Here is a 144,179-nt window from a genome sequence, read left to right as displayed (position 1 = left end):
AGTTGAGGTTCAAGAAGTTAAACTTTCCAGGTGACAAGCAAAGCGGCAGAGTTGGGCTTCCAATCTAGACTTAATAGTCTAGTGCTCTTTATGTCACATCTATGTCTAGACTGGCCTGCCCATTGTGGGAGTCCTGACTTAAACACATACGACATGTTATTTAAATTAGAGTTAAAATTTTAAAATCTTAGTTCTTTATTAGTCTCATATCAAGTGTTTAGTAGGCAAGTGTGTTAAGTGGCCGCAAGTGAACAGTCGAGGACATATATCTGTTTACTCAGCAAATAAATATTTGTCGGGTACCATCTGTTTAAAATTCTAGTGTATATATACTGGGCATACTGTGGTAGATAAGAAACAAAATGTCCTTGCCTTAATGGAACTTTTTTGTTTGTTTGTCTTGTTGTACTGGGGATGGAACTCAGGGTTATTCTACCTCTGAGCTATACCCCCAGCCCTTTATGTTTGGAAACAGTGTCTCATCCGGTTGTTGAGAGTCTCACTCAGTTGCTGAGGCTGGCTGCGAACCTACAATCCTCCCTTAGCCTCCCAAGTACTGGAATTAAAGGTGTGCACCACCACACTTGGCTCTGGAGCTTGTGTTTTGCGTGATAATTTGAAGATGCTTCCTGGGTACTTCAGAGCCTTGCTATTCCTAGTGTTGTTCTTGTACCAGCAACATCCATATCACTTGGGAGTCTAGAAGAAATGTAGAATCTTAGATGCCAAACAGCATCAACTGAATAAGATTCTGTTTTAACAAGATTCTAGGTTATTTGTGTGTACTTTGAAATTTGAGAAGGCTCTATTCAGAATACCAGGGATAACTGGGCTTAGTGAATGTTCTAATGGTTTGATTAGTAGTACCTCTTTTAAGCAGCAGACTGGAAAAATTTTGGGAGCATTCACCATTTATGGAAATACTTGTCTTCCTCAATAAAGTTTCAGCTTTTAGGCGATCAGAAATTATGGCTTTTTTGGGGGGGCTGGGGGGGTATAGTACTAGGGATGGATGGAACCCAGGGGCATTCTAACGCTGAGATACACCCCTCAGCCCTATTTTTAAAAAATAATTCTATATTTTATTATTTTTGGTGGCACTGGGGGGGTGGAACCCAGAGGCTTTCTACCTCTGGGCTGTACTCCCAGACCTATTTTCTATTTTATTTGGAAGCAGGGCCTCACTAAGTTGCTTAGAGCCTCACTAAGTACCAGAGGCTGGCTTCGAACCTGTGGGATCCTCCTGTCTTAGCCTCCTAAGCGCGGTGATTACAAGCTCTTATTCTATATTTTGAAACAGGGTCTCACTGAGTTGCAAAGGGCCTCATTAAGTAGCTAAAGCTGTCTGTGAACTGTGATCTTCTGGTCTCAGCCTCCTGAATGCTGGGATTATAAGCATGCACAACCACGCCCGGTTTATGGCTTTCTTTTCTAGCCATTTTTTTTTTTTTTTTTTTTTTTTTAGACTGTAGTGCCCTGGGAAACCAAAAGTACTCAATAAATGCATGTGGAGTAAATAAATGATCTCCTAGGGTGATTAAAACTGGTTGTTAATTCTATACACTCCCATGGCATCAGTGAGATCATGGAACCAGTGTTGAAATGAAGATGATCTATATTAGTGTTTTCAGCTGGAAGCCCTAGCTACCTGGTTGGAGTTTTGCTCCTGACATGCCCTAACTTTCTCTTTAACAGCATAAGAGTATTAATAAACTTTACTTCTGATTATTAGTGCCTCATATAAGGATTTTATAAAAAACTAAATCCTGGACTTTATTTGGATTTCACCAGTTTTCCACTAATTTCTTTTGTTTCAGGATCTGTCCAAGACACTACATTTTATTTGTGTATTGTATTTAGTGTTTGATCTGTTGCATTTTTTCAGTCTTGTTTTTTTTTTGTTTAGTCTTTTTTCTTCTCTCTTTGTGTGTGTGTGAGAGAGAGGGAGGGAGGGAGGGAGGGAGGGAGGGAGGGAGGGAGAGAGAGAGAGAGAGAGATAGAGAGAGAGAGAGAGAGGACCAACCCTTCTTATTTTGAAATAGGGTTTTGCTAAGTTGCTGAGGCTAGCCTGGAAATTGTGATCCTCCTGTCTTAGCCTCCAAAGTATTAGGATTACAGGTGTGTGCCACCAGGCCAGGTTTTTTATTTTTATTATTTTTTAAGTCTTGTTATGTTGCCAGGGCTGGTCTTGATTTTTCCTTCTTATCTTACGCCTGTCCCCTACTAACCACGGCGTAAGATCCCCTTTTTCTTTTATAGCTAGTTTTCCATAGACCAGATAGAATTAGCCAGTTCTGAGAAAAAGCTCTCATACTTTGGAAAGTAAAGCTACCACAGGTATAACTATTTCTGTTCTTAATTTATTTAATACATTTATCTCTATCATGCATTAACATACAACATTAGTTCTTTGTTTTCAGTATCAGATTTCTTGGATACACTTCTTAATTTGGCTGAGATTGAGAAGTGTTACAACATTGCAGTTGTGTACCACTGTTTTAAAATATACTGAGTTTTGGCTGGGCATGGTGGCGCACACTGCCAGAGACCAGAAGATCATGGTTCTCGGATAGCCTTGGCTACTTAGGCCCCTTGCAACTCAGTGAGACCCTATTTCTTTTCTTTCTTTCTTTCTTTCTTTCTTTCTTTCTTTCTTTCTTTCTTTTTTTTTTTTTTTTTTTGGTGGTACTGGGGATGGAACCCTTCTACCACTGGGCTACACTCCCAGATCTATTTTATATTTTATTTGGAAACAGGGTCTCTTAAGCCAGCGAGGTTGGCTTCAAACCTGCACGCTCTTCGGATTACAAGCGTGCACCACCATGCCCAGCAGTGAGACCCTATTTCAAAAATAAAGAATAAAAAATGAGGGCTGATGGTGTCACTCAGAGGTAGAATGCCCCTGGGTTCCATCTCCATTACTACAAAATATATATTATATATATATATGTGTGTGTGTTTGTGTGTGTGTGTGTGTGTGTGTATGTATACTGAGTTTATTTATTTATTTATTTATTTGTGATACTGGGGATGGGATCCAGTGGCCTTCTATCTCTGAGCTACACCTCCAGACCTATTTTATATTTTGTTTGAAAACAGGGTCTCACTGAGTTGCTGAGAACCTCACTAAGATGCTGAGACTGGCTTTGAACCTGTGTAATTCTCTTGTCTCAGCCTACCAAGTATTGGGATTACAAGTGTGAGCCATCATGCCTGGTTTCTGAGTTTTACTTTTATAAGAACAAGATATGGAGCCAGATGTGGTGGCACATTCCTGTAATCCTAGTACTTAGGAGGCTGATAAAGGAGGATTGAAGCTTTAAAATAAAATGGGGCTGAGGGTAGAGCTTAGAGGTAGAATGCCCCTAGGTTTAATCTCCAGCACCACAAAAAGAGAAAAAGTGAAAATAAAAGAGATAGGGGCTGAGTTGGAAGAGAAAAGAAAGAAAAGGGGAAAGATGAGACAAAAGAGACAATAGTTCAGCTGGGTACTGTGTTACACATCCGTAATCCCACTACTTGAGAGGCTGAGACAAGAGGATCAAAAGGTTTGAGGCCAGCCTCAGCAGCTTAGTGAGATCCTGTTTTTAAATAAATGGGCTGAGGCGTAGCTTGGAGGTAGGCTGCCATTGGGTTCAATCTCCAGTAACACCCCCCCACCCCCCACCCCCACCCAAACACACCCAGGTATCCACACAACGGTAATATGTTAAAGAGGGACTAAGGCAAGGGAGTAAATGAAAATAGAGGAAGGATTGGGACACCTGCATAAAGTAGAACTAGGAGTAGATACTTAGTGGATTTATTCAATTAGTATTGAATGATGATGCTGGGCCTATGCAGATAAGTCCAAAGCTTGTGGTGAGTGCTCTGAAGTAGAGGATGCTTGAGAGAGTGTGGGTGGTGGCATGAAGGGGTGAAGGGCTGAGAAGAAAGCTGCTGTGTGCTTGGTGGGCTTGATTTGTGAGGAAGGATTGTTTGACATTTGAATTCCTCTTCCTGGCTTTTGGGGACCCTCCCCAAGAGTCTCTGAACTGCAGACCCCATCTTTCTGTTATTTCACAACACACACATGCCTCTTTCTCCATAGGCACCAAGCTTGCCTGGCTCTTACTTGATCCTGTGATTTCTTCCCCTTCCAAAACGTTCCCCTTCTCACCTTTGTGCGTGGAGTAGTTGATCATATTCCATTTCCTTTATGAAGCCTCCTGTTGTGGATTTATGCCTGTGTTTGTCACTCTACCTGAGTGTACTGGAGTGGTGTTTGAGGGTAGGGATGATACTGTGTGCCTTCACTTCAGCACAAGTAAGATTAATAATGAGTTAAAAGGGAAATAGGGAGCTGGCGTGATGGTGCACGTTTGTAATCCTAGCATTCAGGAGGCTGAGACTGGAGGATCTTGGTTCACGGGCAGCCTTAGTTACTTAGTGAGGCCCTCCATAACTTAGTGAGACTCTGTTTCAAAATAAAAAGAATAAAAAATAGAGCAGGGGGTGTAGCTTGGAGGTCGAATGCCTGTGGGTTCCATCCTCAGACCCTCAAAAAAAAAAAAATCACCCTTAGAACAGTAAGTGAAAATCTAATTTTTTAAATTAAACTTTTTTATTGTGAAGTAGTTATAGTTCTCCATGCAGTTATAAGGAATAGTTCAGAAAGATCCTATATATCCTTTACCCAGCAAGGATCATCTTGTAAAACTATAGTACCCTCCGTATAATACCCATGGTAGTGACATTGATACAGTCAAGATACAGAATTTCCATTTCTACAAGATTTTTCTCTGTTGCTTTTATTTATGGCCATGCCTACTTCTCTTCCACCTCCACTCCCTCTTTAAGCCCTAGCAACCACTACTTTTTCTTTAATTTTGTCATTTTGAGAGTATTTTATAAATGGTATCCTACAGGAAGTACCTTTGAATTGGCTTTTTTTTTTTTTTTACTCAATATTTTTTACTCTCTCTTAGAGAGTAACCCAGGTTGTTACATGTATTGATGATTGCTTCCTTTTTAGTGCTGAGTAGTATTCACAATATGGATGTACTTCTTATTTATTTATTTTGCAGTACTGTGGATTAAACCCAGGAGCATTCTACCCCTGAGCTACACCCCCAGCCCTATTTTATTTTTATTTTTTTATGTATTTTGAAACAAGGTCTCACTAAGTTGCAGAGGGTTTCACTAAGTAGCTGAGGCTGGTGGCAAATCTGTGATTCTCCTGTCTTAGCCTCCCAAGTGCTAGATTACAAGTGCATGCCACCATACCCAGCTAGATGCACTTTTATGGAATACTTTTTGTGTGTGTGTGCATGTGATACTAGGGATTGAACCCAGTGGCATTCTACCTTTGAGCTACACCCCCAGCCCTATTTCATTTCTTATTTGGAACGGGGTCTCCCTAGGTTGATGAGAATCTCACTACTTGCTGAGGCTGTCCTCATACCTGTGACCCTCCAGTCTGTCTCCCAAGTACTGGGATTACCGATGTGTACCACTACACCTGGCTATGGAATACTTTTATGGTTCTTTTAACCATTTATTTACTGGACATCAGTTTATTTTGTTTTGGCAGTTATAAGTAAAGCTGGTATAAGCATTCATGTACATAAATTTTTCTTTCTCTGGAGTAAAGTACAAGACTGTGTGTTGTATGATAGTTGTGTGTTTCACTTTTAAAGAAACTGCCAACCAGGTGCAGAGGTCCACAACTTTAACCCCAGTACTTGGGAGGTTGTGACAAGAAGATCACAGGTTTGACTCCATTCTCAGCAACTAAGTGAGACCTTGTTTAAAAATAAGAATTAGGGCTGGATGTGTAGCTCAGAAGTAGGAATGCCCCTGGGTTCAATCTAGTACCAAAAGGAAAAAAGAAATTGCCAAGCTCTTTTCTAGAGTGGCTATAGCATTTTACATTGTTTTCAGTGATATATGAATGATCAGTCTTACCACATTAGGTGTTATTACTTTTCATTTTAGTCATTCTAGTAGATATGTAGTGAAATCTCACTGTAGTTTTAATGTACTTTTCCTCTAAAGTCTAATGGTGTTTAACATCTTTCTCTTTTTTTAAGCAGTGCTGGGATAAAACCAGGGTTTTGCACATTCTAGCCAGGGGCTCTACTACTGAGTATGTTCCCAGCCCTTGACCATCTTTTTATGTGCTTATTTGTTGTCCACATATTTTCTTGAGGGAAATGACTTTTTGCTCATTGTCTAATTAGGTTATAGTTTTTACTATGGTGCTTTAAGAGTTCCTTATATATTTTATATACTAGTCTTTTGTCAGAGATGTAATTTGTCTGTAGGTTGTCTTTTCATTTCCTTAACAAGGTCTTTTGCTGAGCAAAAGTTTTTAATTTTGTTGAAGTCCAGTTTCTCATTTTATTCTTTTGTAGATCATGCTTTTGTTATCAAGCCTAGGAATTCTTTGTCTTGACCTAGATCCTAAGGATTTCCTCCTATGCATTTATCCTAAATTTTTTTTTATTTTTGGTCTACTGGGAATTGAACCCAGAGGCATTCTACCTCTTGAGTTATATACCCGGGCTTTCTTATTTTTTGTTTTGAAACAGGGTCTCACTAGGTTGCTGAGTCTCTAAATTGCTGAAGTTGATCTTAACCCTGCAGTCCTTCTGCTTCAACCTCATTATAAGGAGATCTCAACCTCTTTGTAATCCTACTGGGATTACAAGCAAGTACCACCATGCCCAGCACATTCTAGAGAGAGAGAGAGAGAGAGAGAGAGAGAGAGAGAGAGAGAGTGAGTGTGTGTGTGTGTGTGTGTGTGTGTGTGTGTGTTACTAAAGATTGAATTCAGGGGCATTCTACATTTGAGCTACACCCCCGGCCTTATTTTTTAGTCATTTTATTTTTGAAACAGGGTCTCACTGAGTTGCAGAGGGCCTTGCTAAATAGTGGAGGCTGTCCTTGAACCACGATCCTTTCATTTCAGCCTCCTGAATGCCAGGGTTACAAGCTTGTGCCATCAGGCCCGGCCACCCAGGGGCATTCTACCTCTGAGCTACACCCCCAATTCTATTTTATTTTATTTTTAATGTTGAAGCAGCCTCTTACTAAGATGCTGAGGCCAGCGCCAAACCTGCATCCAGCTATTTCAGCTCTGTCCAGTACTGGAATTTTAGGCATGTGCCACCACACCTGGCTGACTATGGATTACTTTGAAGTACACTCTTTTACAAATATTTGGAGATTTTCTTGTTACCCATTTCTGGTTTCTAGTTCAATTCCATTGTGATTGGAGAACATATTTTTCATGATTTCAGCTTTTAATATTTATTGAGGTTTGTTTTATGGCCCAGAATATGCTCTCTCTTAGTATATGTTCTGTGGGCACTTGAGTTTGTTTTCTGCTTCGGTGGGCACTTGAATTTGTTTTCTGTTACTTTGTGGTAGAGTGTTCTGTAAGTTCCAGTTAGATCTTGTTGGTTGATGGTGCTACTGAGTTGTATATCTTCATTTTTTTCCTTCCTTTTATAGTGCTGGGGGTATAACCCAGGACCTTGCATGCTAGGCAAGTGCTCTACCACTGAGTTAAGCCCAATCTGTCTTTGCTTATTTTCTGTCTCGGTATTCTATTAATTATTGCAAGATGAATGTTAAAGTTTTTAATTATAATTATGGAAATTGTTTAAGTTATTTCTGTCTTTGTTTTACATATTTTCAGCTGTGTTTCTTTCATTTACATTTTAGTTTGCTGTATCTTAGGTTGATCTTTCTGTCATCACATTCTCCTCTGTCTCCAGTAATTTTCTTTGCACTGATTACTTTTTATACACACACACACACACACACACACACACACACACACACATATAACACATATATATGTATACATATATATGTTATTTTTGCCATACTAGGGATGAAACCCAGGGGCATTCTACTTTCAAACTATACCCCCAGCACTATTTTTTATTCTTTATTTTTGAAACAAGGCTCTCACTAAGTTGCCAAGGGCTTCACTAAGTAGATGAGGCTGGCCACAAACCTGCAATCCTCCAGTCTAAGCCTCCCAAGTACTGGGACTACAAGTGTGTGCCACCATGCTCGGCTCTTCATCTGATATTAATATTGACTGCATGTCTATTTTGACCCTTTTACTTTCAGCCTGCCTATACTGCTGTTTTTGAAGTAAGTTTCTTGTAAATAACATACAGTCAGTTAATGTTTTTTAGTCCATTTGGTCAGTCTTTATCAATTACGTGTATATTTGTATCATTTATATTTAATGTAAGCATTGCTATATTGGGGCTTAAGTATGTTGTTTTATTTTTTTCCTTTCTGTTTTTTCTTTCTATGACTTACTTGACCATTTAAAATTTTTTCATTTTGATATATCTATAGGCACATGCCACGTCCTGAGCTGCCACCATCCTCCTCCTCCTCCTCCTCCTCCTCCTCCTCCTCCTCCTCCTCCTCCTCCTCCTCTCCTTTTTTTTATGGGAATTGAAGCCAGTGGCATTCTACCTCTGAGCTACACCCCAATCCCTTTTATTTTGGGATAGGGTCTTTTTTTTTTTTTTTTTTTTTTTTTGCCAGTCTGGGGGTGGAACCCTGGGGCATTTGACCTCGGAGCTACACCCCTGCCCTATTTTTTATTCTTTATTTTGAAACTGGGTCTCACTGAATTGCAAAGGGCCTCACTAAGTAGCTGAGGCTGTCCGTGAACTGCGATCCTCAGGTCTCAGCCTTCCAAATGCTGGGATTACAAGCGTGCATCACCAGGCCCGGCTTGAAATAGGGTCTTGCTTTGTTGCTGAGGATGTCCTTGAACCTGTGATCCTCCTGTCTCATCCTCCAAGTACTATAATTATAGGCAAGTGCCACCACTCCCAACAGGGCACCTCTTTTCACTCTCTTGAGTCTTCTTTAGTGCCACGGGAACAAAACAAAACAACAAAAACAAAAAAGAGAGAGAGAAGAAAAGAAGGAGGAGTCTTATATGTAACATCCAATAGTTTTAGTGGTATTTAGTGGAAGGGATGGAGAAAAGTGTATCTACTTCATTATCTCAGAAGCTAGTATCATTGGAGGACCATTAAAAAAAGTTTACTTTATCATGGGCTGATTTTCTTAATGAAAGAAAATATGAATGGTAAGAAAAGTGAAATTAAGCTTCTAAGTGCTTATTCTAAACCTCCTTGCTTACCTCCTATTGGACTGGGTACCAGTTTGTTGTTTAGGGACCATACTTTGACTGTATTGCTTAGAGTGTTATTTGCTTCTTTTTAAAAGTATAATTCAGCCAATCCCAGTACTTGGAAAGCTGAGACAGGATAGTAGGCATGAGGCCAGTCTCAGCAACTTAGCTAGACACTGCTCCAAAATTTAAAAAAGTTGATGGAACGGAGGGGGTCTAGAGGACAGGGGGAGAGAGATTTGAGGAAGGAAACACTAAATTGATGCCATGTACATACACAAGATTATCAATACCACCTGCAGGGAAGGGTTGAGAGTGGGGTGGGATCCTGGGGCAAGCTCACCTAGTGCTATGTGCATGTGTGTCCCTATCATTCTGAACTTCATTGTGTGTGTTATGGTGCATCAGTAGAAGTATATTCTTAATTAAAAAGAGCCGGGTATTGTGGCACACACTTGTAATCCCAGCATTTGGGAGACTGAGACATGAGAATCGCCGTTCACAGACAGCCTCAGATGCTTAATGAGGCACTTTGTGACTCAGTGTGACCCTGTTTCAAAATAAAGAATAAAAAATAGGGATGGGGGTGTAGCCTGGAGATAGAATGCCCTTGGGTTCCATATCCTGTACTGCAAAAAAAATAAAAAAATAAATAAAAAGAAGGGGGTCTGGAGGTGTCACTTGGAGATAGAATGACCTTGGGTTCAGTCCCCATTATCCTCAAAAGTAAAACTATAAGCTGGGTGTGATGCCACATGCTTGTAATCCCAGCATTTGAGAGGCTGAGACAGGAGGATTGCATTTCATGGACAGCCTCAACTAATGCTTAGTGAGGCCCTTTGCAACTTAGTGAGACCTGTTTCAAAATAAAGAATTAAAAATAGGGCTGAGGTTGTAACTCAGAGGTAAACCGCCCCTGGGTTTCCATCCCCAGTACTGCAAAAAAAAAAAAAAAAAAAAAAAAAAAAAAACCTATAAACCAACTATTAACTCTCTAGTTTGACTTCTCTACTATTTTCCTTTTGATTTTGTGGGGACATCTCCAGTATGAAACTAGGGATGTTTGGAATTGTTTTTAAGGCAGATAAAGCAGCAGTAATGAGAGTTGAGGTTTCATCTCTGATTTCAGGCGATCCAGTTTATTTATTTTTTGTTTGTTTTTGGTAGTACTGGGGATTGAACATAGGGGAGTTATACCTCTGGGTTATACTCCCAGCCTTGTTTATTTGTTTATTTATCATGGCATTAGGGATTGAACCCAGAGGCATTCTATTTCTGAGCTACACCCCCGAGCTCTATTTTATTTTTTATTTTGAAATAAGGTCTCACTAAGTTCTGGAGGGCCTCATAAGTAGCTGAGGTTGGCCATGAACCTGTGATCCTCCTGTCTCAAACATATTTCTTTTCCTTCAGGTTGAAGAGTGGGTGAAAGTTTCTGGGAATATTGAAGCTCTCATTTTTCCATTCCTAGGAATTAATGAGTCACCAATAAACACTTTTTAATATTTACCTATTTCTGTGCATGGTGGTGACTAAAATGTAGGAAGACAGCACTCTTAGTGATGAGAAGGTCTGGCTGCTTTGGAGATTACGGTCTTATCCTGTTCATTCTGTTCATATTAGGACTGCAGAACTAATTTTAGTTAATATTTAAATTAACTAATATTTAATCAATATTTAAAATATTTCCAGGCACAGGGAACACAATCTGAAATAAGAAGACTATTTTGAGGCAAATAGCCATGTGAGTTCCAACTTTTACTTAGTTTAGGGGTAAAGAGAACTAAAATAGCTTTTTAGTTTTGCTACTGGAGATGAAAATGGTAGTAAGATGGTCTCTTCTGTGCAACATTCTAGGGAACTGAGAAAATAGAGGGAAGAAGAGAGTGGTTAATTGTAGACTGTGAATCTTTGAAAAGGGCTGAAAATTCTTTGATGAACAACCTTTGGGGCATTTTGGTGATGAGATGTATAGATTCCTAGAGAGAAAGGACTTTTTGTGGCAGAAGCTTTTAACTGGAAAAACTTTTAAGTTAGAGAAGGAGAGGTAAACCTGCCAGCTTGTCAGCTGGTTCTTATCCTGTGAACTCTTGCTTCAGAAGGGAAAGTTTGATGAAGGCAGCAGTGAGTTGGTTCAGACAGATGGGAACACTGGCTATTGATGATTAACAATGGGGCTACAACACACAGTGTAGATAGTATTGGCCATATGCCAAGCACTATTCTTAGTGCTCTACTTATTCATCTTTGTAAGATTATATGGCATGGAAGAGATAAGTAGTGAAGTGGGGATCTTTACCTATCCCCCTTTCTGTGCATTTATGATGATAGTCTGGCTCCAACGTTTATGGTTTAAGCACCAAATTAGACAGCCTTGCTTTGCTAGCTCGGGTAAGATTGAAAGAAGGTTTGAATACCAAACAGAAGAGTTTGGATGTTTGGAAGGCAGGGGGTAGCTGTTGAGGGTTTTGATGAGCATATTGATTGATTGATCATCACATTAATCATATGATCATAAATAAGCTGAATATGTATGTTGGTGAATACATAATTGTTACTTCAGAAGGCTAGAGGTAAGAAGTGAGGCCAATGCACTAGACCAAGTGACTGCATGCAGGAACATACAGGTGCATTTAGAGTTGGAACCAGGTGTTCTTGTCAATGAGCAAAGAAAAGAATTCAGTCAATTGACCTCTGAATAAATGACGCCATTAAAAGGGATGGAAGAAACAGTTAAGTTTGAGAATCTTTAATGAGTATGTCTTTTTTTTAAATGAAACCCAGGGCCTTGTGCTGTGCTGTTCTGTGCCCCCAAGCTATACCCATGCCTCCCAATGAATGTGTCTTGAGACATGTACAGGTGTGAATACCAAAGGATTCCAGGCAGAACTATCCTGCAGGCATTGTACTTGAAGGATTAGGCCTTGCAGGAAAAGGTCAGGTTTAGAGGTTCAAATGAGGGTCATCAGGATTGAGATGATGAAAATAGGGAGTGGTAAGGCCGCGGAAAGTATTTTTGACTTATTCATTGAACAAATATTATCTGTTGTGTGCCATTTACTGGGAATAAAGTAAACAAAATAGATGGTTTTCAGTCTTGGTTGGTTATATAATTTAATGAACTAGACAGACTTAAAGAAAATTAGGTAAGTAATGGGGAAATGACATTTCAGCAGATGTCCAGAGGTCAAAAGATTTTAATAATATAAAGAGGTAAGTCAAGAGGATTCCCAGTAAAAGGAATGTTATGTGCAGAGGCTATGATAGCAAAAGAGCTCATTCTATTTAAAGGACTTAAAGGACTCAAAGATCATTGTGGCTGAGGTCATTGTACAAGAGAAAGGGCAAAACAAAGGTGGAAAAATTGAGATGGGACAGTTGGCACAGGATCTTGTCTTTGTGTTTGTTGAAAGTTTTTTTTTCTTTTTTTTTTTTTTCAGGCCTGGGGATAGAACCTAGGGGCTTTCGACCTCTGTGCTACAACCCCTGCTCTATTTTTTTATTCTTTATTTTGAAATAGGGTCTCACTAAGTTGCAGAGGGCCTCATTAAGTAGCTGAGGCTGTCTGCGAACCATGATCCTCTGGTCTCAGCCTCCCAAATGCTGGGATTACAAGCCTGTGCCACCATGCCTGGCTTGTTGAAAGATTTTGAGCAGGAAAGAACACTGCTCGTATATGCTTGCTTAGTGGTGGCAAAGAAGCTAGACATCTTGAGTATTCAAGTGAAATGTCTTGAATTTTCAATACTGGCATTTAATTTAATTGAAAAAAATTATTTGGTGGGGGGATAGAGAAAGGAGGGACAAAACATTTTGGCACAGTTTGGTAGCCTAAAAATTACCTCTAGGGAAGGGACTGGTAGAGTCAGTTGGTGAGTGGGAAAGAGAGGAGAGGAATAATTTGTGGAACAAGGAAATTCAAGACTATAGAAAGGAATGCATTCAACTTATGTGTATAAGTAGAATGTTATCCTTGAAAAGGAGGAAGGGCTCTGAGAGAGGAACAAAGGGACTGTGAAGAAAAAATGAGATGGGAGGAACTTGAGTCTGATGAGATGGGATTTCTCTGCAGTCAGAAGCAAGGTTTATGTTGAAAGACCAGTGAGGGAGTGCATTAGTGAAGGTAGAGAAGGAGGACAGGAGAGGAGGGTACTTCCAGGCTGTACCCCCAGCCCTATTTTTTATTTTTAAACAGAGTCTTGCTACATTTATTAGAGTCTTTCTGAGGCTGTTCTTGAACCTGGTGTCTCAACCTTTCAAGTAATGGGATTACTTAGTGTGCTCCACCATGCCTGGCCAGGAGAGGGTTTTTTTTTTTTTTCCCCCTTCGGTACTGGAGATGGAACCCAGGGGCATTCTACCTCCAAGCTAAACCCCCAGCCCTATTTTTTATTCTTTATTTTGAAACAGGGTCTCACTGAGTTGGAAAGGGCCTCACTAAGTAGTAGCTGAAGCTGTTCTTGAACCTCAATCCTCCTGTCTCGGCCTCCCAAATGTTGGAATTACAAGTGTGCACCACCACGCCCAGCTCAGGAGAAAAGTTTTAATAGTAAGGGGCACCATCTGACCATTTAGCATGAGTTTACAATGAACTCAGCCAATGTTGTTTCAATGCTTTCTCTTTTGTTAATATCTTGAAAATTGAAGCAGAAAAAGTGAATAGTGGGACTTGTCTAGGGTTAGAGATTATAAAGATGAAAGTCCATTGAGTTGAAGAAATTTTGTTTGTCATGGTGCATAATCATAAAGGTTGTATGACCTTCAGGTTGGTAGATGAACACATGAAGCCAGAAGTCTAGTTAGGAGGTGGTATAGAAGCAGATTGGAAAGAGCATGGGTAAAAGAATCCTAAGTACCAGATGGTCAGGAGACCATGGTTGGTAGGTGTGTTATTTCTGGCCTTATTTTATCTTTTGGCTAAAGTAGAAGTTTAAGATATAAAAAGATCGCCAGGATTGAGGACAACAGAAGAGAACTCTGAGATGAACTTAAAAATGGGGAGGACGATTGGTAATCTAGTGCTGGCATCAGCTCGTCAGATGGTACCTTGAAGATCTGTCTCAGATTGGAACATAATGCCTGGTTGCTGGTAGACTTTTTTTTTTTTTATGGTACTGGGGATTGAACCCAGGGGCATTCTACCTCTGAGTTATACCCCAGCCCTATTTTTTACTCTTTATTTTGAAATAGGGTCTCACTAAGTTATGGAGGGCCTCACTAAGTAGCTGAGTTTGATCACAAACCCGCAGTGCAATCCTCCTGTCTCAGCCTCTCAAGTACTAGGATTACAAGTATGTGCTACCATGCCTGGCTTTACTGGTAGACGTAAAGTTAAATTTGGGGTGCATTTTGAAAATTGGAAGAATGTAGAGAATTTGTATTTTGGAGAGCGTGCTACAAAAAAAGGGAAAGCAAGAGCGTTTGGGGAGAATTTAGGACATTGGGTGGTGTTAAATATAGAGGTTAAGGTAGATTTGTCAGAGAAAAGAGGAGCATAAAAGGCTTTTGCATTGGTTCTCAGAGGTTTATCTGAGCCTTAAACTGGAAAATCTACTTTCTTTAGAGACCAAAATGGGAACTCAAAACAGTAGCTTGATTCAGATTAGGCAGAAAGGTAGAAACAGGTAGACAAGCCAGAGTAGAGTATATCTAGTGATAAAGAGTTGGGTAGTAAAAATAAAATTTCTGGAAAAAATTGTTGAGGACTTTAAATGTGAACTAAGCTAGCTGGGTAATTTTCATACTCTTTTCTCACTTATGAATATTCTGATTGAGCTGCCATAGGGTTTCATTATAAACTTGAACCATGTATATGCTCAAGTATGTTGATATAGGGAAAAAGTTTTCATCTGATAGGGGGAAGAGGGAAAGGAGGGAAAGGTCATGAGGCTTGATTGTTGTTTATTTTTTATTTATTTTTGTGATACTGGGGATGGAAACCAGGGACATCCTCCAAGCTACACCCCCGGCCCTATTTTTTTATTCTTTATTTTGAGACAGGGTCTCACTAAGTTGCAGAGGGCCTCACTAAGTAGGTGAGGGTGTATGCGAACCGCGATCCTCCTGTCTCAGCCTCCCAAATGCTGGGATTACAAGTGTGAGCCACCAGGCCTAGCCTTGATTGTTTTTTAAAGTTCTCCTCATTTGTTTATCCATGTAATAGCAACAATGAAACTGAAGTTGAATGCTAATTTAAAATATAACTCTTTGAAAGTGAGCTCATAAAAATAATTGCCCTTGAATTTACTAGAATTTTAGAGTGGCAACTCCCTCTTAACTCCTTATACCACTGTTCTGTTTCTCTGGGGCAGGCCTTCACATCCTACCCTGAAATAAGCTCTGTCCCATTGCTTATCACATCTTTGCCCCTGGATCTTGTAAATTAGCAGAGACAGATTAAGTATCAAAATGCTTAGGACCAGGAGTGTTTTAGATTTTGGAGTTTTGGGGATTTTCTGTTTTCAATTTAGGGCTACTTGTCCTGTATAGATAAATAATAACTTACAGTGTAATAAATGTAATACAAACATCTTCATTAAAGTTATCAGGCTTACCTACTAGAATGATAGAAAAGAAATTATAGCTAACTGCATCTTTCACCTTTTTTCCTTTCTTCAAGACATAGGACCATGACTGCAATTCAGCACTAGCCTTCATAGGGACATTGTCAGCCCAAATGCAGATATTCTTTCTTACGAGAACTTCCTGTTGAACAGAATGTAAAGGAAGTTTTCTAAAAACCTAAACGTAGCACAGTAAAGAACAGTAAGTATATGTATAATGCTTTATGTCATCTAAAATTCTTCTCATTACTAAACCCCAGTTTTCCAGAAATCAAAAAAATATTTTTTTTTGCATTTCTGGGGATTGAACTCAGGGGTATTCTACCCCCGAGCTACACCCCCAGCCCTATTATTTTATTTTATTATTATTATTATTGTTTTTTTTTGTGGTACCGGGGATAGAACCCAGGGGCAGTCTACCTCTGAGCTATACCCTCAGCCCTATTTTTATTTTTTATTTTAAAACAGGGCCTTACTTAGTTGGAAAGGGCCTCACTAAGTAGCTGAGGCTGTCCGCGAACTGTGATCCTCCTGTTTCAGCTCTCAAATGCTGGGATTACAAGTGTGTGCCACCACGCCTGGCCTATTTTTTATTTTGAAAAGGTCTCACTAAGTTGTAGAGGGCCTCACTAAGTAGCTGAGGCTGGTGGGGAACCTGATCCTCCAAGTACTGGAATTTTAAGCATGCACCCCAAGGCTCAGCCAGAAATCCACTTTTATCAGATTTATTTTGGCATTTTTTACTTGGCAATCGTTGTTCTTTGTTCATTGAGAGATTGCCACTGGGCTTTTGTTTTACTTTAAATTTTATCCTTCTTCCAAATCCTGCATTTGTCTTTAGAAATTTGATTTTTGGTATTAATGATTTTAGAAAATATCTACATTATAAGCTGAGGTTGAAATTGAATTTTTATACAAAAAACTCAGATTTAAGTGCTGTTAGTTTATATAGAATACACGGGATAACAGAATAGCATGAGTTTAATAGGTCTTTGTTTTTGAGGCTCATCTGCTGAGATATGGAAATAACCATTGTTTTCAGACCTCTTCTTTGAGATGCTTTTTTATTGATAATTTTACCTGAAAGCCATTGCTGTGGTTGAGCCTCTTCTCTCTTTGCTGACAGATTATGAATTAATTTAGCCCATTGTGTTGGGTTGAACTATGTATAGGAATAAGACACCTCTAAGAACCCATATTATTTTATATGACAGCTATAAAATTGTTCAGTTTAGGATGATAGGACATAATGGATTGAAAGTATGAACTGAAAGCACTGCTATACATCATTGTTTATTTGGATTAATTATAACATTACATTTTATGTTTGTTTTTGTTTGTTACTAGGTCGAGCCCAAGGATGCTTTTTTCTACTAAGCTATATCACCAGCCCTTTTGATTTTTTATTTTCTGATAGGGTCTTACTATTGCCCAGGTGGCCTCAAACTTGGGTTCTTCTTGCCTCAGCCTCACAAGTAGCTGGGATTATTTTTAACTCTTCACTGCCTTTGCATTATGAATATTACTAAAACTGTCCATAAAAGAAATGTTTCTCTGCAAGAGAAGTTCTTTTTGTTTTGTTTGTTTTTTGCAGTACTGGGGATTGAACCCAGGGACATTCTACCTCCGAGCTACACTCCCATCCCTATTTTTTATTCTTTATTTTGAAACAAGGTCTCACTGAATTGCAAAGGGCCTCACGAAGTATTAGCTGAGGCTGTCCGCAAACCGTGATCCTCTTTTTTCAGCCTCCCAAATCCTGGGATTACAAGTGTGTGCCACCACGCCAGGTTAAGAGAGATATTTTTTTAAAGTGCAGGGTGTAGGAGCTGGGTGCATTGGCACATGCCTATAATCCCAATACTGGGAGGCTGAGACAGAAGGATCACAGGTTCAAGGCCAGTCTCAGCAACTTAGTGAGATTATAGTTGAAAAATTAAATGGGGCTGGTGGTATAGCTCAGCAGTAGATTACTCATTGGTTCAATCTCCAGTACCACAGAAGAAAAGTTCACTGTGGGAATGATAGGTATTATTATAAGCATTTGGAAGAAAGCAGGGACTAAAAGACAATGAATTATTTTTTGTATTGGTTATAATCTTTAGTATTTTTTCCCTGTATTGTAATAACATCCTAAATAGTGATTTTATATTTAAAATGAAATTATTCTTTAGTATTTGATTTATTGTTAGTAGATATTCAATTCTTTTTTTTTTTTTTTTTTTTTTTTGCAGTATTGGGGATGGAAATCAGGAGCATTCTACCTCTGAGCTACACCCCCAGCCCTTTTTATTTTATTCTTTATTTTGAAACAGGGTCTCACTGAGTTGCAAAGGGCCTCACTAAGTAGCTGAGACTGTCCACGAACTGTGATCCTCCGGCCTCAGCCTAACAAATGTTGGGATTACAAGCGTGCACCACCATGCCTGGCTTGGTATTCGATTCTTTTCAGTAGGTGTAGAAGATAGTTCTGAAACTAATGGAACCCAGGCCACTTCAGTTTTGTTTTCTATCTTTGTTGTCTGAAACCTTGTAGGTATACTTTTATGTAATCACAACATGTTTAGATTTTTGAGGAATAAGACTAGGTATATAATTTGTGAATATAGTGCAAAATGAAAACATGAAGCCTCTTACTAAAAAATATTGAGAACTAAAGATAGTGACAGCAGATCATTTGACCAAATACAGGACCCATGTAAGCATAGGGCCCTTGTGATTGCACATTTTACAGGTCCATGAAGCCTTCTGTGCAAGAAAATCTGAGCTTATTTGGCACAGAATGCATAACATTTATATACAGTTAGATGCTGACATGTTATTATTGTACAGTGGGACTACAACATTAAAAATATGCTTCTGAAGGTTTTAATTTTTTGCTACCTTTATATATGTAGGCATATTGACACAACTGTTTATTGACTTATTTATACTGGGGATTGAACCCAGGGTCATTTTATCTCTAAGCTACATCCCTAGCCCCTTTTATTTATTTATTTTGGTGGTACTGGGGTGGAACCCAGAGGCTTCCTATCTCCGGGCTATACTTCCAGACCTATTTTTATATTTTATTTGGATACAGGGTTTCACTAAGTTGCTGAGAGCCTCACTAAGTAGCTGAGGCTGGCTTCGAACCTGTGCGATCCTTCTGTCTCAGCCTCCCAAGCGTGGGGATTACAAGCGTGCACCACCACGCCCGGCGCCCCTCCCCCCCTTTTTTATGCCCCCAGCACTTGTTATTTTGAAACAGGATTTCCCTAAGTTGCTGAGGGTCTTGCTGAGTTTCTGAGGCTAGCCTCAAACTTACAGGTATGTGCCATTGTGTTTGACTGAGACAATTTAAAAATCACCTTAGTTTGTGCCGGTTGTGGTGGCGCACACTTGTAATCCCTGCTCTTGGGAGGCAGACATGGGTGGATCATGCAGGTTTGAAGCCAGCCGCACTGGCTTAAGAGACCCTGTTTCCAAATAAAAATATAAAAAATTGGTCTGGGATCGTAGCCCGGAGGTAGAAGGGCACCGAGGAACCCCAGTACACCACACACACACACACACACACACACACACACACACACACACACACACAATCACATTAGTTCTTCACAGTGGTTATAAAAACAGTGACATGAGCACTTGAAATAACTAATACCAAAGAATTTTATACTAAACTCATAATTCATCAACATTTTTTTAATAGATATTTATCATAAGTTGGGTGTGGTGGCGCATGCTTATAATCTCAGGACTTGAGAGGCTGAGACAGGAGGATCATAGTTTATGAACAGCCTTGGCTACTTAGGCCCTTTGCAACTCAGTTAGTCCCTGTTTTAAAATAAAGAATAAAAAGTAGGGCTGGGGGTGTAGCTCGGAAATCGAATGCCCCTGGGTTCAATTCCTGGTACGGGAAAAAAAAATTATAGGAGCTGGGGTGGGGGCTATGAAGCTTAGTAGTAGAACATGATGCCATAGATTCAATCCCCAGATTAAAATGAATTAAAACATAATCTTTGAGCCTGGCATGTTAGCACATGCTTGTAATCCCAACATTTAGGAGGCTAAGACATGAGGATCGCCGTTTGTGGCCAGTCTTAGCTATTTAGTGAGGCCCTTTGCAATTCATTGAAGCCCTATTTCACGGTAAAGAATAAAAAAAATGGGATGAGGGGGTAGCTCAGAGCTAGAATATGCCTGGCTTCCACCTCCAGTACCGCCAAAAAAAAAAAAGAAAAAAGAAAAAAAATCTATGTTATAGTTGCAGTCCTACCACAAAATTTATTAGTCTAGGTTTAAATTTCTTTATTTTCCTGTAAATTCTGAGAGCTCTAATGGACCCTGAAAGACTCACAGGAAAGAGGATGAGAAGCAAAGGGCCTTTATAGTAGGACATATAGGGAATGAGGTTTTCTTACAGCTAAGAATGAAGCCTACGTAAATATGGCAGTACCCTATATTGACTGTAGAACATGAGAAAAAAAAAAGTCTGTATATTTATTATCAAAAACCTGCTCTACACATCCCTGTCACTAGTTTTTTTTTTTTTTTAACTTAAGCAAATTTGAGTAGTTGTTAAATAATCTGTTTTGTTTTTCAGAATAACTTTAAACTTTGGTAAAACTAATTATGATGGCTGATAGAAATAAATGGAAAGAGCTAACTACTTAAAATACGATTCATAGTTAAATCACTTTAAAGTATGAATATTGGCCTTCTAATAGTTATTTTGGCATACCAAATATTGTCTCATTAGTATTGCCAATTTTGTGTTTACTCATAGACATAATGCAAATTGGATTTTGTCTTCTGCATTTTAGGCTCTGGCAGATATACTGGATAACCAATTGAAGCGAATTACTAGAAATGTGTATGAGTAAACAAACTCTTCATAGATGTGTAAACAGCTACTGTATTATAGGCTTCTTACAAACAGGAATCAACTCAGTTGATTAGAAACAACAAGAACTTGTAATGTTGAAAATGAGTTGGGGTTGGTTACACAAGAAGCAAGAACCAGCCATGTTATTAAAGGCCTCTTTAATTAAACTGGCACCTTTGGGGCAAGGTCTGCTGACCGTGGGGGAAAGGACGGATGACCATGCAGCAGAGTCACGGTCAGCAGAATCATGGGGTCAGCAGAGTTATGCAGCAGAGAGGAAGTGAGGGTATTTATCTTGGGGTGGAGCTAGTGACATGGGAATGCTGGTCCTCTAGTGACATCTGGAGTCTCACCAACTCTGAAGTCTGCCCCACAATGCCGGGAGTCTTGCGACATCTCCATTCTGGCTTCTGGGGTTCCACCTCCTGTCCCCGCTGTGGGGTCCTGTAGGGGTAGGGAGGGACCTGACTATCATTCTGGCCTTTTGGTGATACTGGGTGACAGCTGAGTCAATAACTACTTTCTGCTGTTAGGGAGCATCATAGGGGGCCCCCTTGGCCAGGAGAAGTTCAGTCATTCAGAAGTGGGCAGGTGGAAGTATGGCTGCAGTGGGAATTTATTAGAGGTTACCCTGAACAGCTATGTAATGCACATTTGAAGGTAATGCACATTTGAATGAACTTTAGCAGACGAGGGGCTATTAAAAGAAAAGGCAAATCATGAGAATGGGTCCTAGGAAAGGAAGGAGCCCAGCATCTACTGGCTCTTGCCAGGAGAGGAAGGAGCCCAGCAGCTATTGGCCCTTGGAGCCCCTCCAGATAAGAGGTAGATTGTCAATATCGTGATTTTAGATTCTTGCTTAACCCGGTCAGAGTTTAGATGTTTTCCTTCATTACACCAGATTCATCAGTATAATTACAGCATTTTTCCCTGAGAAAGAGACACATATAACCCTTTTCATCAGTGAGTAAATGGAAAACCTGTCTATTTTGGAGGGCTACCCTAGCAAGCAAGGGAGTTAATTTGTTACTCAAGGGAGGCCAAAGAGGAGGTATATTCAAGAGCCACTTGAAGTTGTCTCTACTTGGGTTAGGTATTATGTGAAATGGAAAACATGCTATTGGGTCAGGAGCATCAGTAACCGATTTTAGAGAGAGTTTAATACTTAGACTGTCTGGCATCTAGAGGGAGAGCACTGAGCTGATACCACCTTGTGGTCTGCCCAAAGTTTTATGGAGGGGGGCAGATAGGTCTCCTGCATGGTGAATTTCCATACATAAACAGGTGGACCTGCTGAAATAAAAGCATTAGTGAAAATTATGCTGAGAAAAATGGAGCTTAGTGGGCCCTGACATTGTACAGGAGAATTTGTCATGGAACTGTTTTAATGGAGCCCTTTTTAGCTGAGTAAGGTGATGCCGGTTGGCGTCCCCCAGCAGTTTGGCTGTAGTAGGTGTGGTGAGGATCACTGTAAAAGGCTCAGTTCACTGTGGTTGGAGATGTTTTAGTTGAAGTGACTTGAGGAGGGCTTGGTCTCCTGGCTTAAGGGCATTTACTGCCAGGTGTGGAGCTTCTTTTTGGTCCCAGGTTGGGGAAGATATGGGTCAGCATGTTCCCTAAGGAGGTGCCTGAGAAAAGACAAGGGAGATAGGAAGCCAAGGGAGGGGGATCTGAAGGGAGAGTGTGATTAAACAAAAAAGGGCGATCATACAGCAATTCAAAGGGGCTCTTTGCTGTCCTCCACCCCAGGTGACACTCCAGAGGGCTGAGCTGCACTACCGGCCACAGAGCAACTACCAGGGATCTGCCTTTTGGCGAAGTCAGAATGTACACTTCATTTCAGCCTGTTCTTTTCAGGAATTAAAGACTTTAAATGCCATGTTCACCAAATCTTGGATAGGGGTCTGAGGGCCATCCTCAGCCTTTCTTAATTTTTTCGAACATCAGGGGCCGATTGTCCAATGAAATGGGTTGCCAACACCACAGATCCTGCCTCAGCTGATTAAGAAAAACAGCCGGGTTTTCATTTGGACCTTGGGTGATTTCCTTAGGTTTATCATAACTGCTTTATGGGAAGCAGTCTGTATGCTATCAAGAAGGCATAGTATTATATGGTCTTTCATTTTTATACCCTTAGCCCTACCATTAGGGGCTGGCTGATAATTCCATTGGGAATCCTCAAAAGGTACCACAGCTGCTCCCATAGGGAGGGCTGGGTTTGTTAAATGAGCGTGGTCGCCTGTTCTCGGGTAGCCTTTATAATACTATCCCGGTCATCTAGAGTTAAGGGAGAGGTTAAAATAACATGAAGATCCCGCCATGTGAGATAGTATGCTTTTACAATGTATTGGAGTTATTTAATAAAACTGAATGGATTTGTGGCAAAAAGAACCCAGTTTTCTTTCTATTTGAGCAAGGTCTGGGAGAGAGAAAGGGACATGGATGCAGACTACACCTTCTCCACTGGCCATCTTGGAGAGTGGGACTAAGAGAGAAGGGGTGTCCTTGGAGTGGGTACAGTAGCTTACAGGGGAAGGCAAAGGGGAGGTAAGGGTTGGTCCCTTAAGGGAGGATGGTTGGGGTGGGGGGAGGAGCGAGTTAGAATGAGAGACCATCCTAGGGTAGGTTGGTGATCGGGGCAGTGAGGAGAGATCCTGGGGATCAAGGTCCTCAGAAATTGGTGTCTGTAACATGGTGACCATGTGCCACCACAATGGGGCGACCAAGATGGCGACCTTGTGACATCACCAGGTTGCGACTGTGCCATCACAAAATGGCAACTGACAGGAAAATAATGGCTGATGGGGAAGAGCGGTCAAAGGGATGGGAGTGCAGGAAAAAGAAAGCCTGGACACAAAGGACTTCTGACCATTTACCAGACCACTTTCAAAAGTTGCTAATATTGGTCAGGGTATTAAAATCCAGAGTTCTGTTTTCAGGCCACCGTGACCCATTATTTTGGAATTCTGGCTTCCTGTGTCTGGTCTGTGGGCAAGAATGAAGAACAGGACACAGGCGTCCCCAATTATCCTGATCATTATCCAGGAACGGGGCCCAAGAGAGCGGGAGAGATGTCTATACTCCCTTCTCACGTCTCTACTCCCTTCTCAAGGCCAGAGGACAACCTGGTCTTTCGGAGGCAACTCTTGACGAGTCCGTGCATTTCGATAAGAGAAGCTGGGGGCAAGAAACCAGACCCGCTGACCAGAGGAAGGAAAGGAACTTACCCTGTTTGAAAGAAAGCAGTCGGTTCAATTAAGGTTTGGGTTGGAGAGACGAGGGCTCGAGGAGTACAGCAACCAAAAAAGAGAGAGAGAAAAAATATTCCTCCCAGGTTTCGTGCACCAGGTGTAATATTGAAAATGAGTTGGGGGTTGCAAGGAGATAAGAACCAGCCAAGTTATTAAAGGCCTCTTTAATTAAACTGGGGGGGGGTCTGCCAACTTTGGGGGAAGGAACGGGTGACTGAGCAGCAGAGTCACGTGGCAGAGAGGAAGTGAGGGTGTTTATCTGGGGTGGAGCTAGCAACATGGGAATGCCAGTTCTCTCTCAACATCTAGAGTCTCGCAACCTCAGAAATCTGCCCTGCGATGTCGGGAGTTTCGCGGCATCTCTGCTCTGGCCTTCGGGGTTCTGCCTCCTGTCCCCACTGTGGGGGAAGGGAGAGACCCAACCTGTCACTTAAACTAAGTCCTTCCTTTCTCTTTCCTCCTTCTCCTTCCTTCCCTCCCTCTCTTCCTTCCTTGTGAGGCCTTCTATCCCTGAGCTACATCTCTAGCCCTTTTTTCTTTTTTTATTTTGAAACAGGGTCTTGCTAAGAGGCTGGTGTAGAACCTCTGATTCTCTTGTCTCACACTCCCAAGTGTTGGGTTTTAGGCATTTACTACTGCATCTGGCTGAACTAGCATCCTTCTGTAAGTAGTTTGTGGGGATCATCTTTTACTATTTCACTTTGTCTTTGCAGTTGCCAGCTAGAAGGCTAAATCCAGCCTTCAATTTTTAGCTGACTTTAGTAAAAGGCAAGTGTCTTAACACAGAGTCCCTCCCTCTCTCCCTTCTTCCTTCCTTCCTTCCTTTGTTGTACTGGGGATGGAACCCAGGGACATTCTACCTCTGAGCTATACTCCAAGCCCAATTTATTCTTTTATTTTGAAACAAGGTCTTACTAAGTTGCAGAGGGCCTCACTAAGTTGCTGAGGCTGGCTGAGAACCAACGATCCTCCTGTCTCAGCCTCCCAAGTACTGGGATTACAGGTATGCAGCACATTGCCTGGCCCCAGGCCACTATTTAAAGGAGGAAAAGCCAGATGTGGTGGTGCACAGTTGTAATCCCAGTGCTTAGGAGGATGATACAAGGTTCACCTTCAGCCTCAGCAACTTAGTAAGGCTCTGTTTCAAAATAAAATATAGCTGCGGTATAGCTCAGTAACAGTCCCCCCACCAATCACACACACATGCATGCATGTGTGTATATATGTATATGTGTGTGTGTGTATATGTATAGTGGCCTGGGAGACTGAGACTCTTGATGTGGATACCACACATTTGGTAGAAACAGAACCAGGGTTGTTATTGTTTTCATTGCTTTTTACAAAGTATCTTTGAAAATTATAAAGTGCTTTGCAGATTAAATTTGACTCAGTAATATAATAGCAGTATATAGAACGTGAGTGATGTATAAACCCTATGTTAGACACAAGTGATAAAAAGATGAATTAGACATAATTTCTACCTGGAAAAGACTAGACATATGAATAGCTACAATTAGAATAAAAATGTTATTTAGTTGGTTTAGTCATTTGATAGTTATCAAGAACATATACTACTTTGGTCAGCACTATGATCAGTACTGAGAACTCAGATGTGTCTTTTAGGGATTCACAATCAAATGCATAAAAAAATACAGCATATAAAAATATTAACAAAGGTTTCATGGAGAGGTATTGTTGAGTCCTGCAGTATGTCAGCAGACACAGCCCTGGGTCCTGGGATATAGAAACTCTCCTCCATAGACCTTCGACCTTGAGTTTTTAAGTTTGGCAGATGGACAGAGGAAATAACAAATGTGGAGACATGGAAGCAAGAGAAAGCTTGGTATATTTGGGCATCTAGGAGTCGTTGAATGAAACCAAAGAGCCGGGGCACTTGAAGGAGATGCAGAAGGCAGCTGGGAGTGTGGTTGATTCTGTGTTGAGCAGAGTACCAAAAGCCTTGTCCTGGACCTCTTTTCCACAGGGTATTCCTGTGGCTGGCTGCTTTATTTTCCTATCTTCTTAGTACACTGTCTTACATAGCCTTTTCTGAACATCCAGTGTAAAATAATTACAGTCCCTTGCCAACATGCCAGCTCTTTTTAATTTTTTTTTTTTTTATGGTGCTAGGGATTGAACCCAGGGACATTCTACCTCCAACCTAGACCCCCCATTCCTATTTTTTATTCTTTATTGGGATCAGGTCTGGTATGAAAACACAAAACTTCCCAAGTAGTTCTTTTCCCATTTGCTCAGCAGTGATACAGGACTGGAAAGCACGTGGCAGGCATTCAGTTCTCCACCTTGCTGCTGTTCTCTGTGCCCTTCTGTTGGACTACCAAGACTTCATATTGACTGTTTTCTTCCTAAGGACAGTGCTGTAATCTGACTTACCTTTGTTCTCCTGTGATCTGGCAAAATGCTTGACATATAATAAATAGGTACTTAGTAAATTTAAGTGAACAAATGTGTGCATACCCTGATTGTGTTTACAGAACACCATGTTTACAATAGTTGGTCCACCAAAGTAGAATGTTAAATCCATTGGTGATCTTAATTTAGCTTTTAGCTGTCTGAATCATGTGTAAGTTATTTCTGTATTTTAACTTTGTTTTTAAGAAAATTCTAACGTACACAAAAGTAGAGGAAATAGAAAAATGAACCTCCTTAAACTGGTATCCATCCTTCAGGTTTAAAAAAGACCAAGAATTTGCCACTCATGCTCCATTTCTTATTCTTCTCCCTCTCCCTTATCACAAGACCAAGTATTTTAAAGCAATAGAAGAAATTATGTCATTTTACAAAAAACTTACTTCAGTATAGATCTTTTAAAAATGAGATTTTACTTCCGGGAAGATGGCGACCGAGAAAAGCGGGGCTTAAGAGCTCCGCTAACAACAAATCTCCATTACCACAAAATCAGCGCCTTTCATAGCCAGAAAACACCATCACCAGAGAAACAAAAAATCACCAGGCTCCAGAAAGAAAGCGGACTGAGAACAGAGCCACAGAGGAGATACACCGGCCTCGCGCCCGAGGACGCGGCAGACGCGGCAGCAGCGCCATACTGCCGGAGGCACCGGCGAATTCACAGGACGGCAACAGCAAGCCGAGGTGAGCCACTGCGGAACAGCCAGGCGGGATTTCTCTGTGCAGAGAGCATCTAAAGCTCCCAGTCGCCGAGCTAAGCACACGCTGCAGGGATTCAGAGTAGAAATCAAAATTAAGAAGAAAAACGCCAGCCCCATAGCCGAGGGCGTAGCAGCGGTGCCATATTGCCATCGGCAGCAGCAGCAGCGAATTCAGCGAGGCCAGTACAGCCACATCTGCGTACTCAAGAACAGTGAGTCAAATTGCGGGCCACAGAGGAGAAATCCCAGTACTGTACTCCCTGGGACTTGACCCAGTGGGGGAGGGGCGGTGGCAGAGATATCACACCATAGGAGAACGTGCAACCTGGCACCACCCACAGTCTAAAGCAGCCTCTATCGACTCTCTGGGTCGGAGACTCTGTGATACAACCCAGTAAAGGAGTAGTGGGGTCTGAGATACTACAGACTCGAGATCCAGAACACCTTAAGTGAAGTCATAGTGACCCAAGGGAAGAAGCCAGAGAAGGCACAAACATCCGAAATCATGGGAAAGAGGAATAATACTGGAGCAATTAATGCCCACAACCCCACAACATCAGAACCCGATAAAACAGATAATCAGAGATTTCTAGAAGATCAAATCAGGAAAATAACTGTAGAAATAATAGAGGTGCTTCGAAAAGAACTCAGAGAGAGCCAAAAAGAGATAAAGGACGCAATTAATGAAGTAAAGGCCTCAATTCAAAGCACAAACAACCGATTAGAACACATGGAGAACAGAATCTCGCTCTTAGAAGATGAGCAATCCAAAAATGAACTCATAGTTTCTAATCTAGGAAAAAATATCCGACAGCAGGAATCTGATATTGAAGAAATATGGACCCATTTTAAGAGAGCTAACCTAAGAATAATTGGAATAGAGGAGGGAAAAGAAAGTGAAACCAAAGGGATCAACAATCTCTTCAAGGAAGTAATAGCAGAAAATTTTCCAAACATAGAGCAAGAGGTTGATACACAGATCCAGGAAACTTATAGAACTCCCTTTAGACAGGATCGGAGAAGAGGATCCCCACGCCACATAATTGTCAAAATGACCAATGTGGAAGCCAAACAGAGAATCTTAAAGGCAACAAAAGCAAAGGGCCAAGTGACATTCAGAGGCAAACCAATTAGAATCACTCCAGACTTCCCAAACCAAGTCATGAGAGCCAGAAGGGCTTGGAGTAACATATTCCAAACTCTGAAAGAAAACAACTTCCAGCCAAAAATTTCCTATCCAGCAAAACTTTCTATCAAATTAGATGGAGAAATAAGAAGCTTCCATGACAAACAGAAACTGAAGGAATTTATGTCTTCAAAACCAGCACTAGAGAAAATACTCAAAGAGATTAACTACAAAGAAGAAATAGGTAACACACACCAGAACCAGAGAAACAAGAGTTTCCATCCAACAGACAATTAAGATTGGTTATCTGTGGAGATTCATTATTTATGTTAGTCTTTTACCTATCTCTAAATGGTATTGTTTGCCTTTATTGTTGTTAATTTTTAGGATTTCTAGTTGGAATATTAATATACCTTCAGATATAGCAATTGGAAATATTTTATCCCATTCTATTAGTAACTGTTAACTCTGTTTACATTGTCTTTGGATATACAATTTTTTTATTTTTTTATTTTTTAGGGAGTCTGTATACTCCTCTGTTGCCTGTGTCATTGAAATCATAACCAAGAAATCACTGCCAATTTCAATGTTGTGAGGTTTTATGACCCAGATTTTCTCCTAAAAGTTTATAGTCTTAAGATTTGTATTTAGGTCTATTATCTATTTTGAGTTAATATTTGTATATGGAATTAGGTAAGGGTCCAATTTTATTCTTTTCCATGTAATTATTATTTTTTAACAATATTTAGTTAAAAGATTATCATTTCCACCACCAAATGTTCGTGGAAACCTTGTCAAAAATAACTTGACAATATATGGAAGAATTTAGCTCTAGGCTTTTATTTAACTCCAATGGTTTGTATATCTGCCTTTAGAATAGTACTACACTGTTTCAATTATTGTAGCTTTATATGGTTTGAAATCAGAAAATATACATCTTCTAGCTTTGTTCTTTTTTAAGATCGTTTTGGGTACCTAGACTCCATATTCCATGCTAGGATAGATTTTTTTCTGAAAAATAAATATATAAATATATGATAGTTTCACCTAAAAAATAGAAAAAAATATTCTCTGGTAAGAAAGAATGCAAAAAGAAATATTGAAATGTTATCTTTAAGTCATCAAAAGCTTGGTATCAGACAAATGAAACTGTTATGTGAGATTATCATTTTTAATTTTAGATAAATTGCCATAATACTAGATGTCAACTACTAAGCCAAGCATGGGAGGGAGGGATAGGGAGAGAATGGGGTGGGGATTGGGTGGGGGCTGACTGGGAAAAGTGTGCATGTATGTCTACAAAAGTATGTATCCTACTATGATGTATGAATACAGTGCACCAATAAAAAAAAAAGAAAAAAAAATAAAAATGAGATTTTAAAAAGGTCTCACACATGTTAATCAAATACTTTATTACTAAGCTGTAGTTCCAGCCCCAAATTGACATTTTAAAGACAACCACAATATCATCCCTAATAAAACAGTAATTCCTTAGTAATATTAATACCTAGTCAACAATTAAATTTCCCCAGTGGATCCCTAAAGTGTCTTTTTAAATTGTTTGGTAAACTGGTAGATTTAGAAGCCACATAAGACCCACACATCACTTTGTGGTTTGTTTTTGTTGTTGTTTTGTTTTCTTTTTAGGGTACTGGGGATTGAACCCAAGAGGATTCTACCTCTGAGCCATAGTCCCAGCCCTTTTTTATTTTTTGTTTTGAAACAGGGTCTTTCAACATTGCTCAGCGTCTCACTAAGTTGCTCGTGTTAGTCTTGAACCTCCTATCTCAGTCTCCCAAGTACTGGCTGGCTCTACATACTACATTTGATTTTTATGAAAAAGTTCTTCTTAGGAAGAAACAAAATATCTAATTTCAAGTTATTTATTTTCCTTTTTTTTTTTTTTTAAAAAATAACTCTTCCACAAGATTAGGGTTCTTTAAGCCAGGCATGGTATTGCACACCTTTAATGCCAGTGTTTGGGAAGCTGAGAATAGGATCAAAGGTTTGAGACCAGCTTAGGCAACTTTGTGAGACCCTGTTTCAAAATAAATAAAAGACAGCTGGGGGGTGCAATTCGGATGTAGAATGCCCCTGGGTTCAATCCCAAGTACCATATATACACAAAGATTAGGGTTTGTTATAATTAAAACTTTACTATATCAGGTGAAGGTTTCATTTTTTTTAACTTAAGGGTTTGTAAAACTTTATTTAAATAATCAGACTATATGTATATATGTATATATATGTATATATATATATATATATATATATATATACACATACATACATACATTGTCAGTGCTACAGTTATGGCACAGCAAAATGTAAATCTGAAAGGCATAGTTAAATAATTACATTTTCGAATGTTTCTCATGTATTGGGATACTCATTAAAAAGGATGTTTTTTGAGCCGGGTGTGGTGGCGCAGGCTTGTAATCCCTGCTCTTGAGAGGCTGAGACAAGAGGATTGCACAGGTTCAAAGCCAGCCTCATATACTTAGTGAGGCTCTCAGCACCTTAGACCCTGTTTCAAAATAAAGTATAAAACAGGTTTGGGAGTACAGCATGGAGGTAGAAGAGCCTCTGGGTTCCACCCCCAGTACCACACACACACACACAAAAAGTATGCTTTTTGAAAATGTTTAAATTTACCTTTAAAATATTTTATAGTTATTCCTTTTACTGTTGAAAGAAGGAAGCTTGAGACTAGGCTATAACATAGTATTTGTGTTTGAAAAAGACTACTCAGAGTTTAACTTAATTCTTAAATTCTCAAAAGCTCAAGTGGAGAAATGTCAAACAAAAAATTTATCTCAGTATTTATTTTTATTAGTAAAAAAGACAAAAGTGCAACTATGGTTTTTTATAAGGAAGGGAGAGATAAACCAAGTTAAGAGGGTTTTTTTAGTAGCATACATTTTTGAGAATTAGATATTTTGAAATGATATTTTAAAATGCAGAAGAAATATCTTGTTATTGATGTGAATTATATAGCAGGTTTATTTTAGGAATGTTTTCAACAATTTACTTACCTTTTTGTTATATCATTAAATAAGAGTTTAATTTTCTGTTACATCCTTAAATAAGAGCTTAATTGTAGCATTTTTTTCTTTTTTTTTTTTCTTTTTTCTTTTTTTGGCTTTCAGAGCAGGAAGCAGATCCTATAATCTCCCAAGAGCTGGGGGGATGGGATCTCAAGAAAAGGTAATTGAAATGTCATCCTCTAAAGGGGATCTTAGCTAGACTGAATGCATAAGTGGTCTTGAGACTATAGGGAAGACAGAATTGAGAGAATAGAGCAGAGAATAGCTATTCACAGAAAAATCAGCAGGAGTTAATGCAAGTAATTGCTAAAGTTATAAACTAAAAATAGTTAAATGGTGGCATTAGGGAAAAACTAAGAGAGAAACCAAATTAGGAAAATCAACAATAACACAAAAACTGATATATTAAACTGTTGGCCAGTTAAGGAAAGAAAATGAAGGGTATGTCCATTTTGCAATATGGTAGTGCAGTGGGATAAAGACATAGGATAGATAGAAAATAGACACAAGGAACAAAATAAGAGCTGCGATGATTTAAAGTCTAGATTCAAAGTCCACTTTCAGTGGATTGAAAATACACATTTAAGTTTCACCTTCTTCACTGTGTGTGTGTGTGTGTGTGTGTGTGTGTGTGTGTGTGTGTGTGTGTGATGTTTTACTGGGGCTTGAAGCCTCTTGAACTCTGAGCTATACCCCCAGCCCTATTTTATTTATCTATTTTATTTGCGGTACTGGGAATGGAACCAGGGGCATTCTACCTCCAAGCTACACCCCCCAGCCCTATTTTTTATTCCTTATTTTGAAACAGGGTCTCACTGAGTTGCAAAGGGACTCACAAAGTAGTAGCTGAGGCTGTCCACGAACTGCGGTCCTCCTGTCTCAGCCTCCCAAATGCCGGAATTACAAGCATGCACCACTATGCCTGGCTATTCTTTAATTTGAAACAGGGTCTCATAAATTGCAGGGGGCCTCACTAAGTAGCTGACCTGGATCCTCCTGTCTCAGTTTCCCAAGTATTGGGATTACCAGTGTGTGCCACCACACCCAACTTGTAAAGTTAAGTTTATGTGAACAATTTTTTTTCAATGTTAAATATTGCAAGCCATTATTTTAAGCCCAAATCTAAAATCTACCCCACCTCAATTTTTTTTTTTTTTTTTTTTTTTTTGTGGAACTGGGGTTCCTGGAAACCATTCTACTTCCAGTCTACACTCCCAAACCTATTTTATATTTTTATTTGAAAACAGGGCCTCTTAAGCTAGCATGGCTGGCTTCGAACCTGCGCGATCCTCCTGTCTCCGCCTCCCAAGTGCAGGCATTACAAGCGTGCGCCACCACGCCTGGCTTGTTTTGTTCTTATTTGAGCAAATTTGAAAACTTTTTAGTTTTCAAAAGGCCACTCAAGATCACAAACATCAGCCAGGCATGGTAGCCTCCTGTCTTAAGGAGGATCGTACAGGTTTAAAGCCAGCCTCAGCTACTTAGTGAGGCTCTCAGCAACTTAGTGAGACCCTGTTTCCAAATAAAAATAGAAAACAGGTCTGGGAATATAGCCCAGAGGTAGAAAGCCTCTGGGTTCCACTCTCAGTACCATCCAAAAGAAAAAGAAAAGAAAAGATCAGAAACATCAATCAGGATTTTAATGGAAGTAGTTCAAAAGAAGCTTTATGTTAATGTTTGTAAAAAGACAGTCAAATTTCATCTGAGGGTGCTGCCACCTTTGATATATTTTCCCTTTTCCCTGTTGATCCAGTTGTGGAGGAAGAAAAGTATGGTACTGAGCTCTGGGGACTACATATAGAGGAAAAAATGGAAAAGACCATAACAACAGATTTCCATTTAGTTTGCACACTGTTTTTGGTTTTTCTCATCCCTAGCCCAGTGCCAAGAGACTGGGACCTCACAGTTTTGTTTGTTATCCAAACTGGCAGTGGCAGCACTGCTTTCAGTGGTGTGGTTGGCAAGTTGCTAGTGAATTCTTTATCCTCCCTGGTTGGCTACCTCATAAACATGTTGTCTTTGCATTTTAGCTTGATCTGTTGGCCAAAATTTGCTTGTGGATAACATTTGAGAATCTCTGTTCAAAGTCTGAGAAAAAGAGGTTTTTAAAATAGATTAAAAATTTTTAGAAAAGCTTAGCAAAAGATAAGGAACAAGCCATGAGTTTTCCTCTCCCCTATTTCATTCTGTCAGTTAGGATTAGATTTAGCTGCTTCTAAAAGATCCCAGCATTCCTTCTTTCTCCACGCAAAGGTGCCTTAAAAAAGATAGTTTTGTTTTGTTTTGTTTTTTCCCCCTAGGGATGGTGCAACTGTGTGGTTGCCAAGGACCAGATCCCTTTATCTTTCTTTAGCTGTGGCTTTCACTCTCAAGGCTATGTCATGATTGCAAAGAAGGTCCTTGCACCTCTATACTCAGTGCTCACATTACCAGGACCAGAGTCAAGGAAGGAGTAAGGAAGGCCTCTTTTCCAGTGAAGTCTGTTTCCTTTAAGTAACTTTTCCCTAGGTCCACCCAAAGATTTCTGATTTTATCTTATTTCTGCCCTAATCTATAAAATAGGACAGGACATGTAAACTGCCACTTTTAGTAAGAATAGAAGTTTGATCACTAAGAAAGGACAGGATAGTAGATACTAAGTGAATAAGTAGTAGTCTGCCACAGCTTAAATCTTTTTCTTTCTTCTTTGTCTTTCCCCTAGCTTTAAAAGGAATACTTCCAACATTTCACTAATGTTTTGTTACTTTGTTTTGAACTGAATCTACAGTTAGGTTAATAGAAGTTGTCAGGTTAATAGAAGTTCTTAACTATTTCTGATTTTTCAGAAGTTGTTTTGATTTTGTTCTTAATATCATAAATAGATGCTGAGTTGTACCATTTTGCATAATATGTAAGTCTCTTACAACTACATATATCCACTTCTGATTCTTTGTTTTAATTTTGTCATATATAACATCTTTATGTTTGTTTTTGTTTTTGTTTTGGCGGCACTGGGGATGGAACCCAGGAACATTCTATCTCTGAGCTATACCCCAGCCCTATTTTTTATTCTTTATTTTGAAATAGGGTTTGAGTTGCAGAGGGCGTCACTAAATAGCTGAGGTTGTCTTCAAACTGTGATCCTTCTGTCTTGGCCTGTGAAATGTGGGTGTTACAAGCGGGCACCACCACACCTGGCATAACATCTTTATATTAATAAATCATATAACACAAAGTTATAATCAGTCACATGTCTTTTAAGAAATTAAAAGAGGATCCAGGTGTGGTGCTATACACCTTTAACCACTACTTGGAAGGCTGAGACAAGAGAATCACAGTAACTAAGCAAGGCCCTCAGCAAATTAGCGAGACCCTGTTTTAAAGTAAAAAGTAAAATGGGACAGTAGGGCTAGGGTATAGCTCATAAGTAGCATGCCCCTGAGTTCCTTCCCTTTCCCCCACACACCAAAATAAATAAATAGGGAAAATAAGCTTATATTTATTAATATAGTTATTGTCTTTGGTATTCATTCAGATCTCAGTTTTCTCTGGGATCATTTCCCTTCTCTTTGAAGAACATTTAACATTTCTTATAAGTGCAAGGCTATCAAATAAATTGTTCTAGTGTTTCTTTAAATGAAATTTTTTTTGTTTCATATAGAAAAGTTGACCATTTTCCTCTGTATATAGTATGTCCTTTTTATTCTGGGTACTCTTATTTTGAGTTCAGCAGTTTGAATACAATGTCCTCTAGTTGTGGTTTTCTTAGTATTTATGTTGCTTTGGGCTCACTGGGCTTTGATTTGCAATTTTATGTTTTACTTTAAATTGTGTACATTTCCAACCTTTTTTCCACTAATTTTTTTGTGTTGTTTTCTTTGTTTGTGGTACTGGGGATTGAGCCCAGGGGCATTCTACCTCTTGAGCTATACCTGCAGCCCTATTTTTTCTTTATTTTGAAACAGAGTCTCACTAAGTTGCAGAGGGCTGTCCAAAAACCTCTATCTTACTGTCTCAGCCTCCCAAGTACTGGGATTACAGTTTGCACTGCCACACCCGGCAGATAATGTTTTTTCAAGTCTGTTTTTTCCTCAAAAATATTGATTCTTTGTTGTCCAGCAGGCAGTTAACTATCTAGACTTAAACTTTAAATTGTCACCCTTCATTAGGCAATAGCTGATTTTCTTTCTTTCTTTCTTTCTTTCTTTCTTTCTTTCTTTCTGTACTGGGGATGGAACTCAGTCAAATTCTACCTTCGAGCTACACTCTTAGCTCTATTTTTTTTCCTTACTTTGAAACAGGGTCTCACTGAGTTGCAAAGAGCCTCACTAAGTAGCTAAGGCTGTCCTCGAATCATGATCCTTTCTTTGCTCAGTTATTTTATCCATCTAGTTATTGGATTTCATTGGGGGCCTTGAGTCTGACTTGTGTTATTTAGTTCAGGATTCAGCTAAGTGTGGATTGGTATCTGCCCTTGGCTAAGCACCTTCATTTTTTGGTTTCCATGGCTTTAGCTATACCTCTAGTCCCCCCCACCCCCATTTTGAAACAGAGTCTGATTAAGTTGTGGAAGGCCTCACTGAATTGCTGAAGCTGGCCTCAAAACTGCAATCCCAGCCGGGTGTGGTGGCGCACACCTATAATCCCATTATTTGGGAGGCCAAGACAGGAAGATCATAGGATTGCCTCAGCGAGTAGTGAGATTCTCATCAACTTAGTGAGGCCCTGTTTAAAAGGAAAAAAAAGTTTAAAAATACAGTGCTGAGGATGTAGTTCAGAGGTAGGATGCCGCTAGGTTCCATCCCTACTATCACAAACCCCAAAAGACTGCAATCCCTCTTCTCGGCCTTCCAGTACTGGGATCACAAGTGTGCACTACCGTGCCTGGCTGGATAAGCAGCTCATTAAAAGCACATCTCACCTAACATATAGTTCTCCTCTTTCAGTGGTTGATGTCTTCTTAGTTTCTGATTTTTGCTTGCTCTCTAGTGCCTGGAAATAGTTGTTTTTATATTTTGGCCGGAGATCATAATTGTTGTTTATGGTGGGTTAGTCCAGTATAGACTGTTCTGCTTTTCTGTGTATAAGTTTCCCGTGCTTTCACTTTTTTAACATTTTGGAATCCTTTTGCTTTTGATGTATGTCTCATAAATAGCCTATGGCTTTTTTTTAAAAAAAAATCTTTTTCAGTCAACATTTCTCACTGCTATAATCCAAGACAACTGAGCATATAAATTTGAAGAAGGAAGGCTTATCTGCTCACAGGTTTTGTTTTGTTTTTGGAGATTTGGGGTTCATGTGATCTGCTAATGGTGGGAAGCAGAAAGAGGGAGAAGGCAAGGTTCTGCCCTCACACTGGAGGCCCAAAACAGAGCAGGCAAGGGGATTCAAAGACACAAGCACAGCCCAGTGCCCACTTCAGGCCACCCTACTGGCCTAGGCTACTATCCAGATAAATCCATTACAGTGGGATTATCTACTGATGAGATTATAACTCTCATGGCTTAATTATATAAATCCTGAACATTAGTGCATGAGTTCTTCAGGTGACATTCTATGACTCTTAACAAAATCCAGTTCAACTTTTTTTTTTTAAAGTGCTGGGGATTGTGAACTGAGGCCCACATGTATGCTAAGTATGTGTTACACTATTGAGCTACACACCCAGCCCTCTGACAGTTGTCTTAATGGACACATTTTATCTTTTTTATATGGCATTACTGGCGATGGAACCCAGGGGCATTCTACCTCTAAGCTACACCCCCTTCCCCTATTTTATTCTTTGAGTACCTGAGGCTGGCTGTGAACCTGGATCCTCCTGTCTTAGCTTCCAAAATGCTGGGATTACAAATGTGCGTAACCACACCTGACTACATTTTGTCTCTTTTTGTGTGTGTGTGTGGTGCTGGGGCTGGAACCCTAGGGGCATTTTACCTCAGAGCTATACTTTCAGCCCTATTTTTATTCTTCATTTTGAAACAGGGTATCACTGAGTTGCAAAGGGCTTCACTATGTAGCTGAGGCCATGGGGGGGGGGACTCAGCCTCCCAAATTACATTTTGTCTTTTTCATCTTAATTTTAATAGCCAGCATATTTGGATTAATTTCTGCCATTTCATTTGTGCTTTCTGTATTTTTGCTTTCTATTATTTTAAACCCCTTTCCCTATTTTCTTAATTCTTTTCAATTATAATTTTTAACATTCTGTATTTACATAATTAGTTACCTTTTAGTTTTCAGTTTGATATTTGAACAAAACATCTTATCATTAAGCAAATATATCTTAAATACAGCAACCTTGAAATATTTTAATTAGGCACTTTATTCTCACATGTTCTTTTTTTTAGGATTTTCATTCATGTGATAAATATTTGAAATCTTCTGTTTTGTGTCAAATAATATGCCAGATATTGGACTGATAGCATTAAACAAAATAAAGTCCTTGCATTTGGAGAGCCTAAATATACTAAATAAATTACTATATATTGTAATATAAAATAGTGGTTGATGCTGCCGTAGAAATTAAAGTGGTAGGAAAGGATAAACAGTAGCACTGTTTTGTAGGTGTTTCTCTTGTCTTTAGACATTTCATAACATTTTTAGGGCTTAAGTATGAAAAACACAATTGCTGGAGAAGCTTGCAATCCAACCAGAAGTCCACAAAGAAGATAACAGATAGAGATTCCTTCAATACTTGATGGTTAAATCTGTGTAACTGATGAATTTCCCAAGGATGGTGTGATATATGTCAAGAGTCCAGATAATAGATCCAAAACAGAGTTGGGAGAACCAGTAAAGACTGACATATGGTCAGAAAAGTATGAGAAAAGGAATAATTCTGGCATTCAAGGAAGGAAGAGGTCTTTATTTATAGCCTTCCTATTCTAAAAAGTTCAAGATAGCCAATCAAGTAGAATGAGGCTGCAAAACAGCCTGATGTTAGTAGGGCATTAGAATGATTTGATCACCAAGGTGAAGTAAAGTGAAGCCAGATCTTAAAGAATAAAGACAGATAATTCAAGTAAATAGGACAGCATTATAGAACTTGGGACTAAGACTGGTGTTATAGCAAAAACACAGAGCAAAACCTTGGAGACTTTAGGACTCCATAACCAAAAAATTGTGCAATCTTCTGGCATGGAGAGAGTTCCTACTGGGTCCTTTACTTCCCAGAAACTGCTTCCCATGATCCTTAGGAGCTCCATTGTTGATGATGGTGTTGATGCATTTCCTAGTGTCTTAAGTTCATGGTTGGGGAAAGCTACATACTTTTTTATACTGAAACAAATAGTTCTTTTGTAATGATTTGGCATTTGTGTTTAAGAGATAAAAAATATACAGGATAAAATTAATAACCCCTGGCCATTGTCCTTCAAACATGTTAGCATAATAGCCAAAAATTATCCTGAACACACCCTTTCTGCTGTATAGCCTAAGTGTTCTGTTCGGTGTTCCTCAGACATTCCATGCATTTGCCTGCTTCTATTTTTGCTCACATTGTTTGTCCCTCTGAAATATCTTTTTGCCTTTTTCTGCCTCAAACCAACTCCACTAATTTCTATCCTTTGTCTATTGTTGCACCTTATACTTTTGAAACCTTTTGCAAAGATATAAAAGAATTTTCTTTTTTGTGGTACTGGGAATGAAACCCAGGGATATTATTCTACCTATGAGCTATACCCCTAGTCCTATTTTTTATTCTTTATATTTTAAAACAGTCTCACTGAATTGCAAAGGGCCTTACCAAGTAGCTGAGGCTGTCTTCAAACCCTGATCCTCTTGTCTCAGTCTCCAGAATGCTGGGATTACAAGCATTCATCACCACACCTGGCTGCATTTTGTTACTTTTGAAGTACCACACAAGTTTACCTTGTTATCTTTCACTCTAGATATCAAGCTTGTTGAGAATAAGGACTTTTGTGTGTGTGAAGCTACAACCCCAGCCCTATTTTTTATTCTTTATTTTGAAACAGGGTCTCACTAGGTTACAGAAGGCCTCATTAAGTAGCTGAGGTTGGCTGTCAACCTGCAATCCTCCTGTCTCAGCCTCCCAAGTACTGAGATTAGAAGTGTGTGACATCACACCCAGCTAGGACTGTCTTAATTTGTTTAGTGTAGTTACAACAGAATACTTGAGACTGGGTAATTTGTAAATAAATTTAATTCCCAAACTTTCGGAGTCTGAGAAGTCTAATAGTATGTTAGCATCTTATGAGGACTGCCTTTTTGTGTTGTAACTGGTGGGAGGGGGCATCCCATGAGTACAAGGGAGCATTTCAAGTTAGGTTTCCCTTCCTGTTCTTATAAAGCCACTAGTCCCATCATGGGGCCCCCACCTCATGGCTTTATCTAAGTCTAATTACTCCCAAAGTCCCCACCTCTGAATAATATCAAAATATTAATTTGGGAATTACGTTTCTAACACATGCACATGTGGGGAATGCATTCAAGCCAAATCAGAAACAGCCCTTTTCAAAATGTTTATGTGCATGAGACCACTTATATTGGCAAAGTCCAAGCTAATTAGTGACATGTGATCCTGAAATAAACCATGTGCAGCCATGTACTTCTTAACATTTTGGGTAAAGATGGACTAAATATACAATGGCATATTTCATATAACCTAGGAGTGTAGTTGGCTTTATATACTACTAGGTTTGTTTAAGTATGCTTTATAAAGTTTATACAACAGCAAAAATCTAATGACATATTTCTTGCCATCTAATGAACATATTCCTGCCATTAAGTGACTCATGCCTCTAATGTTATGTCTAAAATGGACATGTCATACACCAGGGTCTAGATGTAGCTATTATATTTAAATTCTGCTTTAAAAATAGACTCCATAATTTAAATTCTCTGCTGTTTATACCAAATTTTTTTCTTCACAGGATAATACCTACTTAAATCAATAATTGTAGGTTGCAGAGTGATATATCAGGCAATATTTAACTATAATAGCAGATTACCCAATGGGTCAGTAAGGGCTTTATAACCTCACATAACAGGTTTATACATAAGAGCTTCCAGGGTTGGTCTGACTCCATGATAATCATCAGGGCCCCATGGTTTCACTTTGTCATTCTCAGTATGTTGATGATGGCTTCCCTTCACCTCAGATTTTGTTGGTTAGGATTCTATCATTTGCATTGGCAAGAGGAATAAAATAATTGTGGTTGGCATGGATCAATCAAGAAGAGGTGACCTAGCAAAGAATTATCAGTTGTCCAGTAGGGGTCCATTGCTTTAAAAATGTGAGAATGAGTTTGGGAATAAACAGTATCTGTCACAGGTGCTATCTGTTTTATCTTTGGCCTCCCACCTGGAAAGTTAGTATTCTCAAAGTTTTCTAAGAAGAAGTAAGATAATTTCATAGTATTTCCACTGAGATTGGTTTATAGTATTTCAATACCAAGAGCCTCAGTTCTCTTGGTATTGGTTCTTAGTAATATTTTATTCACTGACCCAGTCACTTTTTTTTTTTTTTTTTTTTTTTGCGGGTCTGGGGATAGGACCCAGGGGCATTCGACCTCTGAGCTACACCCCCTGCCCTATTTTTTATTCTTTATTTTGAAACCGGGTCTCACTGAGTTGCAAAGGGCCTCACTAATAAGTAGCTGAGGCTGTCCGCGAACCGCGATCCTCTGGTCTCAGCTTCCCAAATGCTGGGATTACAAGCATGCGTTACCACGCCCGGCTCCAATTACTCATTTAATAGGCATTAGTAGAACATCTGTTACCTACCAGGTACTGTGCTCAGTTCTTAGGAAGTAGCTAAGTAAGACATGGTCATTGCACTCATGTGGGAGCTGATAAACTGGTGGAATAGGGTGGCTCAGGTAAGGGGGGAGGAGGATAGTTCCTCTGAAATAAACTGATTTTAGGAAATTTATTTTTCAACAGGAAATGTGGGACATGTGGATTTGGCATATGAATTCATTTGAAAGGCTACTTGGGTAAGTCTGGCATGAAAGACTTTAGGGTTAAAATTCTTTCCCCCACATACATACATAACATACATACATAAAAATAAATAACTTGAGAAACATAACCATAGAGTCCCAACACTAATTGGTATATTTCGTTCTTATTAGGGAAGTCATTTTGAAGAGTGAACAAAACCAGTTTCAGAAATAGATGTTTCTTATAAAGAGTTTAACTTGGTTGAACTTACTTAGTTATGAAGAATTCTGTTCTGTGATCTGGAAATTATTCAGAGACATGCAGCAAGATGGATGAATCTCAGGAATACAATGTTAGAATAAAAAGCAGATCTCAGAATTCCATTTATATATATTTCAGAAACAGACAAGGATGTCAGTACAGCTTAACTATTAAGACAGGAAGAGCTGAGGAAGAGATAGGATAAGAGAGGGAACCTTAAAGGTCAGGTTCTTTTCTTAAATGGTGTTGGTACATGTGTATTGTATTGTGATCATTTACTTCTGTGACATCCTTTATACATGCCCTTTATATTCAGTAAGCTTTTGTGATTTGAAATGGAAGCTCCTTAATTTTACTTATAGAATCCTTACCCCATGCCTTCCGAACATTTAGTTGGGTTAAGAACCCAATTAAAAATATTTTCCGTCCATCCATCTGTCTTTCTCTCCTTTTTCTTCTCTTTCTTTGGTGCTAAAAATTGAACCCAGGGCTGCTCTACCACTGAGCTACATTTCCAGCCCGTTTTGTTTTATTTTGTTTTATTTTAGATAGGTTCTTGGTAAGTTACTCAGGTTGGCCTTGAACTTTTGATCCTCCTGCCTCAGTTTTCCCAGCAGATGGGATTAGAGGTATATGGCCCAATTGAAACTGCTCAGCAGAAAAGAGGATTAGTAGACAAATTTCTGGTTGGTTACAAAAGCTGAGCACCTGTTAGAGACTTAGTAACAGTCAGGACCCCTTCTCATTCTGTATACCTCTGCTTGGCAGGTGGGCTTTTCCTTGCTATGGACAGTATGATTCATAGCCTTTTTTCCTTGCTATGGACAGTATGATTCATAGCCTTCCATATCTTTCTTTTTTCTTTTTTTTCTTTTTTTGGTGGTACTGGGGGGTGGAACCCAGGGGCTTTCTACCTCTGGGCTATACTCCCAGACCCATTTTATATTTTATTTGGAAACAGGGTCTCACTAAGTTGCTGAGAGCCTCACTAAGTAGCTGAGGCTGGCTTCGAACCTACGCGATCCTCCTGTTTCAGCCTCCCAAGCGCGGGGATTACAAGTGTGAGCCACCACGCCCGGCGTCCATATCTTTCATTTAACAGGAGTTAGGTTCTGTGGTTAGTTATGGCTAAGTCATTTGACTGCCTGGGGAGAGCCAGATCTGTTTACCAGAAGAAACCCTTGGAGGAGTGTGAGGAGAGGGTGAGGTTCAGAATCATGAGCAAGAAACTTCCTTTGTTTGTATCTGTTATATGTCCTTGAAGTGTAAAACAATATAGGTGGCATTTGGATATAGTTTTGTGAATATCAGATTTATTTTGAAGTGCATTATGATAAGAGGTTGTCTAAGACTAATGCTTGTATTTGGGAACAGGGGTTAGAAATGTCTGTTGAAAGCTGGGCATGGTGGTGCATGCTTGTAATCCCAGCATTTGGGAGACTGAGACAGAAGATCACAGTTCTCAGACAGCCTTAGCTACTTGGTGAGGCCCTTTGCAACTCAGTGAGACCTTGTTTCCAAATGAAGAATAAAAAATAGCTCTGGGGGTGTAGTTGGAGGTAGAATGCCCCTGGTTTCTATCTCCAGTACCCCCCCCCAAAAAAAAAGGAGACAAAAAAGGAAAGGAAAAGAAAGAAAGAAAGAAAGAAAGAAAGAAAGAAAGAAGGAAAGAGATGGATGTCTGTTGCATATGTTACTTGTTTTGAAAAAAATCAAAATACAGTATGATCATATCATGAAGGTATTTTCATGGTACCACTTTCTAGTTATATCATCTCCCTCCCCCATAATAAGGACATTTAAAACATTAAAATGTTAGCATCAAAATAGATATTACAAACTCGTTTTAAAATATGACATATCTACTCTCTCTTCTGAATGACTGAAAGGACACTTTCACTATATGCCCTAAATGTAAATATGCTCTAAAACACCATATGCCACGAAATGCCCCAAATGCCAGTGAACTTTATAGTTTACACCATGACTACTCCAGATGATAAGCTTGCTGCCCTGGCTTCTAAACTTGGGGATATAATTAGTAATAACACTAACTTGTTGCTAGATTTCTGAGTAGTATGTCATTGTTTAGATGTATAGGTTTTGCATCTTTATTCTAAAATCCAAAATCCTATTATGAAATCTGAAACATTATTAGTGGCAATGTGATGCTTTAAAAGTTCAAGACTGGCCGGGAGTGGTGGTGCACACTTGTAATCCCAGTATTTGGGAGGCTGAGACTGGAGGATCGCGGTTCGCAGACAGCCTCAGCTACTTAGAGAGACACTCTGTAACTCAGTGAGACCCTGTTTCAAAATACAGAATAAAAAACAGGGCAGGGGGTGTATCTCGGTGGTCATATGCCCCTGGGTTTCATTCCCAGACCCGCAAAAGCAAAAAAAAAAAAAAAAAAAAAAAAAAAAAGTTCAAGACTTTGAGGGTGGGCGTGGTGTGCAGCTAGTAATCCCAGCATCCAGGAGGCAGAGACAGGAGGATTGCAGTTCTCAGACAGCCTCAGCTACTTAGCGAGGCCTTTCGCAACTCAGTAAGACTCTGTTTCAAAAAATATAAAGACTAAAAAATAGGAGTGGTGGTGTAGCTCAGGGGTAGGATGCCCCTGGGTTTCATCACCAGTACCACAAAGAAAAAAAAGTTTTAAGACTTCAGAGAAGGTTAGATTTTGGGTTGGGGTAGTCAGCTGGTAATGAATCTGAAACAGTTCTGATCACAAGCATTTTGGATTTTGGATAAAGGATGCTCGGCATACACCAGAATTTCTTTATCCATTCATCAGGTGATGGATATTTGAATTGTTCCCAGGTCCATCCTCCCTCTTTCCCTCCCTTCGTTTGTTCCTTCCACCCTGGGGCATACTACCTCTCAACTCTACTCCTAGCCCTCTTTATTTTTTGTTTTGAAACAGGGCCTCACTAGGTTGTTGAAGGTCTTGCTAAAGTTGTTGAGGTTGGTCTTGAGGTTATGATCTTCCTTTCTCAGGTTCCTAAATACTGGGATTACAGGAATTCACCACCATGTCTCCACTGTTTCCAGACTTTGATTATGATAAAACTGCTATAAAGATTTGCATACAGGGATAGGGGTTGTCACTCAGTGGTAGGATGTTTACCTAGCATTTACAAGGTCCTTAGTTCAATCTCTAGTATTACTCTTCCCCCCAAAAAAGTACATATAGGTCTTTGACATATATTTTTTTTCTTCTGTGGGATATGATGTAAAAAGGCAGATTTGTTAGCCATATGTGGACAAACTATATATTAATTTAGAAATCATTAAATTTTAGAGACCATAAAACCACATTTGAAATTGGTTGCATTAGTAGTCAGATGCTTTGCCAGTGACTAAAAGAAGTTACCTTTCATGTGAAATAGCTCAAAATATAAATCTGTATATATAGCTTTTGTGGTGAGAACTTTTGTTTCATGATATTGTACCCAAAAGTCCTTCTACCCATATGATGCAGTGTCAAGTATAACATTGAATAGGCATGATTTTAGTCCTGGAGCATGACAGTAACATCCTTCCTCTCATTTTGCAGTCAGAGAATGTTGGTCTGATGAAAGTAAGAATATAGGCAGATGATCAAAGTCCCCAAAGAGATGAGCTGAAGTAATAATACTTTACAAGCATTACTTAGTATTTTTTTTGCATGATTTTCAGATTTCTATCCAGCAATCCTGTGAATAACTACTGTATTCGTTTCATAGATAAACTTGGTTACTTGTCCCAGATTGTTTAGGTAAATCCATCTCTGCTGGCTACCATGGAACACATTATGTAAAGTCACTCTTGTAAGAAGCCACTAGTTTCCTATCATCCCATTGCTTCAGAATGTCTGCTTATGTGGCCTTCAGCATGGGGCAGACATGTGAAGTGTGTGCTTCCTCTGTGTGTACACTATTGGAATGCCCTGGGCTTGCAGTAACACAGGGCTTTGAGCCTCAATGTCAGCTGCTTGGTGGCATGTCTTCCAACATCTTTGAGCCCCTAGGCATAAAGCTTTCTGTGAGGAACTCTTTATGTGCCAGAAATATTTATAATAAACTATCCCAAATTACTTTCTAAATCTGTTGACAGTTCCTCCAGTCTTTTCATGCTATTATAACAGAAAATGGGAGTAAAATAGTAGGAAACAGAAAATAAAAATCAGGGAAGTTGGAGCTGAGACTAGATCTCAGATTGTATGATACCCTTGTCTTCTCCATGATGTATTCTATGTTTCCTGAGTGTTTGGTAACTGTGAAATTAATTGAATAGAAAGGGAGTTAAGACCAGTGTATTTGATGGGTATGAAATAGCAACTCACTGTTTTTTATTTAAATGTCTATGAGGAATTGAGCACAGTTCTGCACATTTATTGGCTACTTAAGTTTCCCTTTTGCAAAGTAACTGTTTACATTGTTTTGCCCATTTTTATTGAATATTATTTCATAAGTTATTTGAATAATCATGAAATTTTATTTTAATGAAATTAATTTATTTTTTGATATTCATAATAAATTTATCATATTAATTTTCTAGGTTCTGAGTTTTTAAGTCAATCTTTTTCCCTTTTTCTCTTTTAGGGTATGAACGTGATTTCTGATGAAACTGAATTGGAATAATTTTCGTGACCTTTGTATATTCATATATATATTTTAAAATTTTGCATTTGACTTAAAGTGCCATGAGAAAATTTGCATATTGCAAGGTGGTCCTAGCCACCTCCTTGATTTGGGTACTCTTGGATATGTTCCTGCTGCTTTACTTTAGTGAATGCAACAAATGTGATGAGAAAAAGGAGAGAGGACTTCCCGCTGGAGATGGTGAGTGGCATTTTATAATAACGTATTTTGATAAACATATCACTAGTTTTTATTATTTAAATAGTAGCAGATCCAAAGTTTTATAGATAATTCTTATTTCTTACACGTACCATGATCACATTTCGAATGATTGCATAGTGGACTTTTCTAATATTTACAAATACTAAAATGTCATTATTTAATCACTAAATTTTGTTTTCGTGTTTATTATTCAATGTAGTTAGTTTTCTTTTTATTTATTTATTTTTTATTGGTGCATTATATTCATACATCATATTGGGATAAAAAACTTGTGTGTATGTATATGTATACATCACTGATTTAACCCCAACCCAATTCCCACCCTAATCCTTCCCCGTCCCTCCTTCCCTTGCTTGGCTTAGTGGTTGACTTTGATATGTTTAAGTACATTGTGTGTTTTAGAGATTTTCCTCTTCCCCCCTCCTTTCTCCTCCTTTAGGTTGTCTTGCTTGCTCCTCTATAGGATTTCCTCTTTTAAGAGTTCCTCCTATGACTCATTTCTCCCTAACTCTCACATATTAGGGAAAGCATCTGATTTCTTATTTTTTGTGACTGACTAATCTCACTTAGCATATTGTCCTCCAGTTCCATCCATTTCCCTGAAAATGATGTAATTGAGTTTTTTTTTAATGGCTGAGTAAAATTCCATTGTGTACATATCCCACAGTTTTGTAATCCATTCATCTGTTGATGGACATCTTGGCTGGTTCTATAGTTTAGCTATGGTGAATTGTGCAGCTGTGAACATAGATACACATGGTAGTTTGGTAGTTTGGTTTCCTATATTTTGGGTAGATACCCAGAAGTGGTATTGCTGGATCAAATGGTAGATTTGTTCCCATTCTTCTGAGGATTCTCCATACTGTTTTCCAAAGTGGTTGCACTAATTTGCAGTCCCACCAACACTGTTTTAGAGTTCCCACTTCTCCACATCCTCGACAGCATCTGTTGTTTGTGTTTTGAATGATTGCCATTCTAGTTGGAGTTAGGTGAACTCTCAGGGTAGTTTTGATTTGCATCTCTCTGATTGCCAGTGATGTTGAGCATTTTTTCATGCATTTATTGGCCATTTGAATTTCTTCTTTTGTGAAGTGTTTATTTAGTTCACTTGCCCATTTTGTTATTGGATGCTTTGTTTTCTTAGTGTTGAGTTTCTTGAGTTCTCTGTATAGTCTAGATATTAGTCCTCTATTGGAGGTGTAGGTGGCAAAAATCTTCTCCCATTCTGTTGGCTCTCGATTGAGGTTCTTGACAGTTTCCTTTGCTGAACAGAAGCTCTTCAGTTTCATGCAATCCTATGTATTGATTCACCTTTTAATTTGTTGTGCCTTAGGGGTCTTGTTGAGAAAGTGTTTATCTGTGCCTGTGTGTTGCAGGGTTGGACCTATGCCCTTTTCAAGGAGCTTCAAGGTCTCCTGTTTGATTTCCAAGTCTTTGATCCATCTTGAATTGACTCTTCTGCAGGGTGAGAAAGTGGGATTAATTTCTAATTTTCTGCATATGGTTAAGCAGTTTTGCCAACACCATTTGTTGAAGAGGCTATCTTTTTTCCAGTGTATGTTTTTGGCCCCTTTGTAAAAAATCAATTGGCTGAAAATGCTAATACTGCTTGTCTTTGAGTTCCATTAGCATGGATTACCTTGTTCCAGCCCTTTGCCTTGAGTTTGTTCCTATCTTTACTTGTAAGGTGTGTTTCTTGTAAGCAGCAGATGGATGTATTCTGGTTTTTCATCCATTTTGCCACTTTATGTCTTTTTATTTGGGGAGTTGAGGCCGTTTACATTCAGTGTGTTTATAGAGAGATAATTTTTTAATTCCTAACATGTTAATATTTTATTTCTGTTTGAGATACTGTTTATTCTTCTTTGCTTAGTTGTCTGCTGGATGGAAAATCTTGTTTCTTTGGTTCTGGCATGTATTACCTATTTCTTCTTTGCAGTTAATCTCCTTGAGTATTTTCTCTAGCGCTGGTTTTGAAGACATAAATTGCTTCAGTTTCTGTTTGTCATGGAAGCTGCTTATTTCTCCATCTAATTTGATAGATAATTTTGCTGAGTAGGAAATTTTTGGCTGGAGGTTGTTTTCTTTCAGAGTTTGGAATATGTTACCCCAAGCCCTTCTGGCTTTCATGACTTGGTTTGGGAATTCTGGAGTGATTCTAATTGGTTTGCCTCTGAATGTCACTTGGCCTTTTATTTTTGTTTCCTCTAAGATTCTCTCCTTGGCTTCCACATTAGTCATTTTGACAATTATGTGGTTTGGGGATCCTCTTCTCTGATCCTGTCTAAAGGGAGTTCTATAAGTTTCCTGGACCTGTGTATCGACCTCTTGCTCTATGTTTGGAAATTTTTCTGCTATTACTTCCTTGAAGAGATTATTGATCCCTTTGGTTTCACCTTCTTTTTCCTCCTCTATTCCGATTATTCTTAGGTTAGCTCTCTTAAAACGGGCCTATATTTCTTCAATGTCAAATTCCTGTGTCAGATTTTTTTTTCTTATTTAGAAACTATGTGTTCGTTTTTGGAGTGATCATCTTCTAGGAGTGAGATTCTATTCTCCATGTGGTCTAATCGGTTATTTATACTTTGAATTGAAGCCTTTACTTCAATGATTGCATCATTTATCTTTGTTAGACTCTCTCTGAATTCTTTTCGAAGGTCCTCTATTATTTCTACAGTTATTTTCCTGATTTGATCTTCTAGAGATCTCTGAATATCTGTGTTACCAGGTTCTGATGTTGTGGTGTTGTGGGCATTTATTGCTCCATTGTTTTTCCTCTTTCCCATGATTTCTGAAGTTTGTGCCCTCTCTGAGTTCTTCCCTGGGTCACTACGTCTCACTTAAGGTGTTCTGGATCTCGAGTCTGTGGTATCTCAGTCACCACTACTCCTTTACTGGATTGTATCACAAAGTCTCAGACCCAGGGAGTCAATCGAGGCTGCTTGAGAACATGGGAGGTACCTGGCTGGGCGTTCTCCCACGGGGAACTACGACTATGGTGTGATATCTGTGCCACCACCACTCCCCCACTGGGTTGGACTGCAGAAATCTCCGACCCAAGGAGACTATCAAAGCTGCGCAAGTTTCTGGAGGTGCAGTATTGGGATTTCTTCTCTAGGGGCCTCAACTTGACTCACGGTTGTTGAGTGCGCTGATGTGTAGATGTTTCGGACTCGGAGAATTCGCTGCTGCCGCCGCTAGCAATATGACACCACTACCATGCCCTCGGCCTTGAGGCTGGCATATTTTTTCTTTGGTTTTGAGCTCCACTCTGAGTTCCTGCAGAGTGTGTTGAGCCCGGCCCCTTGGAGCGTTAGACACTCCTTGCTCTGAAAAAACTGCTGAATTATACCTGGCTGTTCCGCAGCTGCTCACCTCAGCTTGCTGTCCATCCCTACTCTCTGGAGCCTGGTGGGTTGTTGAGTGCGCTGATCTGGAGCCCTCCGGTGAATTTGCCGCTGCCGCCGGCAGTATGGTGCTGTTGCCGCATCCTCAACCGTGAGGCCGGCATATCTCCTCTCGGGTTTTGAGCTCTGTTCTCTGAATGTAGTTAATTTTCTATAAATCATATTAGCAGATAATGTAGGGAATTTCAGTCATAGTTGAAACTCTTAAAATTATACATATAAGATTAATTAAATGCCACAATTCTAAGTGGAACATTAAAAAGTTATTATAAGGTATCAAAAAAGATTTCTCCTGCTTTGTCATCTCATTCTTTATAGATACATATGATCTGGAGAATTATTTTTTTTAATATTTTAGATAGCTCCATTTGGCACTTGAAGGGAGGGTTTAAGATTAGGGTATAGAAAAGGGGCTACACTGAGATCAGTATTGAAAACAAAACATGAAGCTAGGGTGTTAGTACTAATATTTTGTGCAAGGAACACTTGGAAAATTCAATTTTAAGCTTCTTGTACACAAACCAGCAAACAAATGGTGGTTTTGTACTACAGGAGTCAGTTATTCAGTTGTTCTGGGTTCTGAACTTTCTATGAGTAGTTACACAGTGCATGGCTATATAGCTTTTTCTTTGTTTTTAGGAATTATATGCAAATAACTTTCAGTATAAGCTTTATTATACAGAGTATATGGCCACATTTGAGTTTTTAAACTTATATAATACAAGGAGAGAATACTGTGTCCCTTCAAAATTTATAGTCTTAAGAATCATGTACTTGGTAATTATGTCTGCCTAGCCATAGTTTTTATAGATGGGTCTGTATAACCAGTACTGTTTACTTCTTTCTGGGAAGTTTGCCTTAAATAAAGTTTAGTTGCCTGCACTGGATGCTAGTAATACCTAGTCTCACTTCTAACTTTCAAAATTATACTTTCTCTCTAAGTTTAAATAAAATGAATTTTTATTCAAAGTCAGATAATTAATTTGTATAATATTTACTTCATGACTCTGCTATTTAATAACTTTATGGGTAACAAAATACCACCTCCCTAGCTGCTGTTAGAGCTATACTCCTTTCTAATAAATCAGAGAACAAGTATTAATACTCATCAGTAAGAAACTCAAGTATTCTTTTTTATTTTTTATTTTTTTTATTGAAAGTAAATGTTATACATTTAATCTGTATTTGGTGCCCCCCCCTCATTTTCCCTTCCCTCCTCCTGGCAATTAGTACCCAGGCTAACCTTGCTATATTCATACTTTTACACCTATTTGGAAGTCGCCCCTCATCAATCAAGTTCAGCCTCCTTCCTCTCTTAGCTTTCCATTCAAACTTTGCTGAGATTTCCCTTCCATTATCTGGAGTCCCTCTGGTATCCCCAATGCTCACTAGTTAGGACATATTAGAGGAAACATATTACCCTTCTCTTTCTGTGTTTGGCTGATCTCACTTAACATAATGCTTTCCAGCACTTTCCATTTTAAAATGACATGATTTTGTTCTTCTTTATAGCTGAATAGAATCCCATTGTGTGTATTTCCCATAATTTTGCAAACCATTTATCTGTTGATGGGGATCTAGGTTGTTTTCATATTTTGGTTATTACAAATTGTGCTGCTATGAACATAGGTATGCATATGTTACTGTAGTTCTCTGTTTTCAAACCCTTTGGAAAAATACCCAGGAGTGGTAAAGCTGGATCATATGGTGGATCTATTCCCAGTTTTCTAAGGAATAGCCAAAGCATTTCTCAGCAATAAGAATCACACAGGAGGCATCACAATCCCACACTTCAAACTATACTATAGATCAATAGTAGTAAAAACAGCTTGGTACTGGCACAGTAACAGGTACACTGACCAGTGGAACAGAATAGAAGATACAGAAACAAATCCACACACCTACAGTCAGTTAATCTTTGACAGAAGGGCCAAATTCATATGCTGGAGAAAAGACAGCCTTTTCAACAAATGGTGCTGGGAGAACTGGCTATCCATTTGTAGAAAGATGGAATTAAATCCTTTCCTCCCACCATGTGCAAGAATCAACTCAAGATGGATCAAAGACTTAGAAATTAGACCAGAGACTGTGAAGTTATTAGAGGAGAGCATAGGCTCAACACTACAACATATAGGCACAGGCAGTAACTTTCTCAACAAAACCTCCAAAACTCAGGAAATTAAAGCAAGAATTAACAAGTGGGATAGCATCAAATTAAAAAGCTTCTTCTTGTCAAAGGAAACCATCAAGAACCTAAAGAGGAAGCCTACAGAATGGGAGAAGATCTTTACCAGTCACCACTCCCATAGGGGGCTAATATCCAGAATTTACAAAGAGCTCAAAAGACTACACTAGCAAAACAAACAACCCAATCAAGAAATGGGCAACTGAAATGAATAGACACTTTACAAAAGAAGAGATACAAATGGCCAATAGATTCATGAAAAGATATTCTTCATCATTAGCCATCAGGGAGATGCAAATCAAAACTACGCTGAGATTCCATCTAACCCCAGTCAGATTGGCAAGCATAAAGAAATCAAATAACAACAAATGCTGGGGAGGATGTGGGGAAAGAGGAACTCTTTTACATTGTTGGTGGGAGTGCAAACTAGTTCAGCCACTAGGGAGATCAAGTATACTTTTTACAAACAGAATGGATTAACTTTCCTCTCACACGTATTTCGTTCCATTTATAGTGGGAATTATAGTGTTGTATTTTAAATGCAAAGGTTTAGAAGTGAGAAAGGATGGGACTTGTAGATTCACTTGGTGATGTTGGGCAGTGAACTAGGTGTGGTGATGCACAGCTGAACACCACCACCAAAAAAAATTGGACAAAATTCCTCCCTTCAAGAAACAGCTAATGGAAGAGGAAGAATAATTGTAGAATAATTTAATAGTGATATCACATGAGCAGAAAAGAAGGCAGGCCTTGAGGTGCCTGAGAAGGTCCAATAAGGAAATGTGTTCTAGCAGAATATCAGAGGTAAGCCCAGCGTGGGGGCGCACGCTTATAATCCAAGCATTTGGGAGGCTGAGATAGGAGGATCTGGGTTCGTGGACAGCCTCAGCTACTTAGTGAGGCTCTTTGCAATTCAATGAGACCCTGTTTCAAAATAAAGAATAAAATATAGGGCTGGGGGTATAACTCGAAAGTAGAATGCCCCTGGGTTCTATCCCTGGTACTGCAAAAAACAAAAAAACAAAAATCAGATTTAGTGGGTGTTTGTTAGATATGATATGGGAGCTGAAGACCTATTCAGCCAAGGAAAGAAACTTGTGTGAGGTAAGCAAAGGAGAGTTGATGATGTAAGGCAAGAGTATGGAATAAAGTTTTGGAAGTGGCAGAGGCCACATCACTAATGCCACAGAATACTTAGGGCATGCTGAGGATCTTGGACTTTATCCTGTAGGCAGTGGCATGTCTTTGGAGGATTCTAAACAAAGGCATTAGGTCACCTGATCAGGTATAGACTTTTAAAGAACATGTTAGAGTCATATGGTTGTTGGACTAGAAGAGATAAGACAGGTTAGAGAAACTAATTGGAGATTATCATAAAAATTTGGAAAAGTACCTGGGGCCTACACGGAAATTACATTGAAGTTGGAGAGGAAATGAATATACTTGAGGAATATTTAAATAGTGGAATATACATAACTTAGGAAGCACTGATTACTGGGAAGATTAAAAAGAAAAGTTTAAAGAAATCCTAGTTGTAAAAATTAATAAAAAGCATCTTTGATGACACTCTGACATAACATTTGTGCAGTACTTTCTGAGAAGAGTATGAACTGTTTCTGATATATGTAGTTATGGAGTTCCCAGTGACCCTGGTGCTTTTTGAATAATGAAGTGTGAAGGGCAGTGGATTATTTGATGCATCAGTGAAGTCACAGAGATGTATGGCTTGTTGTGTAGTTCACTTCAACATGAAGGGAACAGAAGTTGAAAGGGAAGTCAACGTTGTTTTTTTAATGTATGTGTTTATGTATTATTTATGTATGTTGAGGGAGAAGTTTTAAGAATAGAGAAAAAATAGAAAACTAGAAGGAGCAAATTCTACAATTGTCAATCTCAGTATCCTGTATCAGGAAGAGGGGAGTGTGGAGGGAGCTGGGGAAAGCCCACCTGGTACTCTGTGCACGTACATCATTATCACTATGACCTATATTATGATGTGAGACTTTAATAATACCAATAAAAGTGTATAAACAATAAAGATCAAATTCTCAGTAGATGAGACAGTATGTATCAAAGCCATAAGGAAAGGCTTATTCTTGAAAAAGGATACTGAGGTTAATACAGTTTTGAAAACCTTGTGTGAGCCTCAAAGAAAAGGAGTAGGTTTTGTACAAGTACAGAAGTACAAAGTAAAGGAGAAATGATCTGGAAGTAACAGTGTGAACTAGGAGATAGCATCATTGGCTTTAGAAAAATAGAGGATGAATGAGCAGTTCTCCCAGAAAAGGTTGTGAGTTGAGTGGGCTCTGGGGGAGAGAGTTGGATTTGAGTCAGATCTATAGATGGGACAAGATGATGAAGAAGCTTTGTAGTGACCTGGGAGTGTCTGGTGTTTGTTGGGATGACTGAGCAGGAAGTCAGCAGTGCAAGAGTGAGAGAAGAAAACTGAGCCCTGGAGTAGACGGTGAGGAAATAGGTAATTTACTATAGAGGCATGTTTCTGATGGGGCAGCCGGCCTCAGAATATGTTTTTATAGTGTTAAAAGGTTGAAGAGAAGTTGGGCATAGTGGCACACACTAGTAATCCCGTACTTGGGAGGCTGAGACTGGAGGATCACAGGTTCGCAGCCAGCCTTAGCTACTTAAAGAGATGCTATTTCAAAATAACAAATAAAATTAGGGCTGGGGTTGTAGCATGGAAGCAGAATGTCCCTGAGTAATCCCCAGAACTGCCCCCTCAATTTTTTTTAAAAGAAAAAATTTTAGGGGAAGAGTTACATTTGATATTAATAATCAAAAGCAGTTTGAAAAAAATGTGTCCTGATGTGACATTTCATTCAGTACAGTGGTTGTCAAGCGATCCCTAGTCATGTCAGAGTCTTGATGCTTGTTATTTGTATTGTTAGTGACACATTTCTTGGTGGCCTCTGTAAAGATCTTTCACCAAAGCAGCTGAGGAAAAGAGGATAGTGAATGGTATCAAGAGTATGGACTTTGATAGTGGAGTAGCATAGAATCACTTTATTACCTACAGTTTTCTAAGATTCTTACCTTTACTTGTTACATGCCTAATTTAAGGAATTTCAGTCTTTAGTGATTCCATAAGGGTATATTTTCCTGAGTAGTTTTGTATTTGTATTTTATACTCCAGGCTATCTAAAAATAGCAAAATTCTTCTGTTGATAAATAGTTAGATGGGGGCTGCCTTAAAACCAAAAAATTAGTGTGGATTATGGCCTGGGAATACTTTGGTTACTCTTGTGCTTTCCAGAATTAGCTCATTTATTGAATTTATGGGTTTGGATGTTGCCTAGAGTATTCAGTATTTTTACAGGCACAATTTTACAACTTAAGTAGGAATTGATCCTCCATACAACCAGTGTTTTTCAGATCATTGAAATGTTGATGGTTCAGTTGTCACATTATTACCTTGGAATTGTTCCAGCTGTTAAACATTAGGAAACCTAAGGACACAGTTTATAGAAAAATTTCCAGTGGTAAAAATAAAATATTACTTTTAACATTTTCAGAAGCCATTAAAATTTTTAAGCATTGAGAGTTTTATAAATTGGATATGAGATTGAAACAACGGTTGAAATTGGCAAGGATGTTGAAGTAGCAGTGTTACAAGTAAATTTACTTAAAAGTCTTTATTTCTTTTTAGTACTGGGGATTGAACATAGGGGCATTCTACCTCCGAGTTACACCCTTAGCCCTATATTTTTTTTGTTATTTTCAAGTGGTCTCACAGCTTTATGATGGGCCTCACTAACTGAAGCTGTACTCAAATCTTCAATCCTCCTGTCTCAGCCTACCAAGAACTGGGATTACAAGCATGTGCCACCATGCCTGGCTTAGAAAAATGTTTTAGAATAGGTAAAATATAGTACATAACGACATTAAAGATTGTTTTATAATAAGATTAAAATAGAGTGTGAAGAAACAATTTTGCCTTTTATTAGTTTTTTTTTTTTTTTATGGTACTGGGGTTGGAACCCAGACACTTTCTACCTCTGGGCTATACTGTAGTATTTTATTTGGAAACAGGGTCTCACCAAGTTACTGAAAACCTCACTAAGTAGCTGAGGCTGGCTTTGAACCTCTGCGATCCTCCTGTCTCAGCCTTCCAAGCATGGGGATTACAAGCATGCACCATCACGCCCAGCTCCTCTTTATTCTACTTTAGTGAGAAAACCACAAATTAAAGTGTACTCAAATATGTTACGTGATTTGCATATGTTAGTTTTACTTTCAGCTTTTCGGGGTGGATATAAGTTTTCTTGGTAATAATTCACTAAAACAGTACATCTCTATGTTGTCATAAAAATAAAACTTAAATGAAGAATATAATAAAATACTTTTGTTCTCACATAATACGTTGGAACAAGACTATTAGTTTTCTGTTGCTATGACAGAAAGATAAATTTCTCATTGCCTTTGAGCCTCTGAAAGGCAATGCATCATCATGGGAACACATCAAAGAGGAAGCAGCTTTCCTCATGGTGGTAAGGTAACAAAAAGAGTGGGTTGCCTACGGTTCCAGTATCCTCTTTAAAGGTATGCCCTCATCTAACCAGAAAGAAGACTTTCAAGTAGGCTCCGCCTCTGAAAGGTACCTCCACTTCCCAATAGTGTGTGTACTAGAGGCCAGGCTTTTAACACATGACCTTTGAGGGGCACTTACCCAAACTTACAATTTTGTCACTTTTGTTACCCTTGTCAGAGTTGATTTGACTTGTAGAAATGATCTGCATGTAAAATAATTTTATCCAAGACTTTTCAGTTTGTAAAATGATATCCAAGTCCCCTTTTAGTTCCTTTCAAACAGGTATTTCCCTAAACTCATTTTCTGTATGTTTGTATTGATGCTAGTAATTGAATCCAAGGCCTGATGCATAGTTAACATGCATTCTGTTCCTGAGCTACATTTCCAATCCCTAAACTCATTATTATTTTTAAATAAAATGATTTTGGGTATATTCATTTCAAGTTACCCCCTCATGCCATTTTGGCATGGGGCTGTATTTTTATTTTCTGTATTTTTACTTTTAATAAGCTTCTTTAAATCTTCAAAAAATTATTTTTGTTTCTAGAGAAAAGATTTTTGATTCATTCTATTCAAACACTTGTGCTATTGATTTTTTAAATAATTTTTAAAATAATTTTAAAATAATAATTAAAATAATATTATACATTGTAGTGAAATTTCCAAGTGATACATTCTTGTATGCACACAGCATCTCTTGGTGTAGTTGCCTCCTAACCCTCCTCCCTCCCTGTGCAGGCTAGTAAGGTTCATATGTGGAGGTCATGTTACTTACCTCAATATATGGTCTGTTTCCTTCCTCAAGCCTCCTTTTTCCCCTTTCCTCCTTCCATCCCAAGCCCTTTCCACTATTTTACTTTTCTCTTTATTGCCCTGAAGTTTTTTTTCTTTCCTATTTTTTCTTCTATTTTTCACATATGAAAGAAAACATACAGCCCCTGACTTTTCTGAGACTTGTAGCTTTCACTTAGCATAATGTTCTTTAGTTCCATCCATCTTTCAAAAACCACTTAATTTTGTTCTCTTTTTTATGGTTGAGTAAAACTCTCCAAAATATAAAGACAGGCAGAGTCTGAAAATCAAGAGCCTGAAGAGAGCCTGTAGAATTGGAAACAATCTTTACCAATCTCTGCTCTTCTGATAGAGGACTAATATCTAGAATATATAAAGAACTAAAAAACTTACCAAAAAATTAAAAAAGAAACCAGACAATTGAACTAAATACAGAGTTCTTAAAAGAAGAACTACAAATGGCCAACAAATATATAAAAAGATGTTCAACATCATGAGCAATCAGGGAAATGCAAATCAAAACCACACTTGAGATACCAATCCAACCTTAATTAGAATGGCAGCCATTAAGAATATAAGCAATAATAAATCCTGGTGAGAATGTGAGGGAAAAAAGAACATTTAAACACTGTTGGTTGCATTATAAACTAATACAACCACTATGGAGATTAGTATGGAGGTTCCTGAAAAGACTAGGAATGGTGGAACTACTATATGACCCAGCTTATACCACTCCTTCATAACTTTCCAAAAGAATTGAAGTTAGAATACTGTAGTGATACATGTGTACCCAATTATGTATAAACTCACTTTTAATTTACATAAAAGATGAGTAAATAGAGTACATGGAAAGTTAATACCATCTTTTTTGTTGGTTGTTCTCTAATACTCTTAAGTGAATTAATAGTTAAAATATATTCATTATATGGAATTTTTTTTTTGTGTGTGTGTGTGTGGTACTGGGGTTCCTGGAAACCCTTCTACCTCTGGGCTACACTTCCAGACACCTATTTTTTATATTTTTATTTTGAAACAGGGTCTCTTAAGCCAGCGAGGCAGGCTTCGAACCAGCGCAATCCTTCTGTCTCCGCCTCCCAAGCGTGGGGATTACAAGCGTGTGCCACCATGCCCGGCCCATTATATGGATTTTATCCAGGCCTCTTTGCCAAGGAATATTCTAGTGCATGTAATTCTTCAGGCCATTACCATTTCTTTATTAGAGTATTTATAGTAGTATCTGAAAGTCACTTAAGAATCACATAACTTTTAATTAATGGTCATTTTTAATGTCATTGTGTAATCTTATGTGTATCAATAAAGGAGATGTAGTCCCTATACTAAAATTCAAGATGATGATGATGATGATGATGATGATGATGATGATATATTTTTTTGGTGGTACTAGGGTTCCCGGAAGCCCTTCTACCTCCGGGCTACACTCCCAGACCTACTTTTACATTTTTATTTGGAAACAGGGTCTCCTAAGCCAATGCTCGCTGCTGGCTTCGAACCTGCGCGATCCTCCTTGTCTCTGCCTCCCAAGTGAGGGAATTACAAGTGTGCGCCACCATGCCCAGCTAAGATTATTTTTAAAATTAATTTTATTTATTTTTGGTGGTACTGGGGATGGAACCCAGGGACCTTCTACCTCAGGGCTATACTCCCAGACTTATTTTATACTTTATTTGGAAACAGCGTCTCACTAAGTTGCTGAGAGCCTCACTAAGTATCTGAGGCTGGCTTTGAACCTGCATGGTCCTCCCTCCCGTCTCAGCCTCCCAAGAGCAGGGATTACAGACATGCGTCGCCACGCCCAGCTAGAATTCAAGACTATTAATAAATATCGGGTATTCTGTTAAAATAACACAGCAGTAGGATTATATGTGTATATTTTTGTTAAAATCTCAGGGTCAACAATGATAGTACAGCATTTTGAGTGCTGTAAATGGTCAAGTTTATACTTTGTAGTACTTACAGTAATAATTTATTGAGTCCTCCTTCATGCCTCCCAAACATGGAAATTTGAAACAAAGGAAGAATAGAAAATTAAATTTACATCATTAAGCTTTCAAGAGTTGTCAACTCATGGCTAGTCTTGTAGCATAAATCCATCCTTTTCTTTGTCTCCCAACTCCTCTTTTTTTGCTATTGACAAAAAAATTGGATTGTTTATTTTTCCACAGTCAGAAAATGCATTTCTTTTAAAGTCATTTATCATGTCCTTTTGTCTAGCATATTATGAATTGGTAATTAGGTTCAGAGGCTTTATCAGATCCAGGGTCTCCCTCTTCCCAGCAAAAACACATTATAGATGATATACATGAACAATACTCTTAATTTATTTTTATTTATTTATTTATTTTTAGTTTTTGGTGGTACTGGGTTCCTGGAAGCCCTTCTACCTCCGGGCTACACTCCCAGACCTATTTTTACATTTTAATTTGGAAACAGGGTCTCCTAAGCCAGCATGCGGGGCTGGCTTCGAACCTGCGCGATCCTCCTGTCTCTGCCTCCCAAGAATGGGAATTACAAGCGTGTGTCACCACGCCCAGCAATACTCTTAATTTAAAAACTGAACAGCATTAAAATGTTTCATGTGTGTATATATACTAGGGATTGAACCCAGGGAGAATTCTACCTCTGAGCTATGCCCGTAGCTCTTATTTATTTATTTATTTATTTATTTATTTATTTATTTATTTATTTGAAACAGGATCTTATTAAGTTATTGTACACTGGCCTCAAACCTTTGATCTTCCTGTCTCAGCTTCTTTTCTTTAAAGTACCATCTTCTATTAGAATAGGTTACAGGTAACAGAAGAATATTTTTAATCAGGGCTACTAGATGTCTCCCATTTACTTTTTATTTTTATTTTTATTTTTTTTAGTTCTGGAGATCTATCTATTCTTTGTTATTTATGCCATCCATAAAAGATTGTTAATTCTGCTGCTTCCTATTGACCCCTGAATTTTCCAATTCCCTGATCACTCTTTACTTTCAGAGACAGTTAAATATATACAATTCTTAAGATTTTTATGATTTATAATTTAAAACATTTAAAAACTTATGAGGTATTACACTTTTGTATTTGTATAATAGTTTTTATGCTTGTGGAGAGTTTTTAAATTCTGCTAATCTATATATTTTAAAAACTTGCTTAGCAGAGTATAGGCAGGATTTGTTTTTATTTTATTTTATTTTTTATATATATTTTAATTGGTGCATTGTAGTCATATATCACAATGGAATTCAAGACTTGTGAGGATATACAAGCACACATCATCCAATTAGCCTTTATCCAATCCCCATCCCATTCCCTCCCACTCCCTTGATCCCATACTAGATTGGTGATTAACTTTGATACATTTGTTTATGTACATCATGAGTTTTAAAGACATTCCATCCTCCCCCATTCCATCCCCTCTGATTGGTCACCTTAATTGCTCCTCTATAGGGCCCTTTCTTCAACTAGTTCTCCTATTCCTAGTTTTTGCATACTAGGGAAAGCATTTGGTTTATTATTTTCTATGATATTTCTCTGTGTATGCCACATTGCAAGTTCCGATCCCTCTCTTGAAGGCCCTGGCACTGGTCTGGCCACCTGGAAGACTCTGATTCCGGCCGCGCTGGTTCCAGCACCAGCCTTGCCTCATGGCAGGCCCCGATCCCGGCCTCACTGGCCCTGGCACCGGCCTCACCCCTCAGCAGGCTCCAATCATGGCCTCTGAGGCCCTGGCACTGGCCTTGCCTCACAGTAGGCTCCGATCCTGGCCTCGCTGGCCCCGGCACCGGCCTTGCCTCACAGCAGGCTCCAATCCTGGCCTCGCTGGCCCCGGAACTGGCCTAACCCCTTGGCAGGCTCTGATCCCAGCCTCGGAGGCCCCAGCATTGGCCTTACCTCACCGCAGGCTCCAATCCTGGCCATGCTGGCCCCGGCCCCGGCCTCACCCCTCAGCAGGCTCCGATCCCAGCCACGGAGGCCCCAGCACTGGCCTTGCCTTATGTCAGGCTCCAGTCCTGGCCTCGCTAGACCCGGCACCAGCCTCACCCCTCAGCAGGCTCCAGTCCCAGCCTGGGAGGCTCCGGAAACAGCCTTGACTCACTAAAGGCTCCAATCCTGGACTTGCTGGTCCTGGCATCGGCCTCACCCCTCGGCATGGTCTGATTCTGGCCTCAGAGGACCCAGGACTGGCCTTGCCTCACGGCAGGCTCCGATCCTGGCCTCGCTGGCCCCGGCACAGGACTCAGCACCGGCCTTGCCTCACGGCAGGCTCCGATCCCGGCCTCGCTGGCACCGGCCTAACCCCTCGGCAGGCTCTGATCCTGGCCGTGGAGGCCCCTGCACTGGCCTTGCTTAACAGCAAATTCTGATCCCGTCCTCGCTGTCCCCGCCACCGGCCTCACCCCTCCACAGGCTCCGATCCCAGTCTCGTGGGCCCAGCACCGGCCTTGTCGCATGGAAGGCTCCAATCCCTACCTCCCTGGCCCTGGCACTGGCCTAGCAGCTTGGCAGGCTCCTGTTCTGGCCTCAGAGTCCCCAGCACCAGCCTTGCTGTGCATCGGGCTCTGGTTTCTGTCAGTATAAGCAGGTTGTCTACAGACGTTCTGTCTCTGCCTCCCAAGCGCTGGGATTACAAGCATGCACCAACATACCCGGTGTTCTTCTTCTTTTTTTTTTTTTTTAATATGAGAAAGCAGAGTATGTTTTTTGCAAAAGCTGGGACCCCAAATACCTAGTGGCAATAAATTTTGTCTTCCCTTCAAAGGCAGAGATCCACAGCTTCACTTCAGAAAGCAGGTTCTGCTGTTCTATGTGCACCCTAGCCTCTCACTGCACCGAAGTGCACGATGACCATGAGTGCTGATGACTCCCACAACACCAGTGTGTAGGCCCATCCCAGCTATGCGGCGCTCCCTCTGATACCCCCCCAAATACTTTTGCCACTTAGCATGTTGTCCAGTCTTCTCAAGCATGTGTGGCAGAAGCAGCCAGTCTACTTTTGGGGAGATTTCCTTGAAAGCTCAAGGTGGACTGGGCTGGATCTGTCTGCCCCTCCAAATTCTACCTTTGGGGCAATTTCTTCAAGAGATCAAGTTGTTTTGAATCAGATGTCTGCCTCTCCAAAATAATAGCTTCCACCTCTGCCGCCGGCACTGGCACTGGGGTCATTGCACCGCCATTCCACCGCTCTGCTGGCCCCGCCTCCCTGCCGCTCTGCCGGCACCACCTCTCCGCTGCTCTGCTCTGTGCTGCTGCCTTCTGCCTGATTATCTGCTGAGCTCCTTCCTTATATGATATGATGTCCAGAATTCTTAAGCCTGTGTGGCAGGGGCAGTCCCCCTTCATGGGAATTTTTTTCCCCAAAGTTCCAGGTGAATTGGATAGAGTTTGTCTGCATCTCCTGAGTCCTGACTGCCACTGTAACCGCCATCTTGGTCCCTCTCCAACATTTTATTTATTTGTTTGTTTGTTTGTTTTGAAGGGGTTGTGAGATCGAGCACTCAGTAGCAATGAATTTTATCTCCCTTCCAAGAGCGGAGGCCCACAGCTTCACTTTGTAGAGCAGGATCTGCTGTTCTGGGCGCACCGCGTCCCCCGGCGCAGCATAGGAGAGCGGTGGCCGGGCAAGCTGAGTTCCCGGGAAGCGCTGCTGGGATCCCTGCCCGGCACTGCTTGACTCCTTCTACCACGCCTGGGTCATTTTTCTTACAAATTATGATGTTAAGAGTCCCTAGCATGCGCAGCTGAAGTGGTCTTTTCTCCAATCCCCTCTGGGATGATCCTCCAAAAATTGCTTTTCTTGTGAGGCTTGTGATCTTGCTTCTAATTCCGCCATTATCCACTCTCTCCTGTATTCTAGATAGGAAGTAGCAGCTGGAAGTATCTCCTGAAGTTGTCCCAATCTAATGTTCAACCAAAATCTTGTGTCCAGGGTTTCCCCAAGGAAAGGTTATCCTTATCGGCGGCCGTGATTGCCAGTGTGACTGCAGCCGCTGCCATCTTAACCATCTCCAGGATTTGTTTTTAAAAGCACACTCATAATCCCAGTACTTGGGAGTCTGAGACAGGAGAATTGCAGATACAGGGACAGCCTCAACAACTTAGCAAGACTCAGCAACCTAGCCAGACCTTGTTTCAAAATAAAAAATAAAAAGGGATGGGTTGTAGTTCAGAGGTAGAATATCCTCTGGATTTAGTCCCCAGTACCACAAAAACAAAACAAAAAAATAACTTTGTATTGTTTGCTTTCTATAATTTAAAATTTTATCTTAATATTTTAATATCGCTCCTAAAAATCAGGTTATTCTAAGAACAGGGGGAAATTATTGTTTTATTTTTTCTTATTCTGTGAAATAGATTTTTATATTGAAAGTTTTTCGTTTTGTTTTATTTTGCAGTACTGAGGATTGAACCCATGGCCATTCTGCCTCTGAGCTATACTACCCCAGCCCTATTTTATATTTTTTATTTTCAAATAGGGTCTCACAAAGTTGCAGAGGGCCTCACTAAGTAGCTGAGGCTAGATGATTACCTTCAATCCTTCCAGCTCAGCCTCCCAAGTACTGAGATTACTATTGTGTGCCACCATACCTAGTCTGAGAATTTTTTTTAGAATACACTAAATAATTTCAGATTGTGAAGCTCTGGTATTGATAGGTTGCTTTGTACCATCATCTGAAAGTTATCCTATAGAACACCTTTACCAACTTGTGAGTGCTATTGTTGAAGCCTGTCTGAAGAGATGGCTTTTCTATTCCCTTGATCTTGCCATTAAAACCAAAAATCATATAAAATTGATAGATATTTTGAGGATACCTAACAAATACACTAAAGGAAAATGAAACTTTTTAGCTTTAAATATAAAAATTAGTAATGTGCAAAACATTTTTATTTCAGTCTTGGCCTCATATTCTCTGGCCATCTCTTTTAGTATTTTTTCAGATTTAAATTTTATTTTAGTTATTTAATTTTTTATTGGTACTTTATATCATACATCTTAATGGGATACAAGATGGTAGAGGCATACATACACACATCACCCAATTAGCCCATAACCAATTCCCACACCATTCCCTCCTTCATTCTCATGCTTTCTTAAGGTATATCATATGCATTAGATAATTTCCATATTCCCCCCTCCCATCCCCTCAGTTAGGTCACCATATTTGCTCATCTGTTATTTCTCCTCCTTTGTCTAGAGTTTCTCCTATGATCTACTTTTTCCCTAGCTTCCACATATTAGGGAGAAAATCCGATTTCTTATTTTTTGTGACTGACTAATCTTAGCATAATGTTCTCCAGTTTTATCCATTTCCCTGTAAATGACATAATTGTGTTTTTCTTTATGGCTGAGTAAAATTTCATTGTGTGCATAATTCCATAGTTTTATAATCTATTCATCTGTTGATGGACATCTTGATTGGTTCCATAGTTTGGCAATTGTGAATTGTGCAGCTATGAATATGATATGCATGCATTAGTTTGGTAGTTTGCTTTCCATTCTTTTGGGTAGATACCCAGAGTGGTATTGCTGGATCATATGGTAAGTTCGTTCCCTTTCTTCTGAGGATGCTCCATACTGATTTGCAAAGTGGTTGCACCAGTTTTCAATACCACCAACAATGTTTTAGAGTTCCTACTTCTGCACATTCTCGCCAGCATTTGTTGTTGTTGTTTTGTTGTTGTTGTTTGTGTTTTGAATGATTGCTATTGTAGTTGGAGTTAGGTGAAATCTTACGGTAGTTTTAATTTGCATCTCTCTGATTGCTAATGATGTTGAGTGTATTTTCATGCATTTATTGGCCATTTGAATTTCTTTCATGAAGTATCTAGTTCACTTGGCCATTTTTTGATTGGTTTATTTCTTTTCTTACTGCTGAGGTTCTTAAGTTCTCTGTATTTTTTAGATATTATTCCTCTATCGGAGGAGTACATGGCAAAAGTCTTCTCCCATTCTGTTGACTTTCAGTTGAGGTACTTGATAGTTTCCTTTGCTGTACAGAAGCTCCTCAGTTTAATGCAATCCCACGTATTGATTCACCTTTGTTTCTTACACCTTTGTGGTCTTGTTGAGAAAGTTTTTACCTGTGCCTATATATTGAAGTGTTGGACCTATGCCTTTGTCAAGGAGCCTCAAGGTCTCTGATCTAATTTCCAAGTCTTTGATCCATCTTGAATTAACTCTTATGCAGGGTGAGAAAATGGGGTTTATTTCCATTTTTCTGCATATGGTTAACCAGTTTTGCCAACATCATTTGTTGAACAGGCTGTCGTTTTTTTGGTGGTACTGGGGTTCCTGGAAGCCCTTCTACCTCGGGGCTACACTCCCAGACCTATTTTTACATTTTCATTTTGAAAACAGGGTCTCCTAAGCCAGCGCACGGCTGGCTTCGAACCTGTGCGATCCTCCTGTCTCTGCCTCCCAAGCACGGGGATTACAAGCGTGCGCCACCACGCCTGGCGCAGGCTGTCGTTTTTCCAGTGTATGTTTTTGGCCCCATTGTCAAAAATCAACTGGCTAGATGAAGAAGGAGATTCTATAGATGAGCAAATAAGGTGTCCTGAGGGAATCAGAGGGGGAAAGAGGGAAATTCTCTAATGCACATGAAGTACTTTAACAAACATATCAAAGTCAATCATTAAGCCAAGCATGAGAAGGAGGGAGAGGGACAGAATGGGGCAGGAATTGGGTAAGGGTAATTGGGTACTGTGTTCATGTATTTTGTTTCCCATTAAGATGTATGACTACAATGCACCAATAAAAAATTTAAAAAAGGAAATGAGCAAAAAATAAACAGACAGCATATATAAAATAATCAACTCACTATAAGCTTTTTAGATTTGTTTGAGTGTTCTATTCTGCTCCATTGGTTGATGTATCTATTTTTCTGTCAGTACCATGCTGTTTTTATTACTGTGGCATTGTAGTATAATTTAAAATCAGATATTATGATTACTTGCATGGTTTTTGTTGCTGAAAACTACTTTGGCTATTCTGGTTTTTTTGTTGTTCCAAATGATTTAAGGACTGATTTTTCTGTGTAAAAAGTGACTTTGGCAATTTAATCGGTATTGCATTGAATCTGTAGATCACTTTTGGAAGTGTGGCAATTTTTTTTTTTGGTGGTACTGGGGTTCCTGGAAGCCCTTCTACCTCCGGGCTACACTCCCAGACCTATTTTTACATTTTTTTTTTTATTTGGAAACAGGGTCTCCTAAGCCAGCACCCGCGGCTGGCTTCGAACCTGCGCGATCCTCCTGTCTCCGCCTCCCAAGCACGGGGATTACAAGCGTGCGCCACCACGCCCGGCTGGAAGTGTGGCAATTTTGAAGATTTTTTTTTCTGCCTATCCATGAACATGGAAGATTTTTCCATCTTCTTAGGTCTTTTTTAATTTCTTTTTTCAATATTTTATAATTTTCTTTGTAGAGGTCTTTTAACTCCTTGATTAAGTTTATTCCTACGTATTTTATTTTTTGTGGGCAATCCTAAGTGAAAGTGTTTCTGGAATTCTCTTTCAGTGGATTTATGGTTGGTATACAGAAAAGCTTCCAACTTTTTAAGATTGGTTTTGTATCCAGACACTTTGCTGAATTTATTGATCAGTTCTATAAGACTTTTGGTTTGAGTTTGTTGGGTCTTCTGTGTATATTATCAAGTCATCTGCAAATAGTGAAAATTTGAGCTCATTTCCTATTTGTACTCCTTTGATTTCCTTTTCTTGCCTTAGTGCTCTGGCTAGAATCTCAAGTACTATATTGAAAAGAAGTGATATTATATATCCTTGTCTTGTGCCTCTTTGTAGGAGAAATTCTTGAAGTTTTTCCCCATTTAATATGATGTAGGCTGTGGGCCTATTGTAAATTGCCTTTACACTGAAGTATGTTCCTTCTATTCCGATTCTCTGTAGTTATTTTAGCATAAATGGATGTTGGATTTTGTTAAGTGCTTTTTCAGCATCTATTGAAATGATCATATTATTTTTGTCTTTGGTTCTGTTTATATGATGAATTACATGGATTGATTTTTGTATGTTGAACCAGCTTTGTATTCCTGGGATGAACCCTACCTGGTCATGGTATATGTTTCTTGATGTAGTTTTGAATGCGTGTTGCTAGTATTTTGTTTAGCAGTTTTGCATCCGAGTTCATAAAAGATATAGGCCTGTAGTTTTCTTTCCTTGAGCTGTTATATTTCGTTTTCCTATTAATGTGATGTTGGCTTTCATAGACTGTATTTGAGAGAGTCCCGTTCTATTTTATTTCATGAAATAGATATTAGGAGTATTGGGATTAGCTCTTCTCTAAAGGTTTTATAAAATTCACTTGGGAAACCATCTGGTCCTAGGCTTTTCGATGTTAGGCTCTTTATTGCTGTTTCAATCTCTTTTTGGTGGTACTGGTGTTCCTGGAAACCCTCCTACCTCTGAGCTACATTCCCTGATCTGTTTTATATTTTTATTTGGAAACAGGGTCTTTTAAGCCAGCAAGGCTGGCTTTGAACCTGCGCGATCCTCCTGTCTACACCTCACCAAGCACGGGGATTACAAGGGTGCACCACCACGCTCAGCCTGTTTCAGTGTCTTTGATTGCTATTGGTTGTTTTAAGTTTTCTATAATTTTTTTTTTTTTTTTGGTGGTACTGGGGTTCCTGGAAACCCTTCTACCTCCGGGCTACACTCCCAGACCTATTTTATACATTTAATTTGGAAACAGGGTCTCAAGCCAGCGCGGCTGGCTTCAAACCAGCGCAATCCTCCTGTCTCCATCTCCCAAGTGCAGGGATTACAAATGTGCGCCACCACGCCCGGCTTTCTATATCTTTTGACACCATTTAGGCTTGTTGTATTTATCTAGAAAGTTGTCAGTTTCTTCAAGATTTTTCATTTTGTTCGAGTATAGTTTTTCAAAGTAGTTTCTGATAATACTCTGTATTTCTACACTTTCAGTAGTAATATTCTGTTTCATATCTTATCTTCATAATTTGGGTTGATTCTTTTTTTGTTGTTGTTAAGCTGGCTAGTGGTTTATCTAGTTAATTTTTTTTTTTTGAGAAACCAGTTTTTTACTTCATTGATTTTCTGTATTTTTATTCTCTATTTTGTTTATTTCTGCTCTAATTTTTAATAATTTCTTGTTTTGGGGGTTAGTTCTTGTTCTTGCTTTGGGGTTAGTTCTGTTTTTCAAGGGCTTTGAGGTGTGTCATTAGGTTATTTATTTGGTAATTTTCTGTTCTTATATGAGCACACAGTACTATGAATTTTCCTCTTGATACTGCCTTCGAAGTGTCCCAGAGGTTTTGATATGTTGTATCTCTCTTTTTATTTGTTTCTAGAAATTTCTTGATTTCACTCCTTACTTTTTCTATGACCCATTCTTCATTCAGCAGTGTGGTGTTCAGTTTCCACATGTTTATATTTCGTTTCTAGTTTCACTTGATTGTGGTCTGAAAAGGCAGAGAAGTATGTCACATTTTTTGAATTTGCTAGTGCTAACTTTGTGGCCCAGGATGTGATCTATTTTGAAGAAGATTCCATGAGCAGCTGAGAAAAATATGAACTCTGCTGTAGTTGGGTGAAATAGTCTATATGTGTCTAATAGGTCCATTTGATGGTGTTCTTTAGGTCTGAGACATCTTTACTGACCTTTTGTCTAGAAGATCGGTCTAATGGTGTGAGAGGGGTGTTGAAGTCTCCTAGTATTTTATTGGGACTTATGTGTGACTTAATGTCACAAGAGTTGTTGTTTTTTTTTTTTTATGAAAGTAGCTGCACCTAGGTTTGGGGCATAAATGTTGACTTTTTATTTCCTCTTGCTGGATTGTTCCTTTTATCAGTAAAAATGCCCTACTTTTTCTCTTAGAAGCTTGGGCTTGAAGTCTAACTTGTCTGATATCATAGTTGCTACTCTTGATTGTGTTTGAGTTCTGTTGGCATGGATTACCTTTCTCCAGCCCTTTGCCTTTAGTTTGTTACTATCTTATAAGATGTTTTTCCTGCAGGCAGCAGATAGATGGATTCTGGGTTTTAATCCATTTTGCCATCTTATGTTTTTTTTATTGAAGTTAAGGCCACTTATGGTCAGTATGATTATTGAGAGGTGATTTTTAATTCCTAACACTTTGAGATTTAATTTCTGTTTGAGGTGTTTTTTGTTCTTTGCTTAGTTGTTTTCTTGGATGGAAATTCTTGTTTAACCTGGTTCTGGCGTGTATTACTTATTTCTTTGCATTTAAGTTCTTTGAGTATTTTCTCTAATGCTGGTTTGGAAGACATGAATCCCTTTTGCTTCTGTTTGTAGTGGAATAATTTTATTTCCTCATCTAATTTGATAGTTTTGCTGGGTAGGAAATTTTTGACTGCCAGTTGTTTTCTTTCAGAGTTCAGAATATGTTACTTCAGGCCCTTCTGGCTTTCATGACTTTGTCTGGGAAGTCTGGAATGATTCTAATTGGTTTGCCTCTGAATGTCACTTGGTCTTTTGATTTTGTTGCCTTTAAAATTCTCTCTCCTTGGCTTCTCTGTTGGTCAGTTTGACTATTATGTGTCGTGGTGAACCTTTCCTTTGATATTTTCTTTTTTTTCTTTCTTTCTTTCCTTCTTTCTTTCTTTCTTTTTTTTTTTTTTTTTTTTTTTGGTGTTACTGGGGTTCCTGGAAACCCTTCTACCTCCGGGCTACACTCCCCAGACCTATTTTTTATATTTTTTTAAATTTGGAAACAGGGTCTCCTAAGCCAGCCTGGCTATGAACCTGTGCAATCCTCCTGTCTCCGCCTCCCAAGTGCGGGGATTATAAGCGTGCGCCACCACACCTGACTCCTTTGATATTTTCTAAAGGGAGTTCTATAAGTTTCCTGTACCTGTCTTTCGACCTCTTGTTCTATATTTGGAAAATCTTTCTGGTATTACTTCTTTGAAAAGATTGTTGATCCCTTTGTTTTTGCCTTCTCTTCCCTCTTCTATGCTAATTATTCTTAGGTTAGCTCTTTTAAATGGCCCATATTTTTTCAATGTCCAATTCATGCTTTGTCATTGTTTTGTTTTTTTTAAGATATATACTATGCATTTGTTTTTTGACTGATCATCTTCTAAAAGCAAGATTCTATTCTCCATGTGGTCTAATAAATTTCTTCTTCTTTGAATTGATGCCTTTACTTTAATGATTACATCCTTTATTTCTTTCAGACTCTCTCAATTCTTTTCAGAAGTTCTGTTATATTTCTACAGTTACATTTCTGATTTGACCTAGCGATCTCTGCAAATTATGTGTTATCAGGTTCTGTTAGTGTAGTGTTGCAGGAGCCCATTGCTTTGTTGTTATTATTATTATTAGGATTTCAGAATTTTGTATGTGTTGCTTTTGATAGATTTCTCTCATTCTCTAGGTGACAGCTGATATATCCAAGGGCAAGTTGTATTGTATTCAACAGTGAAGGTTGAGTGAGGTAGGTCAGAAGTGAAGTAAATGCAAGAATAGGGTAAGCCACAGATAGGATAGAATAGAATGACAGTATAAATTCAATAAGGTAAAATGGAGATTAGAGATAGTGAATATGTTGTAGTATTCTAGTAACCAATGTAAAGTTTTTAGTATAGTGATATGAAGTGGATTTAATACAAGGAAGAAAAGAGAGAAAAAAGAGAAGAGAGTAGGTATGTACAAAGGAAGAAGCTTGGGAGAGGGGTTGGGAAGAGAGTAAACAAACAAGCATATACACAGACACAAACACATAATATACAGAACACAACACAAAACAACAACAAATTAATGCAACTCTATAAATAAATGAATATTCAGCACACTGGCCCTGTGCGGTGTCATTCTGTGCAGACCCCGAGTGCTACAGGCACCTTTTCTGTTGCAAGCCTGGTTCTCTGAGTCTTTCTCAGACTGTGGATATGGCTGGTGTCAGTGGGGCTGGATCTAATGTTAAGCATAAGTCACTCTCCATGCTTTCCACAGATGTGGACTCTCGGTCTCTCCCTGTGTCAGTAGGTGGCAGATGCTTCTGAGACCAAACTCAACGTAAGAGTCTGTTTTCCACAGTTAGGGCTGAGCTGTTCTGACTTCTCCCTGCATTCATCATGATTTTGTGGTCTGTGGTGATTCCAGATATCATACTAGTTGGATCTAGTGTTAAATCTAGGTCTCCCCCACACTTTCCACTGATGCAGAGCCTGAGTCTGTCTGAACCTCTGCTATGTCCAACAGCAGACTCCATCTCCACCTTCACCAGCTTGAGCTGCAAAGTCTCATACCTAGGGAGTTTATCATGGCTGCATGAGTCCCTGGGGGTGATGTGCTAGGCGTTCTCCTGCGAGGACAGTGATTTCACTTATGGTGGTGTTAAGTGCTGGTTTGGATCTCTAGAAGACATGGTGAGATTGGTCACAACTGCTGCAAGTTTTAGCCAGTGTTGCACAGGAGGAACTGATGGCTTATGATTCTGATCTTCTGCAGCTGCTTACTTCAAATCTGCTTGCTTCAAATCTTTGGGGTCAGGTGCATTAAAGCAAGATGATGCTGATGAGGTGCACTTGGCTTCAGGCGAACAGGTTTATTTTCTGCTCTCTAATGGGTCTTCTAGCCTTTTTGTCCTGCCACCTTTTACTTATTGTGTTCTTTTTATAGTTAAGATGTATTCTGGCTTTTGTAAGAATGCTGTTTTTAAGGCAGTGAAGATCAGGTGTCAGCAAGACTGATAGGTCCTGCTTCCCTTAATTGGCATCTTCCCTGAAGTCTCATAATACAGTGTTTTCTAAGCTTACTCTAAACCAGGACCTGTTTCTTTTGGAATACTTATTAATATCTCAAGTGCATTTAACGAGAACAATGTTTGGAAGTGTTAATCTGGCATATTTCTCTCTCTGTGTTGTATATACATATATACATATATATGCATACATACATACACACATACATATACATACATACATATACACATATACATATATATACACATACATACATATATGTGTGTATATATATGTATATAAAACATTACTTAAGATTAGATTTATTTTCCATAAACCAGGCATACTAACACACACTTTTAATCCCATTACTTGGAGGCTGAAATAGGAGGATCACAGGTTTGCAGCCATCCTCAGCAACTTAGTGAGGCCTTCTGCAACTTTATGAGATCCTGTTTTAAAATAAAGAATAAGCTGGGCATGGTAGCGCATGCTTGTAATCCCAGTACTTGGGAGGCTGAGACAGGAGGATTGCAGGTTTGAAGCCAGCCTCAGCAGCTTAGTGAGGCTCTCAGCAACTTAGTGAGACCCTGTTTCCAAATAAAATATAAAATAGTTCTGGAGGTGTAGCATGTAGGTAGAAGGCCCCTGGGTTCCATCCTCAGTACAAGGAAGGAAGGAAGGAAAAAAATAGGGTTGGAATACAGCTCAAAGATAGAATGCCCCATAGATTTAATCCCCAGCACCACCCAATATATATATTTGTTCATGGTGTTCCTCCACTTTACATAAACCTTATAATGTCTACCATGATCAAATCTAGGTTTTCCATCTTAACTTATTTTGAATAGCGTTTTTACATATATATTAATTCAGCATAGAGTTACAAAGCTCCTATAAACTCCATAGAAGATGAATGAGTGAGTCAATCCCTTGCCAAAAAGAGATTATAATCTAAGGGGGGGTGTGCAACAGGTTTAATTTAGTGGCCATTATAATAAGAGGTAGTCATTAAAAAAGAATCCTAGATGAAATCATGTGATGATCAGGGGTAATAAATGACTTTTGTAGAAAGAGTTTAAAAAGTTATAGGCAAGAAAAGCCATTTTGCTTGGGCCTGGAAAGACAAATTGGGGTTACTTTTGGCAGAGACAGAAATGTCAAGGGAGGGGACTGTGTGAACAAAGGTGTGGAAGCAAGAGAACATGAGGCACAGTTGAAAGAAAGAGAGTGAGTTGCCATTGAACTGAGGGATGAAATACTGAGGAGTGGTGGAGGAGAGCCTTGCAGGTGATAGGTTTGGAAAGTTAATTTAAATTCGCTGTTAAAGAGACTGGACTTTGGGAGACAGTGAAAGTAAAAATGAAGGCTGTGTCTTACAAAGGTTAATGCATCATGTGTTCAACATGGAAGTGGAAGACTGTGTAGTCCTTGTCATTAGTAGACTGGGAGAGGGTGGGCCCAGAAGGGCTCTGGTTGTGGAAGGCACAATTTTAACTCAAATGTTATTATAGAAACATGGATTAATTGCTGTGAAATTAATGTTAATTTTCTTCCATATTCTTAGTTCTAGAGCCAGTACAAAAGCCTCATGAAGGTCCTGGAGAAATGGGGAAACCAGTTGTCATTCCTAAAGAAGATCAAGAAAAGATGAAAGAGATGTTTAAAATCAACCAGTTCAATTTAATGGCAAGTGAGATGATTGCACTCAACAGATCCTTACCAGATGTTAGATTAGAAGGGTAAGTACCTGGTCCTGATAGTTTTAATGAAAAAATGTTCTGAATTCCTAGTAAATTGTATTTTACTGCTGGTTGTTCTTAAAGTGAATGTTAAGATTTACTAAGGTACTACCCAGTGTACTTAAAACATTTTTAGACGCTGATTAAAATAATACCTCAAGCCCGGCGTGGTCATACACGCTTGTAGTCCCAGTACTTGGGATGCTGAGACTGGAGGAACACAGGTTCGAAGCCAGCCTCAGCTACTTAGTGAGACCCTCTTCAACTTGGTGAGACCCTATCTCAAAATAAAGAATAAAAAATAGGACTGGGGCTATAGCTTAGAGGTAGAATGCCCCTGGGTTCAATCCCCAGTATCGCAAAAAAACAAAAACAGAACCTCAAGATGGTACTAGTATAATAACTTTATTTCCAGTCTTAGAAAATAATCATTTATCTTAATGGGTTACTACAGGAATTTAAAATTTTATTATTACTGAAATACTCATTTATTTAATTTTTTTTACAAAAAGATTTGTGTTTAACTTGAAACAGTGAAGTATGTGGTCCTAAGTATTCAAAATACTGAATTTGTGTATATGAATACAACTGTATAACCATTAATCAAACCAAGAACATTTCTATTACTCCTGAAAGTTTCCTTATTTTCCTTTACAGTCTTTGCTTCCATTTTTTACCTCTGTAAAAATAAATCCATTAAATCTCATCTTTAATTTTTTTATAAATGGATCCATGTGGTATATACTCTTTTATGTCTTTGAGACTCATTTTGCTTTATATAGCAGCTTTTGGGGTTTTTTCTATTTTAGTGTAGTGTTTTGAGAATATATCACTTTTTTAATACATTGATAGAGTTGTTTCCATTTTTTTAGTTATAAAGTTGTGACATTCTTGTACATGTTTTCTGGAGAGCTTAAACTCTCATTTATGTTTGGTGTATACTAGGGAAAGGAGATAGGTTATTAATTTATTTAGCTTTAGAATGTGATACCAAACATTTTTCCTAAGTGTTAAATCAGTTTGCACTCCTCTCAGCAATATAAGGATATAAGAAGTCTATTCATTCTATGTGAAGAAGATAAAGAAAGTATCTGAACTAGATTACTAGACAGAAAACAAATATATTGAGTGACCATAAACATTCTTCTGCTGGGACCCCTGTCTACCTTTCTCTGTGTGGCTCCTGTTAATGCTGGCAAGCCAGACTTTCCTCCCGCAGGCAAGGAATTGGAGTATCTTTTTTTTTGCAGGTCTGGGGATGGAACCCAGGGGCATTTGATCTCTGAGCTATACCCCCTGGCTTTTTTTTTTTTAATTATTCCTTTTTAAAATTTTTTATTCTTTAATATTTTTAATTGAAAATAAATGGTATACATTTAAACTGTACATGGTGCCCTTTCCCCCCAACCCCCGTTTTCCCTTCCCCACCTCCCACCAATGATTGTCCAGGGTAACCATGCTATATTCATTCTTTTACACATATTCAGATGTAGACCCTCATTAATCAAGTATAACCTTCTTCCTCTTCTATCTTTCCCTTCAAACTTTGCTGAGATTTCCCTTCCATTATCTGGAGTCCCTCTGGTATCCCCTATGCTCCCTAGTTTGGGCATATTAGAGGAAAGATACATCCCTTCTCTTTCTGTGCTTGGCTAATCTCATTTAACATAATGCTCTCCAGGACTTTCCATCTTCTTGCAAATGACATGATTTTGTTCTTCTTTATAGCTGAATAGAATTCCACTGTGTGTATTTCCCATGATTTTGCAATCCATTCATCTGTTGGTGGGGACCTGGGTAGGTTCCATATTTGGGCTATTACGAATTGTGCTGCTATGAATATAGGTATGCGTATGTTGTTGTAGTTCTCTGATTTCAACCCCTGTGGAAAAATGCCCAGGAGTGGTAGAGCTGGATCATATGGTGGATCTATTCTAAGTTTTCTAAGGAATCTCCTCACAGATCTCCATACTGGCTGAACTAGTTTGCATTCCCACCAACAGTGTAAAAGAGTTTCTCTTTCCCCACATCCTCCCCAGCATTTGTTGTTATTTGATTTCTCTATGCTTGCCACTCTGACTGGGGTTAGATGGAATCTCAGTGTAGTTTTGATTTGCATCTCCCTGATGGCTAATGATGTAGAGCATATTTTCATGTATCTATTGGCCATTTGTCTCCCTTCTTTTGTAAAGTGTCTATTCATTTCAGTTGCCCATTTCTTGATTGGGTTGTTTGTTTTGCTAGTGTAGTCTTTTGAGCTCTTTGTAAATTCTGGATATTAGCCCCTTATCAGAGTGGTGGCTGGTAAAGATCTTCTCCCATTCTGTAGGCTTCCTCTTTAGGTTATTGATGGTTTCCTTTGATGAGAAGAAACTTTTTAGTTTGATGCCATCCCACTTGTTAATTCTTGTTTTAATTTCTTGAGCTTTGGAGGTTTTGTTGAGAAAGTTACTGCCTGTGCCAATATGTTGTAGTGTTGAGCCTATGCTTTCCTCTAATAGCTTCACAGTCTCTGGTCTAATTTTTAAGTCTTTGATCCATCTTGAGTTGATTCCTGTGAATGGTGAGAGGAAAGGATTTAGCTCCAACTTTCTACAAATGGATAGCCAGTTCTCCCGGCACCTTTTGTTAAAAAGGCTGTGTTTTCTCCAACGTATGAGTTTGGCCCATGCTGTTTTTACTAGTATTGCTTTATATTATAATTTGAAGTCTGGAATTGTGATGCCTCCTACGTGATTCTTTTTTTTTTTTTTTTTTTTTTTTTTTTTTGGTGGTACTGGGGTTCCTGGAAGCCCTTCTACCTCTGGACTACACTCCCTATTTTATTTATTTTTTTAAATTTGGAAACAGGGTCTCTTAAGCCAGCAAGGCTGGCTTCGAACCTGCACGATCCTCCTGTCTCTGCCTCCCAAAAGTGGGAATTACAAGCATGCGCCACCACACCTGGCTTCCTGTGTGATTCTTATTGCTGAGAATTGCTTTGGCTATTCTGGGTCTTTTTTTTCTCCATGTAAAGTTCATGATTGATTTTTCTAGGTCTATGAAGAATGTCACTGGTATTTTAATGAGAATTGCATTGAATCTATAGATCAGTTTTGGCAGAATGGTCATTTTGATGATATTTATTCTGCCTATCCATGAGCACGGGAGATCTTTCCATCTTCCAAGGTTGTCTTTAATTTCTTTCTTTAATGTTTTATAGTTTTTGTTGTAGAGGTCTTTTACATCTTTGGTTAGGTTTATTCCTAGGTATTTTATTGGTTTTGAGGTTATAGTGAATGGAATTGTTTTCTTTATTTCTTTCGTTGTGGATTCATTGTTGGTGTAAAGAAAAGCCACTGATTTATTTAGGTTGATTTTTGTATCCTGCAACTTTGCTGAATTTGTCAGTCAGCTCCAGAAGTCTTTTGGTTGAGTTCTTTGGGTCTTCCAGATAAAAGATCATGTCATCTGCAAATAAGGATATTTTTTTGTGTGTGTGGTACTGGGAGTGGAACCCAGAGGCTTTCTACCTCTGGGCTATACTCCCAGACCTATTTTATATTTTACTTGGAAACAGGGCCTCACTAAGTTGCTGATAGCTTCACTAAGTAGCTGAGGCTGGCTTTGAACCTGCACAATCCTCCTGTCTCAGCCTCCCAAGCGCAGGGATTACAAGCGTGCACCACCACGCCCGGCATAATGATAATTTTAATTTCTCTCTTCCTATGTGAATTCCTTTGATTTCCTTCTCTTGTCTTATTGCTGCAGCAAGTGTCTTTAGCACTATATTGAAAAGGAGTGGTGATAGTGGGCATCCTTGTCTTGTTTCTGATTTTAGAGGAAATTCTTGCAGTTTTTCCCCGTTCAATATAATTTTGGCTTTGGGTTTACATAATATTGCCTTAATGATGTTGAAGTATGTTCCTTCTATTCCAGTTATCTGCAATGTTTTTAACATGAATGGGTGTTGGATTTTGTCAAATGCTTCTTCAGCATCTATTGCTATGATGATATGATTTTTGTTTTTGATTCTATTTATGTGGTGAATAACATGTATTGATTTGCGTATGTTGAACCATCCTTGTTTTTCTGGGATGAAAACAACTTGGTCGTGGTGTATTATTGTCTTGATATGGTTTTGAATGTGTATGGCTAGTATTTTGTTTAGAATTTTTGCATCTATATTCATTAAGGATATTGGTTTATAGTTTTCCTTTCCTGAGGTATCTTTATTTGGTTTGGGGATTAATGTGATACTGGCCTTGTGGAAGGAATTTGGGAGAGTTCAATCTCTTTCAATTTCCTGGAACAAGTTATGAAGTATTGGTATTAGTTCTTCACTGAAAATTTTGTAGAATTCAGCTAGAAACCCAGGACCTGGGGTTTTCTTTGATGGAAGAATTTTTATCGCCATTTCTATCTTTGTTTGCAATTGGTTGGTTTAGGCTTACTATGTCCTCTTGGTTCGGTTTATGTAGGATAACTGTGCTTAAAAATCTATCAGTTTCTTCCATGTTTTCTAGTCTATTGGAGTATAAATTTTTAAACTAGTGTCTGATAATCCTTTGAGTTTCTCCACTATCTGTGGTGATGTCTCTTTTTTCATTTCTAATTTTAATAATTTGAGTTGATTCTCTTTTTATTTTGGTTAGGTTGGCCAGGGGTTTATCAATTCTATTAATCTTTTCAAAGAACCAGCTTTTTGTTTTGTTGATTCTTTGAATTGTTTTTTTTTCTCTATTTCATTTATTTCTGCTCTGATTTTAATAATTTCCTGTCTTTTGCTGGCTTTGGGAGTAGACTGTTGCAGTCTTTCTAGGTCCTTGAGTTGTGTCATTAGGTTCTTTACTTGACAATTCTCTGTCCTCCTTATCTGGGCACTCAATGCAATAAACGTTCCTCTTAATACTGCCTTCATAGTGTCCTGTAGATTTTGGTAATTTGTGTCTCTGTTTTGTTTCCATAAATTTCTTTATTTCTTCCCTAATTTCCAATCTTACCCATTCATCATTCAGTAGTGTATCATCCAATCTCCATGTATTTGAATAGTTTCTTTTGAGTTTCCTGTTGTTGATTTTATTCCATTATTGTCCGAAAAGATGCAAGGAATTATATTACATCTTTTGAATTTGCTTGGTGCTTTCTTTGTGTCCCAGGATGTGATGAATTTTGGAGAAAGTTCCATGGGCTGCTTAGAAAAATGTATATTCTGTAGTTCCTGGATGTAATATTCTGTTAATGTGTATTAGGTCCATTTGGTTTATAGTTTTCTTTAGTTTTAAAGAGTCTTTACTCATCTTTTGCCTTGAAGATCGATTCAGTGCTGTGAGAGGTATATTAAAGTCTCCCAGAACTATTGTATTTGGTTCTATTTGAGATCTGATGTCTAGAAGGGTTTGTTTTACAAATGTGTCTGCACCCACATTTGGGGCATAAACATTTACTATCATTATATATTCTTGGTGTATTGTTCCTTTTAATAAAAGGAAGTGCCCTGTTTTTGTCTCTTCTATGTGTTGTAGTTTAAAGTCTGTTTTGTTGGATATCAGGGTTGCTTTCCCTGATCTTTTTTGGTCTCCAATAGCATGGTATATCTTTTTCCATCCTTTCACTTTCAGTCTGTGAATGCCTTTGGCTGTAAGGTGAGTTTTTTGCAGGCAGCATATATGTGGGCTATGTTTTTTAATCCACATTGCCAGTCTATGTCTTTTGATTCGTGAGTTAAGTCCTTTGACATTAAGAATTTTTTTTTTTTTTTTTTTTTGGTACTGGGGTTCCTGGAAGCCCTTCTACCTCCGGATACACTCCCACGGGCTACACTCCCAGACCTATTTTTTAACTTCTTTATGTGGAAACAGGGTCTCTTAATCCAGCGAGGCTGGCTCCGAACCAGCGCGGTCCTCCTGTCTCCACCTCCCAAGCATGGGGATTACAAGCGTGCGCCACCACGCCTGGCATGACATTAAGAGACATTATTGAAATATGATTTTTGTTTTTTTGTCATTTTGTGTTCTGTCTTGTGTTTGGTAGTTTGGTCTTTCTTTTTTACTTAAATGGCAACTTCCTTTCTTCTCTGGTTCTGAAGTCTGCTTCTTTTTTCTTCTTTATGGTTTATTTAAGAATTTTCTCTAGTGGTGACTTTTAATTCATTGATTTTTTAGTTTCTGTTTATCTTGAAATACTTTTGTTTCTCCATCAATTTTGAACAGTAGTTTTGCTGGATATAGTAGTTTTGGTTGGGAGTTATTTTCTTCCAGGGTCTGAATCATGTCGTACCCGTTTCTCCTAGCATTCATGACCTGGGTTGTATAGTCTGGGATGATTCTTATTGTTTTGCCTTTATATGTCACCCATCCTTTTGTTCTCACTGCTTTTAAGATCCCTTCCTTAGCCTCTATGTTGGTCATTTTGACTATTATGTGGCATGGGAGATCCTTCTTTGATCTTGTCTTAATGGTGTTCTGTATATCTCCTGGACATGAAGATCCAAGTCTCTTTCCATGTTTGGAAAATTTTCTGAAATTATTTCTCTCAAGAGATTACAGATGCCCTTGGTCTGTACCTCAATCCCTTCTTCACTGCCTTTTATCCATAAGTTAGGTTGCTTCATGTTGTCCCAAATTGGGTGGCTGTTTAGGTTTTGTTGCTGTAATGACTTCTGTATACTGTTGACTGTGTTTTCAGTTTTGGATGAACTGTCTTCTAACAGTGATATTCTACTTTCCATTTCGTCTAATTGTCCAGAATTTCTTTCTATCGCTGACTTCATTTCATTTATTGACTCTTTCATTTTATTCCAGACCTCTTTCTGATTCTTTCTTAGTATTTCTAACTCATCTTTCATCTCCTCTAAGCTTGTTTTAAATCCTTTCATCATATTGTAGATCAAGATTCGGAACTCCCCTTTTTGCATTTCTTGCATTTTGTGACTTCTGCCATTTCTCCACTATTCCTGGTTCTCATATTTTCAAAGTTCTCAGGCCTGTTGTTTTTTTTTTTTTTTTATGTCTTCCCATTGTTTGTGGGTATTATGTTTAGTCCAGTCTTAGTATTAGGAATTTAGAACAGTCAACAGGTAAGCAGTACTTTTTTGAGTGGTGAGGGTTAGGTGATGGTGGAGTAGCTAGGGTGATAGGTAAGGTAGATGATATAATTAGGGTGTGGAAGAATTTAAATATAATAAGGTTGAATCGGGTTGAGATTGGGAGAAGGTTAGATAGTAGGACTCTTGTATATATTAGAATATTTAAGTTTGGAGATGTGAGAAACTTTGTGTGTTAAACAGACATACAGTTAGGGGACAAAGAGAAAGTTTTGAGGGAAGATAGTTGATAGTCTAAATTGTAGACTTTTGTAAAGGGAGTAGGGGGAAAGAGCAAACACAAATGGATAAAGTAACAAAATAAGCTAGAAAGACTATTATACATCAGATATAAACAAAACAAAAATGGATCGTCACGAAAGAACAAAAAGGGTTAAGAGAATAAACAGGATAAACATACACTAAAATAAAAGGAACAGTTATGTGATATGAAGTGAAAGATCCAAAAAAGAAGCCCAAATAAAAGTTAAAAAAAATAATCCCCCCAAAAACCTGAAAATTAAAAAAAACCCAAAACCAAAATAACACAATAAAACAAAAATCAGCCAAAAAAGAAACAGTCCTACTATTTTACTAATATACAGTGTATATGCCAATGTCTCTTATTTGCTTGGAGCGACCCCTTGTGGCCCTGTGCAGGTATCGCCTTAAGCGCCCTTGGTATGTCAGTGAAGTTGAAGGTGCCCCCCTGGGTGCACACAGGTGCCCTCAGTTATTGCCGTGTCTGGTGGCCCTTACTCTGTGCCCACTGGCTCCCATGGCTCATCTGAGCTCACGCTGTTACCTTACAGCCCAATCTGGGGCTCTGAAGGGCTGGCAGCTCTTCCATATAACGCTGATCCTCTGGGGGCACGGCAGGTCTGGTCCAGATCCCTGAAGGTCTCCCAGCACCTTTGCGGGTGCCTCCTCTGGTGCGCAAACTGTGCAGCTCAGGTGCTCGGGTGAACTTGCAGCTTAAGATGTTAGAGCTCTATGGCCAGCCAGGAATACAGTGCCCAAAAATCCTTTTTGGGCCGGCGGCTCAATATGGCGCCGGCAGCCGCGGTGTCTGCAGCTGACTTGTGCTTCTTTTGTGTGTGTTGCAATGAATCTCACAAGTCAGAGTTACTGGATTTCTTCTGCTGTATTCCCAAGTCTGTTTTGGGTTCTAAGCTGGGCCAGGCTGCGCTCTCTCGTGACCAAGCCTCGGGTCACCTGGATGGGAATGTTCAGGCTCGGCACCCCCTGACCTGTTTTTTATTCTTTATTTTGAAACAGGGTCTCACTAAGTTGCGGAGAGCCTCACTAAGTAGCTGAGGCTGTCCGTGAACCACGATCTTCCGGTCTCAGCTTCCCAAATGCTTGGATTACAGGCGTGTGCCACCACGCCTAGCTATGGAGTATCTTTCTTAGCAGATTAGACTAGCTCTCAATAAAAACCGCTACAGTGACATTGTAGATTCTCTGAAACTTCATAGCTGATAAACTTCATTTATATACAGGTGTGTGTGTGTGTGTGTGTGTGTGTGTGTGTGTGTGTGTGTGACAGAGACAGAGACACAGACAGACAGACAGACAGACAGACAGACAGTGATGCTGGGGATTGAACCCAGGGGCATCCTATTTTCAAGCTACATCCCCAGCCCTTTTTAATTAGAAACAGGGTTTCACTAGATTGCTGAGAATCTTCTTAAATTGTGAAGACTGGTTGCTCGGTCTGTCGGTCTGTCTGTCTTTCTCTTTCTTTTTTTCTGTAGTACTAGGGATTGAACCCAGAGGCCATTCTATTTCTGAACTACACCCCAGCCCTATTTTTATTTTACTTTATTCTTTTTTTGTGTGTGTGGTACTGGGGTTCCTGGAAGCCCTTCTACCTCCGGGCTACACTCCCAGACCTATTTTATATTTTTGAAACAGGGTCTCTTAACGCCAGCGCGACTGGCTTCGAACCTGCGCGATCCTCCTGTCTCTGCCTCCCAAGCACGGGGATTACAAGCGTGCGCCACCACACCCGGCCCCAGCCCTATTTTTTATTCTTTATTTTAAAACCAAGTCTCAACTAAGTGTTGCTGAGGGCCCTGTTTTTTATTTTTTATTTTAAAACCAGGTCTTAACTAAGTGTTGCTGAGGGCCTCACTAATTGGCTGAGGCTGACTGTGAACCTGTGATCCTCATGTCTCAGCCTTCCAAGTACTGGATTATAGGCATACATCACTACAACACCTGCTTTCTTAATAACAAAGAGACAACCAGGTAGTGCTTAGGGAACCCTCAAAAATGAAAATTAGAGTTCAAAACAAACAGAAAAAAAAGAACTTAGAGGAAGCTGACTATTTTCAAAGAAATTACCTCAGCAAAATAGCGAACTTTTCAACCCTAAGACAAGATACTAATCAAAATTTACACTGTGACTCTTGTCCCTCCTCTCAGCTTCCCTGATGGTCAAAAGACAGAGAAGGGGAACTGAGTGGGGAGAGAAGAGGAAAGACAAACAAACCAACACAACAAAACAAAAAAAATTCACAGATAACCAAAAAGCTTTGGAGCGGGGCAGGAAAGGCAACAAAAATGCAATAGCAGATGGAGAGGAAATTTTTTATAAAGATATACTAAAGAGTTGGACGAGAGTAAGCACATAAGGAAATTGAAGTGACCATAAGAAGGTTTAGTAGTTGAATAATTGTAATCTTACAAACAACAAATAAGAGAGAAAAGTTATCCACAAAATCTTCATGAGTGGACTGCACACGTCTTCAGATTGAAAGACCCCGATAAGTTTCTAAGAGACTAATAGGTAATATTAGACTGTACCAAGGCAGTATGAATTTTAGAGTACTGAAAATCACAAACACCTTCACCCTCAACAAGAACAGCAACAAAAATCCTCATATAAAGTTTCCAAAAGAAGAAAGCAAGTTGAGAGTGGTGCCACATACTTATAATCCTAGTACTTGGGAGGCTAAGACAGGTATGAGGATAGCCTCAACCAATTAATGTAGCAAGACTCTCAGCAACCTAATGAGAGAACCTGTTACAAAAACAAAATAAGGCTGAGCAATATAGCTCAGAAGTTGAATGCCTCTGGGTTCAATCACCAGTACCACCAAAAGAAGAAGAAGAAGGAGAAGGAGAAGGAGAAGAAGAAGAAACAGATCATAATCATCAGAATGCCTTCAGACTTCTCAACAGCAACTGCAGAATGAAAGGTGCAAAATTCTACAGGAAAATTATTTCCAAACTAAAAATCAGTATTCAGCCAAGCTGTCAGTAAAGCACACAGGTTAAATAATAAGGACATTTTTGGACATGTAACATCTCAAAATGGCCACACAACCATTCTTGGTGAATGACTGGAGATTGTGTTCTATTGACCAAGGATTTAAACCAAAGAAGGAAAGGACACAATGTAGAAAACAGGAGGCCCAACATGTGTGAGAGATGTTGGGAATCTACAGAGGATGGTGAAGCCGGAGAATTTGGGTGAGAGTTGTACAGGCAGCAACACAGCCAACTCTGGTAGAAGTAGGTCAGAAAACATCAGGGGCTTTGAGAGAATGCCATTAAAGGCATACCTGATATGGCTGAATGAATGTCTTTAGCAGAGATCTAGACAAATGGAAAGTTTAGGATTGAGTTAGTAGTGAATACATACCATAACAAGAAAATTAACCCTAGGGAAAACTTTTTTAAAAGAATGTTCAGAGAATAAAAGTAACAGTAGTTGGCTACATGACATAACTGTGAATACGTCCTATTAAGATAATTATGGAATATTGTTTAGATAAAAATTAAACTGAGATGGGCATGGTGGCATACGCTTGTATTCCCAGCATTCAGGAGGTGGGGACTGTAGGATTGCTGTTCTCAGACAGCCTCAGCTACTTGGCGAAGCACTTTGCAACTCAGACCCTGTTTCAAAAATAAAAGGACTAGCCGGGTGTGGTGGCGCATGCTTGTAATCTCCACGCTTGAGAGGCGGAGACAGGAGGATCACACAGGTTTGTAGTCAGCCTCGCTGCCTTAAGAGACCCTGTTTCCAAATAAATAAAAAAAGGTCTAGGAGTGTAGCCCGGAGGTAGAAGGGCTTCCAGGAACCCCAGTACCACCAAAAAAATAAAATTAAATAAGCATTATTGAAGAAAGCTTTAGATTTTTTAGGGATCTATAGTTAAAATGATTTAGGCAGGTACAGTGCACACACCTGTAACCCCTGTGTGGGAGCCCAAGACAGGAGGATCACAGGTTCAGGAGTAGCCTCAGCAACTTAGGGAGGCCTTCTGCATTTTTGTGAGACTCTGTTTCAAAATAAAAAGCAAAATAGGGGTGGGAGTATAGGTTGGCAGTAGAATTTCCCTGGTTTCAATCCCCAGCACAAACAAACAGTGAGTGTGTAGATGGGTGGGTGGGTGTATAGCTTAGAGCTAGAATGCCTCTGAGTTTCATCTCAAGCAACACACACACACACACACACACACACACACACACACACACACAGAGTTTGTGTCAAAAATAGTAAGTCTTATGTTTCCAGAAATTTGAAGAGCCTTAACTATTATTTTTCCTGGGAGAGTTTTTTTTTTAACTTTAATAATTTCCCTAAGTATACCACTACTCTCAACAACACATTTTACTAAACATTTGTTGTGTTTTAGCTTTTGTATATTCTTGATAATTTTATTAGTTTGTAATTGTTAAGCAACTAGGTTTTTTGGGGCAGTTAATGACCTTGTGATATTTAGAACATTATTTAAGTAGTGTGGTACATGAGGTGTGCACCAAATTTGGAGCATGATGACACCTCCCCAGACTTGACAAAGTACAGCTGTCAAGAGTCAGTCTTTTTGACCAATCATCTGTTCAGTTTCTATGAAACTTATTACTACCATAAAAGATTAGTGTGGTATAACCTTTTTATAACCTAATTTAATCTCTATCCTGTTATCCTTTTATTTAAAAGTTAAATTTGCTATTATAGAAAATTTCAAAATGTATGAAAGTAAAAGAGAGAAAATAATATAATGAACGGTCATATATCCACAACCTAGCTTCAACAGTTCCCAGCAGTCTCATTTTATACATTTATCTTTACCCTCTAAAATGCCTCAGTAGTCACTGCCTCTTGACATTCACACCTCTGTGTAATCCCTTCCCATAATCCTAGTGCCTAGGATTGGTCTACTTGAGGAAAAGAACAGAATAATAGTAGCATGTCACTTTCAGCATTAGGTTAAATATACCAAAGCATTGATTTTAGTTTTTCACTTGCTGTTGTCATTCACAAGCTGAATAAGCTAGCTGACATGATAGGAACAGCCCTACAGAGAAACCTGTATAGTTTGTACACTTGTATGAGATTAGAAGCATCTTACAGAAGATAAGATTAGAAGCCGATTCTTCAGACCCAGGCAAAGCCATACCATTCATAAATATTTCAGTGTGTACCTCTGGAATATAAGGACTCATAGAAAAAGAGAAAGAAAAAATCATGGCACTATTTTTAAACCTAAAAAGCTGTTGAAAGTGATTCTTTAATATCTTGGAAATACCTATTAGGTTCAAACTTCCCTATTTGTGTCATATTTTTTTATTAAGGTATGTACATTGTAGGTGGTGTATATATTTATACGTTTCTTAAATTATAAGGTTTCCCCCCCATAGTATATATTTAAAGAATGCAGGTAGAGTGTCTTTTATCTTTCCTCTGTGTACATTTTGCTGAGTACACTCTGTGGTTTCATTTAGCATGTTTCTTTGTTTCCTTTCCTGTAGATTGGTAGTTGTATGTAAAGGCATTGTGGACCTGTATCCTTGAAGTCAAATAAATTGTGTGCCTGTGGTTACAAAGGTTTGAAATCTGGTCCATAGTGTTGCATCATCAGTGGACAGTCCATTATATGGCCTATTTGTCTGTTTTCTCTTTTTGTAACCCCTATTAGCCAGTCATTAAGTATATTGAGGAAGAAAATATTTTATCTTAATTACTAATGCAAATATTATGTATCAAAGCTCATGGATTGCATCTGATTCCATGCTTAGCTAAAATCTATATGGCTCTAAATGCATTTAATTTTCAAAAAGAAATATAGAAAATTTATGAACTAGCCATCTTAGAAAACTAAAAAAAGAACAGCAAATTGAACTCAGAGTAAATAGCAAAAGAAGAAATGTAAAGATTAAACACCTGGGGCGCCGGGTGTGATGGTGCATGCTTGTAATTCCAGCATTTTGGAGGTTGAGACAAGAGGATCTGGGTTCACGGACAGCTTCAGCTACTTAGTAAGGACCTCTGCAACTTAAGACCCTGTTTCAAAATAAGGAATAAAAAATAGGGCTGGGGATATAGCTTGGAGGTTGAATGCCCCTGGATTCCATCTCTAGTACTGTTCTCCCCCCCCCCCCAAAATATATATATTAAAAACCTGGGCAGTAGTAAGCAAGTATACAGTACAGAAATAGCAAACCCAAACATTGATTTGTTGAAATAACTAAGAAAATTGACCAGTCAAGAAAGCAGGAGGAGCCAGGCATAGTGGTATATGTTTGTAATCCCAGCATTTGGGAGGCTGAGACAGGAAGATTGTGGTTTGCAAACAGTCTCAGCTACTTAGTGAGGTCTTCTGCAACTTAGTAAGACAAAGAGCCCGGCATGGTGATGCATGTTTGTAATCCCAACATTTGAGTAGCTGAGACAGGAGGATTGCGGTTTGCAGACAGCCTCAGCTACTTAATGAGGCCTTCTACAATTTAGTAAGAACTTGTTTCAAAATAAAGAATAAAAAAATCAGAGCCGGGCGTGGTGGCACATGCTTGTAATCCCAGCATTTGGGACGCTGAGACTGGAGGATTGTGGTTTGTGGACATCCTCAGCTTCTTAGTGAGGCCATCTGCAACTTAGTGAGACCCTGTCTCAAAATAAAGAATAAAAAATGGGGCAGGGGGTATAGCTCAGAGGTTGAATGCCCCTGGGTTCTATCTCCAGACCCGAAAAAAAAAAAAAAAAAGGCTGGGGGTATAGTTTGGAGGTATAGAGTGCCCCTAGGTTCCATCCCCAGTACCAGAAAAAAAGGGGAGAAAAAAAAACCAGGAGGAGTCAACAAATAATTTAAAAGAATCAAAAAAGTTTTCTATACCTTTGGATGTATACCTCTAATACATTCAAATCTTAAAAGATAGTATTAGAAAGGGCAGAATTAATAAAATAGAATACATAGAATTTAGAGGTTCAACAAAGATGAACGTTCTTTAAAAAGAGTTAACAGTCAAGAAATGCTAAATAGTAAATGCCAAGAATGAAAAAAAGTACATCACTATATACCCTTTAGACATTTAAAAGTGGATTGTGTGAAGTATCTGAAGTAGTCAGACTTAGAGAAGCAGAGAGTAGAGTGATGGGGACCTGAAGAGGAGAATTAATTTATATTAGCAGGCACCAAAGTTCAGTTATACAGAGAATAAGTTCTACAGATTTGCTGTATAACATTGTGCCCAGACATTAACAATACTGTACTCTGCGCTTAAAACATGAGTTCAGAAGATAGATCTCATGTGTGTCTGTTACCACGGTAAATTAAAAATAAATTACATATGGATACAGCAAACAAAATTATCTCATTAGATAAAATTACCAGTTCCGTTCCATGGCTCACACTTGTAATCCCAGCCTTTTGGAGGCTGAGACAGGAGGATCGCAGTTCAAGGACAGCCTCAGCTACTTAGGCCCTCTGCAACTCAGTGAGATCCTGTTTCGAAATAAAGAATAAAAAATAGGGTGGGGGTAGGGCTTGGAGGTAGAATGCCCTTGGGTTCCATTACCAGTGCTGCCTCCCCAAAATAATAATAATTACTGGTTTGTAGAAAAATGTAAATGACACTAGAGAAAAGCAGGAAATAAAAACTATTATTTTGACTAAGTACAATTAATTATTTTTAAACTTTCATATAAAGATATAAGGATATCAGCCAAGCGTGGTGGCACATGCTTGTAATGCCCACACTTGGGAGATTGAGACAGGAGGATTGCACAGGTTCAAAGCCAGCCTCAGCTACTTAGTGAGGCTCTCAGCAATTTAGTGAGACCCTGTATCCAAATAAAATATAAAATAGGTCTGGGAGTATAGCCTGGAGGTAGAAAGCCCCTGGGTTCCACCCCCAATACCACCAAAAAATAAAAATATAAAAAGATACAAGGATATCTATAAACGAATAAACTAATAAATACATATAAACTAATAAATTTCCGGGCATGACAGCTTTGTAATGAATTATATCTATTTAAAGAAAAAATCATCCTAAACTCAAACTTTTTTGATATTAGAAAAAGAAGGAGCCTACCAAATCTGTTTTATGAAATAGGCATGATCTGAATATGAAAGTTTGACATAGACATTATAAGGGAATATCACAGACCATTCTCATTGATGAAATGAGTTCATTGAATCCAGTAATATGTAAAATTAATACATTAAAACCAAAGTAGTTTATTCCAGACACAGGAAGTAGGTTTAGTAATTATAAGTCATTTAAATTTACCATATTAACAGGGAAAAAAGTATGTTATGTGACTTTCATTATATACAGAGAAATATTTGATAAATTTGTCAGTGCTGTGATAAAACTCCTTAGCAGACTAGGGATAGAAGAGTACTTCCTTAATCTGATAAAAAGAAGTCTAATAAAACAAAAACCTTTTATATTTAATAATAATTTCCAAAGTTTTCCCTTTAAAATCTATCTAGAACTTGACACAGATGCCCATTTTTAGTACTTTGATTTATTGTCAAACTGGAATTCTTAGCCAGTGTAAGCCAAGAAAAATACAGTTATAAGGATTTTTTAAAAAAAAACTTAAGCCGGGCATTGTGATGCACATCTGTAATCCTAGTACCTGGGAGGCTGAGATAGGATAGGAGGAACACAGGTTCGGAGACAGCCTTGGCAAATAGTGAGACTCATTAACCTAGCAAGACCCTGTTTAAAAACAAAAAATAAAGTAGCGCTGGGGATATAGCTTGGAGGTAGAATGCCCATGGGTTCAATTCCTAGTACCACAAAAAAATAAATTTTGCCAGGTGTCGTGGTATATGCCTGTAATTTCAGTTTGTGGGAGGCAGAGATATGAGGATCACAGGTTTGAGGCCAGACCCAGCAACTTAGCAAGACCCTTAGCAACTCAGTGAAACCTTGTTTCAAAGTAAGAATTAAAAAAATAGATATGGGAGTATAACTGGGAGGTAGATTACTCCTGGGTTCAATCCACAGTATCACAGGAAAAAAATAAAATAAAACAGAGATGAAATTGAAATTTCTTATTTGCAGTAGACATTATTGTGTTTAATAAAAATCCAAGTAAATTACAGATAAAGGATTCACATCAATAAGTACTTAGCAAGGTTAATGGTTTTAAGGTCAATATTTATAAGAAAGATCAATTCTATTTCTTTGTGATAATTGTTTTCTAATAAAAGCTAGAAAATAAAAAATTAATGTCTCTTCAAATGTAATCAGAAAATATACAGTATCAAAAAACCCTTTCTTCAAAGGAAATTCTAAAACATTGAGAGAAATTAAATACCTAAATAAATGTAGAAATGCCCAGTGTTTTGGGGTTGGACTGCTTAATATTATAAGATGTTTATCCTTTCTAAATTGTTTATTCAATATAGTCACATTCATAACTTGTGTGTGTTTAATTTGACAAGCAGATTATCAGTTGTCACTGGAAATGCAAAAACCTAATAAAGCCAAATATTCTTGTAGAAGAATTATCATAATTTCTTAGAAAACTTCTAAGTTTAGACAGGTAGATCAGTAGAACAAAATAGGGACTATATAGCCAGTCTCTTGCAAACTTGAACATCCAGTTGAAAACAAAGATGACACTAGTAGCAGAAGATGATTTTCTGAAAAATAAATAAGTAAATAAATAAATGAATAAATGGTACTGGGTCAGCCTTATATGATTAAAGACAAAATAGGAACTACCTTTTCTCACACCATATTCAACATTTATTTCATATGTTTTACAGATATAAATGTGATGACAAAACAGCAAAATCTTAAATGATCACATAGAATATCTTTTTGAACTTGGGAAAGAGTTCAAAAACTCTTCAATGTCTCAATGAGTTCTTTTTAAGAGCAGCATCACAAGTGATTTCCTACCAGGCCCCACATATTAAGGGTTCTACAATCTCTGAACACCAACACATGGAAGACTAAGCTTCCAGCACTTGAAACCTCAAAGGGGGTACCCTTAATCCATATCCACAGTGTGCAGGCAGGTCGTTTCTCCATGGCTAACTATAACTAGAAGGTCGATGGTACACGTATGAATATACACAGCCCTATCTGGAAACCACAAAGCACTTAAGAGGGAATTCCCCTAAAAATCAGGAACAAGACAAATATGCCCACTATCAACTACTCCTTTTTAAAATAGGAGTCCTTCATACTCTTGACAGAGCAATAAGGCAAAAGAAAGGCTATCAAAGGAATTCAAATAGGAAAAGAAGAACTGAAATATCTCTATTTACAGATGACATGATCCTATATTTAGAAGACCCAAAAAACCGAACCAAAAAATTTCTAGAGCTGGTTAATAAATTCAGCAAAGTAGCAGGATACAAAATCAATCTAAAAAAATAATTAGCCCTTTTGTATGCCAACGATGAATCCACTGAAAAAAAACAATTCCATTCATCATAATCTCAAAAACAATAAAATATTAGGAATAAATAATTTTGGTTTGTCTCACTTGATTTTTTTTCTTGTTGTTGTTGTAGTAATCCAGCAAGTGCAAAGTTACCTTAGCTCTTTTCTGCTTCCCAGTTCAATAATAATACTAATAATTAGGGAAGATATGTGATACAATATGACTCAATTAAATAGTATGAGAAATTTCTTACTATGAACACTGAATTCCCTTAAGTCATGTACAGACCTTCCCTGATATGAAAGTGTTATTGTGCCAGTGTTCTGCAAGTCCAGTATTCAGAATGCATCCTCTCATAAAAACACCTAAAAGCTCAGTCTGATCACTTATCATGTGCCTGACGTGTGCACGTGTGTGTATACGTATGTGAGTGTGTTTCCATTCTAGCCACCATTTAGAGAGTTCTGATGGGAAACTATCTTCATGAGGAATTCTAAAGGTACATTTTCTTATAGCTTTGGCAGCTAGTCTTTTGAGTCCAACCTTTTCATCCCAGACTTGGGTGAAGGGAGCTGCAGAGAGGGTTGGAGGCTATGTGCACCTTCTAGTGGGGCTCTAGGGTGAGGGGGCCTGACAGTGAAGTACAAATGAGGTCATGGGTCTTTTGGATCAGTTGAAGCTAGATAGGTTACTGGTAATAGTAGATTGAGACCATACTATGAAAGGGAGGTGTTGGGAAATTCAGGGCTGAAATGGGATATAATGAAATACAGTGGAAGCTACTTGTCTCTTTCTTTTCCTTTTGGAGAGAGGGGGAACAGGGCTGATGGAGCTCTGTAGTTGCTCCTCTATTCTTCCTTCAGCCCCTTAACTTGTCATCATTTTTCCTTCCTTTTTTCTTTCCTTCTATCTTCCAGTGAGCAGTACTGGGGTAGAATGTTCAGTAATTGTTGTAGATACTCAGAAGAAGCTTTTGGTTAGTGTTTTCCTTCTTTCCCCCTCTTCCTTCCCTTTCTTCAGTCTCATTGACAGGTGATAACCAGTATGCCTGGAAAGCACTAGGATTTTGAGAGAGAGCTCAGGAAGAAAGAGAAGACTGGCACAACTGGTAGAATAGTGGATAACTAAGAGTTACAAATGCATACTTTGGAGCACTGTGTTCTAAAATACATCCTGTGCTACCTGATTGGTTACTGTTATTATCCTCTCAATAGTCTGTACTCTTGTAGCTTAATCTAGCATACAAGATTGAAAGAAAAGACTATGTTACCTACACAGTGCTAGAAAAATACAATTTAATGCATTGACTTTGTTTGAGTGTATTTTGTGTGTGTTTGGTCTTTCTGAAGATTGCCTGTTTAAGGCATAATCTACAGTAAAGGAAATGCATATTGATATTTAACTATATAAGACACAGGATCAAGAGTTTGGTCAGTAGATCCTGGAGTCTTCACTCAAACCCTACTGCTTCATGCTTGGTTGTCTGTGTCCTTAGCTTTTTGTGTGTAGCATGTGGTTCCAATCATCTTCCTTGCAGAATGACTGAGACGATTAAAAACCTGGTACATGAGCTTGGTGTGGTGGCGCACGCTTGTAATCCCAGCATTTGGGAAGCTGAAGGCTGAGACCAGAGGATCACTTAAGTAGCCTCAGCTACTTAGTGAGGCCCTCTGCAACTTAGTGAGATGCTGTTTTAAACAAAAGAAAAGAAAGAAAGAAAAAAAAATAGGGCTGAGGGTGTAGCTCGGTGGTCGAATGCCCCCTAGGTTCTACCCCAGACCTGTTAAAAAAAAAAAAAAAAAAAGAACCTGGTACATTAGGTAGTCAGTAAGTGCAGTTTCTCTTTGTTTATGAAAGTTATGTTTTTGTTTAGATTATTAAACTCTAATGGTTCTGATTTTTTGTTTCATTGGATTCTTAAAATACATTCAGCTTGGGATTGATAATACAGCCTTAGTTCATTCTCCATTAGAATGAATTGACCAAAAACATTTGTCAGGAAGAGCTGCCTAATTTTAAATAATACAAGTGACATTTAAAAAATAATTTTGTACTGGGTGTGGTGGCACACTTGTAAACCTGGTACTTGGGAAGCTGAGACAGGAGGATCACAGGTTCCACAGTCCCAGCAAGTAGTGAGACTCTCATCAACCTAGTGAGACCCTGTTTCAAAAAAAAAAAAAAAAAAAAAAATTGGGCTGGAGGTATACCTCAGAGGTAAAATGCCTCTGGGCTCAATCCCTGTAACCACACTATATATATATAATTTTAATATTACTTTAGATAGATACTACTTATCATACCACACTAACCAAAATTGAAACAAAGATGCCAAAGAGTCCTACTACTAAAGCAAACTTTTTATTGTTCTTTCACCTCTATGAGAGCAGATTTACTTATTATTTTGACTTAACATTCACTTTGCTAAAGGCATTTGCTTTGTCTCTAGGTGTAAAACAAAGGTATATCCAGATAATCTTCCTACAACAAGCGTGGTGATTGTTTTCCACAACGAGGCCTGGAGCACACTTCTTCGTACGGTTCACAGCGTCATTGATCGCTCACCAAGACATGTGGTGGAGGAGATTGTCCTTGTGGATGATGCCAGTGAGAGAGGTAATGTTATATTTTAACAGCGGTAATACACTATACTTTAGTTGCTGTAATTTATACAAACTTCTAGTTTACCCATATAATATTCATTGCATATGGTAGCCTTCAAATGTGCAAAAAAAAAGTGTAACATTGTAAAACTTAAAAGTATTACTTCAGTATTTAATTTGTTTAATTTAATTGAATCTTACTATTATTTTTAAAAGAAATAATGTTTTATGATATCAGTGTTTATGCAAAACAGTTTTTGAAAAGCCTAACAGTTTTGTTTGAATTTCATCTGTGGGAAGTTTTAGCCCTCAGTCAGTGGAGAGAGAAAGAAAAATTTGCGGGGAGCTGCAGAGAACAGCTTTCATTCCTTCCTGGACCAGCTTTAAATTTCATGACCAATCATTTCAACTTCTTTTTGTTAATTTCTACAACTAACTTTTTGCCTTTTCTTTCATCTTTTAAAATGATTTAGTCTCCTTCCTGTGCCCACACTAAGTATATATACTTTAATAAATTTAACAATTTAATTATATAACACTAATTATTGGAAGAAATTTGTTTAATAAATTGTATTATTTTGCCAGTTCATACAAGTATAAATAAGATAAAGCTCTACCATCTCAAGTGCCTTATGTCCTACCTTCCTAATCTAATAATACAGAAATAATTTATAATCACACGAGACATTTAAGTAATGTAAGGTATAACAATTAGTACTTGGGAGGCTGAAAAAGAAGGAACACAGATTCAGTTCCAGTTTCAGAAATTTATTGAGACTCACAATACCTAGAGAGACCCTGTTTAAAATTTTAAAAAGGGGCTGGGAGTGTAGCTCAGAGGTACAGTGCCCCTGGATTCAATCCCGAGTACTACACATGCAACAAACAAATGGTGAAAATGAATGAGAGCTATTATAAATATGTGCATTTGCAAACTTATCAAAGTCAACCACTAAGCTGAACACCAGAAGTAAGGAAGAGGGAGGGAATGGGATCGGAATTGGGGAAGGGTGAAGTGAGTGATATGTATGCTTCCATATTCCTGTACCTTATCAAGATGCATGATTACAATGTACCAATTTAAAAAAAACCTAAAAGGAAAAAGTAATAACTTGACCAATAGAAGTATAAGCCTTATACAGATTTATTTTATTGCTAGACATTAATCCCTCCTTAAGAAAATTAACCTAAGATAATTTAAGGTACAGTGTATATATCATGCATTGCTTAATGATGGGGATAGTTCTAAGAAATCCATTGTTTGGCAATTTTGCCATTGTGCAGACATAAAGCATACTTAAACCAAGACAGCTATGATGTTACTTAGGTGATATGGTCTTATAGACCACCGTTGTGTATACTGTCCATCATTGACCAAACTGTACAGCACATGACATTACATTTATCTGCAAGTGACTTGTGCTTGGTTTGCTTATGAGTTGATAATTGCTAAATTAAATAGTTCCTCAAGGAGAGATTTTTTTTCTCAGATAAAATGAATTATATTTCCATTTTCTCTTTGGATTTCTCTTATTCTGTAAATGACTAAAAAGGCTGTGGACACTAGTAAGTGTTTGTAGGATATGTCCATTAGATAGGTGCATGTACCATAACTCTAAAGTGACACTTTACATAAACCAACTCTCTCCTTTTTGTCATGCAGGCCTTACTTAATACCCCAGCTTGTTTGAACCTGTGAGAGAAATAGGCAGATATCTATTATGTAGACACTAGGCAGGGTCCTCAGAGTGCTGGCCCAGAGTCTCTGGTTAGGGGTCTGATTCTCTTTTATCTTCCTGACTACAGAGCCTTATTATCCAGATCCCCATTTCTGCTGTCTTGGAACCACTGGTATTGTTTTCTGTGGTTGTAATTGCAGACGTGCTCTGCAGAATGAGAATTATTTAATGAAATTATCTTTAGCACCATTGTTTAGGTAGTGATTGTTGAGCCTAGGAACTAGAGTGAGCTCTTTGCATTTATATATCTATTTATGTCTGCTTTTTCCTCGTCATGAGACACATCTAAAGCACCATCATTTCTCATCTGGACTGCTAAAGTAAAGTAACAAGTCTAGTCTCCCTTGAATATACTTCACCCATTTCCATCTGTTCACAATACATAAACAGTGAGCTTTTAAGCTTGCAAACATGATTATATCACTTCTCTAATTAAAGGTTGTGTGACCTGGCTCCATCAAGTATCTCCAGTCACATCCTGAACCATTCTCTACCATGCACGCACACAGTACTAGGGATTGGACTCAGGCATTCTACCTCTGAGCCCTGTGTGTGTGTGTGTGTGTGTGTGTGTGTGTGTGTGTGTGTGTTTAAACAGGATCTCACAAAGTTGTTGAAGGTCTCACTAAGTTGCTAACGGCTGGCCTCAAACCTGTGATCTTCCTATCTCAGCCTCCCAAGTAGTAGAATTACAGGCTTGTACCAACATGCCCAGCTGCCCTTCTCTCTTAAAAACTTTTTTCCTTAGACCTACTTTTCTATTAAGGATCTCTTTCTGGCCTTGCAATTACAGTCTAGCATTTCTCTTCAGAGTTTCACATCATTGTCTCCCTCCTGATAAAAGAAATGTGTAGTCAAAGACTGTGGTGGTCAAGAAGACAATTTGTTTCTGCCCCAAACAAAATCTCACAATTTTCAGAACTATAACAGCTGTAACATATTCTCTTTCTTCTCTCTGTTGAGATCTGGATTAATGTTCTTGGACTACTTTCTTTCTATTGCTGATCCTTAAGTATAGTTAAAAAAAAATCATCAGGCCTGACTGAGCTACTTAAAGAAGTGCGGTGGCATGGCTGTCAGTGAAGCCTGAGCCAAACATGCTGTCCTAGTTCACTAGTAATAAGGGAAAGGCAGCTATGGCTGGTCCATGCTTTCATGAAATGAAGTCTTTTTTAGAGAAATGCGTTTTTGAGGTTGGCTGCCTCATTGAGCGTGCTAGTAGTAAATATGTATTGAAGGAATATTACAATTCAAAATTGCTTTACATCAGGGTAGCACCAGTTCTTTTTTTTATGTTACTGCTTTGTTTTGTTAATTTTTCAGACTTTTTGAAAAGACCTCTAGAGAGTTATGTGAAAAAACTAAAAGTACCCGTTCATGTCATTCGAATGGAACAGCGTTCTGGATTGATCAGAGCTCGATTGAAAGGAGCTGCTGTGTCCAAAGGCCAAGTGATCACCTTCTTAGATGCACACTGTGAGTGCACAGTGGGGTGGCTGGAACCCCTCTTAGCCAGGATCAAACATGACAGGTGATTTTTTTGGAGTCTGTGAGTTTGTTCTGTGTATATATATCCTAACCTGTACGGTGCATTGTAAAATCTGTATTTTTAAATAAATATATAAAATGATTTACTCTGAAGTTGCCTTTGAAATGCCTCTAAAAAAAATACAAAGGAAACCACATGTTTGCAAGCTGTATTGTTAATGGGGATGGATTAGGAAGCATGTTGTTAAAGTATACACTATGTGTCCTCCTCACCAAATGGGAGCAAAACAGGAGAATAGTGAGCCCAAGGAAGGTAGAATAAACCCTTACTTGCCCCTGTTTTCTAAAGCTTCAGTGAGCATATAGCCCTCAGCTTATAACCCAGCAGGTAGAAGAAAGGGCTGGAGAGAACCCCACTGTATCTTTAAATGCTTTATTGTACGTGGAAAGGAACTGTAATCTTAGATAATGTAGGAAGCGTACAGGTGCACTGCAAACCTATGGTTGTAATTTTTTGTTATTATTTTTTTCAATTCTAGGGATGGAACCCAGGGGCATTCTGCCTTTGAGCTACACCCTCAGTCCTATTTTTTACTTTGAAACAGGGTCTTACTGAGTTGCAAAGGGTCTCACTAAGTAGCTGAGGCTGTCCTTGAACTACGATCCTCCTGTCTCAGCCTCCCAAATGCTGGGATTACAAGTGTGCGCCACCACACCTGGCTCTCATGTTACTCATTTTTCAAAGAATTACCTGTTGCCTTTACTTTGTCTTAGGTGTGTATCAGGAGAGAACCTAACTTCAGTCTACTAGACCTATATTAGTTGAATTTCTGCTTGTCAGTGCAATTTGAGATAGAGGCTCTCTGTTTGTATTAAGATTTATGATAAGGTCACATGTTGAGAGCTAAGGCCACTGCATCTGTTTTATTTGTTAGCAAATGCTGGACCTACATCTTTCTACTTTCAAAGATGAATATATAGCAAACCCCAGCATTGGCCAAAGAGAAAACCAAGCAGTTTAGGAAAAGAGAGCATTGCCCTGAAGAACCAAATAAATAGAATACCTCTATAAATCATTTTCTTTAAGTAATATGACTGACTTAGAAAATATTTATTTGCATAAAAGTAACACATAATCTTTAGAAACAGGAGCTTGGGACCATAGTGAGAAAGCAGTGTGAGATGATGACAGTAGTAAAGGGAATTAGCCAAAATAACAAACAGAGTGGCTTCCACTTTGAGCTGTGTGGTCGATTCGATATCCTAAATAACTTTCCAACTGAAAAAGCTAAAATTCTGGATAAAATACAAAATTTCAAATGCATCATTGAGTTGGCACAAAACTTAAGAAATCTGCAGATCTCAAAATAAAATGAGAGCAAACAAGCATCCCAAACACTAAAGCCAACTTTCACGTAAAAGGTTTATGTTGAACCTTGATGAGGCTTCTGTCATTAGGTGAATAAGACTAGAGAATAGGAGGCAATGCCCAGGTTCTACCCAAGGTGGGAAGAATAATATCAAACACCTGTATAAAGCTAAGATCTTGAAATCAGTATAAGTGAGAATGAGAAGCAGATCCTATCACATAAAAAAGACTTGCCTGTCTCAGCTCTGGTATGGACTGGGAGAGGGGAAAACAGTTCTCACATAAGGATTTATAAACATCAAACATCATACAGAAAAAGTGGAAAACAGCCAAACTGTTTTTATGAGGCTAGTATAACTTTAATACAAAAAACAAAAAGAACTATGAAGAAAATGATAGCTCAACCCCTTTTGTGAATGATAGTTCAGAAATCTCACAATATCAACAAAGTGAACCTAACAAAAGACACACACATATATAAAACATATCATGACTAAATTGCTTAACTTAAAACCAGTTGGTGTTAAAAAATATTTAGCATATTATGCTGGGCGTGGTGGCGCACGCTTGTAATCCCCGCGCTTGGGAGGCAGAGACAGGAGGATCGTGCAGGTTCGAAGCCAGCCGTGCACGCTGGCTTAGGAGACCCTGTTTCCAAATAAAAAAATGTAAAAATAGGTCTGGGAGTGTAGCCCGGAGGTAGAAGGGCTTCCAGGAACCCCAGTACCACCACCAAATACATATATACATACATATATATATATATATATATATATGCATATTTTTTATTTTTATATTAACATATTTTTAAACTATGAATTTGTTTGTTTGTTTGTTTGTTTATTTATTTATTTATTTTTGGTGGTACTGGGGTTCCTGGAAACCCTTCTACCTCTGGGCTACACTCCCAGGCCTATTTTATATTTTTATTTGGAAACAAGGTCTCTTAAGCCAGCACAGCTGGCTTCGAACCTGCGTGATCCTCCTGTCTCTGCTTCCCAAGCGCGGGGATTACAAGCGTGTGCCCAGCATTAAACTATGATTTTAAATAGAAATCTGTGACCACTTCCATAGGTACAGGGAAGAATGTTCACTTAAATTTAACATCCATTTTGTTATTTAAAAATACTTAGTAGTAAATTAGCTGGGCATGGTGGTGCACGCTTGTAATCCCAGTACTTCAGAGGCTAAGACAGGAGGATCACCGTTTAACTGCCATCCTCAGCAATTTGTGAAGCTCTCTACAATTTTAGTAAGACCCTCTTTCAAAATAAAAAATGAAATAGGTCTAGGGGTGTAGCTCAGAGTTAGAATGCCCCTAGGTTTTATCCCCAGCACCACCCAAAACAAACAAACAAGCAAACATGTTTTGAATGGGAAATATTTAAAGCAGCTGAGTACAGTGATGCATGTTTGTAATCCCTGCTACTCCAGAGGCTAAAGTGGCAGGATCTGGAGCTCCAGTTCCACCTGGGCAACACAGTGAGAACCTGTCTCAAAAAAAGAAAAGGTCAGCTAAACACTGTGGTATGCACCTGTAATCTCAGTTCTTAGGATGCTGAGGCAGGAGGAGGGCAGGTTTGAGGCCAGCTGCAGCAATTTAACAAGACCCTCAGCAACTTATTGAGACCCTAGGGAGTGTAGCAGGGAGGTAGAATGCCCCTAAATTCAATCCCCAGAACCACAAAAAAAGAATCTTACATTTTGTAGCAAAGAGAAAGAAAAAGTGTTGTCAGTCACAGATGCTATGCTTGTTTATGAAGAAAAATAGTATCTATACAAAATAATAGAAATAATAAAACTCTAGCAGTGTTTCCAAACATGATATCTTAAAGAAAAGTAAATTGCCTTCACACTAACAAGGAATAGTTAGAAAATATAATGTAAAAAGAAGAGATACCACTTATAATAGCAATGGCAGTCATAGACTATACTCAGGCATACATTTATCAAAACATGTATGAAGTATGAGACTATTGAAATTCATTAAAAAATAATACAAATGTAGTAAAGGGAGAAAAGGCTGATATTCATAGATAGAAAAGTCAATATAAAAATACCAACCCTCCCTAAATTTATCTATAAATTTAGTGCATTTTCAACTGAAATCTCAACAGATTTATTTTAAGAAACTAGATGGGCCAAATCTAATATTTATGTGGAAATGTACAAAGAACAAAAAGTGTTCAAATGTTTCTAAAGAGAAGATAACTACCAGATATCAAGACTTAATTTAAAGTTATACTACTTACATCAAAGATGTATTGATATTGAAATTCACAAATAGCCAGAAATCAGCCCATTTTTCTATGCAAACTATTGAGATAGATTTTTATGACCAAGCAGGCACTGATAATTACAGCATAGGGGGAAAAGGGATTATTAAAGAGATTAACCATAAAAAATACAAATGTAGTTGGATACTTACTATGTATTGTTATACCCCAGATCAGTTCTTTGAACATTAAACACTTAAATGTAAAAAGCAAAAATATGCTTTTTTATTTTAAGGCGCAATATAGGAGAATATGATCTGGAGAGAGAGGGAATGATTTCTTAAACAGGACACGAATAGGCTAGAAAAGATACCACATACTATATAATATGGCTACCCAAGGTATATATAGGACACCTTTTCTTAGAAAGGGATGTGGTCATTTGTGTTTTCAAGTTTATTAGAAAAAATAAAAATGCCAATTGAAAATCTGTGTATGAAGAAGAAATACAAACCTAGCTGGGTGTGGCGGCACAAGCCTGTAATCCCAGTACTTGGCAGGCTGAGATAGGAAGAGCACAGGCTCAAGGCCTAATTCAGCAACCTAGTGAGACTGTTTAAAAAATTTTTTTTTTTTAAGAGGGAAGGCAGAGGTATGTACAGTTCAGGTATGTACAGTAAAATGCTCCTGGGTTCAATCCCTAGTACCAAAAAAAAGAAAAAAGAAAGGGATTGAGGGAAAAAAAGAAAGGCAAATCTAAATGGAAAAGAAATCTTAATTAGAAAACAAAAAAATTTAAATCCTGAAGTATTACTGTTTTAGTAAAAATGGAAGCATGAGGAAAAATATGTACATATGCATATAACATTTCTTGAAAGCTGTAAGAAATAGTGCATTTAATTTAGTAATGTCACTATTGGAAGTTTACTCTTAGAGCAAAAGTGAAAGATTGTGTATATGAATATATTCACTTTGTATCTCCTTAGCAGAAGTGCCCAAGAGTTATTCATTAAGAAAATTACCTTAAAATGGGGCCGAGCATGGTGGCATACCCTTGAAACCCAGCATTCATGAGGCAGAGACTAGAGGATTGCGGTTCGTGAACAGCCTCAGCTAATTAGCGAGGCCCTTCACAACTCAGACCATTTCAAAAAATAAAAAAACTAAAAAATAGGACTGGGTATGTAGCTCAGAGGTACAATCCCTCTGGGTTCCATCCCTGGTACCCCGAAAGAAAGAAAGAAAGAAAGAAAGAAAGAAAGAAAGAAAGAAAGAAGAGAGAAAATTACTTTAAAATGATTAAATATGTAGTAACAAAGTGTTTCAGAGCATATAGAAATAGTTGACTTTTTTTTCATTTGGCAAATATTGTATAAATATAAATGAAAAGGGCCAAAAGCTTATCAACCAACAAATAATTATGTATTATGTTTAGAAAATTTTTCACCATTGTATTTAAATGTATTTTGTTTTTAAAACACTTAATATGTAATTGTTAAATAGAATAAGCAGGAATATTTTGTAAGATTTTTAAATTTGCTTTTTATGGTGTTAGGAGAACAGTGGTATGTCCTATCATTGATGTGATCAGCGATGATACTTTTGAGTATATGGCAGGCTCAGATATGACATATGGTGGATTCAACTGGAAACTCAATTTTCGCTGGTATCCTGTTCCCCAAAGAGAAATGGACAGAAGGAAAGGTGATCGGACTCTTCCTGTCAGGTAATTAATAATTTTCCCTAAAGTATTACTTTGAGAGGTTTTACGCATCTTTTTATGCATCTTTTTACATATGCCATTTATACATATCTGGCAGCAGGGAATCATATTGACTTCTCCATATTCTTTCTTTAACATATTTGGCCTTGTCTTCAGGTTCTGGGTATCAAAAAGCCATTTTATTAGCATATAGGTATTCTGTTACTAGAAACCCATGTAGAATGGATCTTTTAGGAGCAATTTACTATCAGTTCCAACATCAGTACAAACAGGCAGACATTTCTCAGGCTGTATTCCTCCACAAGATGTGTACAAAGCTTTCTTACTGGGATTTTCATTCCATAGACACCCAAATCAAGTTTTTATGGAATTGTAAGGCTTGAATATCTTATGTCTCTATTTTAGGAGGTAGAAGTCTTTGAAGACCAAGCACTTGTCGTTCCTTTAATGTAAAGGTTAATCCCTGTTTTGTTCTTGGATTCAACATGAGTAGCTTTTCTTTCTCTTTTCTGTGCAAATGGAGACATGCCACAGTACAAGGAGTGGCAACTGCCCTTAATCACGACAATATCTTTGTACTGGACACCTGGCCCTGTAATGGGCAGTGCTGTGGTCGGAGAGGCCGCAGCTCTGCAGTACTCAGCCCCAGGGCTGCCAGCCTTCAAAATGCAGAGCTCCCTGCAGCCCGAGCCACCTTGGGCTGCACTCATTTCCACCTGTTTCTCTTTTTACCCCTTACCCCTTGCACATCTGGCCATGTTTCAGTGATTTAGGTACCTCTTTTGCAAGAATCATGCAATACTTGGTCAGGATGGTGATCTCTTTAAAAGGAGAATATTGATTTTTTTTTCCTGTATTTCATCTCCTCTCCTTACAGGTTTCTATTAAGTATAGAAAAAAGACCCTCATCATTTTCAGACTGTTTAATCTTTTGACTTTGCAGTATTTGCCACCTTTTGGAACCTGGCATGTTAACCCTATCCAGAATCTAGTTAGTAAATATAGTCAACTGCCTTTGTAATTGCTGGGAACGGTGGCATGGGTCCAGAGCCACATAAAGGGGGGATTATGAGGACTAGCTTCATTTTAAGGGTTTGAGCTAGAACCTCAGTCAGCACTGAGGATAAAGGGGGGTGTTCCCTTGAGATGGGCTGAGAGCTATCTGGGCATAAGCTGTGGCAGCGTGTTCCAGCAGAGTGCCGGTCAACGTCTGACACCAATAAAAGCCCCTGGAGGGCTTTTAGCCAGGCGTGGTGGCACACGCTTGTAATCCCTGCGCTTGGGAGGCAGAGACAGGAGAATCACACAGGCTCGAAGCCAGCTTCGCGCGCTGGCTTAGGAGACCCTGTTGCCAAATAAAAATGTAAAAATAGGTCTGGGAGTGTAGCCCAGAGGTAGAAGGGCTTCCAGGAACCTCAGTACCACCAAAAAAACAAACAAACAAAAAAAGCCCCTGGTTCCTGAATAAGCCCAGCCTGGTGGCGCACGCTTGTAATCCCAGCATTTGGGAGGCTGAGACAGGAGGATCCAAGTTCGCAGACAGCCTCATCTACTTAGTGAGGCCCTTTGCAACTCAGTGAGCCCCTGTTTCAAAATAAAGAATAAAAAATAGGGCCAGGGTTTGTAGCTAGGAGGTAGAATGCCCCTGAGTTCTATCCCCAGTACTGCAAAAAGGAAAAAAAAAAAAAAAAAAAAAAAGTTCCTGATTAAGAACAAGTATTATTCTGTAGTTATAAAGCATAATTTTTAAGAACAAAACTGATTGTGAATTTTAAGTCATTAAAATTAATGGTGTATTATGATTAAATTTCAGAACACCTACAATGGCAGGAGGCCTTTTTTCAATAGACAGAGATTACTTTCAGGAAATTGGAACATATGATGCTGGAATGGATATTTGGGGAGGAGAAAACCTAGAAATTTCCTTTAGGGTAAGTTCCCTTTGAAAAGTTCATGTTATTTTAAATAAAAAAATAAATATTGAATTTAATGTGAGTTTAATAATGACTCAAGAGCCTTTGACTGATAAAAAGTTTGGTGAGACTATTAATGGTTCATTATAAAATATTTAAGTAAATAGGTTCTCTTAATAGTCCAGCTATAAAACTTATGCAAGATTCCCTCATTGTTTTTCATTTCTATCATTTTCAAGGAAATAATTCAGGCTCTTACAAATAAAGGTAATAGGTAGTTTATGTATGCTACTTTGATACTTAACTGCCAAAACATTATTTTATATTCTGTGATATGCTTTTGTCTGATGTGAAAAATTGTACTTCTATAATATCTGGCCAGTTTATCAAAGCTTTATATTTTTCAATAAAAGAAAAATGCAGAGTAATTTTTAAATAACTTTAATTTAGCCCAGTTGACCTTATATAAAAACCTTCGCATTTCATATTCTCTAAAGTCAACATATTTAGATGGTATATTCTTAAATAATCAACTTCAGATGCATAGCTTATTATAGTAGAAATCACACTGAAGTGTACTGTAATTTGAACCAGCAAGCTCACTTAGTCCCAGTGAATCGCTGTACCCTCTTGTAAAAGGAGAAGATTGAGCCCTATATCATTTTGTGGATCTGATCCAGCTCTAATACTCCATGATCCTGGAAAACTTGAAGGTAGACACACTAAATATTTAATGAAATCAGAACTTTTCAAAATGTGATTTTAGTTGCAAATAATTATGAACTTTTTTAATTTGAGAGGAAAATATATTTTGAAAAGAGAAAAATTGCACAATAAATTAAGGATATAAGCCCATGCTTAATGATCTTTCTTTTGCCTTCTCTTGTTTTTATTCTTACAACTAAACATCTCTCTCTCTCTCTCTTTCTCTCTTTCTTGCTAAAGAACTCATGATGAATCTGTCTTAAAAATTACTACTTTTTGTTTAATGTACAAGTGGTAATAGAGGTTTAAAGAGGGGGAAAATAGAATCTGGCTGGACACTCAGTAGTTAGTTCTGTTCGTGTTTTCTTCCCATAAACTATATTAATAAATACACTATGTAACACAAAACAAAGAAATGTAAACGTTTTAATAGTGTGTCCTTTTAACAAGGACTGGTTACAATTCAGCAAATTGATTTGTGATCTTCTTTCAAGTCATGACCGTTTAGAAAAATGCTCTACATCTCATATCTTTTCTGTATTTAGACTTTAATCTATTCTTTGTACTTTAATCTTTGACTTTTGATTTAATCAAAATAAAAATTTGGAGAAATGTTTATACTTTAGAAGCTTTGGTTTTGTAATCAAACAGTAGTAGTCTCAGTGTGTGCCCAGAAGTCTGAAATTTCAACTATGAAGCTCTATAGATGTCTACAACTTTTTTTAACCTGTCAGTATCTATTTTGGGCTTTGCTGTTGTTTTCAGATTTGGCAGTGTGGAGGAACTTTGGAAATTGTTACATGCTCACATGTTGGACATGTGTTTAGGAAAGCTACTCCTTACACATTTCCAGGAGGTACTGGGCAAATAATCAATAAAAATAACAGACGACTTGCAGAAGTGTGGATGGATGAATTCAAAAATTTCTTCTATATAATTTCTCCAGGTTAGTTTATTTTGCATTAGAAATGCAAGACTATCTTTTCTTGTCCTGATCCTAATGCCTTCCAAGGTATAGTAAGAAGGGTAGAAGTAAAGCTTTGAGTAGAGGTGAATACCTGCCTGGTGGCTGAGGAAAGGAGTAATAAAAGCAGGTATAGAAAGGGTTTGGCAGACTGCCTGCTGTAATATATTCTTAGCAATAATACTAAGTTACTGAAATCACTTTTGTCAGCCCAGGTGTTACTCATGCTCCCCCCCCCCCCTTCATCTAACTGCAACATTTGATACTTACTCCTGTGGGGTTTCAGCTATTCTTCTAGCTTATGACTTTTTCTGGATTCTTGACTTTTTCATTTAACATTAAAAAACCATTATTTTAACAGTACATCATGAGCATTCTTTGTAAGCGCATGGCCTTGATGCCATTATATAAAGCCTTAGTGAACCCATCAAGCATCACAAAGCCAGTGCAGAGCCCTATAAATGCCCCAAGGGACTTTGTCTCCAGGAACTTTCCTGTTCAATTCCATCAGTTATAAGTCTGCCTGGCATTGTTACTCTTCCCTCCTCCATCCTCTTTTTTTTTTTTTTTAAGTTACTCCTAGACTTTGTAAGTGGCAGTGTGCACAATTCAGTGAGTTGTGTGAGAGAAGCAATTGCACCATTTAATATTTGAGCAAAATCGATCTTTTTTATGTGTGTGGTGAGGTAGCGGGGATATTGAACCCAGGGGTACTCCACCTCAGAGGCTACATCCTGCCCTCAGCCCTATTTTATTTTTTTATCTGGAAACAGGATTTCACTAAATTGTGGAGGGCCTCACTAAATTGATCAGTTTATATTTTCATGTAATAGTATTTTTATTCTTATATAAGTTTAATTTTTCTTTGAAAGATTAAGGTACATTTTAATGTATTTTCTTTGTTTTATATTTTAGAGGTGGATTCATGGTATGTAACTTTAGACATGTCACCAAAATGGTACTACTTTTCCCATTCAGCTTTCTTATTAGAAATCACATGTAAATAAATGTGTACTACATAATACAACATTAATAGTTCAAAATCAATTATTTCTTTCAACAGGTGTTACAAAGGTAGATTATGGAGATATATCATCAAGACTTGGTCTAAGACACAAACTACAATGCAAACCTTTCTCTTGGTACCTAGAGAGTATTTACCCTGATTCTCAAATTCCACGTCACTATTTCTCATTGGGAGAGGTAAAAACCTATACATTCTGTGTGTTTATTGTGTTCTTACTTTCTCAAGAAAAAGCAATAGAGGTTTAACTGGGTGTGGTGGCATTCACCTGTAATCCAGTACTCAGGAGGCTGAGCCAGGAGGATCACAGGTTCAAGACTAGCCTCAGCAATTTAATGAGACCCTGTTTCAAAATTAAAAAATAAAAAAGGCTGGGGGTATAGCTTGAAGTTAGAATGCCCCTGGATTCAGTCCCCAGTGTCAGGGATAATAATAAAAATAATAATAATACTTTAAGTACCTTCAGATTTAATTTATATAATCACAAATATAAGAGAGTTCTTGGTAGTTGACAAAGTACCTCATAACTTGACATCTTACCATCTTTATCATATTTATTCATTTATATATTTTTATAGTACTGGAGGTTGACCCAGGGCATTCTACCTCCAAACTACACCCTTAGTCCTATTTTTTTTTTAATTCTTTTTTTTGAAACGGTCTAACTCAGTAGTGGAGGACCTTACTAAGTAGCTGAGGCTGGCCATGAACCTTTGACACTCCTTTCTCAGTCTCTCAAGTACTGGGATTACAAGCATGCATCACCATGCCTGGCTATATTTTATTTTGTAAAATAAGAATTTTGTAACCCTCTTTTTTTGTATTCCTCTTAAACTATTAGCAGCATCTTCAATAGGTTTATTATCTTATTATTTTAACAAACTAACATGCCTAAAATTTAGCTAACATACTTGAGACCCATATACTTGTAAAGCTAATATTCATCCAAATCAAAGCTTGAGAAATTTTAAAGTCAAGATAAATTATAAAGAACTAACAAGGAAACTGGAAAAGACCATTCATAATAAATTATATATATATTTTTTGCACATCTTATTTTTCCTTAGGAGTTTTAAATCTTCCACTTTGGGTGGGAAAGTTGGAATGGTGATAAACACGATGCTGTCTTCTGGTGTTGATGCCTTTATTTCTCTTAGAATTCAGCTACAAATTTTCTTAAAATAAAAAATAATCTATTAGTGCTTATACAAATTTGTTGTGCTTTGTAGTTAAGCCTTTTAATTCCAATGGATATTCATACTATAAGATATGTTATGAAAGAGCCTTATATCCTTATTATTACCCTCTGATATAATGCTTAGGATGGTCTCAAGGAAATTTTTTTTTCCCCCCCGGTACTGGGGATGGAACCTGGGAGCCTTCTACCTCCGAGCTACACCTCCAGCCCTATTTTTATTCTTTATTTTGAAACAGGGTCTTACTGAATTGCAGAGGGCCTCACTAAGTAGCTGAGGTTATCCGCGAACCGCAGTCCTCCTTGTCTCAGCCTTCCAAATGCTGGGATTACAAGCGTGCGCCACCACGCCCGGCTCAAAGAAATATTTCTTGTGCCTTGTTCCTAAAATGTCTGTAGCCAACCATTTTCTCTCTCAGCCAGACCTCTGCTCTCTGTATAGGAATCCACATAGGTTCTTTCTTTAGCCCAGAGCTTTGATCCTTGTTTTTTTTTTTTTTTTTTTGGTGGTACTGGGGTTCCTGGAAGCCCTTCTACCTCCGGGCTACACTCCCAGACCTATTTTTACATTTTCATTTTGGAAACAGGGTCTCCTAAGCCAGCGCGCGCGGCTGGCTCCGAACCTGCACGATCCTCCTGTCTCCGCCTCCCAAGCGCGGGGATTACAAGCGTGCGCCACCACGCCCGCCCTGCTGATCCTTGTTTTAATCTAAAATGTTCAGTCTCCTGGCCAAAGTGCTCCCAGAGCCCAAGTTATTCCTTTTGGAAGACACAACTGTCTTTATCTATAGACTTCTTGGATCTTCACTCCTCCCTACATTCCCAAGAAACTAGAGCCAACTTCTTGGTTGTCTTTTTTTATTTTTCTTTCATGCTTTTCCTGGAGATTTTAGGGTGCATCCCTGAGTTACTACAGTCTACCTTAAGTACTTTGCAATTGAACTGATTTTTTTGCTCCTAGTTTTTAAAGCAAAAGTGTTAGGCTACTCTGTTCTACCTGAAAACAGTGCTTTTCTTCTCTTATTTATTACAGTAGAAAATCCAAGCCATTGGACAATGAAGATTCATATATCCTTTCTTCTAACTCCTCAATCCTTCTTTATATTAGCTCCAGACAGCAATTTTCACCACAGTCCAGCAATGGATTTTAAATTACGTTAGCTTCTTATGACCACTTGCTTTTAGTAGTCTAAAAAAGACTCTATGAGCCAGGAGTGCAGAAGGATCACAGGTTGGTGGCCAGCTTCAGCTACTTAGTGAGGCCCTGTTTCAAAATAAACAATAAAAAGTGAGGCTGGGTGTGTAGCTTGAAGGTAGAATGCCCCAGGTTCAATTTCTAGTACCACATACACAAAAAAAGACTATGAAAGTGTATTGCTTGCAGTAAAGGAGTTTTGTTTTTACCCAGGGCATGATGCAAAATTATATTTAACATCAGTTGCAGTAAAAAAGAAAAAAAACTGAAAGCTACTAGTTTTTAAAGGGTAGATGATAGCTCTCTTCTGAATAGCCTTATATTTCAGTGTGTTGAATTTACTCACTGTCAGATATTTTCTTCTGTTTGTTAGTCTCTTCTGTTATTGTCCACTTTTCTAGTAGATACTCAGCCTTTTCTGTATCCCATGCCTTTTTTCCCAGATAAAACAGGACTTCAACTTTGTCATAATATAGTCATTACTTCCTTTTCCTTCCCCTTGCAAACTTCTTTGCTTGGAGTTTAACCCGTTTGTTTGTTTGTTTGTTCGTTTGTTTGTTTGTTTCCCCCTAGGGCCATCTTAGCAGTTAAAAGACAAAAACTTACCTACTCATAGGCCCTTCTTAAAAAGATCTAGCCATTCTTGTTTTGACTCTGTAATCATTTGACTTACAAAAAGGTTCTAGAGAGGGAAAGATTCTTTTAAGAACATAGGCATATAATTGTCACTGCCAGGTATCAGCATACTAAAGCCTTTAGGCTAAATCCAGCCCCTTTCCTGTTTTTGTAAATAAACTTTTATTGGGACATGGCCATCCCTACATATTTATTGCTACTTTTGTACAACAGCAGTAGAATTGAGTAGTTGCTACAGAAACTATATATGGCCCACAATATAATACCTAAAATACTTTCTGGCCCTTTAAGAAAATATTTGCTGACTCCTGGGATATGTAGTCAGGAGCAATCATTGGCCACCTTTCTTATCTTTACCTATTTAAGCTTGTGTTTGATCACTTGAGGCCCTTATTGAGGCATTTTCTGTAGTTGATAAAATTAAACTTCTTTTGCTTCCTTCCTCTTTCTTACCCTATAAATCTAATAGTGCTCTTTTGCTCCCACACCACCTCCCAAACAGCATTTCTATTGGGTTTATATGCCTGAAAATATGTGTATACTATGAAACCTTGCCTTTTTTTTTTTTTTACTATGCTTTCACTCGGTGTGTTTTCTTAACAGGCTTGACCAACTACAATTCATTACAGGTCTATATGAGCTTTTAATTTTAAAATTAGTTTTAATAGGAAAAATATGACAAAAAAAAGTTCAGCCTTTTTGCGAAAGAAATTTATGGGATAAAATTCCTTTTGTAAGTAATAGCTGCAAATAATGATTTAGTTGGACAGGGCCACAGCCAGGCCATATCCTAGCATTCAGTCTTCCTGTAATTTAGAAGTAACCCCTTTACCCTTCTCTGTAGGAGGTTGTCTCTTTTCAAGTTCTTTCAATGGTTCAACTAATATTTGAACACTTATTATATGATAAGTACTAGGGACATAGCAATGAATAAAATAAAAGTCCTATTCTTACTGAATTTACAGTCTAAGAGAAAAAAACAAGTTATGAAAAATACATAGTATGTCAGGTTGTAGCCAGAGCAGAAAGGCTAGAGAACAACTGATGAGAATGAGTAATGGTGCTATTCTATCAAGGGTAATTGAGAGAAGCCTCTCCTAGAGTAATATGTGAGTGGAGAAAGAAGTGACTAAGTGAGCCATATTAAGGTCTAGAGAAAGAGTGTTTGGGGACAGGGAAGAACAAGCACAAAGGTTCCTAAGATGTGTGTATACATAACATGTTTTAGAAACAGCAGGGAGATTAGTTGTCTAGAACAGAGTGATCAAGTAGAAGAGTAGTAGAAGATAAGGTCAACATTATAATGAGGATCAAATCCTATAGAGCTTGTAGGCCATAGTGAGGACTTTGCATATCTTGTTCTTGAGTAAAATGTCAAGCCATAGAGAATTGAGTAAACTTTCATTTGAAGAGAATCAGATTATCTACTCCTCTATGGAGCAGAACTGTATGGGAACAAAAGTAGAACTGGTGTATTGGTGATAGAACAGAGTAGTCAAAGATTGTTTTAAGGTTTTAGACTGAGACACTGATACTATGGAGTTGACATTACCAAGTTGAAAGTGCCTACAGGAAGAACAGATTCTAAAGAGATCAGGGCAGTTTGGAGCATATTAAATTTGATATCCAAAGGAAGATGTTGACTGGGTAATGATAGTAAAAATCTGTAGTTTAGGGGAAAGTTGGCAGTAGATTTTCACTAAGCCAAACACATAGGAAAGGGGAGAGAATGGGGTGGGAATTTCCTTGGGAAGGGGTAAATGAGTGATGTGTGCATGTATACCTCTACCATCTTGTATTACATTAAGATGTATGACTATAATACACCAATAAAAATTTTTTAAATAAGTAAATTTAAGGGTTTTCAGCATATATATGGTTTTTAAAGGCACAAAATTACATGAGGTCACATTGGGTGGAGCAAATATAAGTGGAAAGAAAAAATTGAGAACCAAACCACATGGAACACCACAGTTTAGAAATGATGGAAATGAGAAAGAAACAGCAAAACAAGCAAAGAAAAATTTTGAGAACAAGTAGACAGTGAAATAAAAGAACCAAAAATGATGTCCCAAAGACTATGTGAATAATTTGATTCAAGAAAGAGGAAGTAATAACTGTGTTGAATACTGCAGAGAATACAAGTAACATGAATACTGAGAACTGGTCATTGAATTTGGCCAAGGAGATATTAATAAGTAGTGTTTGTCACACAGTTTCAAGAGAGTTTCCATGGAGATTGCCAGGGACCCCGCTGGTTTCAAGAGAGAAGAGAAGTGTGAATGTGTGTCAATCTTGGAAGGAGTTTTGTTGTAAAAGAGAGCAGAAAAAATATATGGAATTAGCCGGGCATGGTGGTGCACGCTTGTAATCCCCGTGCTTGGGAGGCTGAGACAGGAGGATTGCACAGGTTCAAAGCCAGCCTCGGCTACTTAGTGAGGCTCTCAGTAACTTAGTGACACCCTGTTTCCAAATAAAGTAGAAAATAGGTCTGGGAGTATAGCCAGGAGGTAGAAAAGCCCCTGGGTTCCACCCTCAGTACCACAGACACACACAAATAATATGTAATTAAGCCGTGCGTGGTTGCTCACTCTTTTAATCCAGCATTTAGGAGGCTGAGACAGGAGGATTGTGGTTCGCGGACAGCCTCAGCTCCTCAGTGAGGCCTTTTGCAACTCAGTGAAACCGTGTTTCAAAATAAAGACTAAAAAATAGGGCTGGGGGTATAGCTCAGAGGTAAAATGTCCCCAGTATCGCCAAAAAAAAAAAAAAAATGGAATTACAGTTTTGAGCATCTAATTCAGCATCCCTAGAAAGTATGTTTGTTTCTCATTTTCCATTCTCCAGAGACTCTCTGGATTTAAAACTCCAACCAGACAACATACTAGTTGATCCTCTTCTTTTTAGAATCCTAAAGTTCCCAAAACTTATCCCCTAGTTATCCTGGTTTTTATATGACATTGAGAAAAATACCTGAAAGGAGATGTAGTCCACATACATTCTTACAATGAGAAGGATAGTCCCCAAAAATCTTCATCTTCTAGCCAGTCAGTGTATAGAGCAATCTACCTGGAGTGAATAGACATCCCCTTCTTCTCTGAAGAAGCCACAAACTTGTTGAGGCTACAAATCTCTCTGCTCTCTAATGACAGTCTCACTCAAGACTGTCATAACTGTCCTCTTCCGGAAGTCTCATATCCAGGACACTTGTCTACTTTGTCTACCCTTTGGAGGTATCTTACTTGGACTTACCACATTTCACTGATCCAGGTTAATTGTTCTTTATTCTAATAACTAATGGGAAGCGGCAATGTTCAGTTGTTAGAGAAACTCCACCTTCAACATCTAGTGGTCAGTAGTAACCCCAAGGGTTAGAGACCAGATCCCTCATGTCAGAAAACATCCCAGAATAAGTTGTAGGAATGTTGTAAGCTGTTGTGTATGAATCTCATAGAATGGTGTCTGGCACAAAGGAAACACAGTTTATTTTTGATAACTTATTAGCAGCATCACTTATGGGAGCAAAACTACCAAAACTAATTTATAATAAGAAAACTTATTACATTTTGGGACAGTTGCTCTTTCCATTCATTTTAAGTTTTGGTGAAATATAGGCAATTATTTAACCAAATAACCATTTCATTTGACAGAGAGGGAAGCAGGGAATAATACTGGTTTTACCCTAATCATTCTTCTCACTTGTATTCTCTTTCTTCATCAACATTTACTTTCAACATTCACATCTGTAGATGGAAGAAAAAAATTAAGAAAAGCAAAGGATTTGCTATTTTTATCAAAACTAAAGTGAAATAATTTATTTGAATGAATATATGAGACAATGGCTCATCTTGTCATAACTAGAATTAAAATTTTCTTCAAGTAAGGTAGCCATTATCATCAAGGATTAATTAAACACTGGGATAGAGGAAGAATTGCTATGCGTACAAATTTATATTTAATTTAAATCTTTATTTTTTATTGTGTATCTGAACTCAGAGCCATTCTACCTTTGAGCTGCACACCTGGCCTGACTTTTTATTTATTTGGAAACAAGGTCTCAATAAGTTGATTAGAGTCTCACTACTTGCTGAGTTTGTCTTTGAACCTGTGATCCTCCTGTTTTAGCCTTCCAAGTACTGGGATTACAGGCATGCCCGGCTACTTAAAATCTTTTATATAATTTAATTTTTGAGGTAATAGGTTACTGAATTAAAATAACAGATTAAAAGGATGATTTAAGTTTTGTGATAAAAGAAGTCCTAGCTGGGCATGGTGACACATGCTTGTAATCCCAGCATTTGGGAGGATGAGACAAGAGAGTCACGGTTCACGGACAGTCTCAACTACTTAGGCCCTCTGCAACTCAGACCCTGTTTCAAAATGGAGAATAAAAAATAGGGCTGGGGGTATATCTCAGAAGTAGAATTCTCCTGGGTTCCATCCCCAGTAAAACAAACAAACACACACACACACACACACACACACACACACACACACACAAAGTAGTCCTGGACACTGAAATATTGGACCCAGAACAAAATAGACGTTAGAATTTCTAGTTTGAATAATTGGACATGTTGTTGGATTATTAATATGCTAGAAATATCAGGAGAATAGGGAAGATTTTTTGAGGAATGGTAATGAGGTTTATCTCAGGTAGCCATCTCAAGGTGGGGTAAGGCATATTAAAATATGTGAATTAGGAAGTATTTAGTATTAAAAGGTTAAAAAAAAAAAGCTGTTTTGAATGAAGTAGTGGACCTGAGTTTGGGTTGAGTAGCCAGATATAGATAACTAGTGATGGGTAACAGTATAGATCATTGCTGTTTCTGAGCCCCTGTTGTCTTATATATCTTTAGTGTAGTGCTAGCATCATGCCCCTTTCCCATTCTCATTACTGCTCTAAAAGGGTTCCAGCCACTTAGATTTAGATCTGGGTCTCTGTGGGTATGGTGGCCCATGCCTGTAATCCCAGTACTTCAGATCACAGGTGATCACAGGTTTTACGCCAGCTGTAGCAACTTAGCAAGGCCCTCAGGAACTTGGTTAGACCTGGTTTCAAAGTAAAAAATAAAATAGGGCTGCCGTGTAGCTCAAAGGTAAAAAAAAAAAAGCCTCTGTGTCCAATCGCCAGTATAAAAATAAATAAATCTGAGTCTCTTATGCCAGAACTTCAATTCTTATTCTTGGATTTCTGAGAATAATACAGTTTTTAACATCTATGCTCTTATACTTTTACAAAAAAAATAATGTATTTGGACTTCTTAGTGCCTTAAGATGTTGAAATAATACATGGACTGTGTGTTTGTTTATAAAGATAAATGACTTATTTGTGGTTTTGACTTTAGCCCTGCTTTATCAAACATCACATAAAACTACTTTTTTTCTGTCTACATGACACAATAGAAGTAGTCTATCCCATATCTCCCTCTAGCTTACCTGCTAACAATAACACGCATAGGAATAGAAGTAAGTCTTTCAGATGTCTGCTAATTTACCAAATGCTTTTAAACTGCAACAGTTTAGTGGGGAAAAATATCAAGGGCATTGCTTAAAACATTCTTCCTTGAGACAGGAGGCTTGTGGTTCACAGACAGCCTCAGCTACTTAGGCCCTTTGCAACTCAGTGAGAGGTAAAATGCCCCAGGGTTTCATCCCCATTACGCCCAAAAAAAAAAAAAAAAAAAAAAAAAAATCCTCCTAATTCTGATGACAGACTTAAATTCCTTTTGTGTAATTGACAAATACCTAATGAGAAGTAGAATTTGTTCTACACCATGCTTGGATTTCTAGATAAGCCAAGTTTCAAGGTCTTTGGCTAGAAAATACCCTTCTTAAATCTCCTGAGAAGTCATTAGAGCAGTTATCAGTAGTACATTTGGCAGGTTTGGTGGCACACAACTGTAATCTCAGTGAGGCTGAGACTGGAGAAGCACAGGTTCCAGACCAGCCATAACAATTTAGCAATCTAGCAAGACTCACAGCAATAATGGAGATGCTGTTTCAAAATTAAAAAAAAGGCTGGATTCAGTTCTCTGTATGACCAAAAAAAAGGTAATACACTAATATTAGTTAATGGTATACTTAAGGTGTTGTTAAATTAGCCAAAATAGAATTTACTATACTACAAATTCTGGAGCTACACTGAGAAAGAATGAAATAAGAATTTAAAGGATTTTTCCTTTAAACACAGACATTAAAACAATTTGTAAGACCTTTCTAGACCAAAAAGTTTGTAATAGTGATTCCCCCAAAACCTATCACCTTTACCTGGAGGATTTGAAGTTATTTTAAAATAGTACAGTGAAAGCTTAAATTGATTTTTAGTATTTATGTATCTCTATATGTTTTACTTTCTAGTTTTAAAACCTCTAATTCCTGACATTTTTGTTATTGTCTAATAGATACGAAATGTGGAGACAAATCAGTGTCTAGATAACATGGCTAGAAAAGAGAATGAAAAAGTTGGAATTTTTAATTGTCATGGTATGGGAGGTAATCAGGTGAGTATATTAGTAAATGTATAAAAGGGATAATTTTTAAATTTGTTTTTACTTTGCCCTTTATATCCCATACATTGTTCAGGAAATGTTTTTCTATCTTTAAAGAGAAAATAATAGATCATTAGGAGAAGGAAATCTTTAGTGAAATGTTTTTTAAACATTTGTAAAAGGTCCCTTGTGAAAACTGTATTAACAGTACTGAGCACAAAATTTATTTTGCCCTTTTTACAGATAACAACCTTTGATAGCATGCTTGGAGTTAAACAAAACTAAGGCCATTTTTACTTTCTTATGTGTTAACTGGTAGTAGCTTTTCTGAGTCATTTTCCATTATTCTCAAAGTGCAGAAAGTCACACATCTGACATATTTGGGTTTTTCCTGCCAGGTTACCAAGCATCTATAATGCTGGCCAGTTTCTTTTTACTAATTAAAGCTTATGTGTGTACATTTTTATTTTCCAGGTTTTCTCTTATACTGCCAACAAAGAAATCAGAACAGATGACCTATGCTTGGATGTTTCCAAACTGAACGGCCCAGTTACCATGCTCAAATGCCACCACCTAAAGGGCAACCAGCTCTGGGAATATGACCCTGCGGTAGGTCCCTGGCCTGGAGGGTGAGGCACTCAGTAACTTACACCCCTTAGAGCCACCATGGCCATTGGAAATGGCCTGGCTGTTAGGCACAGCATGGCCCTTGGTCCTGCTGCTGCTATTTTGGCTCTGGCTGCCTCATACATGGAGGATGTAGAGCAACTCTGACTCAAGACAGCATATGCCAGTGGCACAGCCCTGTGGCAACTAAAAAATCAAAACAATGAAAAAGCCTCCCACTCCAAGTTTATTAAGAAATAACTATTTAGAAAATACTAATTAGGCAACATATAGCCTATTTATAGTAGCTTAAACAGAGAGGCACTTATTCTTACATAAGTCTAGAGGTAAATAGTTTGTGGTATGGCTTCAGTGGCACAGTGATGTCAGATATAACATAACTATACAATAGTGTCAGCCCCTCATGTGGTCATCGAGGGCTGCTGGGGCTCTCACTGTCACATTCTAGCTCAAGGAAGAAAGAAAAGGAAGAGGGAATGTTTCCTTTCCACATGTGTTGCTCTTTTTCAGGAAAGCAAAAGCTTTCCCTGGAACCCTCTTAGCAACCTCTGCTTATTTCTCCTTGGCCAGAACTTTTTCACATAGTGACCCCAGTTGAGTGACAGGAAATGCTAGGAAAGCAAGCTTTTGGTCTTCCCATTGTTGAGAAACACAGATTGGAAAGGCTGGTGGCTAGCCAGCCTACAGTCTACCACAATAGGTGTTCTAAAAAGAGGAGTTCGATGATGAGAAATATAAAAAGTTTGAGATGGTTTGGGGTATTTAGAAAGAACCACTTGTGAGTGTGAAGAATCAGCCAATTTTGTCCCTGAGATAAAATTTTAATGTCATGGCTGGTTTCTTGCAGAAGCAGACACCAAGATAAAATTTAGTGTTTGAATGTTTATTAGGCAGCACCTTTAAATCAATACCTGTGAAAAGGGAAGATAAAAGACAGAATTGGGCAGAAGTAATCAAGCTGTAATATTCATCCAGTGGCCTGAGCCTACTACATAGGGAGCTCTGGAGGAGAATGCTCCATCAGAATTGCCCTACTGCCATTCATTGAAAACATAACAGTATAGAAAGAACATTTTTATGTCACTAATTTGAAAACTTAAAATAATGAAAGTTTAAATTTCAGAGGAACCTGGCTAGGGATATAGGTCAGTGGTAGAGTACTTGTGTAGCTGTGAAGCCCTGCATTCAGTACTCAGTCTCTGTCTGATCTGTATGTGTCTTTTCTCTCTCTCTCTCTCTCTCTCTCTCTCTCTCTCTCCCTCTCCCTCTCCCTCTCCCTCTCCCTCTCCCTCTCCCTCTCCCTCTCCCTCTCCCTCTCCCTCTCCCTCTCCCTCTCCCTCTCCCTCTCCCTCTCTCTCTCTCTCTCTCTCTCTCTCACACACACACACACACACACACACACACACACACACACACACACACAGAATTCGGGCAAGATTTCAAAGGAACTCTAGAAATAAAGAGACCAGGACACTGTTTTATATGAGTAACAGTTGAAGCCCAGAATGGAAATCAATTGCCCAAGGCCACACAGCAAATAGTTGGTATAAACTAGATATCAGACCTGAAATTCTTGATCCAGAATTATTTGTGTAATACCTTTTTGTGTTTGACTAAATTTTTATATTCATAAATATTTAATTCTTATTTATATTACATATATTCTTGTTTGTATATATTGTATATTGTTTAAATTATATATATTATATACAGAATTTGTAGTATGATACCAGGCTCTTCTGCTTTGACTACTTGTAGCTATTTCTTCTAGAATACAATGTAGATTGAGACTCAGTTACATCTGAAGATTTGGCACAGGAAATGGGCAAATTGTTCTTTCTAGGTTACAGGTAGAATTTTTGCAATAATTAATTATTGCAAAATATTTCAAATGTTAGATATTTGTCACTACCCTGTCTAGTTGCCTTAATCAAGCTTTCTCTGTGTGAGCACTAGTTGGTGCTGGCTGGGTCCTTTGCTGAGTCCTGTGTTGACAAAGCTCACAGTGTCACACTGTACAAGCCACAGAGCTCTGCACCTGGTATCAGAGGTAATGTCTCCCTAGAGCTATTCACTTCCTGAGTCATAGGAATTTCATCCTGATGTTAAATGCCCAGCAGGAAACAATAATTTCAATAAATTACTCAATAAACTATTCAAACAAATTCACTACCAGTTTATTTTAGTGAATCTAGGTAAATAAAACATACATTTTTAGAACTTAGGATGGAAAGGACCAACTGTCCAATCAAAATTTTTGTTGTGCTGTTTCTTTTTACTAGTAGTAATATTAACCATGGACCTGAGGAAGGATGCCACTAAGGGAAAGAAGCTTTGCGGGGAGTTTTAGGATATTGTGGGTGTCATGTTCCACGTTGTTTAGCCTCACATGGGACCAAGTCTTTGGCAGCTTTGTGCATGCAGAGCATGGACTCTGGCTGCTAGTCTGTGTTTGTGGCTGCTCAGATGTTGCTAGTATGTTGTTTTCCAGTAAGTGCCAGTTTTTGAGCACTTACTCTGGCTAGGTAGAGCACATTGTATATATTATCTCATTAGTTCCTCACAAAATCCCAAAGAAGTATTTTTGCCCCCTCTTTAAGGAAACTGAGTCTCAGTAAGGTTAAGTGTTGCTCAGAGGAATGTAGTTGCTATGTAACAAATGTGGGATTTATTCCAGCAGCATCTTACCGCAAAGCCTACCCTATCAACCAATAAGCTACACAGCCACCTGCATGAAAAGTTAAAACGACTGCAACCATACTAACTCACTCGGGTTCTGTTCTTATGCTTTCATAAGAACTAAAGTAGATAATACCAAACCTGAGGCCAGTGTGGATAGAGACAGCTGCAGATGTATACTGTTACTTGCCAGTTCTTACTTTGATCAGAAGAAGAATAAATGGGTAGATGTCAAAATAGTTGTATACAATCATTGAATTTTGTTTCAAATTTACATAGGTGCAGAAGAAGCTTCATGAAAATGAAATATTCTGGAGAAAAGAATTACTATAAAAAAGTCAATCTAATAAATGTGTTTATTAATATTCCATGTAAGGTTACTTGAACTTAAAGAATAACACTTGAAGTATATTCCTGCACAACTACTTTGGAGACCCAGAGCTTATTTTCAGACTCATTAGTGTGGGACATTCAGCTATATGTGGGTTAATATCATTTGTAATTTTGAACTTATCTTTAAAAATAAGCCGGGCATAGTGGCGCACGCTTGTAATCCCAGCATTTGGGAGGCTGAGACCAGAGGATCGCCGTTTGCAGAGAGCCTCAGCTACTTAGTGAGGCCCTCTGCAACTCAGTGAGACCCGGTTTCAAAATAAAGAATAAAAAATAGGGCAGGGGTTGTAGCTCAGAGGTCAAATGCTCCTGGGTCCCATCCCCAGACCCGCAAAACAAAACAAAACAAGTACAACAGTATCAAATATAGAATGTAAAGGAATAGACAGGATAATATATAGATCTATCTATATACGTGTGTGTGTGCACGCGCGCGCGCCTGAGCAAGTTTGGGAACCTGCTTTGTAAGTTTTTAAGTGAGGTATGGCATACTTTAGTTTCATTAGCTTTATACTTCACAGAACCTGTAATGTCTTTATTTTAAAAAAGAACTCCCAGCCTGGTGTGGTGGCACACACCTGTGATCTCAGTCCTTGGGAGGTTGAGACAGGAAAATGGCAGGTTCAAGACCAGCTTCAGCAACTTGGTGAGACTCTGAGCAAGACCTTGTTTCAAAACAAAAAATAAAAAGGTCTTGGGGTATAGCTCAGAGGTAAAATGGTTCTGGTTCAATCGCCAGTAAACCACCCTCTACCCAGAGAGAGAGAGGAGGAGGAGGGAGAAAGAGACTGAATTACCCAGATTATGAACCTGAGTCCCATGCTCTTTCTTGTGTACTGCACCACCTCCCTTAACCACAAGGATAACCTCTCTGATTTTGATAGACACAGACTTAGAATTGATTTTATGAAATTTAAGCCATAACAGGGTTCAAAATGGCTTTCAGTATGCAGAGGGGTCTGAATTTCTAAAGCTTGAGGTTTGGAATCACAGAATTAACTTGAACAGGCTTATCATAGGGAAATGGAAAAAACTTTGAAATAGCTGTTTGGAAATAGGTTGAAAGATCCTAAATTAGGAACCACTAATCTGGTCTTTTTAGTTTAAGGAAATTGAAGCAAAAAAAAAATTTTTTTTCTCACAGTGTTACAGAGCTTATATCAGAATAAGGCTTAGAACTTAGGTCAATCCGGGCATGGTGGCCCACGCTTGTAACCCCCGCACTTGGGAGGCTGAGACAGGAGGATTGCACAGGTTCGAAGCCAGCCTCACCTACTGAGTGAGGCTCTCAGCAACTTAGACCCTGTTTCCAAATAAAATATAAAATAGGTCTGGGAATGTAGCCTGGAGGTAGAAAGCCTCTGGGTTGAATCCCCGGTACTACAAAAAAAAGGTCATCTTACTGCAAGTTCTGTGCACCCTGGTGAACTCCATTGCTTTTTTTTCTCCCACATAGCTCTTAATACTATCTTTAAATATACAAGTTTCCTCCATTCTTGTTTAAATAATTTCTATTGTCCCAAAAAATTTCTACAGAGGGAATTAATCATCAAGATGAGGGTTGAGGTGGTTTTTTTTCCTCACCACTTTTATATTAAGAATTTTTTTCTGTCACTTTCAGAAATTAACCCTGCAGCATGTGAACAGCAACCAGTGCCTGGATAAAGCCACAGAAGAGGACAGCCAGGTGCCCAGCATTAGAGACTGCAATGGAAGCCGGTCCCAGCAGTGGCTTCTTCGAAACGTCACCCTTCCAGAAATATTCTGAGACCAAATTTACAAGAAAAATAAATAAATAAATAAGGATTGACTGGGCTACCTCAGCATACATTTCTGCCACATTCTTAAGTAGCAAAAAAGGAAAAGTGCTTTCCTCTGCGGGATGTAAGGTTTATCAGCCATTAAAACTCAGACTCTTCTAGATTTTCACTAGCTGTGAACCAGCCTTCCTGTCCAAGGACGTGAAACTGCATAGTAGTGAGACTGTGCACACTGATGTTTACAAGATTGAAAGAGTCTTTCATCAAGAATCACAGAAAAGAATATTCAGACAGTGAAACAAGCGACACAACGTGCTTTCTGAAGAACTGCACCTTTTACAGTTTGTTTGCACATCAGTAATTTCTGCTGAGTGTGCTCTCAATGAAGAGATTTCCAAGATTTTTTTTTTTCCTGATTAGAACTGGTAGCCAGTATATTAAATATTGATGTAAAAGTAAATGAAAACTGGAACCAGATTCAGAATCATGAAAGCAACATTTTTACAACAATAAAAAAAACTATATTAAACAGGGTTTAAAGAAAATTAGAACTATGAGAAGTACAATTTGTTATAGTATAGTATCAAATTTCTATATAGATTTTTATACCTCAGTGGGGAAAAATAACTGATTCCAATGACATTCATTCTGTTTTTATCTGTGATAGTCATGGATGCTTTTATTTTTCTTGGGGTGCTGAAAATGAGCTGGGAAAAAAAGCTCTTTGAACATAATTTTAATTTCTTTCTATAGTATTTTTTATTTGGTCTGTGGGCTATTGGAACTGTAATTTTTAATTACCTTCTAAAAATGGAGATTTAAATGATGTCTGGTCTCAAGTTAGCTATCTCAGTTGCTCTTGGGTCAGCCGTCTTATAGACTCTATCTTTTTCTGTCTCTCTTTCTCACCTACACATACACATTTCTTACATTTTCAACTTCTTAACTTGATTCAACTGATTATGCTTAATACCCAAGATTCATACTACTGTACTACAGATTTGTTTTCACAGCAATAAATCTTGAGTTCTTTACTATTCCAATTAACAAAAGGCTTACATGGAGTGGTTTCCTTGGGTATTTGGAGAGAATATATTTAATGTTTTTTTTTAAAAAACCTTTTCCACTCCATTCTCAGATGTGCTTCATTGTCAACTCCATATTTAGTTTAGATTCTTGAATTGTAATGTTGGTCTGCTGCTGTTTTTAAATAAAATTTGAAACTATTTGGCATTTTTTTAAGAGTTAGCCAAAGAAGTGCAGTTATTATTTCATATTACTAGTCCTGCATTTCTTCTCTAAATTCCATTTAGATTATTAAATTGGTCTTATTTTTCTTTGATTTTTAATACCACAGAATCACCTGTGTATCCATAAATATTAATATCAATTAAAAGTTAATTTTTAATCTCTTGGAAAGAAAATTATCATTGTGATGTTTTTCCTGGTACATAAATCAGTTCATGGCAAAAATGTGTAATTTTGCTTCTTATTTGCAAACTTATTTTAATGGTATTCTTTTCTTGGATTATGAAAGACTCTCACTGCAGGCAGTGCTATTTCTTGTGCCTACGGATGTTTCTGAAAGTCACATCACTAATGATATTTACCAGATTGAGTGTACACAATGTTTCTCACATTTTATTCATGTTAATCAGCACATGTGGATACTTTTAGAGTGAGGCTGTGATACAAAATGCACAAACTATCCCCAGGAAATTTGAAATGGTGCAGGCGCTGGATGGGATTTTTTCCCATGAGCTGTGTTAATCTATCATCAGTAGGCCTAATGCTTAAATAAATCAGATGTCTAATCAATAAATTATTTTCATGCTCAGAATTTCAGGTTTTTGTACTCCAGTGTAGCTGGGTTTTATCCCTTATTGTAAAAAAGTTTAACAGCAATGTGATTTAAGGTTTTATTTTGTTTTTTTAAGTGGGGCATGTAAGTGATTTAATTCCTGGTTACTTTTAGAACTTGATAGATAATCCCATTGCCTTTATTTTTCTAATTAAAATATTCCTAAATACTTTGAAAATATAAAATATTCCTGAATAGTTGTGCCTTATATTGGTTTTATTTAAAGTTAAAATAGATCCCTTCTTATCATAGCTATTTGTAGACTAAGCAAATTTTAATCTCTCCATTGGAAATCAAGTTGAGAAGAAAAGAATCAATGAAGAAGCAAAGGCTGAATGCATAAGATTATTATTTGACCAGTGAAGAATTCATCAGTGTGACAGCTAAAGATAATTTGAATCTTGCAAATCTATTCACCCACCCCAGTGTCAGTCCATTTTAATGGCCTAATTGGTATTCTTGAGAAATACAACTTTGTTCCTCATTCTACAAGCGGAGAACACCATGTAGGCCTCCCTGTCCTCATCTGCCCCATTCTCCATTTAGCTGAAAAACAGGTTCCTATTTGTAAGGGTTTGGTGCTCTCTTCATCTTAAAAGAAGTATTGGCCAAGAGCAAATTCAACTCCACAGTTAATGCTCTTTAAAGGGGAATAAGAGCCAGGCATGGTGGCACTGCCTGTAATCCCAGCATTTGGGAGGCTGAGACAGGAGGATTGCAGTTCACAGACATCCTCAGCGCCTGCTTATTGAAACCCTTTACAACTCAATGAGACCCTGTTTCAAAATGAAGGATAAAAAAATAGGGCTGGGGGTGTGGCTCGGAGATAGAATGCCTTACTGGAGATGGCTTCAGTCTCCAGTAACAGAAAAAAAGGGGGAAGGGGAATGTCAGAAAGTAGTGTTTTTTTCTGAAGTGATAACTGAGAGAGGATGTGTACAAAGAGTGAGTTACTTTGTCCACGTGTCAGGACAACAGGCTACACAGAGCTCCGCTTCCTGTGGGGATGTATGGGAGGAATGGAACACATTCTGTTAATAATTGTGTCATTTAAATGGTGAAACTAGAGGGTCAGCTACCAGAGGGGACATATCTGGCATTAGAAAGTGCAGGGTTTGAAGATTATTAATTACTTGTTGCCAAAGCATGTGTTAAACATGCTTCTTCAAAACCATTCTTCCACTTTAGTTGTACTTGAACAGCCAAAATTATATTTAACGATAAAACCCTAGAGACCTTGCTATTTAAATCCAGAACAAAACAAGGATGCCTGTTATCGACATTATTGCCTAACAGTCCAGGAAGTCCCGAGCAATGCATTAGGACACAAACCAGAAAGGAGAGGCAAAAATATTAAGAACAACAATGTGTTCTTGTTATTTACAGATGCCGCCATTCATTGTTCCACCAAATATGCACTGTTTCATATCGTTCCAACTCTTGGAATGTGAGGGGAGGGGAACAGATAAAGGCAGATAAGCAGTAAAGATTGTTTCATGAAGAAAACTAGCAGCTCACAGAGTGATGAGGAGAGGGCCGTTCCAGAGCAGGTGGGCAGCCTTCCTGAAGAGGGGATATTGGACTAGAACCCAAGACCAAGCCCTGGCTCAACCAGACAGCATTCCACATGGAAGCGCAGTGAGGAAAGGCCCTGGCATGCGCGGTCTGCAGCTGGCGGGCTGACGAGGCTGCACTGCCAGGCGGAGTGAGGAGCAGAGGAGGGGCCAAGCTGGGTTTGAGAAGCAGACGATCCAGAGCAGGTGGGCCGCTAGGCTGTGGCAAGTCTTGGGTTTCTGAGAGCGATGAGAAGGGTGGTTTTGAGCCAAGGCCCAGCATGAGCTGACAAGTTTCAAAAAGTCACTTGTGTGAAGAATTAATCAGCTCCACCAGAGGCGGCAGGGGCCCAATAAGAAGAATGTTTTAAGGAATCCATGAAGGAGAACACTTAGGGTGGCAACATAGGACTATGGATTTTGAAGATAAAATTAACAGATTTGTGGGGCTAAGGGTGCGGTTCAGTGGTAGAGCACTTGCCTGGCATGCACAAGGTCCTGGGTTTGATCCCCAGCACCACAAGAGAAACTGCAAATGAAACAAAAATAAAAAAGTCTCGCTGATTAATTGATTGGGTGTTGGATATGAGAAAAAGGAGTCAGGGGTGATGCTGCAGCTTTTGGCCTGAGGGACAGGTACCAACGACTGCAAGTGTCTCTGTTCTATCTTTCATCCCTTTAGATATTTTACCACCTTGGAAGAGAACATGTAACCTAGGTACCTATTCTGGATTGTGGCTTTTGGTTCCTGAAGAGATAAGGGGAGGCTTATTGGGTGGGAACAACTAACTGGCATTAAAGAAATAAATGACTGCAGATCTCATGTTAATGATATGTGAAAAGCAATGTGGTCCTGAGAGAAGCAGAAATAAATAACTGCATGGGTATTAATTTCTGAGTGACTAACATCTGAGGTTTTTTCACAGAATTCAAGGAATATTTGTTTTCCCACAAAACTGATTCTCTTTAAAAGTCTCTTACGTCTTTATGATTGTCTTCACTATTTTCTCTACAAAAACTGAGAACCACATCAGAAAATAGTAATTTTTGCTTCGATCTTCAAATGTAATTTAGAAAACTGAAGAAAAACTATATCATAATTATATTTTTACTTTTCCTGTTTTGATTTTTCAAGATCTTCTTTATATAATACAATTTACCTGTTTAAAGTATTCAATCCAGTGGGCTTTAGGATATTTAAATACATTGCAAATACTCTCAAGATCAGTTTTAAAACTTTCCAGCATTGCAGAAACAAATCTCACCCCAGCTGGGCATGGTGGCACAGGCTTGTAATTCCAGCATTCGGGAGGATCGAGGTTTATGCACAGCCTCAGCTACTTAGCAAGGCCCTTTGCAAATCAGTAAGACTGTTTCAAAAACTTGAAGACTAAAAAATAAGGCTGAGGGGTATAACACGGAGATGCAGTGCCCCTAAATTTCATCCCTAGTACTGAAAAAAAAAAAAAGCCCACCCTTTTTGCTTTTACCCTCTGATATGTTTCTTTCCCCTCAGTCCTAGCAAACCACTCATTTCTCTTTCTGTAGAGTTCCCTTTTCTACATATTTCATAGAAATGGATTGTTGCAAGGTGTGGCTTCTTTCATACAGCACAATGTTTTCAAGGTTCCTTTCTATTTCGTTGTGTGGACATGCTTAACATACACTTGTCAGTTGATGGACATTTATTTGGGTTGTTTTCAATTTTGGGCTATTATAAATAATGCATCTTATGAGCACATACAAATTTTGTGTGAATATGTCCTTTTATTTTTCTCAAGCATATACTTTGGAGTACAATTGCTGGGTTATGGTAACTATGTAACATTTTGAGGAACAAACTTTTTTGAAGCAGCTATACCATTTTATACACCATCTATCACTATGAAGATTCTGATTTTTCCACATCCTTTTCAACAATTGTTTTTGTCTTTCTGTTCCTATAATATCCACCCTTGTAAGTGTGGAGTAGCATCTCATCTTTTTTATTTGTTGTTAGTTTTGTTGTTTATGATTTTGCTACTGGGGATAGAACCCTGGGGTGTTTTACCTATAAACTCTGCAAACTACACTCCCAGCCCTCCGTCTTTCCTTGCTTCCTTCCTTCCTCCTATATATGATATATATACAAGTATACACACACACATATGTGTGTATATATATATAAACAGGGTCTCACCAAGTTGCTGGCCTCAAACCTGCAATCCTCCATTCTCAGTCTGCCAAGTACTGCAGTTATAGGCATTCACCACACACCCAGACTTGATTTGTATTTTAATGATGGCTAATGATGTTAAAACTTCTCCTGGGCTTACTGGTCATTTATACATGTTAAAGAAATATCTATTCAAATTATTTGCTCATTAGGAAAAATAACCATTGTTAAGAGGGTTTTTTTGTATATTATAGATACAAGTTCTTTATCAGATACAAAGTTTGAAAACATTTTCTCCCATAATGTCATAGTGTGGATAATGTTACTTTCCTGATGGTATTCTTGTAAGTACAAACATTTTAACACTCTCTCTCACTCTCTTTCCTCCTTTCTGTGTGTGTGTGACTGTGACTGAGGGATTGAACCCAGGATCATTCTATCTCTGATCTACATCCCCAGCCTTTTTTTTTTTTTTTTTTTTTTTTTTTTTGCAGTACTGGGGATAGAACCCAGAGGCATTCTACCTTTTGAGCCATACCTTTTTCAGTCTTTTTATTTTGAAACAGGGTCTCACTGAGTTGTGAAGTTATTTAGTGAGCCTCAGCTCTTTAATGAGGCTGTCTGAGAACCGCTATCCTCCAGTCTCAGACTCCCAAATGCTGGGATTACAAGCATACACCAACACACCCAGCTCCCTTTTTATTTTTTATTTTGAAAAAAGGTCTTGTTAAGTTGCAGAGGCTAACCTTGAACCCGTAATCTTCTTGTCTCAACCTCCCAAGTACTGGAATTACAAACATGTGCTACTGTGCCCAGCAAGATCTTTGGTTCTTTTTGCTTAATTTTTATATATGAAATAAAGTAGGGAGTCAAATTTCTTCCTTTATATTTTCTTTCTGTTTCAAGAACTTCTTTAGCCATTCTTGCAGTTCTTTGGGCAATAAATTATCTTAGTTTTTCTTCATCTGAGAATGTCTTGATTTACCCTGCATTTCTAAAGCATATTTTCACTGAATACAGAATTCTGGGTTGACAGTTCTTTTCTTTTAGCACTTGAAAAATGTGCCACTTCCTCTGGCCTCTGTGATTTCTGATGAGAAATTTGCTGTCATTTGAATTACTTTTCTTTTATAGGCAGGGTGTAATTTTTCTCCCACTGATAACAAGAATTCTTTTCTTTGTCTTTGATTTTCAGAATTTTTATTTTGATGGGTTTTGAATATAGCTTTCTTTGGGTTTATCTAGTTAGATTTGCTCAAGTTCTTGAATATGTAGATTTGCATCTTTTGCCAAATTTAGGAGGTTTTCAGTTTTTTTTTTTTTTTTTTTTTTTTTGGACACTGTTTCAGCCCCAAGTTTGTATCGCCTTTTGCAATTCCAGTGGCACAGTGTTTGTTCTTTTGTTATACTCCCACATGTCCCTGAAGCTCTGTTTTGTTATTCTTTTTTTGCCTGTTATTCTTCTTTTGATCTGGATTACAATATTTTCCCCTCTGTCCTCTTGGTTCTTCTGTTGAGCTCATCCAATAAGGTTGGTTTTGTTGTTGTTTGTTTGTTTGTTTTACGGGTCTGGGGATAGAACCCAGGGGCATTCGACCTCCAAGCTACACCCCCTGCCCTATTTTTTATTCTTTTATTTTGAAACCGGGTCTCACTGAGTTGCAGATGGCCTCACTAAGTAGCTGAGGCTGTCTGTGAACCGCGAAGCTCTGGTCTCAGCCTTCCAAATGCTGGGATTACAAGCGTGCACCACCACGCCCGGCTTTTTTTTTTTTTTTTTAATGTATGTATTTGTACTAGGAATTGAACCCAGGAAAACTCTACCTCCAAACTACACCCCCAGCCCCTATTTTATTTTATTTTATTTTTTATTTTGAAACAGAGTCTCACTAAGTTACTAAGGGTTTTGCTAAATTGCTGAGGCTGGCCTCAAACCTATAATCCTCCAGTCTCAGTCTCCCAATATTGGGATTACAGGAGTGAGCTACCACACCTGGTAAGACTTTGATTTCAGTTATATTTTATTAGTTCAGACATTTCTATTTAGTCCTTCTTTATGTCTTCTACTTAATTTCTGGGACTTTTACTTATTTTCTAAAACTTATGTCTTTTTTGTTTCAAGCATGTTCATAATGGCTCATGGAAGTTTATTTATTTCATTTAGATACTAGAGATTGAACCCAGATGCACTCTATCTCTGAGATACACCCCAAGCCCTATTTTATTTTTTTATTTTGAAACAGAGCCTCACTAAGTTGCTGAGTCTGACCTCAAACCTGTAATTCCTGTCTTAGCCTCCCAAGTACTGGAGTTAGAAGCATGCGCCACCATGCCTAACTTTATTGAAATGTTTTTGCATGACCGCACTAAAATCTTTGTCAGATGATTCCAATTGTGGGCTGTGTCAGAGTTGGTATCTGTTCATTGTCTTCTCATTTAAGATTTTCCTGGTTCTTTGTATGAGAAGTGATTTTCATCTTGGACATTCTGGGTCTTATACTATAAGACTCTAGATCTTCATTAAATTCTTTGTGTAGCATACATTCTTTGACACTGTGCTGATGGGGATGGAAATTTCCTCACTCGGCCCCCACTGGCCCTCTGGGGGAAGAGGAACACTTTGTTCCTAATGGAAGTGGGCAGAAGTTCAGACTCCTCACATGGCCCAGCCCACACCTTCCAGATGGGCAGTCGGAAAGGTGTGGGCCTTGTCACATGCAGGTGTGGGTAGAAGTCCAGCTTCCCCATTTGGCCTTTGCTGACAGGGTCAAGGAGGGGTCACAGGGTTTTTTCTTTTTCCTATGGTATTTAGCTGGAGGAAAACCGTTGTGTGGGATGTTTGCTTTTAACATGTTCTGTCTTGGTAGGCTGCTTTTTTCACGACCCTCAGCTAGAGCAAGTGAGCTTTCCGAAGGCTCTTTTATCTGTCTTCATCTGTTTCTCTCAGTTGCAAGTATTTCTAGAACTCATCCAAGTACATAAGGAAAAAACAGAATATAACCAAGTTTGAGGACACCCTGGGAAACTTAGCTATACCTTGTTTTAAAAAAAATAATGAAAAGGGCTGGAAGTATAGCTCAGTGGTAGAGTGCTCCTGAGTTCAGTCCCCAGTATCTTAAAAAAAAAAAAAAAAAAAAAAAAAGGAGGGGAGGAATTCACAACCATTCCTCCACAGGTTCTGAGTCCTTTCTCACTGCTTCTCAGCATGTTATTTTATATATAATGCCCAGGGTTTTTAGATGTAGTTAGGACAAATTGAAAGACGTATATTTATTCCAGTTTGTCTGGAACCATGTCTCCCTTTTCAGTTAAATTTTTTAACACACCTACAAAAAAAAAAAATCCAAACTGTAGCAGTATCTGTCCTTTTGAAGCCAAATAGCATGCAGTATAGCCAGCTTGCTTGGAAGTCTGGGCCCCTCTGGGGCCCTGCCCCAGCTGTAGATCCTAGAGGCAAGAATCAGGTAAGAAATGCCCTGCAGAGTGCCCAGCCCAGCTCTCCTAGAGAATGCTTCTGGAAAGCTGCTGTGTTGAGGCTTAGGGTATGCCCAAGTGCTTCTGATGTTAGTAATGACTTCATACAGTCCTGCCTCTGCCTCTCTCTGCACAGATGGAAAAGCCACACACAGGGAAGCCCAAAGGTCAGGCAAGAGGGGCTTGGACAGACTTCGACCTGTGGTGGAGAAAGGAAAGAGGTGGAGGATGAGGAGGGAGGTGACCATCGTGGCCTCCCTATCCAGGCACAGCTTGTATTTACAGTGGAGACCAGAGCTTAGTACCCGATCTGCCTAACATACCATGCCACCTGTGTCAGTCATTTGTCAGTCCAGACCACAGTTTTCTCCTCCGTGAAATGAAGGGGTGGCCATAAAAGATCCTGAACATAGCCCTGGCTGGCTGGGTCAGTGCTCTGGGTTGACTGTCAGACACAGCAGCTTGGTGGCTTTCTCATTCATTCGGCAAACATTTACCAAACGCCTTCTATTTGCCAGCAGCAGGGTGTGGGCTGGACTTGCCATAACCGCTGGTACAGAGAAGACTCAGGTGCAGGGTGTGTGCAGGAGTGTCCATCTCTGAGGTAGAATCTCCCTAGGTTCAACCCCCAGTACCAAACAAAAATAAATTGACAAAAAAACGTGAATAAGAGAAAATTATGTTTAATTACATTGTTAAATTATATATGTGTATATTAATTATAATTAATGTGTATTGATTATATAATTTGTGTATATAATTAGATTATGTATCCATGGGAGTCCTCATGAAAATGAGATTCCAGAAAGGGCCAGATGATTGGGCCTCTGCATTAGGATGAAGGAAACGGCCTGAGGTTTCTGTAGTGTGCAAGTGGAAACAGTTATGGACGGGGAGCGGGGAATCAATAGTGAGTAAAGTTGCGTTGTGCAGATGAAGTCAGGTGACAAAGGTCTCAGCCCCATATTCTGGTCCAGATACTTCACAGATGTAGCTGTCCTTCATAGATGTCAATGTGCTTTATAAAAGAGCAGCTTTTCAGAGCCACTCTAGCTTCTGCACTTTCCTAGAATAAACTGCTCTAAATATGCTGAATAAGGATATTTTGGGGTGGCATATTCTAGTCTCCTACATTTTGGAGTGGGTCCATGAGCCCCAACATCTCTGTGATCCGCTCCCTGCAGCTGGACTATCGGTTGCCCAAAGCAGTCTTTTGGGATCTGGGAGGCACTGTGGGTCTGCAGGAACTGGACCTTTCAAGATCTCAGGAGCAGCCTTCTGGGAAGATGGCGACAGAGAAAAGCAGCGTTTACGAGTCCTGCTAACAATCCATCTCTATTACCACAAAATCAGTGCCTTTCATAGCCAGAAAACACCATCAGCAGAGAAATAAAAACTGTAAATACAAGGGACAGAGAAAAAGAGGGCTGGAAGAACAACCACACCAGAAAAAAAAACAGCCCACAGTGCCACGGCCAGAGCCGCGGTGCAGAGCCAAGCCGGTGCCATCTTCCCTCGCAGCACCAGGCTCCAGAGAGGAGGGGGACTCAGAATGGAGCTCAAAACCATAGAGGAGATATACTGACCTCATGGCCGAGGATGCGGCAGCAGCGCCATACTGCCAGCGGCAGCGGCGAGTTCACCGGACGGCTCCAGATCAACGCACTCAACAACCCACCAGGCTCCAGAGAGGAGGGGTGGACAGCGAGCTGAGGTGAGCAACTGCAGAACATCCAGGTGTAATTCAGCAGTTTTTTCAGTGCAAGGAGCATCTAAAGCTCCCAGGGTCCAGGCTCATCACACCCTGCAGGGACTCAGAGCGGAGCTCAAAACCAAAGAAAAAATATGCCAGCCTCACGGCCGAAGGTGTAACAGTAGTGCCATATTGCCAGTGGTGGCAGCAGTGAGTTCACCGGGTCTGCAACAGCTACACATCAGTGCACTCAACAACCATGAGTCAAATTGAGGCCCCTAGAGGAGAAATCCCAGTACTGCATCCCCAGGGACTTGCACAGCTTTCATAGTCTCCCTGGATCGGAGATTTTTGCACTCCAACCCAGTGGGAAAGTGGCGGTGGCAGAGATATCACACCATAATTGCAGTCCCCTGAGGGAGAATGCCCAGCCAGGCACCTACCATGGTCTCAAGCAGCCTCAATTGATTCTCTGGGTCTAAGACTTTGCGATACAACCCAGTAAAGGAATAGTGGTGACTGAGATACCACAGACTCGAGATCCAGAGCACCTTAAGTGAAGATGTAGTGACCCAGGGAAGAACCCAGAGAGGGCACAAACTTACAAAATTAAGGGAAAGAGGAATAGCAATGAAGCAATGAATGCCCACAACACCACATAAACAGAACCTGATAACACAGAAATTCAGAGATCTCTAAAAGATCAAATCAAGAAAATAACTGTAGAAATAATAGAGGACCTTCGAAAAGAATTCAGAGAGAGTCTAAAAGAGATAAAGGATGCAATTATTGAAGTAAAGTCCTCAATTCAAAATATAAACAACTTATTAGACCACATGGACAATAGAATCTCACTCCTAGAAGATGATCACTCCAAAAACGAACACATAGTTTCTAATTTAGAAAAAAAAAATCCGACAGCAGGAATCTGACATTGAAGAAATATGGGCCCATTTTAAGAGAGCTAACCTAAGAATAATTGGAATAGAGGAGGGAAAAGAAGGTGAAACCAAAGGGATCAATAATCTCTTCAAGGAAGTAATAGCAGAAAAACTTCCAAACATAGAACAAGAGGTCGATACACAGGTCCAGGAAACTTATAGAACTCCCTTTAGACAGGATCAGAGAAGAGGATCCCCAAACCACATAATTGTCAAAATGACTAATGTGGAAGCCAAGGAGAGAATCGTAAAGGCAACAAAAATAAAAGGCCAAGTGACATTCAGAGGCAAACCAATTAGAATCACTCCAGACTTCCCAAACCAAGTCATGAAAGCCAGAAGGGCTTGGAGTAACATATTCCAAACTCTGAAAGAAAAAAAATTCCAGCAAAAAATTTCCTACCCAGCAAAACTATCTACCAAATTAGATGGGGAAATAAGAAGTTTCCATGACAAACAGAAACTGAAGCAATTTATGTCTTCAAAACCAGCGCTAGAGAAAATACTCAAGGAGAGTAACTGCAAAGAAGAAATAGGTAATACATGCCAGAACCAAAGAAACAAGATTTCCCACCCAACAGACAACTAAGCAAGAAGAATAAACAGTATCTCAAACAGAAATAAAATCTTAATATGTTAGGAATTAAATTTTATCTCTCTATAATCACACTGAATGTATACACTTAACTCCCCAATAAAAAGACATAAAGTGGCAAAATGGATGAAAAACCAGAATCCATCCATCTGCTGCTTACAAGAAACACACCTTACAAGTAAAGATAGGAATAAACTCAAGTTAAAGGGCTGAAGCAAGGTAATCCATGCTCATGGAACTCAAAGACAAGCAGGAGTAGCAACTATGATATCAGACAAGTTAGACTTCAAACCCAAACTTATTAGAATAGACTAAGAAGGTCATATGTTACCGGTAAAAGGAATAATCCAGCAGGAGGAAATAACAATAATCAATATCTATGCCCCAAACATAGGTGCAGCTACTTTCATAAATCAAACTCTTTGTGACATGAAGTCACACATAAATACTGGGAGACTTCAACACATGTCTCGCAACATTAGACCAAACTTCCAGACAAAGGATCAGTAAGGATGCCTCAGAACTAAAGAACACTATTAACCAAATGGACCTGTTGGACACATATAGAATATTTTACCCAACTACAGCGGAGTTTACATTTTTCTCAGCTGCTCACAGAACCTTCTCCAAAATAGATGACATCCTGGGACACAAAATGAGCACTAGCAAATTTAAAAAATGTTACATACTTCCCTGTGTCATTTCAGACCATAATGGAGTGAAACTAGAAATCAACTATAAGAAGACCCAGAGAAACAACATAAACGTGGAGACTGAACACCACACTTCTAAATGAAGAATGGGTCAATGAAGATGTAAGAGGTGAAATCAAGAAATTTCTAGAAACAAATGAAAATAAAGATACAACATATCAAAACCTCTGGGACACTTTGAAGGCAGTATTAAGAGGAAAATTTATAGCACTGAGTGTTCACATAAGAAAAACAGAAAATCTTTAAGTAAATAACCTAATGACACACCTCAAAGCCCTTGAAAAGCAGGAGCAATTGAACCCCAAAGCCAGTAGAAGACAGGAAATTATTAAAATTAGAGCAGAAATTAACTAAATAGAGAATAAAAAACAATACAGAAAATCACAAAACCAATAGCTGGTGTCTTGAAAAAACTAACAAGATAGATAAACCACTAGCTGACCTAACTAAAAAAAAAAATGAGAGAATTAACCCAAATTATGAAGATAAGGGATGAAAAAGGAAGAAATTACTACTGACAGTGTGAAAATCCAGAAGATTATCAGAAACTACTTTGTAAAACTATTCTCCAACAAAATGGAAAATCTGGAGGAAATCGACAACTTCCTAGATAAATACAACCTTCCTAATCTGAGTCAAGAAGATATAGAACACTTAAACAAACCAATAATAATCAAAGAGATTGAAACAGTAATGAAGAGCTTACCATCAAAGAAAAGCCCAGGAGCAGATGGTTTCCCAAGTGAATTCTATAAAACCTTTATAGAAGAGCTAACCCCAATACTCCTCAAACTATTTCGTGAAATAGAAAAAACCGGGACTCTCCCAAATACATTCTATGAAACCAACATCACACTAATACCCAAACTGAATAAAGACAGTTCAAGGAAGGAAAACTACAGGCCTATATCTCTGATGAACTTGGATGTAAAACTATTAAACAAAATACTAGCAACATGCATTCAATACCACATCAAGAAAATCATACACCATGACCAGGTAGTGTTCATCCCAGGGATGCAAGGCTGGTTCAACATATGAAAATAAATCCATGTAATACACCATATAAACAGAATAAAAAACAAAATCACATGATCATTTCAATAGATGCTGAAAAAGCATTTGATAAAATTCAACATCCATTTATGATAAAAACACTGCAGAGAATTGGAATAGAAGGAACATATCTCAACATTATTAAGGCAATCTACAATAAGCCCACTGCCAGCATCATATTAAATGGGGAAAAACTTCAAGAATTCCCCCTAAAAACAGGAACAAGACAAGGATTTCCATTATCACCACTTCTCTTTAATATAGTACTAGATACTCTAGCCAGAGCAATAAGGCAAGAAAAGGAAATCAAAGGAGTACAAATAGGAAAAGAAGAACTCAAACTTTCACTATTTGCAGATGACATGATACTATATTTAGAAAACCCAACAAACTCAACCAAAAGGCTTATAGAACTGATCAACAAACTCAGCAAAGTATCTGGATACAAAACCAATCTTAAAAAATCAGAAGCTTTCCTGTACACCAACCATAAATCCACTGAAAAAGAAATTCAGAAAACACTTCCACTCAGGATTTCCTACAAAAAAATAAAATACTTAGGAATAAACTTGACCAAGGAGGTAAAAAATCTCTACAGAGAAAATTATAAAAACACTGAAAAAAGAAATAGAAGAAGATCTTAGAAGATGGAAGGATCTTCCATGTTCATGGCTTGGCAGAATAAATATCATTAAAATGGCCATCCTCTCAAAAGTGATCTACAGATTTAATGCAATGCCCATTAAACTACCAAGATCCTTCTTCACAGACATAGAAAAATCAGTCCTTAAAATTATCTGGAATAACAAAAAGCCCAGAATTAGCCAAGGTAGTTCTCAGCAACAAAAACCATGCAGGAGGAATCACAATACCTGACTTTAAAGTATACTACAAAGCCATTGTAATAAAAGCAGCATGGTACTGGCAAAAAAATCAGATACATAGACAAATGGAGCAGAATAGAAGACCCAGAAACAAGTCCACACACTTTCAGCCAATTATTTTTGACAAAGGGGCCAAAAACATACATTGGAGAAAAGATAGTCTGTTCAACAAATGGTGTTGGCAAAACTGGTTAACCATATGGAGAAAATTGGAAATTAATCCCACTTTCTCACCCTGCACAAGAGTCAATTCAAGATGGATCAAAGACTTGGAAATCAAACCAGAGACCTTGAAGCTCCTTGAAGAGGGCTTAGGTCCAACACTGCAACACATAGGCATAGATAAACACTTTCTCAACAAGACCCCTAAGGCACAACAAATTAAAAGAAGAATCAATACGTGGGATGGCATGAAACTAAAAGAGCTTCTGTTCAGCAAAGGAAACTGTCAGGAACCTCAATCGAGAGCCAACAGAATGGGAGATTTTTGCCACCTACACCACCGATAGAGGACTAACATCTAGAATATACAGAGAACTCAAGAAACTCAACACTAAGAAAACAAAGCATCCAATAACAAAATGGGCAAACGAACTAAATAGACACTTCACAAAAGAAGAAATTCAAATGGCCAATAAATGCATGAAAAAATGCTCAACATCACTGGCAATCAGAGAGATGCAAATCAAAACTACCCTGAGATTTCACCTAACTCCAACTAGAATGGCAATCATTCAAAACACAAACAACAGATGCTGTCGAGGATGTGGAGAAGTGGGAACTCTAAGACATTGTTGTTGGGACTGCAAATTAGTGCAACCACTTTGGAAAACAGCATGGATAATCCTCAGAAGAATGGGAACAAATCTACCATTTGATCCAGTAATACCACTTCTGGGTATCTACCCAAAAGCTAGGAAGCCAAACTACCAAACTAATGCATGTATATCTATGTTCATAGCTGCACAATTCACCATAGCCAAACTCTGGAACCAGCCAAGATGTCCATCAACAGATGAATGGATTACAAATCTGTGGGATATGTACACAATGAAAATTTACTCAGCCATTTAAAAAACCTGAATTATGTCATTTTCAGGGAAATGGATGGAACTGAAGGACATTATTCTAAGTGAGATTAGTCAGTCACAAAAAATAAGAAATCAGATGCTTTCCCTAATATGTGAGAGGGAGAAATGGGTCATAGGAGGAACTCTAGATGAAAAAGGAAATCCTATAGAGGAGCAAACAAGACAACCTAAAGGAGGAGAAAGGAGGGGGGAAGAGGAAAATCTCTAAAACACACAATGTACTTAAACATATTGAAGTCAACCACTAAGCCAAGCAAGGGAAGGAGGGACGGGGAAGGATTAGGGTGGGAATTGGGTCGGGGTTAAATCAGTGATGTGTACATGTATGTACACACAAGTTCTTTACCCCAATATGATGTATGAATATAATGCACCAATAAAAAAAAAAATCTCAGGAGCATTTCTGCTCACAGCAGAGCCCTAGGTGCTCAGGATGCCCTTGGACCACAAAGACCTGTCAGAGTGGGAGCCACCCACTCTGGGACCCACCCCAGACCTAACGTGTGGAAACTATTAAAAGGATTATATAGAGCTGAAGTGGTGGGCCATGCCTGTGATCCTACTACTTGGGAAGCTGAGACCAGAGGTTTGCAGATTCAAAGACAGACTTGCAAATAGCAAGATTCTAATAATCAACCTAGTGAGATCCCATTTCAAAATAAAAATACAAAATAAGGCTAGGATTGTAGCTTGCAGGTACAATGCCCCGGGTCTTAATCCCTAGTACCACACACACAAAAAGGGAATACAGTATATATATACAGTATATATATAATTACTGAGGAGTTTACCTCTATTTTTATACGTTTTTTATTTTAAAAGAGGGTCTCACTAATTTGCTGAAGATCACTAAAGTTTCTTAGGCTGGTCTTAAACCTGCAATCAGATAGGTTGGGTACCTCCCCCTCCCTCACAGGATCCTGCAGCTGGGATAGGAGGCAGAACCCTGGAAGCCAGAAGGAAATCACCCAAGGTCCAGATGAAAACCCAGCCATTTTTCTTAATAGGCTTCAGGAGGCTTTCACCCTCTATACTCACTTAGATTTATCTACTGAGGTGAGATTTGTTGTGTTGGCAACACATTTCATTGCACAATCAGCCCCTGACATTAAAAAAAAAAAAATTAAAGGACAGTGGACAGCCCTCAGACCCCTACTCAAGATTTAGTGAACATGGCATTTAAAGTTTTTAATTTCTGAGAGGAACAGGCTGAAGTGGAGCATATGATCCAGCTCCGCCAAAAGGCATATTTGCAAGCCTAAACCTTGGTAGTAGCCCTGTGGCTGGCAGTGGTAGCTCAGCTCTCTGGATGACGAGTGCCACCTAGGGGTGGAGGACAGAACAACAACTACCTCCAGGAGCCTGCTTCAAGTGCAGCAAGAAAGGAGGACACTGGGCTAAGCACTGCCCTCAGCCATGCCCACCAACCAGACCATGCCCAGCGTACAGCCAGGAGGGCCACTGAAGAAGTGATTTCCCTTGGAAAAGTGGTGATCCCCAGGTGCATCCACACAGCGGGACCACCCTTCCAGACCAGGCCCTGCCACTGGCCCTACTCGGCCTGGCCAAAGATTGACAGCTCCTGGACTCATCAATCCCAATCACCCTTGCCGAGCCCAGGGCAACTCTCAAGGTAGTGGGTAAGCCAATCTTCTTTTAGGTTTACTTAGAAGCCACCTACTCTGTCCTTCCATCCTTTTCAGGCCCCAGTTTTCCTTCTCCAATCTTGGTACAGAAGATCAATGGTAAGCCCTCCTGCCCATGGCTTATGATACAAAACAAAATTGCCCTGCCTGAAGCTCAGGCCAAAGCAGTCATTAACCTAATACATAATTCCCTACACATTGGGCCTATGGCACTTAAACATTTACTAAATCCTTTTTCATTCTCCCCTCCTGCAACAGGTATTAGTAAAGTCAGTCCTCCTGTTCTATTTGTGCCACCATTTCTCCCCAAGGAGGCCTACGTTCCTCTTTTCCTATCCACCAAATGAGAGGACATTTGCCAGGACAGGACGCAAATTGATTTTATCCATATGCACGCTCACAAAAAAACTAAAGTATCTTCCTACCATGGTTGACACCTTAGCAGATTGGGTAGAAGCTTTCCCCTCAAAGAATGAGACAGCCAGCAGAGTGGCCAATGCTCTGTTCTCAGACATCGTCCCTTGGTTTGAACTCCTACCACTGGCTCTGGCCCATGTACAAGCCACCCCTCGATGCCCACCTTCATGAGCCCCTTTGAATTGCTTTATGTTCACCCTTTTTTGCTTAATCGCTCTCTCCCATTGGATACCCCTCCCTTGGCTTCCTATTTCCCTTACTTGTCTTTTCTCAGGCACCTCCTTCTGGAACACACTGACCAATATCGTCCCCAGCCTGGGACCAAAGAAACAGCTTCACATCTGGCAGCCAAGGTCCTTAAGCTGAGAGGCCAAGTCCTCTTCAAGTTGCTTCAACCAAAACATCTCCAACCACAGTGGACTGGGCCTTTTACAGTGATCCTCACTACCCCTAATGGCCAAACTGCTGGGTGACCCCAACTGGCATCACCTTACTTGGCTAAAAAGGGCTCCGTTACAACACCCTCATGACAAATTCTCCTGTACAGTGTCAGGGCCCACTAAGCTCTGTTTTTCTTGGTGTAATTCTCTTTAATGCTTTTGTTTCCACAGGCACACCTGTTTATGTTTGGAAATTCACCACGCAGAAGGCCTAGTTGTCCCCCTCCACAAAACTTTGGACTGACCACAGGGTGGGATCAGTGCAGTGCTCTCTCTCCCTCTCTGGATGCCAGTCAGCCATAGGTATTAAACTCTCTCTAAAATCTGTTATTGATGCTCCTGACCCAATAACATGTTTTCCATTTGACCAGACTGACCCATATTACCTAACCCAAGTAGAGCCAACTTCAAGTGGCTCATGAATCTACAACCTCCTCTTTGGCCTCCATTCAGTGACAAATTGCCTTCCTTGCTAGGGTAGCCCTCTAAAATAGATGGGCTTTGGATTTACTCACTGTTGAAAAGAAAAGGGTGGTGTTTGTCTCTTTCTCAGGAAAAAATGCTGCTATTATTTTTAATAAATTTAGTTTAGTTGAGTAAAATGTCCAAACTCTTGACCAGGTTAAGTGAGGATCTAAAAACACAATATTGACAGTCTACCTTATATCTGAAATGGTTCCTAGGGCCAGTAGCTGCTGGGCTCCTTTCCCTTCTGAAACCTGTTATCATGATTTGCCTTTTCTTTTTAATAACCCTTTGTCTGCTAAAGTTCATTCAAATATGCATTACCAAGCTGTCCAGGGTAACCTCCAATCAACTCCTGTTGCAGCCATACTTCCACCTCCCCACTTCCGAATGACCTGACCTCTCCTGGCCAACGGGCCCTATAACAACACCCCTTCCGGCAGCAGGAAATAGTGATTGACTCAGTCATCAACCAATATACTAACAGACTGGGGTGATAGGTCGGGTCTCTCCCCCTCCCTCACGGGATCCTGCAGCTGGAACAGGAGGCGTAACTCCAGAAGCCAGAAGCAGAGATGGGGCAGACTCCAGATGTCGTGAGAGGACCAGATGTCATGAGGCAGATTCCAGATGTTGGGAGACGACCAGCATTTTCCCACCTTGCTAGCCCCACCCCAAGACCCCGGCTACATAAACACCCTCACTTTCTCTCTATGGTGCAACTCTGCAGAACTGATACCCTCCCCCCAGTATCGGTCTACAGACCTTGACCAGGAGCAACAGAAAATTTAATAAAAAGGGGTCTGGTATCACACTCCTTTGCTGAATTTTGCCTCCTTTGTGACCCCTGACTCAATTTCAACATTATGCAATCTTCCTGTCTCATCTTCCCAAGTACTGGGATTATAGGCATCACCACCATACCTAGCCTGCAAAGGATGTTTTGCAACAAAAAGACAAAACTATGACTCTAATGCAGATATAAAATGAGCATTGTTAAAGATTTTATTTAACTTATTATCATTGAGGAACTCTGTAGAATGCAATGAGTTTAAAGGAGAACCCAAAGAATAGATACATTAGGAATATTGAAATAAACTTGCAAATGAATCCAAAACTTTCCTCCTGGGGAAAGGATTGCCTCTCCACAAGAAGGAATTCATTTACATGTCTAAAGACAAGATTTCTTTTATATTGTTATCAGGATCTACAATTTATAAAATTGTAAAATAACACAATAAGATAACCCCATAGGGCCTCAACAATTTATTTTCATTAATTAATTTTAGGTTTTTGGTATGGAGGATTGAACCCAGGAGCACTCTACTTCTGAGCTATGCTCTCAGCCCTTTTTTATTTTTTATTTTGAAATAGGGTCTCACTAAGTTGCTAAGGCTCTCTAATTTAGTGAGTAAGACCTTGATTCAAAATAAAAAGAGCTGGGGATATATTTGGGAGATAGAATGTCCCGTGTTAAATCACTAGTACCTAAATAATAATAATCTCACAAGATGTGATCCTTTTTAAGTAATTTTGTTTGTTAGCCACTAAGCTGGCTACCCTTGAAGCAGAGGAGCTGCTGCCTCTTTACATGATTGTTAGGTCTTCTTTAAGGTATTTGCTTGTTTCAGATAAAGCCCTCTGATGAAACTTACAAGAAACTTGAAAAAATGGTGGAGTCATTCTGACTTCTCTTTTAGGTGACCTAGAGTAAACATTGCTCATTATAATACCAAATTCTCCACCCAGAGGCATCTCATCTGCCTTTTTTCCTAACATGTGATCTGTGACCTCCAACTGAGCACACTTAGGAAAGCACCTGCCTCTGCCTGTTCTGTCAAGTCTTTACTATGTGAATAGGTGTGAGTTTCCCAGGAAAGGCCCCTGCCTTCTCAGTTCTGGAAGGCACTTTGAGGTCTCCCTCTGGCCGCCTTTTTTTACTGCAGGTGGTGGTAAGCCTCTCTCCACCCTGTGTCTCCTGGCTGTGTTCATCCAGCATTGCGTTTCCCAAGGGGTGGACTCATTGCATTTGGTTATAGTTTTCCATGAAAGCACACATCTCCCCTATGTTAAAGGATCCCCAGCAGAAGGTATCAAAGAGGGCTTGGTCACTCCATGGCCTGGCCACCTGGAGACTGCAGCCCTGGGAACCCCAGTTCCATCACCTTTCCCAATGAGTGGGAGAAGCTTGAGGAACTTTGACAAAGACCTCAGATGACCACAGTGAGGGTCCTCCTGGGCTTAGTGGCACACCTCTGGATGCCTCCAAACCTACTACAAACAAGCAGTTTACTTTTTTGAAGTCCAACATATATATGGGTTCTTAAAAGGAATGAATTTGCCAGAGAATAGCAGGCTTTAATTACTGACAGACATTGCAGGTCTTTAGAGCAAAAATCAACCACAATGACTAGAACTGCCTATAAAACCTCAAGGTGTGGGATTTTAAATGCATCTCCACCAATTTTTAGTGGCAAGAAGCAGAGTCAGGCTGCTGGCAGAGTCCAGCTTTTATGAAAGGTGCTGTCAACTCAGCAAGTCTTGGAGTGAATGGGACTTGATATAGTTCTGTTCTGGGGGTGGTAAGACTGGGGGAAGCCCTGGGGTGCACAGTAGCTGGCCCTACTGTGTGTTGCTGTGTTCATGACACTTGGGCCAACATCCTTTCACTAGTCTGGTCCAGCTCCCCTGCTCTTTAGTGATGGACGAGACGGGGCTAAGGATCGAGGTCCCAGGTACCTCCAGGAGCAGCACTGTGTGCCAGAGCAGAGCAAGGGTACAGGCCAGCCTCATTCCTCTGTCATGTTCCACATTTACCAGAGCCATGAAGAAATCAAGGCAGAAAGCCTGTCCTACTCCTCAACTACAGAGCATTTAGACAGTAGATGGAATCCACGATGCCTGGAGGCTTCCAGAGTGTAGGAGCCCCCAAACATTGTCTCTCTGAAAAACTGACACTCAATAGAAGACAAGGACATAAATTTATTATCTACTATGGTTCCTGGGAGTGTTGCATGAAGGCAAAACAAACACCAGAAACCCAGTGTAACCTAAAGGTTTCTGTGTCCTCTACATGGGGTGGGGAAAGCGGAATCCTCAGGCAACCTAGGAAGCGAGTGGTATGGAAAGAGGCCTAGGTGACATTCTGTCTGGATACATGTAAGATCAAATCCCTTTCTCTCATGGCGTGTTGGGGGTCCCCTAGGAATACTGGAGCTGGAGTTCAGGACTTTAAGTTGTATCTGTGGAATTTATC

The 144,179-nt window shown here is 38.8% G+C and overlaps 1 protein-coding gene across 1 annotated transcript; it reads left to right on the top strand.

Annotated features, from left to right (window-relative positions):
* Positions 1-45,978: 45,978 nt before the first annotated feature.
* On the top strand, positions 45,979-121,947 carry GALNT1 (polypeptide N-acetylgalactosaminyltransferase 1; the record flags this gene model as incomplete). Its single annotated transcript, XM_080714655.1, has 11 exons — positions 45,979-46,117; positions 73,331-73,505; positions 93,669-93,835; positions 96,885-97,092; positions 102,190-102,360; positions 104,171-104,288; positions 105,741-105,921; positions 107,003-107,142; positions 116,394-116,492; positions 116,955-117,089; positions 121,801-121,947. 11 exons carry the CDS (start codon positions 45,979-45,981, stop codon positions 121,945-121,947), a joined length of 1,680 nt encoding a protein of 559 aa, XP_080570781.1.
* Positions 121,948-144,179: the final 22,232 nt, after the last annotated feature.

The sequence above is a fragment of the Muscardinus avellanarius genome (genome assembly GCF_963383645.1).
Source record: "Muscardinus avellanarius genome assembly, chromosome: 17".
In the NCBI taxonomy this organism is placed as follows: Eukaryota; Metazoa; Chordata; class Mammalia; order Rodentia; family Gliridae; genus Muscardinus; species Muscardinus avellanarius.
Note: the sequence above shows the minus strand (reverse complement) of the source record. Positions and strands in the feature narration are given on the sequence as shown.